The sequence below is a fragment of the Corvus kubaryi genome, unplaced genomic scaffold, assembly GCF_017639235.1.
Source record: "Corvus kubaryi isolate FWS band 111438036 unplaced genomic scaffold, C.kubaryi_AGA036_p1.0 split1-37374, whole genome shotgun sequence".
In the NCBI taxonomy this organism is placed as follows: domain Eukaryota; kingdom Metazoa; phylum Chordata; class Aves; order Passeriformes; family Corvidae; genus Corvus; species Corvus kubaryi.
The window spans coordinates 2,364,533-2,469,169 of record NW_024582079.1 but is presented as its reverse complement, the minus strand read 5'-3'; the positions used below and the strand labels follow the sequence as shown (position 1 = coordinate 2,469,169).

At 49.1% G+C, this 104,637-nt stretch overlaps 4 protein-coding genes and 3 long non-coding RNA genes across 8 annotated transcripts in view; 4 read left to right on the top strand and 3 right to left on the bottom strand.

Moving 5' to 3' along the window:
* Positions 1-3,415: 3,415 nt before the first annotated feature.
* On the bottom strand, positions 3,416-12,406 carry LOC121657865. Its single transcript, XR_006013736.1, has 3 exons — positions 11,489-12,406; positions 4,219-4,498; positions 3,416-3,610 (listed from the first exon to the last, which is right to left on the bottom strand). It is a non-coding gene; the product is annotated as an uncharacterized LOC121657865 (long non-coding RNA).
* A 2,557-nt stretch (positions 12,407-14,963) lies between these two features.
* On the bottom strand, positions 14,964-25,507 carry LOC121657798 (microfibril-associated glycoprotein 3-like). Its single transcript, XM_042013901.1, has 3 exons — positions 25,427-25,507; positions 20,338-20,796; positions 14,964-18,974 (listed from the first exon to the last, which is right to left on the bottom strand). Exons 2-3 carry the CDS (start codon positions 20,615-20,617, stop codon positions 18,229-18,231), a joined length of 1,026 nt encoding a protein of 341 aa, XP_041869835.1. The 5' UTR covers positions 20,618-20,796; positions 25,427-25,507; the 3' UTR covers positions 14,964-18,228.
* LOC121657797 (protein FAM114A2-like) lies at positions 25,507-35,937 on the top strand. Its single transcript, XM_042013900.1, has 14 exons — positions 25,507-25,612; positions 26,727-26,932; positions 27,146-27,242; positions 27,680-27,775; positions 28,070-28,182; positions 29,131-29,265; positions 29,437-29,595; positions 29,951-30,074; positions 31,040-31,119; positions 31,714-31,842; positions 32,062-32,201; positions 32,938-33,010; positions 33,578-33,631; positions 34,358-35,937. The coding sequence occupies exons 2-14, from the start codon at positions 26,729-26,731 to the stop codon at positions 34,454-34,456; spliced, it is 1,503 nt and encodes a 500-aa protein (XP_041869834.1). The 5' UTR covers positions 25,507-25,612; positions 26,727-26,728; the 3' UTR covers positions 34,457-35,937.
* A 5,141-nt stretch (positions 35,938-41,078) lies between these two features.
* LOC121657800 lies at positions 41,079-41,313 on the top strand. The gene is made up of 2 exons (XR_006013720.1): positions 41,079-41,164; positions 41,250-41,313. It is a non-coding gene; the product is annotated as an uncharacterized LOC121657800 (long non-coding RNA).
* A 25-nt stretch (positions 41,314-41,338) lies between these two features.
* LOC121657799 lies at positions 41,339-42,225 on the top strand. The gene is made up of 3 exons (XR_006013719.1): positions 41,339-41,380; positions 41,835-41,891; positions 42,056-42,225. It is a non-coding gene; the product is annotated as an uncharacterized LOC121657799 (long non-coding RNA).
* Positions 42,226-46,693: 4,468 nt separating this feature from the next.
* LOC121657813 (LON peptidase N-terminal domain and RING finger protein 1-like) lies at positions 46,694-64,293 on the top strand. Its single transcript, XM_042013934.1, has 13 exons — positions 46,694-46,725; positions 50,273-51,138; positions 54,867-54,985; positions 55,406-55,528; positions 55,743-55,871; positions 56,526-56,661; positions 57,434-57,527; positions 58,667-58,781; positions 59,416-59,537; positions 59,928-60,086; positions 60,551-60,713; positions 60,794-60,940; positions 62,058-64,293. The coding sequence occupies exons 1-13, from the start codon at positions 46,694-46,696 to the stop codon at positions 62,253-62,255; spliced, it is 2,403 nt and encodes an 800-aa protein (XP_041869868.1). The 3' UTR covers positions 62,256-64,293.
* A 27,954-nt stretch (positions 64,294-92,247) lies between these two features.
* LOC121657791 (glutamate receptor 1) overlaps positions 92,248-104,637 on the bottom strand; it is a 119,964-nt gene continuing 107,574 nt past the window's right edge. For both annotated transcript variants that reach the window (XM_042013887.1, XM_042013886.1), the window contains exons 15-16: positions 97,861-97,995; positions 92,248-95,546 (exon numbers count right to left, since the gene is read on the bottom strand). In XM_042013887.1, the coding sequence (XP_041869821.1) occupies positions 95,358-95,546; positions 97,861-97,995 (324 nt within the window). In that variant the 3' untranslated portion in view covers positions 92,248-95,357. The remainder of the gene's footprint in view (positions 95,547-97,860; positions 97,996-104,637) is intronic.

Sequence of the window (104,637 nt, the reverse complement as noted above, 5' to 3'; positions counted from 1 at the left end):
CCTCTCCTCTCCTCTCCTCTCCTCTCCTCTCCTCTCCTCTCCTCTCCTCTCCTCTCCTCTCCTCTCTCTATGAGAGGAGGGTGGCTCCTGAGGGCAGTTCCTTTACTGCAGCCAGACGTTGATGGGTCCATAACTCAGGGCCAGTGGAGCACGGCACAGTCCCAGCATGTTACAAGGTGATCAATAATGAGTAGGAATTAATGCACTGGAAATGATAGCTTCAGAGTCAGTTTGGAGCGTTGCTGTGGGCTGTCACTGTTGCTTGGCCTCGTGGGGACAGCAGAGCAGGTCGTGTCACGGGCAGCTCCCAGGGCATTCCCTGCATCTGTCTGGGCTCCGAGATGTGCACATCATCTTGGCTGAGCTGGCTGAAGTTAAACAGCTCACATAGACCTTCCCAGGAGCCTGGGGATGTCTGTCCAGGATGATAAAGGTGAAATAAATCCTAACCTCAAGGCACCTCATGCCCAGGCTTCCAGACAGAAAAGCAAAGCTCCTTATGGACTGGAGATAAAACTGAGACCCTCTTGAAGCTCTTTAAAGAGTGGTTGGCTGCAGCTCAGCGTGGGCAGAGCAGCCTTGATCTGGCAGCAGGACCTTTCCTAACTTTTCCCTGGATGATGCACAGTCTCAACTGTGGTGGCTGCACTCCACCAGGTCAGCTGGAGGAGTCCTGGCTCTGTGTTGAGCAGGGGGAAAAGCAGCAGCATTTCCTCTCCTGCAGTCACAGGCACTAAATATTGTCCTTATAATAAAAAAGCTTTTCATCCCTGTAAACCATGTCCTGCTAATTCTTCCTGCAGACACAACCCAGAACCCGTCCTCTCCCACCTCACTCATTTTCCACTTTCTCTGACCCTTATTGCCTAATAAATGGTGTCTGACTCAGTTCTGGCATCCACTGCTGTGGTGGTGGTCCTGCCCAAGACAGGCACAATCCCTGGCTTGCCTGGGCTCCTGTCCCCAGGTCCTGCAGGAGCAGCACTGCTGAGGGGATGGGGCCAAGTGGAGGGGCTGGAGCAGCAGCAGCAAGCTCCCATATCCCTCCATTGAGGAGGTAGAAGAGCCCTTTGATGGCCAGGTCCTTGCTCCAGAGGAGGAGATGCTTTGGAGTGAGCCATGATCAGGAAATGCCCTCTCTCAGTGCAGAATTTCTTCATCTCTTTGGCTGAGCATGCAAAATGGAACCACATTTTGGCCCTTCACCCACAAGCAGTGATTGATGGCACTGAGGGGACAGGGGCCATGGGAACTGTGTGACAATCCAGAAGACCTCAGCTCCAGATCAGGCCAGGGGCTCTCTGGGGTGATTAGTGGCCTCAGAGCTCCAGGAAGGGTGGAGGGTGGCACTGTGTGGGCTGTGGTACTGGCACACACCAGATGTGGTCCCTGCCTTTGGGCTCCCCCTTGGGAGGCACTGGGGGAGGCAGCACTCACAGCAGACACATCTGCGCCTCTCCATGCCCGGGGTTTGCCAGGGTTGCTGTCATCTAAACAACAGATCTGGTCTCTTTCCCATCAAAGAGAGATCTCTCCAGCAATACTTGCAGCAAGCACAGCCAGAGGGTCATGTATTTTCGGCAGCTGCTGAGATGAGGAGTCTGCAGGAAGCTTCCTGCATCATCTGCCGTGGTGAACCCACCGGCTCCAAATGTCTTCTGTGAGCTGGAGACAGCAAGTGGCTCCTCTGGCAGGCTGAGCCCATCCTCACACCCTGAACTGTGATGTTATAAACATGAAATCTCATCAGGGCTGCCAAGGAAAAAGCTCCAAATCACAAATACCTGCCATTACAGCAAGATGGCCAAGCAAACAGCTTCTTGCTCCGGCACTGCCTTTTAAGTGTTCTCAGCTGGGGTCTGACGCAGCTCCTTTGGGTTTGTTGTTCAAGAGAGAAAACAAATCCATTTTCATTTTAAACAGCGAAATCTTGGTCACTGCCCACTGACTCAAACCCCTTTGGCATGCTGAGTATTTCAGCCAGGGAGTAAGAGAAGTGCTTGTTTTCTGTGGGGAGGGTGGGTGGGTGCCTGGTTCCATCCCTTCCCAGCAGCTCTCCAGGCACAGTGGCGAGCTTCCCTGAACGCTTTAGTGCATAATAGGACTGGTTCAATAATCCCATTACAGCCTGTCTTCAGGATGCCAGGACTAATTGGCAGGCGCTGGGACCTTCATCCCCAGCTGGAATTTTATTGCTCATCACAATTAACCACGATGCTATAGTCCCTTGGCCACACATGTGCCATTAGCTCAGTCTGGAGCTGTGTCCTCGCCGGGCACTTTGGGGGCCCCACTGCACCCTGTCCCCAGCCTCCAGCAGGGGAAGTTCACGGTTATTGCTGCAGCTGATTTGCCTTTACTTGATGCAGTTTGCAGCTTAATGGGATTTATTTTGCGCATGTCCGGTTGGAGCTGCTGCTGGAAGCCACTGTGCCAGCAGCACTGGGGATGCCAAGGACAGCCCCAGCCTGGTGCTTGGCTGGGGCAATGGGATGGGGAAGAATGGCCTGAGCTGGCACTGCCAGTCTGAGGGGCCACAGGAGGGGCTGCATTAGGCTTTGCTGAGCTGGTTGCATTTCTCTGTCAGAGCTCTTGGCCTCACCAAACTGCCCTTCTCAGCAGAGTACTTGACATGTGCTTCACTTTGAAGGCAGGCAAAGGCTCAGCTCACCCCAGTGCAACGGGCACATTTGTTAATGTCTGGGTTTGGGGTTTTTTCCTGATCTAAAGCAGTTAAACAGCAATTGTGGCTCATCCTGATGGCTTGTTTTCATCTGGGATGTGCCACTTCTAGGGAATGCCACATCTTTTAGGGAGAGAGCAGAGAGCTGAGGACAAACTCTGACAATGCAGCTGTGATGGTTTTATTTCCTCTTAAGCAATTCAGACTTCGGAGACTCTGTTCCCACTTCGGCACTCTGTAGTGATGAGGAGTAAACTCCTGGCCCCTGTGTTTGCATTTCCCACCCTCAGACGTGACTCAGACCCCAGTGTCACAGACCGAGGCTGTGAAGGCACACGAACCTCTGCCCACAGCATGTCCTTCAGCTGGAGACTAATTACAAGATGATACGGGCAATGCCAAAACTTTACAAGGCTTCAGAAAGTGATTAGACAAATTCGAGGAAGAAAAAAAAAACCCATCAAGAGCTATTAAGCATTGAGACAAGCTCTGGGACCCAGATGGGAGGATGCCAGGGAAATGTCCCTGCAGACTTTCTGTTCTCTCCATTACATCCACTCTTCCAGAACCAGCACTGGGATATTGGGCTGAAGAGGCCCTTGATCTGGCCCAGACATACTGATTCGGGGCTTCACCTCCTCTCCTCTCCTCTCCTCTCCTCTCCTCTCCTCTCCTCTCCTCTCTCCTCTCTCCTCTCTCCTCTCTCCTCTCTCCTCTCTCCTCTCTCTCTCCTCTCTCCTCTCTCCTCTCTCCTCTCCCCTCTCCCCTCTCTCCTCTTTCACCAGGGATTATTGCAGGGTCTCTGTGCTGCGCTCTTTTTGCCATCAGCTTCTGGAGGTTTTTTAAGCAAGAGCTGGTATCTCTTGGTGCTGGAGCAGAATGTCAGGCACATCTGGAGTGCTGCAAAGAAGCCTTTGGGATGAGGATCTGTCATGGAGAAAGCAAAGTGTGGCTCTTCAGAAAAAACTTGTTGAAATGAGGAGAAAAAGGAGGCTGGAAGAGATTTCTCTTGGTTTTCACAGCTGAGGCTGGCACGCAGGAGTGACAAAGCCTGAAAGCCCACAGGATGCAGCCAGGGAGGGCTGTGCCATCAAGCTGCACCAGCAGCTGGCTGGGGCTGGGCTTCAGCTGCTGCTGGAAAAACCACACCATAGGAATGATGGCTTTTATGTTACATGTGAGCTACAGAATCAGGTATCCAGTGAGCAGCAACCTCAAGTACATTTTAGTACTCTCTTCACTGCTTTTATGTTGGATAAATCCCTGGTTCAGTCTGTTTCTCCCAGCTAGAGCTGTTAGTGTAAATAAAACCCTACCCTTAAGCCACTCTTTCTGGCTCCAGGCCATGTTGTCTTGGTTTCAAGCCCACCACCCTGCCCTGCCAGCACCTGGCAGCACAGTGGGATCTGTGCCCAAAGCCACACCCGGAGCCTGCCATGCCCCCAGGAGAGGCAGCGTGCCTGATCCCTTTGGTACCAGCTCCTGTAGGTCCCCCCAGTCTGTGCCTGCCCAGGGCTACCCAGCAGTGCACTCACCAATGTTGCCTTTTCCAAATAACTGAGCCACTCTTGTGTCCATCATCTCTTGGAGGATGAGATCTTGCTCACACAGGTCTGCTTCACTGCCTGCTCCTTGCCCAGCTGGGAGATGCTGGCTCTGCCTGTGTCCCAGCAGGGGACCTGGGGACGGGGAGAGGTGAGTGCTCAGCTTCTGCCTTCCCATCTGGTTTTGAGCTGTGATTCCAGCACGGAGCTGTGTGTTGGGGCAGTATTTCGTGCTTGCTGGTGTCGGCTGATAAACCTTTGATTTTCACTTCTGGGAATAATAGCACAGTAATGAATTATATTCACAAGAATAACTGTAATAGTCATAAAACCACAAATAGAAGAAAATTGTAAATCAGTCACCCCCTTGTAATGTGCTTACTTCATCTGAATCACCCTCCCTGGGCAGATTATCAATTTTATTTGGCTTTTCCATCCTAAACTTTTATTAAGTGGGGTGCCTCATGCGTAAAGATACCGAGCACAGGCCATATGTTCCAGGGATTTATCTGTTTACTTTGCCTTCCTTCCCTCCCTCTCCCCTCCCTCTCATGGCTCTCAGGACCTGCAGGCAGCTGACCTCGGTCCATAAAAGACACATGTCCCCAGTGCCACTTTACCTTTATTATGCAAAAAAAAAAAAAAGGCTGTCAGTGATGCACAGGCCTTCCTCTGTGCCGTGCAGCATTAACCAGCCCCTGCAGCACGGTAAGACTTCCATGTAATTAAAACAGAAAGCCATTAGCATAGCTCCAGGGTAATCAAGGGGATGCATCCTCAACCCCAGTGTGTCCTGGGCTGTGACATGAAGATGCTGCTGCTCCCAGTCCATGGGGCAATGCTTATCCTGAGCCCTGTGGGTAAATGGGACAGCTCCTGGGCTTGGAGAGGGGAGAGAGGCAGCAGGGAAGCATCAGAGGCAGGACGGTGACAGTTTTACCACTGTGCTGGTGACAATTTGCCCCTGTGCTGCTGGGACTGAGCAGATGGAGAGCGTGGTTCTGAAGGCAGAGCCATGGCACCAAGTGTCTGCTGTGGCACTCCCTGTGCTTTCTCCTGGCCAAGGAGGGAAGCACCAGCAGAGAAGAACGTCTGGGCCCAAGTATCCTCTCTTGCTCGGTGCTGCGTGGTAATTTTTAGCAAAGTCTTCATCTTCTCCCTTTTTATTGCAGAATCATATAAAAAATCCCTTTCTTTCTCTCAAAGCCACCTGTTCATGCCTTTTTCCTTGTCTTCTATCAGAAATCCTCTGGTTTCAGTTGTGTTCAAGGGGTGCAAGGCTGGCACACAACCAACTCGAAATCAATGCCGATGGGAAAGAGGTGAGAGCAGCCCCGTGAGCTGGGGAAAGGTGCAAATTCCAGTCAGCAAAACGCAGCTGTTGGGTTCAGTGACCCTTTTGGAGGCAAGCCTCACGCTGGAGTGGAGTTTGCTTCAGCTGGACGTGAACCTGCCAGGGCCTGCGTGGTATTTCATGGCTTTTGGAAACACCGGCTGCAATTTTCCATCATAACACAGCAGGCGAAAAGGGAAAAACCACAGACCGTGTGATTTACGAGATGCTTCTCTTGGATATTTCCATCTGTGATCCGAAATTACCGAGTAATGTAGGAACCCCGAATCGTTGCTCCAACTGCTCCCACTGTGGGTGCTTTTGCCATGATTTTTCATGCAGCTCCAGCTTCTCCTCCCCCATCCCCAGCAGCCTCCAGTGCTGGCTCTTGCCCCTGCCCAGCAGCAGGTTGGTTTTGTGGTTCACGATGGTCAGAGCACCTTGGGTTGTTACTGATGGCTAATGGAGCTGAAACCATCTGCACCCATCAGGGACTCTTCGTCAGTCTTTTTACTGCTTAGCAGAACCTGGAACATCTGTTGAGTGAAGGATGTGCTGGAGATCAACATTTTCTGCTCTGGCAAACAGCTCCTTGCAAACTCAGGCTCATTTTCTTGAGCAACAGGGTCTTGGCAAACACTGGCGCTGTGAGTGTGTGTTAGTGCAGGCACCATCCTGGGCTCGTCCTCCTGGCACTGCACATGTGGGCATTGCCTGGCTTTTCATTAGTGTGGGTTCAGGGATGACCAGAGAGGGGTCAGGGGGCTTTGTCCAGCTCCCCCATTCCTCCTCTCATCGCTTCTGCTGAGGGGCTGGGCAGAGGCAAGGCTTGTAATGTGATTTTCCCATTCTCCCTGGAGGGGCTTGCATTTTCAGCCTGGAGATATCTCAGATCACCAGCCCTTCTCCTGCTGCTGCTGGATTCATTTGGGCTTTTCCAGAGCTCCTGTTTGGCCTCCTCTGAGGAAAACCAGAGTCTGCCAGGACTGTGCCATAGGGAAGGCTCCAGCCCTACTGTGCAGCTCAAATTATTCCTGGCTTTGGCAGAGCTGGAAAACAGGCTGAGAGCACCTGAGCTGCAGAGGTGACTGGGCAGGGGGTGGGTGGAGGGCAGGCAGAGGGCACAGGGGTCACTGTGACTCGTGCAGGTGCTTCACTCAGCACCCAGTACACAGCATTACCTGCACCTCTGTGATCCAAGAGGAGCAGTCACTGGAGCATGGAGAAGGGAAACCCTGGAGACAGAACAGCATCTGCTGGAGGTTCAGCCCAAGAGGTGCTGCCCAGAGAGGGTCTTGCTTGCATTTTCCAGGTGATGGATTGACATGTGCTCCCCAGTTCTCCGTTTCCAGAGATCCCAGAGACTGGGGGGAGCCCAAGGTGAAGAGCATGAGAGCAGAAAATCCCTCGTAGGATCCCTGCAGGGTGTGTGAACTGCCCTTGGTCCTCCAAAAAGCACTGTGGGAGTGAGTTGTTGCTCATGCTGCTTCACAGCTCCGCAAGGGGTGGGGACAAAAGCCTTGTAGGAATTGGATTTTAAAGGCAAGTTCAAAGTTCAAAAGTAGCTGTAATTTGAACAGAAATCTGCTCTTTGCAGCCAATTAGCAAGGCTGTGAAAGCAGCAGGAGTATCTCATGTTTTGACAGCATTAAAAAGGCAACAAAATGAAACAGTGTGGATTGAACATGGCACCCACGAGAGCTGCTCAGAGCCGATCTGGTGGTGGCTGCAGCAGCACAGCAGGTCCCAGGCACCAGCAAGGTCCCAGCCTGCCCACCAGAACCAGCATCTCTGCCCTGCCCTGCCTGCTGGGCTGCTGTTGGCAGGAGAAAATGGCACATCTTTTGTTAACTCCATCCAGAGCAGCTTTGCATGCAAGGGTCTGTGTTTACTCCACATGCTCCCCTCTTTATTCTCCTTGGGTTGAAAGTTTTCTTGGGTGGAAAGACCTGGTTTGGGCTGTCTCTGTGCAGGGCAGGCAAAAAGGGAATGCTCCATCTGGCTGGCTGTGCTCGTCTGAACAGATGAGTTTGCAGCTGTTTCACTGTCCCAGCAGAGTGAATCAATGGGTCTTTAATTAATTTATTAATAAAATAATAATTATTAGTTTAATTAATTCAGCAGACTTGGGGAATGACACAGGTCTGGCACAGTATCCAGGGTGTCACCTAGGGAGTGCAGAGGAGGAGGAGGACTCTTCCTGAGATGGGCTTCCCTGTGTGTAGGGTGAGGGATGCTCCATTGTCCTGAGAATGCAGGAGACAGGTCCTCAGGTGATTTCTTTTCATAGGGCCTATGAAACACTGAGGCTCCCAAAGAGACAGGTTTTGGTTCTCTCTTGACTAGCAGATAGTGAAAGACTCCATGTTTGCTGTCCCTCTGGGACCTGCTTGTATCAAGAGCCTCTTGGTGCATTTCCCAATGGTTTTCTTGTGAAAAGGGGCTGATGTGATTACCACAGTGCAGGTGTGCCCCTAACTGAGGGGCTCCAAGTGCCCCTTGTCCCAGCTGAGGCAAGAGAAGGCTCTCCAGACGCTTGTTACACGTGGCACGAACAGGAGCAAGCAGGATCCAAGCCCCCTTTATTTTGGCACCTGAGAAGGATGGAGGCCCCATCCCTGGGGAGCTTCCTGCCCCACTGATGAGCTGTGTCCCCTTCTCGGGATGCTTCCCCGGCGACAGCAAGCGACCAAGGCAGAGGCTTTGGGAAGGGCATTTCGAGGCACCTCCGGTCCCGGGCGGAGCCGGGGTGGACCTGCAGCCTCTGCACCAGCCCTCGCTCCGGCCGCTGGGATCGCATCCCGCTGCCGGCTCCGCAATCCGATTGATGAGGAGCAGCGGCGCGGGCGGATCGGGAAGGGGGCGGGAGGATGCTCAGTGACCCGCTCCCTGCTCAGGGTTTCTCTTTTGGAGGTGAACACTGGAAAGCAGCTCCCTCCCTCTCCCCTCCAAGCCAAAAAAAAGCTGTGACAGCTTGATTTAGGGCTGGATAATGAGACAATTGTGAGGAGGATGGGTACGGCGGGAGCCTGCGCTTGCCAAATCATTTGGCTTAAGTGATCAAATATTTTTATGCATCGTTTATTCCTTTAAGGTGACCGTAAGCCGCTTCTCCTGCAGCTCTGAAATGAAAAGAGCAACGCTGGAATTCACCCAGGCTGAACCCGGTGCGACAGAGAGGGGTGGGTGGCCGCCAAGGACCTCCTGGCCACCGAGGACTTGCCTGGCAGCCTGCGCCAAGCGGAGGGTGGGCGAGGGGATCCGGCCTCTCCAGGGCCTCCCAGGGCACGCAGCAGGCAGGGGCACCACTGCAGGTAGCATCCGTCTGGCAGGGCTTGTGCCACCCGGGCTGTGGTTGCCCGTCCCCGGGGACGGCTGCGTGCCGTGGCAGGCTGCTCCTGCCATCCGCCGTGCGAAGGGAAGCACCCAGCGAGCCAAGACCGGCGCAGGAGTAATTGCCAGGGAATGTTTTCCGCATGCCATTAAGTCGCTGTGATCACTAAATACTTCAGTCAGAGCTGGATCTGTTAATCTACAGAGAAAAAAGGACAAACCAAATCCATTCCTTGTTGGCTTTTACCTCCTGCTGCAGGATGCCAGCGGTGGGAATTGCTCTCGGTGCGGGTAGGATGGGGGCACACAGCTCAAATTCCAACCTTCTCCTTCGGATATCGCTGCTCCCAGGTGCCGACTTCAGCCCCCTGAGTCTCCCAGTCCCTGCAACCCCTCCTCCTTTGGGTTCAGGCTGGCTCCCACCGGGGTTTCTTTGCCCACCCAGGTTTAACACACTGTATTTGGAGAAAAGCGGCTGCTGAGTGTGCTGTGGGACCCCGGGTGGGTTGTGGCGAGGGGCTGCAGCTGCCCGGGGGAGGAAGGGCCGTGTGTCGGGGCAGGCAGCAGCAGCTCCATCGCTCCTGCCCGCAGCGCCCGGCTGCTCCTCCATGCCCAGAGCAAACCAAGAGCTGCCTCTAGCGGGGCTTTGCGGGGCTCCAGGCGAGGAGCTCCTGCCCGGCCCTGCCCTGGGGACTGCTGCCTGGCCGTGGTGTGTCCCCATCACCCAACAACTGCACGGAGAGAGACCCCCCCGGCCTTCCCATCCCTTCCCCCACAGGCATCTCCCTTTGTTATCCACTTTTCCCTGGTCCCCGGCATGGTGCTGCCCCTCCTGCCGCTGCCACTGCCACCCCAGATCCTGGCTCTGAGCTCACCTTTGTGTTCTTGTCTTTGGATTCTGCTTGGCACGTAAAAACCTTGACCCAGGCTCCCTTTCAGCTAAACAAAAGAAAGCCTTCGCTGCCGGGATGAGAGTGGCAACAAAGGTACACCTGGCACTTTGCTAAGGACAGTTTGATGGGAAGAAAAACACAGGTGCTCACAGGCAGAAAGAGATATGTGGGGATGGATGGAAAATGATAAAAATGTGGACCATGTGTGCTCCTTTCCAGGGTGGCTTCAGTGGCACAGCGGGAAGTGTCAGGGACTGAAGAGAGCTGGTCTGTCCCATTGTCCCCATGCCTGAGGGGTCATGCTCAGCCCTCAGCACTGTCCCACTCACACCCTGACTGTGTTCTGTACTGCTTCTAAGGACACCTTTCCAAGTCAGGACATGCTGGAACATGCTCTGGCTGAGAGCTAAGAGATGGGGCAGCTCATGAGTACAACATATCCCAAGGTGCTATTTTGGACTCTCACAGCCACCAGATTCTGTTTTCTCTTATTCAAAAACCTCTCTGTGACAAACCTTTGCTAACTGTTCTCTTATTTCACTTAGAGAATGAGCAGACAGAAAACCTCACGGTCCTTCTGGAGCTCCTGGCCAGGTGAGATCCACCAGCATCTATGGGAAGCAGAGGTCTCCTCTCCCACATGCTGCTGATCCTCTGCACTTCCCCCTTTGTTCAGAGCAAGTCAAGTGACATAAGACTTCCTTGATCACACACCCAGGGGTGCTGCTCTATACTCCTGCGCTTCGAGAATGAGCAACTAGTCTGTGAGGCTTCAGAAGAAGGCTGAAATTCCTGGAAACATCTGAACTGAAATGCAGGGAAGAAAAAAATGAGATAGAGGTGAATTGACAGCTGGGGCTGACACTCCCAGCCCAAACTCACAGGAGGGAGAGAGGCTGGCCTGTGCTCCCTGCTGCCCATCGAGGAAGGTCACTGTGGTTGAGGCATGTCAAGAGAGTTGCCATTCTGTATGACCAGTAATGGTATTTGCAGCTCTGCATTTAACAATGGTGATAAAGGTAACCAAACTGTTGGGAACAAAGACAGATGGGGAGCCCCCTGGAGCCAGTGAGGGATTCCATGCTTTCAGTCAGCAGCAGCAATTTATATTTCACTTGCTCTATGGACTCAGAGCAAGGAGCAGGGCAGAAGTGCTTTGCAAAAACACAGTAGGAAGGAACACACAGACACCAAATTTGTCTCTGCTTGAGCTTCTGGACCTGTTTATGCCATCTTTTGACATCACCAGGAAATATTGCAGGGGTTATAAACTTTTCCCAGAAAATATTTTGATGAGCAGAAGTCCCTGATGGGATAACAACCGGTAACTTCCTGCAGACAGGTGCATCCTGACAGAGTGACCCCCTCTTCCCTTCCTTGTCTTCCCTCTCAAGGCTTTGCTGAGGTCCTGCCAGCAGGCACTGCTCTTTAGATCTATCTGAGCTATGAGGTTCAAGGTTCTTTCAGAAATACAGCCTGCAGCACCAGGACTGGGAATGAAGGAAGGGGAGAGAGGTGTGAGGACACTCCAGCTGCAGAGCCATTGACCTTGGCCTGCCAGCCAGGTCCACAGCTCAGGTCTTTGGAGGCTGTGGATCCAGAGCTGCAGAGTGGAGACCTCTCTTGCTATTCTCCGAGTTCTCCCTTTGTCATGGCCCTGGCACCCTCCTGTCTTCAGATGTTGTCTCTTTTCTCCTCTTACCTTTGTGTGGTGTCACGCCAGCAGTGGGGACAGCTGGCAGCCTTTCTTCCTTTGACACGGAGTCATCCAGCATGGGGCTGTGTCTGTGCTGATATTGTATCCATGCAACCTGTGTTCCAAGGATCGTGCTTGCTTCATTTCTGTGGGTTAAAAAAAAGCCAAAACCCAGTAAGAAAACAGCCTTGCTCAGAAGAGTCCTAGCAGTTAATTAGTTTCAACATTGCAAGGCCCACTGCCCAGCAGCTAAAAATCATCGTCTTTGAATGGTGAATTAAGTCAGCCAAGCAATAAATCTGTGCAACAAAACAGTCCCTTTAGCTCAGAGAAGCTCTCTTTCCCCAAAACACTGAGAAATGTTTTTTTTCTGAGAGCCCACAAGGTCATCGAATTAATAAAGCATTTCAAGTAATCTGTGGAAGTGAAGTGACACCCTGCTGCAAGAGATTTGCTGTTAAAGCCAACTTTCTGTAACAGAGTGTGATGCATATAGGATTTCCAAAGCAAACCTGTCCTCTAATTTAGGACAGTTGTCCAAACTCCTTCATGTCTGTTCTGGTCCACTGTCCTCCTCCCTAGTCATTATTTAGGAGAGTTAAGCTTGAGAAAACTCACAAGAGAAAAAAAAAAAAAAAGAAAGAAAGAAAAATGAAAACTTGGGATTCTCCCATTGACCAGGCAAGATACTCTGAATATTTTCATGCGCCAAATTGAAGACACCAAGGAGAGAAAGCAAGTGAAATACTGAAAATCTCTTGAGATAATGGTGGGACAGGCTCATGTGCTTTACAGTGGCTGCTTTCTGTCCCTTATCACATATAAGTACAAAGCTATCACAAGACTGCTGCACCCAGAATTTTGGAGCTACTCCTTTGATATGAACAGCACTGGTGTCAGGGACATCTCCATGACCCAGCACAGACAGCAAGAAGGTCCAAAGCCCAAGAAGCAACACTCACAGACATCCAGGCATTAAATAAACAAAAGGAGTTTGACTTTCAGTTAAATTCTGCAGGCTTAGGCTGAACGCAGAATGATGTATGCAGGCGAGGCAGGCACATAAATCCAAGTATGGCCCCTGTGTTGTGTTGCCCTCCAGTTCCTTTCCTGCACGTTTGGGGTGGCCCTGATTTGGACTGCAGGTGTAGCAGCAGTGGGCATGGAAAGGATGAGATGGGTGATGCATTAAGAGATGCTTTGGGGCAGATATTAGGGAAATCTTTCCAGTAGTCTGGGTAGTTCAGCAGGAGAACAGATTGCCTGGGAGATGCGACATCTCTGCCAGCAGCTGTTTTTAAGCCAGGATGGACATCTGTGGCTGAGAGCACGTCCTAGGTGGCCTCTCATGCTCCCTTTAAACCCAGGGCTGTTCTCAATGTCCTGATCTATAGAGGAAGAGGAAGTAGCACGGGACAGAATTTTCACTTTCAACTCTTGCAGATGGACCATAACAGGTCTTACAGGAGAGCAGGGAGCAGGGAAGGCATGAGGAGCTCCAGCCAGTTATCTCCAACCCCTGTAGCGGAAGTTTGTGTGATGGCAGCCTCTGCCTTGCACTTAGAGCTGAGTATGTTCCCTTGCTTTCCACTGAAATGGCTTTTTGCAAGTTTGTAGAATCATTTAATGTGAAATATATATTTAATAATTTGGTTGCGCAAAGAGGTACCGAATGGGACAAACATAAAGAAGAGCTGGCAATAGCCTCTGCAATACTGTGCCCACTGGGTCCCTTCTTCATGAAATCCTAGTCCAGGTTCCATTTGCCTTGGATTCACTCAGTACAAGCCTCTTGAGAGAGTGTCCAGTCGCAGAGCTCTGCCCTCCCAGCGCTGTCACAACTCACAATGACCACGGTGCCAGGGGCAGCTGAAACCCGAGGGATGCTCATCCCGCTGCCGCCCCTGACAGCGCTGACATCCAAACCCAGCAGCACACACAACGTGGCTGCAGCCTCTGCCCACTCATTGCCATGCACCAGAAGCCCCAGATCCCATATGGAGTGTGGCTGCAGATGGATGGACATATGTGGATGCATTCACATCCCCGCCGATGGAAACGTCCCCGTGCAGCCGTAACGCTCGAGTGTGTGGTTTGCGTTTGGGGCAAGAGAGGATTTTTCTCCCACTAAATAAATAAAATACGTTCAGAGCAACTTGGGATAGAGCCATTCTAATCCTTTTATTCTTTCCAAAAGGAAAATGATTCCATATTCAGGGCACTGTGCAAACAATTAATTAGCCTAACGAAAATGAAAGGCTTAATTGCTCAGTATTATTGCGCTCATTGGCAGCCAGGCGTGACCAAAGAATAGGTACTGTTTTACCAGGGATAAAGAACAACTTTCCAGCTTTTAGGGCTTTTTTGGTATTTCAGCATCTAGCAGAACGATTTTTTTTTGAATGATGGTGCAATTCTCACTTCCACATGCAAAAAAGCTGGCAGTATTTGGAGACATCTGAATGAGCTGCTATCCAATAAAAAAAGAGGAGACTCAGCTGGTGTGAAATGACCTGGCTGAAGGGAAGTCGATAAAGCTGTAACTTGCCTGAGTTGAATGACACCGTGGTGTCTCCATTGTGTCTCCAGCTGGAGACTTCATTCACAGAAGTGCTGTAACATTAAGAAAAAAACGTATTTTTTAAGGCATGCACCTAGAATTAAAGTACAATCATCCTTAAAGCAGCTCCCTTTTCAATGATCTGTTGTTACCAGATGGAAAAGTGCTCTAAATGGATGCAGATGAATTTGTTCACTGTGGATAGGATCATGAGGGGTCAGGTTACAGGAGCTTTAAAAAACTGAACCGCTATCATTAATGCATCTCTCATAACAAGGAGATAGAAAGCAGATGCTGACTGAGTATTGACCTAGCCTGAGGAGTATGGGTCCAGTAATTCTTCCTTTAGGCAGCTGATTCTCATGGGAAAATCCCCAAACATTCAGCTGTAATGCCATTATCTGCCTTGTGCAGATGCTGGCAACCAGAGACTCTTTAAAAGCACGGTGGGTGAATTCTGCTCTCATTCACACTTGCACACCCCCTGGAAGGCACTTCAGAGGGTTTCTCAGCAAGGTGGATTTTTGGTGTTTGGGGTGTGGGATTACAAAAAGAGAGGTGCTTACAATATGGAATAGTACAATCATGTGAAAAAGGTGAGAACAAATAAAACAGATTTGTGGCTGAAGGTCACACACAAAATGTGAAACAAAGAAGTAAACAAGGACCTTCCTGAAACCATTTCAGGTCTGTAACTGTTTGTATATGCAGCTGGGAACAATTACTAGGTGCTCTTGAGGAGTTTAAGACAAAAAAAAATATGACAGTGAAGTCAAGCAGGAATGGTCCTTCAGATGACTGAATATTCCAGTAACCTCTGTCAGGTTGATTAACAACATTCTGCTGAGCTCAATACAGCTGCTACATAACCTTGGAGAGACGGGCACTCCTCACTTGTAAAACAGAAAACTCCACCAGAACAAGGTTTTTCTTTTGAATTTATTCTGCAAATCTACTAATTCATTTTATGAAAGTATGAAATCCTACGTGGTTACATTAAACAGTTACATTACAATCCAGGTAATGCAAATCATCACTACAAAGTTAGTTTTAGGTACTCTTGGATAACAAGTAGATTTTAGGTCTTTTAAAGTAAGTCACAAAGAAGAGATAGAATAGCCTTGTGATTGTCAAAGACTTTAGTTTAAAGCAAGGAAACCACTGCAGAATCTCCTCATCCTAAAAAAAGTTAAGAGAGAAACACTTTCAATGTTAATGTTCAATTAGATTCATCAAAGAAATTTAAGTGCACACATCTACTCTCAGTATAACTAGGACAGTTCACAAGTTGTTTGGAAACTGGTGTAAATTTTCTATTCTCTGGAAATCACTTTTACCATTTAACATCACCATCGTCCTTGCTTTCAGATGCATAAAAATCCTGTGAAATGCACCAGAGCTCCAAATCCTCTCTAAATGAATTCAGTGGGAGTAGGATCAGTTCCTACATTCAGAGGGTACTCCTGATACACCAAAATCCTTACAAAAGCACCTCCTTCCCAGGAAGGAAATTAATTTAAGGAACAAAATACTGTAGTAATTCAGGAAAACTCTCAGCTTTGCCATCCAGCAATTGACACTGCAACTGCACTTCTGAGGACCTTTATGCATGGTCATTCTTTCCTCTCAGAAAGCAATAGGAAGACATCAGGTAACTGCGCTGAAGAACTCAGAGCTACATAAATAAAGCAGAAAAAATCAAAGAAGAGATCAAATCTTTCTAGAAACTGCTCTCCTGACACCCATCTGACACACCTCCAGTGTCATCCTGCTGCCTGTCAGCTGCCACTTCTGATGTGACACCTGTCAATCATAACTGCTTCTTAGGAAGCAATTAAATAGGGTTTAGATTTTGTAGTGGCACCTCTCACTGCGTGTGTTTTTAGGGGTTACACATCCAATGTGCTACTGCTGCATATCATGCAACAGTTTCACAGAAGCAAGGAGAGCTGTTTATAGGGAAATAAGGCAGGTGCAGGTACATTCTGATGGCCTGTGGCACAAAGGAGATTGAAACAGATCATTCTCTCTTGTAGCCTTCACCTCTTTCAACCAGTGCATCCTAAAGGGTGCAAACTCCCAAATCTCCCCTCACACATGTGCAACAATGAATCCATTGTAGCTCAGAAGTGAAGACAGCAGCTTCTCTATTCCAACAGAAATAGGAATTTATCCACAGAGTATCTTTTAACACTGATAACCTCAAAAAAACTTAAAAGAAACCAGACAGGTCACACAAAACTATACAAACTTTTCACCTGGACATAAAGTGCTATCAAACTATGGAAGCAAAAAAAGAAGTCACTGTTGAGGCAGCTACTTGAAGTGTGTACAGAAGGCTTTATTCCCCTGAAGCAGATAAAGTTTGCTACAGTCTTGGAAATGGCACCAAGCTGGTGGGAATGTTACTATAATAAAGGCCAGCAATTTTCTTCCTGACAAACCCGACAGGCCAAAGGCAACCAGGGTGATTTAACTGGTGGCTGACTGCAGGAATTTCCCCAGAAGGTAGTTTAAAATGGTAATAGATGCTGTCATTTTCCTCTCTCTGACATAGTAACTGTAATTCGTTCAGCCCCTTCATTCTGAGCATGCATACCACAGACAGCCCCACCCTGCTATTACCACTGTGCCTGCTTGTTTTCCACCTCTACTCATGTAAATGTAATGTCAAATCCTCTTAAGAATCCTGAGCAGCCCTCCAGAATCACTTGTTCAACTGACATTTCTGTAATAATAAGGGAAGAAAAAAGAGTTGTGTGAAATTAAATGGTGCTCCTGTTGCCAAGTTGTTAAAATTATATGGCAATATGCTTCCAGTAGTTGTAAGAAATTAATTTGTGGAGTGCTTACAAGCTTTACATCTACTAAATCTCAACAGGATATAAAATACTATTTAAGTGATACAACTTACAAATGTTAAGGAGAAAAAAAAATCAGCACCAAAGAGTGGAAGAAGAAAGTAGATTCTTGTCTGCACTCTAATTCCTGGAGGCTGGATCTCTACAGCTGAGGAAGCCAGGTGGGAGATCCTTGGTGAAGTACTTTTGTGTGTATGTATGTCAGCACCTGCAGCTCTCCCTTCTGCCACCTCTGCAGCACATGAGGCTGGGCTCTAGTAGTGAGCCACTCCACTCCTGCAAACAGTGGCTGGCAAATAGCTCAGCCAGCCCCCCACTCTGCCACTGCCTTGCGACAGGACCAGCCAGAGCAGAGCGACTCAGTGTCACTACTTTTCACCTGCTTTATTATAATGCTGTTCAGAAAGATGTGCCTGGCACCTATCTGTAGATGATAAATTCATTTATTAGTTATGCCACTATGTGATTACTGTCATCCTTTTCTCACAACAACGTCAAATACATATAAAACTTTGGATTTTCTACAGTGAGTGAAATCAGCAAAGTCAAAAGCCAGGCAGTGCCAGCAGTGCTGTCCCTGCTCCATTCTGTGGGACAGAACCAGGGTAAGGCGCTTTGGCAATCAGCACCAAGTTTAAACAACAAGCTTTTAGAATACACACAAGTTTCCTGCAGATGCACAGGAAACTGAGACCTCCTGGTTGTTCTCTAAGCTGCTTTGAAACGACAACAACTCATTTAATCCAGCAGCAGATCCTGGCACTATTCTTTTCCTAAGTACAGTACATTTTGATAACAACACACAAGCACGCAACACAAAACAGATTTGTTCAAGCTCACCATGGTTCTGATGGGCTACACGCACCACGAGGCAACTCAAAAAGAGCACAGAACTCAATTCATCAGGACAACACTGACTCAAAGGAATTTCAGCTCAACTTCGTGAGGAAAGAAGGAGCTCACAAAGGAAAAGTTCTTATTGCAAGTTGTACTGCTCGGCTTGGTCACTTCTCACACAGATCTGAAGTATCAAAAGCTACCAAGGAGCCAAGGACAAAGAACTCCTGTTGTGTAACTATTTTAAATATAGCAAGCCTGCTTTAGAAAGAAAAGCCCCTGCACAATATTCCAAACGGCCTTTTCTGGCAGACTCGAATCGTTAAATCAACACTGACAGAAAATACACACTTCAGATCTAGTTCTGGCACCTTGCAATTTGGAAAACTCTTGTGCACATGGGACCGAGGCAGCTTGTTTGCAGACCCTTTTCTCACACTATCCTTGGATCACCCGAGCTTCCTTCACCCCCCTGGGGATCACTGGGCTCAGCAGGTGCCTTCCTCGGCAGGCACAGAGTGGCAGCTGCCGTGAGACACGGTGTCGATGCTCTGCCCCTGGGCCTGGGGGTGGATGGACACCTGCACGGCGATCTCCTGGCCCGGCTCGCTCATGGAGCCATCGTCCGAGTCGCCGGCCGGGGAATCGCTGCGCTTCATCTCCGGGTTCCTGGGGAACAGCGCGGCCTGGGCCCCGCAGCCGGGGGGCTGCTTGTCCTCCTTTCCCACCTCATCGGGGTCATCCACTCGCACGGCCTCGAAGATCTCCTCCATGAACGCCCTGCAGTTAAGGATCAGAGGCGGGAGGGGAATGCTCCTGGCGAGCTCTTCGATGTACCGAGCAAACTCCATGGTCTTAAACTGAGTGACTTTGGCCAGCTCGAGCGTTTTGGCAGATGTGATGATAGGGATACGCTTGGCTATCTCAAAAGCCTTCTGCAGCTTCTCAGCCCCTTCCGTGCGGAAGAACTCATTGATGGCCTTCTCCGTTTTGCGGAGGTGGCTGCTCATCATGCACAGGCGGGTGATGTTCAAAATGAGGGTGATGGCAAAGGCAACGAGGCACACAATCATGTAGTAGATACTCATGTCCCCTGAGGTGAAGATAACCCTCAGGGTGACTGTGTAGTACAAGGTCTCGTTATGATTAACACCTGCACACGTGTACCGGCCCCGGTCAGCAAAGCTGACCTTTGTGATGTTGAGGGAATAATCAGCAATTCTCCACCGGTCACCTGCAGAGGGGAAAGAAATAAACAGAGCTCATGAAACAAAAATCCCAGGGTAAACATCAACAGGAGTCAAAGTTTGGCAGTAAGCAGTCCACTTCTAGCATCATAACAGTACACCAAGGACTGAAATGACACAGAAAGCCATAACCCACTTACCAATCCTACTGCTTAAAGGTAAATTATTCTGCATGCTTGCTACACTGGTTTTACTTCCTTCTCTCATCTGCACTTTCCAGTGTGTTTCTGGCCTGCTGGTTCTTCCTGACAGGGATCCTAATTCTTAACTAGGACTTCTCACCCGATGTTAAAAGACTGTCCTCTATAAAGTCTAATTTTCCATACGTTCAGAGTCAAAAGTCAAGTGACCCATGAAAAAGATCAGTCTGTAAATGGCTCTGTTGGCAAAAGAACGCAGAATTTTCTCAAGACAGTTTTCTGCTGAGCATGCAGTGCTGACAAGCAAAACCCAAGTAAAAAGAAATCAATACAAGAAGCTTTATACAGCATTTGCTGTGCATTTTTAACATAGGGGGGAAACTGTTTCCATAACTCATTTCTTCTAATTACTCTACTTTGAACTGTTTTCATAACTTATTCTTCTAATTACTCTACTTTGAACTAATCTCCAGATGGCATTATAACTACAAAAAGGTTACTGAATACTTAAGGCAGAAAAATGGCCTCCAACAAGATCCTATCAATTAGTTTGATGACCTTCATTAATACTAACAGAGAGAAAAACACACACATCTCCAAAACACTTTTTTAAAATTGAAAACTGCAGGGACAGAAATGTAAGAGCCAATGGCTGGGAAAATATATTCCCCTTCAGTTCAAAAGGGTTAAATAGCAGGAATTCCATCGTTGGCCATTACATATTGTGTTACTTTCCACAGTCTTACTGGTGCATAAACCAAAAAATACATGTACTAAGTATGGTTTAAAATATCCTGTAACAAAATTAAAGCACCAACTGCCAGCTGATAAAGTCACAAGCTGTGGAGAATTGTGTTTAATTCATGCATTTGGAAAAATATAATTTAAACCAGAGCAATACTAAATAAAACCATCAGTTAGTATTAGGTAAGATGAAGACTCATTTCTTCTGTATGGAATACTGGGATGACTCTTGAACAAGGTGATTCTGTGGGGCACCAAAGCAGGATGGATGGGCTGGAACAGAAGTACTCAGGTGTAATTCCCAGGCAACATGTCAGAGGGCAAAGGGCTTTGTTTTGCTCTCTCCTTATCTCCTAATTGTAAAAATGGGAGGATAGGAAGAGAAAATTATAATAAAGTCCCAGGGGTTTTCCAATACTGTAAAAAAGGGGAATAATGATGGATAGAAAACAGCAGGAAAACTCACCTTCATCTTTCTGTTCAAGCAGGTGTCCTCTGGAGTTATACCAAAGGATATGTTCATACTGGCTGATGTTCAGTTTACATTCAATTAAAATACTAGTCCCTTCTTTGGCTATGATATCATGGTGTGCTGGAGAACTTATTAAAGCTTGAGACACTGCATGAAGTGATGCATTGAAAGACCCAAAAGCAACTGTCCTGTTAAAAGCTACATTTTCCACTGTGAATCCAACTGAAAGATCAGCACTAACAGTCAAAATTAACAGGCAATAGCTGAGCTTCATGGAAAGCTAGTGAAAATTCTTTCATTTAATTTGGAGAAATGAGGTCGTATGATATCAAGCTGTCTGTTTTGCTCTGAGATAGGAGAGGGGGCTCTTGGTTTGTTCTGTGCTGGAAAATGTCTGGGATCCAAACGCACTTTCAAGACCATGAATATTTGAAGTGGAAACTGGAAGTACAACTGAAAAAAAAAGATAAAGCAGTAAGTTTATTAACGACAGCAAGGTTACCACGTATTCAAATTTAATTTCCAGTAAACAGATTTCGATTAGCGTAATACAAACTGTCAGCTGAGAGGTTCCAAAGCAGAGCTTTGCTCAGAACACAGTAATAAAATGAGGGTAAGAAGGCATTAGCACAGCCTCCAGTCCACTAGATGTTCATCTTCCCAACCAGATAAATAATCTCCGGAATAATAATCATTAAGGGGAAAAAGGTTTTGCAAAAAGAACAAATTGTTCAGACTACTCGAAATGCACAATTATCTTTAAAAGTGGATTCTGCATTTGTTACCAAAGAAAAGGTGCTTTCTTAATAGAGGAAGAAAAGAGAGAAAGAAGATGTCATTTCTGCCTCCCTCTCCACCAATATCAAAGTGCTTTTAAGCCCTGGTTTTCTAAAGCCAGTCTTTCATTTACCACCCAGAGAAAAACCAAAGCGCACACACACATCTGATTATTAGCACTTACATCTACTTACTTGATTTTAGGGGCACAACTGGTATTAGGGGTCTAAATACTACGTAACATGATTTAATTACTTGGAAAAGTCTCCTGGTTGTTATCTACAGCCACAAGAGGAAGTCCCTTTCTGAATATCAGGACACTGATGTCTACATATACTTCCTTTTTTGCAATCTCTCTTGTTGCTGCTGCATTTTCTAAGCCTGCTTCCTGTTATTCTTGTTTGTTTTACAATGAGGTCCTGTTGAAAATCTTTTCGTTTATGCTGCTTCATCTCAGCAGTCATATATTCTTCATTGTCTTCTCTAGCCAAACTTCATAGCAATGTGAAAAATTGTTTTGTCTAGATACTCTTCAAATTGATGTGCACAAAAGATATTTTAAGACATTCGGATACAGCCTTTAATTTTCTGTCTTCTGCACACACAGATTTTCCTTTTTTACAAGCCAGAATAAAACCAACTTGTAACAAAATGAGATGACACTGATAAGAGACAATCTGTTATCAATTTTCCTGGAAGCCTGATTCAAGAAAATTTCTAATCCAATATGTGTTCCCTGAAGTTATGATTCCATCCAGACTGCTCCAGAGCCTTAAAAAACCATTTACAAAGTACAGAAGCCACAAGCTCAAATGTTATCCTAAAGAATACCTCACTTCATACCATTGACTGTGTGACTTCAAATTTATCATCTTTTCTTCTACAAATAACAGATGTTAGTGGAATGGAATTTCATAAACATCACCACACAAAGGGACCCATTTACTTGATAAATAATGCAGACACTTTTCATCCTTCTAGAATTAGTAGTTAACACTATCTAAAGCACTTCTGAAAAATAATGTAATATGCATAAAGCCAGGTGATTTCTAGTAATTGTCTTTCATCAGAGACAAACCAAGCATATCCAAAAAGGGGAATTCTGCTGCTAAGATGCTATCCAGACTGGGAATTTTTTTCAGTGAAAGTTAATTTGCCGAAGGTCAAACCAGATTCCAGACTTGACATCTGATGAGAAATGTGTTATTTGACCCATTTCCATTTCTGTTGTGGCTATTGCCAAAACCAGTTTAACAAAGAAGGCAAAGAAGACAGCTGTGTCCAACTCTCCTTCAAGCTTGACTAACCAACTCACCCACTGAATCCTGCAAGAGAAACTGGAAAACAGGCTCCCTACTTGTTTCTCTGTAAACAGCAATCCCTTCATCTGCCTTCTTCTTCTTTTTTTTTTTTTTTTAATCATTGGCCCCACTCTGTTTTCTATCATGCCTCTTGTCCTTTCATTTAAGATGAGACTACTGCAGAGAACTCAATTATACCATTGTGCTGGAGAAGCTACTTTCCCACAGCTAAACAGTTAAAACCACTACCAAGGCCTCTTTCATTCCTGTTTTTCACCAGCTACACTTCAGGGAAAGTGTTACTGAGTCCTGCTGCCTCTGGAGAAGAGCATCCCATCCACAGCAACAGCACAGGTCTGAAAAGAACCCAATACTAAGGCTGCTGTTGATAACAACTATTCTTTTGTTTGAGGGAGTGGTTTTAACCTTCCATTTTTAGACCTCTGGTGTTTTCAGTGTTTCAGAGCCCACAAAAGACTGCTGACACTGACCTTGTGCAGGCTCCTCACAGGCAAGCTGTGGACTGGTAGTAGTTTGTGGACCACTGACATTTGGGTTGCTTTAAAGGTCTGTCACACCCTGCAGTGGCAAGTGAGGTGCTGTGGTCCCAGACCTTCAGCTGACATCACCCCATGACCCAGCTGACTTTAGCTAAAAATGCATTTAAAAGCTTTTGCATGCATCAGACTTCACAGCACCTGATACAGTTAAAACAGACAATACTTCTGCAGCAAACACAAACCCTCAACTTCACCCTCGAATCCCAGGCACATAATAACTTACAGTCTTCTAAAACAATAACCTCCCAACTGAAACGTTAGATTTATTAGAGAATAATCCCAGTGCCTCTTGTACTCTGCCTGTGCTATTGTCATTTGAAATTATTAAATTTGAATTGTTAAGGTTTCCAAGCGTCTGTGACGTTTCTCCTAAATGACATTATGAATCTCACTCATTTATTTAACACAAGAAATACTCAGCAACATTTTCCCTCATAAGAATAATTATCTTCAGTAATTGCATATGCTCTTCACTATACTTGCACTGAGCCTGCATAATGCATAAACCATTGGTGATGGGTCATTTAATTTTACTATTAAATTCTTCAAGGTCTGATTTATTAGAAATTGTTTGTCTTTTGGAAAAGCCATTATTGCTAAGCAGACAATGATCTCTCGCTGCCGAGTGCTGGGAACAATAAAATGATTTGCAAAATCCATATTCTTCATCCATTGCACTTATGCAAAACAGCTGCTGCAGCTGATAAAGGACCCAAAAAGGATAAAGCGTGATCAGTGCCAACATCACAATTCTTCAACAAAGTGTTAAGCTCAAGCAAGATGAAATGTGTCAGAATAGGAACTGGCTATTTTACAACTGAACCTGAAGCTGAGCTCAACACATTTAACCTTTATTAAACCATAAGTTGTAACAACAAATAGCAGTGGAAAGATAAAAATCTGTGATGCATGCGCTTGTATGAGTCATCCTTGGCTCCTACCCTGAAGAAGTGTATTTGTGTCTAACTTAGAGCACTCTAAGTAGTCCCACTGAGGTCAGTGGAAGCACTGATAGTACTTAAAATTACATACATTTATATGGCACTGCAAAATTGGGGCCCAAGAGGTTGCAAGTTCTATGGTTTTACATTCACTACTTATAACATCACATCATACCTGGAGTAACATGAGGCAATAAACCAAGACACACCAGACAGAGCACAGGCTGCTGATGTCTTGCAGAAATACAGTTTGCAAGCCCCCTCTGACCCTCTGTCAAACCAGGGGGATGCATTTGGCAGAGCCCTACAGGCAGAAACTCTTGTGGGATTTATGAACATAGCATGGTCTTGACAAGAGCCATTCTGGGTGCACGCAGCATGGGAGAGGCCACAGGGAGGGCTCACTTCTGCTGGCACCAGCCAAAGCTCTGCAGGGGAATGGCAGCACCCACGGTGCAAAAACCAACCTAAGGAGCAAATCCACAGGACACCAGGGCCAGCCTCGCTGGGTGAGGCTCCCTGGTGGGATTTGATGTTCTCCTGTGCACAGTCCCGTGGCTGCCTGATGGGATTTGGTGTTTTCCTGCACGCACCCCTTGGCTGCCTGACAGGACACGGTGTTTTGCTGTGCTTATCCCTTGGCTGCCTGACACCTGTCACGAGGTAACCTGCCACGACACAGCATCGGCTGCGCACCAGAACAGGTTTTTTTGCCCTGTCAGCTAAAAACCACCAGGCACAAAGTTCCACTTAGCATTACCCTGTTCCCACAGCCCCAGTGTGCTCCAAGTTCACTCGTGGAAAAGCCCCGGTCCCGCTGGGCTGGTGGTGGCAGTGGGACAGACGACGCGACTACACTGCAGCCGAGGGCACCGGGCCACGGGGCTGATGCCACGCGGGCTGGTGTCACTGGGGCATGACGTCAAGCCAGAAACATAAACTCACAGAATATTCTGAGCTGGAAGAAAACCAAAAGGATCATCCAGCCCAACTCCTGGCCCTACTCAGGACACCCCGACAATCCCACCCCGTGCTGGAGAGCGCTGTCCAAACGCTCCTGGAGCTCTGGCAGCCTCGGGGCCGTGCCCATTCCCTGGGGAGCCTGGGCAGTGCCCAGCACCCTCTGCGGGAAGAACCTTTCCCTGAAATCCAACCTAAACCTCTCCTGACACAGCTCCGGCCGTCCCCTGGGTCCTGTCACTGTCAGAGCAGAGCTCGGAGCTGCCCTTCTGCTGCCCCTCGGGAGGAGCTGCAGACCCCGATGAGCTCTGCCCTCAGTCTCCGGTTCTCCAGGCTGACCAGACCAAGTGACCTCAGCTCCTCGTGTGGCTTCCCCTCGAGCTCCTCCACCACCTTCGCTGTCCTCCAAACCCATCCCTTGTTGCCCCAGCTCCATTTCCACGCCGGAGCAGCGAGGCGGGACACGGGCCCGCGGCCTCCCCCTCCGCCGCTGCCTCCCGACCCCGACCTCGCCAGGTGAACCTGGCGGTACCGCCGCTCTCACCGGGACGAGGGTACCCGGCCAGGCCCGGCCCGGTCCGTCCCGCAGCTCCGCCGCCGCGCCGGCCCCGCCGCCCGGACGCGCTTCCCCGGGCTGAGGCCGCTTCCGGGGCAGCGCCGGGGCCGCTCTGCGCCGGCCTCGCTGGTCACGGTCCGCCCGGAGCCGCGGGGGCCGCGCCGACCGCCGACGGTGAGGGGCGGCACAGGCTCAGGGGGCTCTGCGGGGCACAGGGAGCCCCGCGGGGAGAGGCGCTTTGGGGTTCCTTGTGGGGCAGGCAGCACCGTGTGTGGGGGGGTGGTGTGGACACCGGGCGAGCTCCTTGTGCAGCAGGAGCCCCACGGGAAGGTTTAGGGAACCTGGGGGTAGCATACGGGGCAGCCCGATGTGGGGGTTATGGGACTTCGGGGGTCTCCCGGAGAAGCGGAGGCACAGGGAGGCCTCCAGGGCTGCGGGGCGGGGAGGGTGCAGGGGTGACCTGGGGGCCGTGGTCGCTGCGGGATCCCGGTAGTCCTGGGCAGATGGGGTGGGGGTCCCCAGCCGCACCCCGAGCTGTCCCTTTCCTTCGCTTGAAGCCATCGCTGCCCCGTGGCGGGGGCAGCTGCCCCGATTGCATCAGTGACCGCCTGGCCGGGGACACGGCGTCGCCCCAGTGTGATCCCGGGAGCTCTGGGGTGCTCGGTTTGGCACCTGCAAGTCACTTCAGCCGCAGCTGCTGCCAGAGGAGCCCGCACGGGTGACACGTGGGCCCCGGGAGCAGCGTGACAGCCCCGCTCATGGGCTCCCCATGCCCGATCCGCGGTGCTGGGGCGGCTGCTGTGGCAGCTGGGGCACATCGCAGCTTCGGGGGGGTGTTCGTGCCCTGCAGTGCTCATCCCCGAGTACAGAAGTGACCCAGTCGCTGCCTCCCTGCCTGCTCAGCTCTCTGTGTCCCCATTTGTATCCTACACTCCTCAAAGCAGCCATCCCAAGCCACTTGTGTTCACTTTTATTTTGGTAGAACATGTAATGATTTGATTATCTGAGGCCCTATCGTACCGTCATTTGTTTTCCAGAGTTAGCAAACTGTTTTTTTTCCCTGCGGAGAGGGTGTGTCAGTTAGATAAAGCCACGTGGCCCTGTGGGACTTTAGTCTCCCAAGTATGACATTTCTAGTTAGACATAATTTAGTCTACACACATGTGCGTATGCGTGGCCACATTGTTGTGTTTAATTATTTAAAGCACCAATGTGATGCTCTTGAACTAATGTCAAAGTGCAAGGGAGTGATTATTTAATTTGCTTTGCTTTCTATGGATGTTTGTAGTCATGTCTGAGGAAGACAGTGGTGAAAATCTGAAAGAAGAAACCTCTTACAAAGATGAAAATGAACAGAAGACAGAGGAACTTGGCTGCTCTGAGAGCAGGGAAAGGAGAGAACAAGAGACTGTGCCTGTGACTCGGAAAAGACCTGAACCCAAGCCCCCAAGCCAGCCTGCTGCCACAGAAAAGCCTGCAGCTGAAACCATCAAGGTATGTTCCTGTGCTTGCTCAAAATGATGTGACTTCACATTTCATGGCTTTGAGCACAGGAGAACTCTGAGCATAAGCCCCACTCCTTTCTGAAAATTCACATTGCTGTTCTCTGAAATGAAAAAGCCGCACAAAAGCCACATGTCACAGTCTGCTTCTGTTCCTTTCCTCACCATAATGCCTGCATCAGTCTTCTGTTTTTCTTCATTAAAGGTCTCAGATCCTCCTGCAGTTCAGACAGGGTGGGGCTACTGGGGAAGCTGGGGGAAATCTCTTCTGTCAACTGCGTCTGCTACCGTAGCTACTGTAGGTAAGGCTCTTTCTGGTATTTGATAAATATTTTAATCATGTTTTGTGTCTCAAGCTGGTGCTTTAGAACTTGTTTCTAGAGAAGGGGATTTCAGTTATAGCAGCCATTATTGGAAAAATGTCGAGAGAATTGTTCAAGTAATGGGAAAAGCTTGTACCAAAAGGGACAGTGAGATAGGAGATAATGCACAGACAGAACTTTCAAGTTTTTAGGGCGTTTGTGTAATTTTCACCTGGTATTTTAAACTGGTATTCAGCCAATATTTACAACTTCATTTAAAAGCTGAGATGAAACCTTGGTTCATTACATTGGTAGGCAAGCTGGATAGAAGGAGGTTTCAGTGCTGGTTAAACTGTTTTGAGCAGAAGGAGTCCAGAATAATAAAAAAGAATATGCAGCTCTAATCTTGTTTCTGTTCTGATTTCTGTCTTCTCTAGGTCAAGGAATTTCAAATGTCATAGAAAAAGCAGAAACAACCCTTGGGATCCCCAGTCCTAGTGGAATCTCATCAGAGTCTAAAGACGCTACAAGAGGTCAGTTTTGTACTGCATAAGAACAACCCTGAAATGTTTTTCATAAGATAATCAGCCCCAAAATGACATCACCTTACTCTGCACCTTGCACCTTGAGATAGATAATAAAAACATTAAAATAATTCTCTCTTGCTTCGTTCTGTTAGCTCTGAAAAGTAGAAAGGAAAATAATCTGAATTGTAGGCTTGCTCCTGGCAGATATTTGGTGTCTGTTGGTTTTCTCCACTCTGTGGCTGACAGGGTCTAGTTTTGTTTTTGGAAGTCAGGAAGTTAATTCTGTGCCTTCTAATGCAGGAAGTGAGAATCCTGCAGGCAGCAATGCCAATGCAGCGGATGATGGCAGCTCCTTCCCTATTGCTGGGGCTCTTGAAGTTTTATCAACCATCTCTACTGCTGTCCAAAGCACAGTGAGTGAGTTGGGAGTGTGGGAGAAAATGGGTTTAAGGGAGCTTTGGGGTTTTGGCCTTTCATCTGAAACATTGTAAGAGGAAACTTAATTTTGACGTTTGTGGGATATGTGGTGAGAAACTCCTCCAACTCAGACAAACCTTATCCTGGGCCTTGCTTCTAACTGGCACCTAATGTGAAAAATGTCTTGAATTGTGATAGTTCTGTATATACATAGCAAAACAATCCTAACGGTGGATTGTGCAGAGTATGCATTTCTGTGCATGTCACCTCTGTACTCTGTCATCTCTGCGCCTTGCCTTTGGAGCGTTCAGGTAAATGCAGGGTCAGACTCATTCCTGGAGTGTTTCCACTGATTTCCACAGAACTGTCTGGAGATGAAATCCATTCTCCTCTTCAAACACCTCTGTGAAACTAGCCCAATTTGCTTGGAAATCAGCTTGCTCCTGTGACCATGAGAAATGCACTTCAAAGGAAGCCATTACCCTTGGAAACTGCTTTTGTGATCTGCTGTCTTGTCAGTTTGCCTGGGAATCTGAAAGAGCTGCAGATGGAAAGCTGCCTTCTGTTTCTGCTTTTAAGGCTTGAACAAAAGTTAGCAATCAAAATCCACAGGTGTGGTGTTTTCTCATTGGAAGGATGAGAACTAAATACTGCAATGTGCTGAGAACCAGCTTCTTCACCAACTAAAAATGTATTTCCCATCAGATTGCTGCAGCTGTCTAGGTGCTGTAATAAGCTGTTGGGTGGTAATGTGTTGTGGCTCTTTCCATGTCCTGCTGCTCTTTTTGTGATGACTAGGGTTGAATTTCAGGGTGGAAAGGACCAATTTGGCTTTTCTGTGAGTGCCCAGCGTAAGATTGCTGATAAAACCCTCCCAATTCAATTTCTTCTGTTGTGTAATCTCTGAGTTTTATGTGCTGTCTTTATCCAAATCTGATTCCTAGGGTAAAAGTGTTATTAGTGGAGGTCTGGATGCCTTGGAATTCATCGGGAAAAAGACAATGGATGTAATAGCTGAGGGAGACCCTGGATTCAAAAAAACAAAGGGCCTGATAAACAGAACCTCCACGTTATCTCAGGTACAGCAGTTCCCTATCAGCACCTCATTGGTTTCTCTCATGTCTTCTCCCTTCCTTTGTGGAAGGGGTCCTCTCATTAAGCAACCATTTTTGCTATTGAGCCAAAAGCCTTCTCCTCCTGTGTTCTCTATCTCCTGACACTGTCACGAGGCCTCTGCTTTTCTTTTTCAGGTCTTACGAGAGGCAAAGGAGAAAGAAGAGCAGCAGACAGCTACCGAGGTTACCATGGCTACTGAGAAGAAAGCCCATTATGGGTTACTGTTTGATGAGTTTCAGGGTCTTTCACATCTGGAGGCCTTGGAGATGCTTTCCAGAGAGAGTGAATCAAAGGTAATGGCCTTGAGCATTTTGCTTTCTATTCTGAGTTCAGCTGAACAGGGGAAAAAGGATTAGAAATATATGTATAGACATGTAAAAGCAAGTGCTCAGAACTTGCTGTAAAATGATTACTGGACTTCACTTTGATCCTTGCATTAGGATCTGGTGTTTACCTTGGGAGCAGTTTGTCCTGTCCTCAGCTCCTAAAGCCATTCCCTTTACCCCAGCCAACCTCAGTTCCTGCAGGTCTCACAACTTTTCTCAAGTTACTCTCCTCACACCCACTCATTTGCTGCCTTGGCCTGCCTTTTCCATCCTATTGGATGGATTTATTGATTCTCTCTTTGGCTGTGCTGCCCCTAACCAGGTGAAAGCAGTTCTGAATGCCCTCTCTGGAGAGAAGTTGGACACACTGCAGGAGGAAATGGAACAACTCAAAGAAGCATTTTCTTTACCTGAATTCTTTGAAGAAGAAGAGGAAGAAAAGAAGGGTAAGAGAGCCCCAGGTTCTGAGAAGAGAAGCTGGTCCTCAGTGCAGAACCAGCCAGCCCTGATCAGTAGCAATGGCCATGATGCCAAATTTAAGTTATTCTTTAGATGGATGTTTAATCCTAAAGCCATCTGTGTCCAGGGGCATGACAGGTAGCAACACCCTTCATCTCTGTAAAGCTGCTGTGCAGTAATTCCATAGCAGGAATGATTTCTTGCCAGAGCAGGATTAGAGTTGTTTGACTCATGGGCAGTTCATAAAACTGACCCTGAGCCAAGATGCAAATTCAGAGAGAGAGTGGGTTTCCTCGACCAGGAAGGAAAAACTGTGAACAGAGTTGTCCAGCATGCAGGAAAGCAAAAAGGCTTTTTATTTGTTTATTAAATGAGATTTAGCCACACAGAGCAAAAGATTCAGAGGTACCTTTGCACACAAGAGCCCTGATTCTTGAGAATTACATGGATTTAAATGTAAATTTCTTGCCTTGCTTTTACCTAAATGCTCATCAGGGAGGGCTTACACACCTGCACTTGCTATCATTCAACATTTAATGTATCTTTTATATTTGCACATAATGGATCTCACATCTGCTGTGCCATATATAATAGGAGAACCATAGGTTCTAAGTGATATTTCACACTCTCCAAGGTGATGTGCAAGTTAGTGTGTTATAAAAGGCTGCCTGTTAAAAAAAAAAAAAAAAAAAAGGAGTTACCTTAGCTACAAAACCAGAATTGAGAAAGCAAGAACTAACCTTCAGGCACTGATGTCTCCACCTTTGCAGAACTTACCTTAGAAATTGTATTTGAAAAGACTGGGTTTGATATGTCTTTGCCTGAGGTGATGATTCAAAGAGAAATAAAGGAAACAGTTGACAGACTTGTGCAGAACTAGGTGTGCACTGAAGTGCTGCTTATGCCTGAATCTGTCCTTTGTGTGGATTCTTTAACCTTTCCTGTCCTTTAGGAGATGAGGAGTTCACAAAAGAAGTAACAGAGCTGTTTTCAGAATTGCACATCTCCTCCAAGCCAGAAAAAGTGATCACGGTGAGTTATTTTCCATATTCTAAAAGCTGGAGAGTTTCCTCACTGGAAGAGCTTCTCTTCACCTGCTTTGCTTGTGAAAATATCAACTGCATGAAAACAAGCTATATTTTAGGTCTTTTGGCAATGGTAGGCAAAGGAGATGGGCCTTTTCTTTTAACCTTATGGGGCAGAATCATGTGAACCTTCAGCCACCACAGTGAAAAAACCTATGGTCATGAACTGAAGGCCTCCTCTTGGTACAAAGCACCTGATTTTACTGTGTTCAGGAGCTGGTATGAAGAAGAATCACCTTTCTTGCCATCATTTCACTACCGTTCAGATCCACCAAGTGGCAGCAGCATTCTGCAGACATGTTTCTAATTGTTGGTAAACTCCAGCCCCTGGTGCTAGAGAAACAGCTGTCCTCAACTACATCAGTGCAGCCAAACTTTTGCAAAATCCTGAAGGCACTGGGATTATTTGTCCTGGTTCTTCTCAGAAGCTTGAAAGGAGTTGTAGCTGGTTCTTTCCTCTGGAGAGGGCCCATACTCCATTGTCTTGTGTGCAGGGGGGCTTCATTCCAGTCATTAAATATTATGGCACATCTTGCTACAGGTGAGGACATCTGCTCATGAGTGGATAGCACAATTCAACAGCAGTCTTTCTAAAGAAGAAAAAGAAAGTGAAGAAAACCAAGAAGTAGAATCCAGAGATGGTGACCAGGATACTAAGAAATCAGTAGAGGTAACTGAGTAATCAAGGAAAAGAATACTTGCCTGCAGAATGTTTATCTGGCTGCTGAGTTGCAGTTGTGACTCGCAGGGTGTATGGGTTTCTGCACACAGGGTGTGTGGGTTCTGAGGTCAAGAAAGTGTGTGATAGTATGGTGTGTAATTGACTTGTTTTAAATAATAAAAGCTGCTAGTTTCTGTGTGGTATGGGGAATTTTTGTCACTCTTGCAGGATATTCATGCATTTGCCATAAGAAGCCTGGCAGAACTGACAGCCTGCTCCATTGAAATGTTTCACAAAACTGCAGCTTTGTTTCTCTATGGTCAGAAACAGGAGGTGACAGCCACAGACAGAGCCAAGTCCCTTTCACAGTGAGTGCATCTCTCAGTAAATGGATAGCATATAATGACTGATTAAACTGTCTAATAATTCTTTGGAAATCCATGCAATGCAGGGTTCTTGAATAATGCATAGGTGTTTAAATTTGGGAATTGGGCAAATTTGTGGATTTGTGATGGGTGGCATCATTGTCTTTTAGAACTCAGCTATCTCTTTCCAGCTTAAAGACATTTCTTGATAAGAAAAAGGAAACCCTTCTTGAAAGCTTTGTGTAACCTAGAAGAATATTTGCCCTAAGTTTGTGCTAGTCAGTAGGCAGAGATTTAAAACATGACAAAGCAGTTGTATAGAAGTGATTCCTGATCACCTCTCTGTTAATCATTTAGTATGCTTGGTACGTGAGACAGCAAAATTACTACACAGGAGACACTTGGCATGTGTCTGAAATGTGCAGTACTTTCTAATTCAGAAAATGATACTTGCCAGTAAAAAAAGGCAAGTTAGTACTGTTCCTTCTGGAATGGATGTGTCTGTCCTCTGAGTGCTCTTTAAGATCTTCTGCTTTAATTATTTATTTCCCCATCTTTCCACTCTCTATTTTATTGGGGAAACTTCTGAATCTTCATGCACCATTTATATGTTCTATATCGATTTTGGTTTAATTTAATAAGCATGGAAACAAGGCATTTATGTTTTAGAGGAATGCAGAAAGAAACTTCATCTTGAGGACTGTGTTTACTTCCTTGTTTTCCCTGTCTTCCTCCACAGACTGACGATCATGCTGTGTAAAGAACTGTCAGCTTTCTCTAAAGAGTTCACAACGTGCTTAACAACTGCAGGGGTAAGAGTTACACCACAGTTCTTAGGAATGAGATGTGGCTATTTGATAACAGCCTTGGGATCTTTGCCATGAAGTGCTTTTTTGTTTTTGCGTGTTTCAATATGCAGGTTTTTTTCCCGTGTGAACTGATCTTCTAGGCCAGGGTTCCTCAAACTGTGGCAGCTGAGTTTTTGAGAGGCTCCTGCTGCATTCAGCCTGGCACTGAGTGGGGGGTGGGAATTGATGCTCACAGTGTTAAGGAGACAGAGGCAAAAAAGGTTTGTGAGCCTGTTGTGGGTTTTCCAAAGCACTCGGGTGTTACTGAAGATTGTATCATCATCTCTGGATTCTCCACTTGTCCCCAGCTCATTTGAAGATGTGATGTGTATTCATACCCAACCTGTGCTGGCCACATGCAGGTTACTTTGTTCTTATTTGCACGCTACAAGGCTGCTGAGCTTGTGGCTTAGCTTTCCTCTAGTTACAGGAGCAGTGGTGGTTTTAAACTTACTGGGGATTTAGCTTTATCTTGCTTGAAGAAATGTGATCAAATTTTCGATCAGGATAATGTATGTCTGATCTCTGCAGGTCAAAGAGAAAGCAGATGTGCTTAATCCCTTAATCACTGGAGTGTTTTTGGAGGTCAGTTATGCTAACATTAAAACTTTAAGCTAATACTTTAAAAATAGATATGCTGGTTCTTCCCACTTCAGGATCCTTATGCATGCCAAGTTCTCTAACCCATGGTCTAAAATTGTGCTTATCTGTCTAATAATGTGAAAGTTTTGATAAATGTTTGTAGATTTGCACAAGAGATGAGTTACTTAGTGAGGAGTGAGTGTCAGCTCACAGTTACGATGGGTCAGGAGACACATACTAAATTCAGCAGTCTGCATTTTTAGAATTGAAATGTCCAAAGTCAAACCTTAGACAAGTTCAGAAATTAGCATGCAAGAGTCCCAACACTTCCTTAATGTTAAGTGGGTTCTCAATGCTTGCAGAGCTCTGAGGTGTGGTAAAAAGGGGTGTTTCATGTTGGTGTGTTCTTCCTTCCTGCCACAGCATGCTATGCTTCACTTAGAAATAAACACTTTTCTTCTCTTACTGAGAACAGTATCCTACATTTGGATTGGAACTGATCTTGTTTGGCAGTCTTTAAGCCAGTTGCTTTTTTTGCCTAGTGGCATAAAGCCCCTCAAAAACTTGATATAAAATTGATTTCTAGAATGAATCCTTTAAAATCCAGCAAGCACTAGGCTTCTGTTTTTTCTGTGCAATAATCAATGCTGTTTGAAATGAGTATGTGGTGAGTAAAGCTGATTGGTAGCGTATTTATTCACATGTGTATTTTGGTTTTTGTTTTTACAGGCTTCGAACAGTGCTTCCTATATCCAAGATGCCTTCCAGCTCTTGCTGCCTGTACTGCAGATCTCTCTTATTGAGGCTAGAACGGAACTATCACAGTAATAAAAATCCTTCTAATTAAGAACTTTTTGACCTTCCCAGTTCATAGTTTCCATGCTGGAGAATGATGTAATGGCTCTTATTGAAGGGAAAAAGATGAACTCTGTTCACTGCTGCTGCAAGAATGGTGATTAAGTGCAGACTGGCAATGACAGCTCTTACAGCACACTGAGAGATGTGATTAGCATAGTCCAGGCTGGTGGACAATGTGACAGACTAAAAGTGCAGATTGCTTCTCTGTTTCATGGACTGTCTGTATCTTTTCACCGAAATCTCTCTGCTGTATGTGTTAACAAGCTCTTTGTGTTCACAGTCCAGAGAGCTTCTCCAGTGCTGAAGAGAAGAGTAGCAGCTGGCTAGTTAGTTAGCTAAAATCATGGTGTGATTTTTAAGTCAGACATAATTGGGTTCCTGATAGCTCTGCATTTGTGTCAAAGTGAATATTGGATAGGAGGTGCAAGAAAAGGCAAATTTTTATGATTATGAACCTCGCAGTTCCTAGACGGGGCAGAATAGAGCAGAGAGGATTCCTGATCAAGCTGTTGCTGCTGAAGAGAAGCTCAGCTTCCTGAAGATGTCTGTATTGTGTCAGGCATGTGGGACAGGGACTCTCACCAGGGGGCTGTTTCTCATTCTCTCATGCTGTGCTTGCTTCAGCATGAGCTGGGAAAATGCTGATCTGGCCCTGAGAATGCAGGTACTTGGCTTTATAGCAGTAAATGAGAACTGACTAAAAGGGATTGATTCGTGTTTGGGCAATTTAATGAGAGAATTCAGCAGGACGATTCCCCTTTTTCAGTGCAGCTTGACATGTCAGCTACAGGCTGTTCACAGACTCACATACTGCTTGTCTTCTCTTTCTGTGGAAAAACACTGTAATGCAACACTCCTTCTTGGAAGGTATATATTAAAGTAGGGAGAGAGGAAGCAATTTGGCCCTGTTAGTAGAGTCCTAATTTGCCTCAGAAGCTGCTCCACGTATGGTATCTGTTTCTTTGTGCTGTGCAAGTTCCCTGCTTTGTTCCTTTATCTTTTGAGCTTGCCCATGGGGAGGCAGCAGCCTCTGTTGGAATCACAAGAGCAGAAATGCACAGCTAGAATGGAATTTTGAGAAGTCCATAATAGCTAACCAGAGGTGACTGAGTGTCACACCTGCCTCTGCACTTGCTCATTGGTAACAATGGTGCTCAAATCCCCTTTTGAAAATCCTCTGGGTTTTAGCAGGTCTTGCACATCTCTGCTATGCTGAGGGTTTAGAACATTCCTCTGCTCTAGTTGTGCAGTAGAGAAGTATTTTTTGTATTAGAATACCTTTTGGCTAATGCTCTGATTTTGTATATATGGAAAAAGCCCTGTCTTAGTCATGGTTAGACTGGTTAGATCTCTAAAGGGAGAGCTTTTCCTTGAATCCTAAAACTGGACTTGAAAGGAGTGTGTCTGGGGTAAAAAAAATCTGCACTACAATAAAATCTATTTTTTTCTTCTTTGGTTGGTAGCATTATTAAATAAAGGATTTGTTTTGACAACTGTTTCACTTAAAAGCTATCAGGTAGCAGTGGGCATGAATGAAATAAAAGAACAGTAGTTTTTTTTCTCAGCCCTGACTGCATCTTTTGGAGCAGAGCTGGGTGCAGCTCTGGGGCCAGGACAGCTGGAATTTTTCTCATGGCAGGAAAGAGTGCTCTGAACACAGGCTGGGGAGTGAGAGCTCCCACAGATGAGCTCCCAGTTCCTGTGTCAGTGCAAAAAGGCAGCTTTGCTCCTGCCAAAAAGCCAAAATGTACAGAAATATCAGAAGAGAAGAAATAAAGGTAATGGGGTTTTACGAAGCAGCAGCTGCTTTTGTGCAGATAAATTCCACCAACCTGCAATGCTTTAGTGTAGAGTAGTTTAATAATTAAAGGAAATGAGGTGATTTTTTGTATTTAACATGCAGACAGTAATTCTTTCGGTCATGTGCCCACCTGGATTTTGTTATAGCAGCCAATAATCAAACGTGCACCAGCTTCATTTGTGTGCCAGTGCAGGGACTGCAGTAGATAGACAACAAAAACAGTTCCACAGTTGCCGAAATCTTTCTACCCAAAGGATTCATCAGAATTCAGCATACAACTGTCTGGAGGTCTTCCTGCTTGGCCTTGCCTTCCGTGTGAACCTAATGAGAGCTGACAGTAATTTGAGCCCTTCTGGTAGCGTTTGGGGAGGTGAGAGGTGGCTGAGAATAGATAAGAGGCAGCTAAGATGCTGGCAGTGACTTGGAGGGGGGAAAAAAGCCTTCCACGATTGTTTCCTCTCCTTGGGAGTGCTTCTGTTAGTTGCAGCTGTAGAAGCTGCTTCCTGGCAGCTGCTGTGGAAGGGTTTAAAACATAAAAAAGGCTTGGTCTTCCTATGGGCTTGGGGATGTGCTCCCAGGCCTTGTCCAACCACCTTGCCAGGGACTCATTTTCCATTATTAAAACATGCATGTTCAGTAGCAGCAGAACCTCTGGCAGGATGAGCAGTTGTCTTCATTTGGAAGAAGCAGCAGCTTTGCTGCCACTGGTGGCCCTGCCTAAAGGGACACCTGTCCCAGGTCACCCACAGCACAAATTAAAGGGCCTGACTCAGAGGCAGGAAGGGGGGAGCTTGTGGCAGGAGGAGGAGTGCTCTGGCATTTCCTTCTCAGGTGTGTATGTTGAATCCAAAATAAAGAGTGGTCTGTGATGATGTGACTCAAGCAGAGATGGGTGTTCTGTAGTCAAAGGCTCCTTGACACAGAAACAAAGGACATAAGAGGCCTGTACTGTGCTAATCCATGTTTGCTGGGAGTCTCCTATGGCAGCAGCTCGAGGTTACCACGCACTGGTGTTTTGGGTGCTGGCTGCAGGTGCTTTCCCTCCTTCAAGGGCAGCTTTGTGCCTGCTGCAGGGTGAGAGCAGAGCCTGTGCAGTCTGTGGGCTGGGACCTGGAGGTGTCCCTGGCTGCCACTCTGCTGTCCTGCTGGGGGTAGCAGCCACCCGTGTGCTGGAAGATGTTGGTGGCTGCAGCCTGGCCTGATGGTCAGGATGGTGCCAGTTCCCTGGCTGATGCTTTGTGTCCTCGTGTCCAGAGAGCAATGGCAGGGCTGTCTCCTGGGCTGCTCTCACTGGAGGGTGCTGGAGGCATCAAAAGACTGAGAGCCCAGCTGGGGATGGCAGGGAGTGAGCAATCAGGTCACCAGTTAAAAATAAGCTGAAGTTTGGTATTTGTTGGGGAGGATCCTTCTAAGGTGGCAGGAGCTGCTCAGAGGAGTGGGTTGGATGCCAGTGCTGGTCCCAACACTGAACAGATCCTCCATGGATTTCAGGGTGCTCCGTGTGCACATCTCCACCAAATTGCCTGGCTGCACTGGCTGGTGTCTGTGTCATCCTGGCACAGATGGGATTGCTGCCATCTTTTATCCCAAGACTAAGTGCTGGCATCAGGAGTTCCCCGAGTGATTTGTGTGTGAGCTGAAGCATGCTGTAAGAGCACCAGAGCTACGGATTGTAAACTGGGCAGCAACAGGGACTCTGCCACCAGCTTGGCTGAGCTGCTCCAGGGTTTATCCACCCTGGACATTAAACCCATTCCTCATTTCTGACCTAAACCTGGCAACGGGACTCTTGCTTCTGGGTTTGGGGCTGGTGCAGGCTGTGGTGGAGGAGGTCTGGGGCAGACAGCCAGGTTTTTGGGACAAGCGACTTCTGCAGAGCTGCTTGCTCCCTGCATGAGTTACCCAGGGTTAGGTTCACTCTGTGGGAGGGGGCTCCATGCACACTGCAATTACTGTAAATGAAAGTAAAATGATTGTGGGAGCAACTTTGTTGTAGAGTTGAAGGCGTTAAATGGGGCAAATCTTATGGGAGAGCTAATTCCTTTTATTAGGTGGGGAAAACAAATTAGCTGAGTACACAGGCCCTTTCTGACACTATTGTTACTGTTATTATCCATACTGGTGCTGTTAGAAATGAGGGCATTGCATTAGAGGGAAGGCACATTATGCAAGTGTTTAGACGTGCTGGTAACTGCTCTCTGCTGACAGGTATTTACATAATGAAAGGTTGGAGTGAAAGCCAGCAGTTAAGGACAAGCATCGGAGGGAGCTGGGAGTACTGGGCTCTGTCTCGTCCAGCCTTGCCTGGACCTCCTGGAGCTGCCTGGCACTTCCCACCCACAGTAAGCATCCCCCAAAGCCCCTTTTCTGTACTTCCAGCAGAAGTCCTGACCATAGCACATTCGCAGACTGAGTCCCCAGTGCTCTCTCCCTGGTTCCAGGGCTGGTCCCTATGGATGTCTGCAGCCTCGAGAGCTGCCCTGACTTGCTTGCTAAAGGTCTTTCTGTTCCTGCCCGTGCTGGAGGCAATGCCTCTTGTGGGTACCAATGGGACTGGTCACGTTTCCGGTGTCACATGCTGTCCGTGACGGATGGCAGAGCCAGTTTTTCTGCTCCAAAAGTGGGACTGGGGAGGAGACCGCAACACTCAAATACCCGGAGCCCTGGTTGCTGCCAGCCAGGCATCGAGGAGATCACTTCTTTTTCAGCTCCAGGTAAGGCCCTTCCCTTTCTCCCTTGTGCCATCCAGGGAATTTACAGACTCACCTGTGTATTTTACAGGCTGGAGAAGTAGAGCAGGAGGGAAGGGTGAATGAGGGTGCAGCAGGAGCATCCCTGGGACTGCTCGTGCTCCTTGTGGTCCTGGGGACAGCAATGGGGCCTGAGCCTTTCGGGAAGGACACAGTCCCCTGGCTGAGATGGGAGTGGGCTCACTGTGAGCCTGTTGTGCCTGGTGGGGTGAGGCCATCCAGGCTTCATCTGGAAGGGTATGAACACATCGGTTTGCTCTGTTAGCCAGAGGTCTGATCCAGCTGCACCTCATGCTCGGCTTGGCTATGGACAATTGCAACTGGTCCGTGGGGACCATCAGCTGGTCTCTGGGTTTTGCTGGTTTGTCTGCCTGGGATTTAGGAAACCAGCTCATCTGGGGCAGGCAAACCTGCCTGCCCAAAACACGAGGTGGCCGAGGCTCCAGAGGACCAGGCAAAACTGGATTTTCTGGTCTGGGATTGGAAAAAGCTGAGTGTTGGCAGCCATCAGGAGCCAGCACCCAGGGCAGGGGCTGCACATGGTGCTGGGTGGCACCGCCCAGACAGGAGCTTTTCAGAGCCCACCTCAACTCTTGAAAATCAGCTGGGTTGGTCCCCAGGAAGAGGGGTAGTGGTGCAGGGGGGAATTAAAGGGTTTTAAGCCCCCACAGAGGCATTTTTTGGCATGTATTGGGGCAGCACTACCCCTTCCCAGCCCTGGCTGCTGGACTTTGGTCTGGTTGTCCATCTCCTAGTGCAAAGCTTGATGTCCACATCTGTGTACCTTGTGCCTTCCCCATCCGCTCCCCTCTGGCAGTGAGGACTCAAGGCAGGGGCATCCTCCTGGATTCAGGGCTGGGCACACCATGGGAGCTGTGGGGCAGCTTTGGTGAGCAGGACCTGGGGTCAGAGCATCACCTCCTATCCCTTCCCAGGGGCTGCCTTTTTTTTGTTAATGTTTGATTATTTTTAATGATTTTAGATTAAAATGTGATTATTTTCAATTAGTAGTTACACTTCTTAATTACGGAGATGAATTAGATTGCTGTTCATTATTAATTAGATTTTAACTTTGCACTGATTACATCTTTTATCAGTCACTTCCCACACTTCTTTCCTTCCCATCCAAACTCCCTCTCCCCTGATGCCACCCCAAACCCCACTGCTTCCTGCTCCCCTGCAGCATCCTGGGGGTTTAAAACCCTGCTAGAAAATACAAATCAATGTTATTGGCTCAGAGGCTGTGACTGGCTCCTTCAAAAGGGCCAATAATACCGACCAGATGATGTAATTTTGTGGCTAAAAACCATTAAAAGGAAGCATTAATATTCTGCATCCCTCCATCACTGGCTGGAAGAGAAACTATTTCCTAATTACCTGCTGCAGCAGGGAAGGATCCTGCTCTTCCCAGCGAGCAGAAGGGACCTGATCCCTCACCCCTGCTGCCCTGTTTGTGTATCAGAGGGAGGGTTTGACCTGCCCAGGCTATTTCATAGGCTTTGTTTGGGCCTCCTATTTTTAAACCAAGCTGTTTTCTTTCCCTTCTTTTCATCTGTCACCTTTCAGGCACCTAATCAATGTGTGGGAGTTTTCTTACCCTTGCTCATGGCTTTTCCTTTGCTTGCTGCTGTCTCCATCTCCCTCGCTGCCATCACCCTTTCCCTCAGGGAAGGTTTCCTTTCTGCTGGGGATTCCTAGGAGCCCCCACACCTGCTCTTTATTGTTTCTTCCTCATTTAATTTGAAATATTTCTGTAATTTGCACCTGATCATGGTGGGAGGTTTAGACATCTCTCTGAAATTTCTCTGCTTCCATTACTCTCCACTTGCTGCTTCCTGGGCAGAGGGCAGTGGGGGCTGCCTGGGTGGGCACAAGGCCTGGTCCTTTTGGTTTTTGTGCAGTCCACAGATTGTTTGATCTCCCTCCCTGCTGTTTTGGGGGGTTGGAAGTGCACAGAGCCTCTGTGAAAACTGAATGTTCAATGTTGCAGGAAGATGTTTTCACTCCTGAAAAACTCACCTTCCTCCACTATCCTGTTGCTCCTTCAGGTCCTCTCTGTGCTGTAGGTGTGACCATCTTGTGCCCCAGAGCTCTTTGGCTTTGGAGAAATGTCGACAATCCTGAAATGTGAGTGTTTGGTATGGGCCCAGGGGCACCTGCTGGGTTTGTGTGTGCTGGATGCTGCACGCTGGCAATGAACCTTCCTCTGTAGGGTTTGGACGGGAAGATAAGGAGAGAGACGAGAAGGACAAGAAAGAGGAGAAGGAAGAAAAGGAGAAGGAAAAGACTGAGGGAGAAAAAGAGAAGGAGAAGCAGAAGAGGAGGAAGAAGGAAGAAGAAAAGGTAGGGGAATTATGGAGTTTTCTGCAGGGCCATTTGCATCCTGGCTGTAAAGGGAAGCCACGTCTGACCCATGGCAACCCCATGCCCCTGGTAGAAGGAGCTATGCCATCCACAGCCTAGAAATCACACTGTGTCCATGGCCTTTCCACTTAGAGACAGCTGTCTCTTTGCTCCCAACACTCCTAGTTAGCTCTTCCTCCTTTTTCGCTCCAAATGGGATGCTGGTGTGGACAGTGATGCTGCCTGCACTGCACACACGGTGAAACCCTTGCTCTTGGCTCCTGGAGGGCTCTGTGGGGCCATGGGCACACGAGGTTCCACAGCAGCACCAGTGGTGCCAAGCATGGCTCTAGAAACCCACAGGACAAGGAGTCACTCTGACTTGAAGCTCTAGCCCAAACAGCAAAGAGTGCCAGGGTTCCCAGTGATGCTTATCCCTCTCTCTTCACCCCAGCAGGGAGATGGGGAAGAGGAAAGGAGCAGCAGCGGCTCTGACAGTGACTTGGAGGAGGTAACCTCACCCCCAGCTCTGTGCTGGGGCCTGGCTTCCCCTTGCACCCCAGCCCTGTGGGGTTTGCACCTATAAAACCCAGTGTGGATGCTATCAAATACCTGGGATGGGACACTCAGCACTCCCCTCACATGCTGTCCCCTTTCTTTTTGTTCCTGCCCCAGGACCAAGGCATTGCCAAGGATGATGAGAAGGAAGACAAGGATTAGTCTTTCCGTGCTGGAGAGGCAGCACATGCCCTGGGCACACCGAGGAGGTGGAGATGTAAACAGCAGCTTGTGCTGGAGGGCAACTGGGCCACTCTTAGCCAAATAAAGATGTTGTGGTCTCCAAAGAGAAATGTTATTTGTTCATCCAGTCACACTGCCTACCCACTGCCATCCATCCTTCTGCAGAAGGAAACAGTCAAGGAAAGGCAAGAGTTGGGGAGCTGGGGCCTGGGTGAGCAGGTTTTGTCCAAGACCTTGATAGACTCTGGAGACAAATCCAGGGGTTCTGTCTGCCTGGCTCTGCATAGTCCCCCCAGATTTGGCAGCACCAACATCCTCCCTTGTGCCCTCCACGCCGCCTGTTGTGGGACGGAGCAGCCCGAGTCTGCTGGGAACAGATGCCTGGTGCTGCGCTGAGCTGTTAAAATTGATTTCAAATTCACCAGAAACAGACGGAAAGCAGTTATAGCGGGGAAAAACCCCGACAAACCTCTCTCTTTTTGCAGCACTGACCCCAGCGCGGGGACCGCGCCTGTGCATCCCCAGCCCCGCCGCAGCCGCCGAGGGCTGGCATCGGGCGCGGCGCCAGGAAAAAAACTAAGGGGGAAAAATTAGGAAAAATGAGCTGGCACCGCCATCTACCGGGGATGGGACGTCTGGCAGCGGGGCCACGGGTTTCATAACCGCTCGGCTGTTTTGTAAGGTTCCCGCAGCGCTCCGGGGGCAGCGAGCGCACCGGGGGCAGGGAGAGCACCGGGGGCAGGGAGAGAACCGGGAGAAGGGAGCGCACCGGGGGCAAGGGAGCGTTGTGGGGGCCGAGGCTGCTGGCAGGGTCCAGCCAGCAGCAAAAGGGGCCTCAGAGGGAGACAAAGGACCAGAACCCTGACCCACTGCTGCTGCCGGCAGTATTAGGCCAAGCCCAGAAGTCTCACCATCAATAAAAACTTCAATGCAAACTTGAGCCCAAGCTCTCCCTGCTGCGTTGCTGCCTTGCTTTGTTTTCCTTAAGAAGTCTATTTTTATGAGTATTTTCTTGAGTAATGCAGATTTCAGGCAAACTCGAGATTAAAAGTCAACACCACGGAGGATTTTACTTGAAACCACAGAATGTGGCTTTGGATGTTCTTTCCGTGGAACAAATGCAGCCAGCTCTTGTATAAACACAACAAACAGCAGGAAAGATGCTGAGGAATGTTGTCTTAATTATCCAGCACAAAGATTAAAGGGAAAACATGAAGATGGGAAAAACAAACAACCCCCAAAGCTAAACTGGGTTTCAATGAGCCGGTTTGGCTTCAGCAGGGAAGGATTGATTTTAACTGCCTTATTGCTTCATGAACCCTTGGGTGCATTAATGTAAAATAATCCTGTGTGGGGTTATTTCACATATTTTACTTTTTCCCCTGTGCAAGTACACAGGACTCTTGCACAAGACACAAGCTTCTTCCAAATAGTAGACAGAGTTGCAGAATTTTATAGTCCCCTCAGGCCATGCTACTACAGGATGGGAACATCTTGGAATAAATTCTGTGTTTGGACATGAAAAGGGGAGGCCTTGCCTTTGCTTTTTAAGATAAGGTTGGAAACTTTTCAAGCATGCTGTGCCAGACTCTTGAGGTCAAGCCTGCCTGTAGATGCTCAGTTGGAGCCAAGAGGTGTTGCATCTCACTGGAGTGAGATTCTGCTTTCCAGCTGACAGGTACTTCATCTAATAGCCCTTAAATTGTCCTCTGTGCCTTGTGCCCCACCTCCCAAAGTGGGTGGAGCTTGCAAATGTCTGTCTGCAGCTGGACCCCACAGCCATGTCCTCACACTACCCCAAATCTCAGCATCGTCATGTGCTCAGGGCGTTGGGCACTCCCTGCAGTGCTGGGTGATGGCAAGCGACGAGCCAGGCAAAGTCTTCCCGTTTGCTGCTTGTGTTTTACAGTCCCTGCTTCAGGCCACTGCACTAAGCTCTGTGCAAATATACCATGTGCAGCCAGATCCCTGTGGCACAAGAGCAAAGAGCCAAACACACCCAGGGACTGACTGGCTGTGTGAACATCCAGGCGTCTCCTCCAGCAGCCGAGGTTCTCTGTCCTGCCTTTGGCACCTTGCCCTGCACATAGCTCTCTCTGTGCCCTTGTTCTGCCTTCACTGGAACTGGCCAAGCTTCCCCAAAAAGTTGTGGAGGTGAAAACCATTTCAAGTTCTCTAGTGCTCCTAATTCCTCATTGCATCTCAGCCCTGGCTTGAAGCCCGGCGACGTGAATGGGCGTAGAGCACGAACATTCGTGCCAGCCATGGGGATTAGGGCTCTAAAAACACTTAGTGGAGGAGGCAAAAAGGCAGGTGGAGCATCTGGCTTTTGGGGATGCTGAGGACCTTCAGGCACAGCAGCTCAGTAGCTCTCCTGAGGAGCACGTCCCCCAGCATGACCTCGATGTGCTGAGATGGGTGTTTGCCCACAGACGTGACAGGCGGCAGCTTCCCAGGCGCTGCCGGGCCTGAGCTCTGACTTCACCGGGGTGTTTTAACCACCTCCTTTGCTTGAAGCATCTGCACGGTTCAACCAGGGGCTCCTTAGAGCTGCTGTGTCTTCAGCTGGCTCGGAGAGGAGCATGGACAGAGCTGTGCCAAATGCCCATCACACCAGGCTCTGGAAGGGTGGAGTAGGAAAAGAAGACCAGCAAGAGGAACTGGCAGCCATGGAGTTACTTTAGCAAGTCGTGTTTACACAAATTTATGTAATAATTTTGGCTGGTCCTTGGGGAGCAGGAGGGGTTGTGCTGCCCCTGCTCACAGCATTTGGGGGTACCTGCAGGGATCCTGCATGGCATGTGGCTGGCTGGGGCCTCACAGCAGCAGAGATGCCAGGAGAGTTTAGATGTGGAGAAAGAACTGTTTCCTATACCATTTCATGCAGAGATGGCCCCAAATGAAGGCATTTTTCTATAAATGCCAACCATTTCAGAACAGAAAGGTTGGACCTTTATTTTGTGATGAGGCTTTTCATCTTGCATCTAGGGGCTTTTTTATATAAAGTGTCCTATTAGGGAAACCAGGCTTTCTAAGGTAGACATCAAAAAGAAATCTTTCCTCTGTTCCCAAGTGACCTTCTTCATGGAAAATTTCAAGCTGCTTTTTCATTCCACTAAAAAGTGGAAACAGTTAGAAATCCTGACTTTCCCAGAAAAGCTGATTCCTGCAGCCCTGCTTACGATCTGCTAATCTCTGCAGAGTGCTGGGCAGAGGTTTCCTGTGAAACCACTCTTCTATTTTTGAGCTGAATAAGAAGAAAAGCAAAACCCAAATGGAACTGGAGTCATGCAAGTGAAGGGTGTTTTGGAAGGTGAAATCCCTGCTCCTGCTCCCTGCACAGCACTCACACTTGCTCCTCTGTCTGTGCTGCATCCTTCTACAACTTGTGCCTTCATTCTGAATATCTGTAAATTAAGACTCTTTGCTATGTTAATTAGCAGCTAAAAGTTATAGCAGAGCTTTATTCACTGAATTGCTTGGGATTCCTTTTCATAAAAATGGTGCTAAGGATACCCATCTTTCCCAGCACCTTTCTCTCCCTTGCAAACCTCTCTAGGATTCTGCATTTGCTCTTTCAGAGGAGCAGAGCAGGCTCCTTACTCCCCAAACCTCGCTGCAATACCTTCCTAAACCCCACAGTGAAATGGTGCCAGGCTTCTTGTGAAGGAAAACCTGCAGTTTGCTCTGGCAGATCCACCAGGACAGGTTTCTGGGTGACAAATGTTCTGAGTACTTACAACCTGACCTCTTTAAAAGCCGTGACATCTGTGCGTTATGAAAGGAGGGGCTGGCGGCGGGGCGATGACTGGCTTACCCAAACATGATTCACCTGCTGTTCAAAGTGCAGCAGAGGTGGAGGCAAGCCAGCCTGTGGAACAAAAAGGCACAGACAGAAATATTTGTCTGCTCCTCGAGCAGAAAGCTCTGCCCAGGCCACCACTGCTGTGAGCAGGCCAGGAGCCCACAGGCAGCTATTTATAACTGTGGTAGAGACACAGGGCTGCTCATCCTGCCTGAAATCCAGCCCAGGGCATGTTTAGGGCTTCATTCTGTCTGGCTGAGGGGAAGGGGAACTGCAGGAGCCCTCTGCATTTCTCCCTGAGACTTCAAGGTGCTTCATTCTCCACACGGTCAGACATGGCTCTTAGATGGAATTTGAGCCCCTGGCTTTGCAAGAGCTCTTCTGTCCTCAGCAAGGACACTGAGTTATCACCAGTGGGGGTGGAGATGCTGGAGCTGAAGGAATAAAGACCAGGGCAGAGGATGAGGGAGTCAGACCCTGGATCTGGCCTGACAGCACCGAGGCATCCCTGCAGAGAGGCTCTGCCATCTGCAGAGCCCACCTGCTGCCGCTTGCAGCCTCCTCTGGCAAAGCGAAAAGGCAGCGCTGGGTGCCCGCCAGCCCTGCTGGCATCTCTGTCAGGTGGGTGGGAGCTACACAGGAAGAGTGGAAAAAGGAAGAAATGAGGGAGGCAGCACGTACTCGCTTCTTGCTGGGGCAAGGAGCCAAGGCCACAGGAGCTGGTGAGTGAACGGTGCAGGGCAGCTGGAGAGTCCCCAGCCGCAGTGATGGGCCACCACGGCGCCATTCCCGGCCACAGGTGAGGCACATGGACACACAGCGGTTTGTGAAGTTGGCAACTTCTGTCTGACCCTGTAGAAAAGACTGATTACAAATCTGCTCTCCCCCTCCAGAAGATTAAGTGGGTGATGTGACCTCCATGTCTGGCCCACTGGGATGCAGCTCCCTCTGGACACCAATCTCCTTGGAAGTGGTGGACCTTGCTGCAATGTAAAGCTGTCATCAGAGAGCTGGCTTGTTATGACTTTTCCTCCTTTAATCACTTTGTTATGTTATCCATGGGTTTAGGTGGTGCTGAACAAGCCGTGCTGACTTTGGGCTCCTCCTTGGGATCTCCTGTAGATGGAGGATCTTCAGCTTCAATTGAAGTACCAATGAAACAATTGCAAAGCATCAAGGCAAGCTTATAGCACCCTGCACCACAGCCCATGGTCTTGCCACCCATCCTAGGGCTTCCCCTGGGATAATGGGGACAGTCCTGATCTTTGTGTTCTTTTCTCAGTGGGATGTGGTTTGTACATGACTGCCCATGCTGTGAAAAAAGACATCCCCATCCATTTCATGTGGGCCTTGCTTCCAGGACTGAGCGATAATGTTCTGCCAACCTCTTTGCCAAGATGTTTGGCTCAAGAGACTAAAATGAGCCAAATACGGATCTGGGCTCTCTCAGTGTGACTCTCCAGTTTCCAGAAGTTCAGGCATAAGCCTAGTTACATGAACAACGAGATAATGACTTTGCAGCTCTCTGTCCCACCAATCCATGTGAAAGTCAACTCATTTCTCTAGGAATGAGGCTGCCTCAGGCAAAGCCTGTATGAGTCAGAAGGAAAAAATATTAAATTTTTCTTAATTCCCCGATCCTGTTTACATCTGATCCTCCGTACTGAGAGTCAGGACCTCTCTGAGCTCTCAAGCAGCAGAGTTTCAGGACTTGGGAACAATACCATGTAATTTATATGATTGCTTCCTGCCCAATGCCTGGTCAGCACAGTGCAGAACTTGAATCCCAAACCTCATGGAGCAGTGTGGTAATCTGCCTGCCTCTGCCAAGAGAAAACCAGGCCTGGAGCAGCTCCCCTAACTGCACACAGAGACCTGAGAGCAAAGGTGCTGGTTACAAAAGATGAGCTGAGGACAAAGAGTCTCCCACACCACCTGCTTCCACTTCCTTTTGCTCCACTTCCCAGGACTGGCTTTGAATCACGTGTGGCAGTTGGGGAAACATGGTGGTTGAATAACATCCTGGATCTAGAAATACTATGATGTAAAGAAAGCAAAAATTCCAGGAAGCTGATGTGTTTGTTGACCGGCTTGGGCAGGGGGGGAAGGAGGGATGATGCAAATAACTCGCTTGCATGTTATATGCACGTACTGAGGTGTAAAAATAATTCCTCAGGCCAACTCTCAAGGCTTGCAGACAGCCAGGATCCAGGTGCAGCACTGCTGGGGCACAAGTGTGTCTGCACAGGTGCTGAGGCTGGAGTTGGCTTTGGTTCTTCGCCTGATCACCCAGCAGGCTGCCTGGCCCCTGGACATGGCACTGTGAGCCCCGAGTGGCCCTTGCTGATAGCAACACTCCCCCTCCTCGGCTGGGATGCTGACACTTTGCCTGCCTCCTTCTGTGGATTTAGAAATGGGAGAACTTGTTTCACCTCTGTGCAACAGGACTTTCAGGTCTGATGGTGCTGGAGGAAGCTGGTGGGTAGAGCAGGGATAGCAGTGTGGAAAAGGGGTCATGACATTCAGGGTGCGTATTCCTGTTTACAAGTGCTTGGTGCCTTTGAAGACACCCTAAGGAGCATGCAGGCCTCCTCTCTGAACAAAAAAAGGCAACACTGGGAAGGTGCTGTCACCTCAGAGCTACTCCTTAAACCCTAACGTGTCAAAAACAAGTGTCAATGTTTGCAAGAAATATTTATGCACTAAAAATGAGCAAACACAGCTGGGGAGAAATCCCTGATCCCCATGCTGGGCTGTCAACAGTCTGGACCACATTAATGAGGCTGTGCTGGAGTCGAAGCACAAGCGGACATGTGGCTGGGAGCCAGAGGAGGAGCTGCAGCAACACCTGGAGCTCCTCACCCAGCACTGACCCTGGGCTATTTCCCACCTCTAAACTGAAAAAAAAAAAAAAGCGCTATTGTGCTTTGCAAGTAGTTCCTACACACAGTGCGATCTGTCCTGTGTTATGAAACACGTGAAGTTCTCATCTGGCCAGCAGAATGGTTAGCATTAAGCATTTAAAGCTTTTTTTTTTTCTTTTACAGTTATGTACTGAGTCAGCACAAACACGGCAGTGACAAGAGAAAGCATTTGGAGTTCTGAACCAGCTCAGCTCTGGATGGATTGAAGAAAACAAAATGTTCTTGCACACTGGTGCGAATGAAGCCTGGTTTGCGATGGCCTCACGTTTCATGGTTGATTGATTTTAAACTGTATTATGCAAAGGCAGCAGCACGTCTGCTCTGCTTGTGAGGCGCTGTAGAGCCCACACATGGTTGTGGAGTGAATCAGGAGGTGAGGGAAAGAATGAGGCAGGTCCCAGGCAAACAGCCCGGTGTCTCCCAGAGGAACTGGCTGGGGTGGTGAAACATGCTGCACTCCCCACCTGACAGCAGCTGTCCCTGGCAAAGGGTTGCTGCTCCCAGGCTGAGCCACACAAACAGGTTATTGTGCACTTTGCTGCATTGTTGGCTGTGGTGGCTAAAATCACCCTCATTTCATGGCACAGGAGCCAGGAACGTGCCCTTCTTGAGGGGTAATCTGGACGCAAAACTGGTGAGGCCTCCTTGATGGCAATCTTTTTTTTTCAGTGAATAGCCAGGTTTTGCTGGAAAAATGAGCCATGATGAGAACTAAACCATGAAAGGAGAGCATCTGGTTTGATTGAGCGTAATCCACCTGAGAAATGCCCATGGGAGAACTGCTGAGGGAAGTGATGTGCAAGGTCCTTGGGAGTCGGGGAGAGAGAACCAAAGACTGACCCTGCAGATGGGGACGTGGAACATGTCCACTGCTGGGCAGAGTCCCAGACAGACTCCAGTGCTCCCAGGGTGACCGCTGTCCCTAATGCCATGCTCAGCTTTCCAGGGCAGTGTTACCAAATGTCATCCGAGCTTTCTCCAGTCTGGAGGGATCACTTAAAAAGATAACGGAGAAAGCAATGAAGCCTATCAAGCCCACATAAAATGCTTAGTTGTTGAGCTTTTAAAACTACTCATGAGCTGTTTCATGTAATTGCGATACATTAGGAAACAAAACCTGCTCTACAGCCCAAACCTCTGCCAGCCACTCCCTCAGCGGGGCACAGGTTTCACCTGCACTGACATCCTGCTGCTGATCTCCCTCCCTGCGCAGCTCTTCCACTGTGTGCGTGGGTTTGGATTGTTTTTGGGGACACACAAATGAGCCCTTGGGGAATGTGCATCATCCTTATATAAAGTCTGATCTACTAAGCTCCAGAGTTGCCAGCTTTCAGCTGTTTTTCTCGGCACCTGCTACGCAAGAGCTGCTGACCTTTTTGTTGTATGACTCTGTGGTGAGGGAATGCATCTCCCTTGCAACAGGTTCAGCGTGCCCCAGACCGCCTGGGACCCCGTGCCCAGCTGGCGCAGAGCTCTCCTCCGCCCGGCGCACGGCTTCAGCCCGCGCGTCCGACTCGTACCCCGCACCCTGGCTGCTCGGAGCCCGCCAGCATCCCTGCCTCCCGGCTCCGAAGCACCCCCCCCTCCCCCGTGGCCCGGCTCGGGGCGGTCGGCACCCACCTGCACACCAACCCCCAGCCGGGGCCGCCCCCCGCCCTCCGCGGCGCCCCCGGTACCGCGGGCTCCGTTACGAAACGCGGCCGGGGCGGGGCGGCGCGGGCGGCGGCGGCCAATGGCGGCCCGGGGAGCCCCGCCACCGGCGCCGGCCCGGGGTCCCTCCGGCGGGACGGGGCGGGCCAGGAGCCGCAGCTTCCGCCGGGCCGGCCGGGGCGGGAGCGCTGCGGAGCGCAGTCTGAGCGGCGGCCGGGGCGTGCGGGCACCGCCGGCTTTAGGGACAGCTCCCCCGACCGCTGCCATGAGCGGCCCCTCCAGCCCGAGCTCCCCGCCGCCCGGGGAGAGCCCTTCCAGGCGGCCCCTCGGGCTGGACCTGCTGCGCTGCCCCTGCTGCCGCCTGCTCCTCTGGGAGCCGGTGACCGCGTCCTGCGGCCACTCCTTCTGCAAGCCGTGCCTCGGCGCGGCCGGGCTGTCCCGCTGCCCGCTGTGCCAGGAGCGGCTGGAGCTGCTGGGCGTGGGGGCGGCCAGGTGCAGCGTGGTGCTGTGCGGGATCCTGGAGCGATGCGTGCAGCGGCAGCGGCGGCTGGCCGGGCTGGCGGAGCGCGTCCGCGACCGCCTCGCCCGCGGGGACGCGCGGGAGGCGCTGAGGATGGCGCAGAGAGGGGTCGAGCTGGGTAAGGACCACCGGGCTCAGGGGCTGGGAGTGCGGATGGTGGGGTGCGGGGTGCGAGGGGCCAGCCCAGCAGCAGAGACGGGGAGGCACGGGCTGGGCTGTTGCAGCAGGTGGATACCAATGTGGGTACCAATGTAGGTCACCGTGTCCCAGCAGCTCAGTGCACTCCAAGCCTGCACGGTCCAGAGCTGGAAGACGTGGGAAGCTGGAAGTGTTGTAAGGGAGGGCTGGTGTGGATGGGGATGGGAAGGGGGAACGCAGCTGCTGGGCATTTCTTCCATATCCGTGGATGTCCCGGGGTGCTGGGAGCGGTGGGCTGTCAGGCAAACCGCGCTGCTCATCCCCGGCCAGGCCCGCTGCCTGTGTCCCATCGGCCACGTGCCTCTGGAGAGGGAAGTGCAGCAGATACTCACATCTTGCAGCCCGGCAATATTTCAGGGTCAGAGGAAGAGCTCTGCCCAGGGGGGTGGCCATTATGTTAAGTGGTTGGGACTTGTCCAGTCCGGGATGGACACGTCCTCTCCCCCCAAAGCCTGGCGAGGACACAACCTTGGCGGAGCTGCTGTGCCAGCCCCATCGTGCCGGTCAGCCCCCAGCCCGGCCCCTTCTGCAGCCGGCTCTGGCGAGACATTTGGCTGCAGGGCCAGGATCGGGCCCGAGGGGTGGGGTTTGATCTGCTTCAATGTGTGGCTGTAAGTGGATTTCTTGGAAAGTTAATACTTAAATAAAAGGGGTTATACAATATGTCTGGAGCAGGGGGTTGGGGCGACGGAGGCAGAATTTCCTTTCTCCACGTCGTTTCTATGACAGCACTGAGCTCCCCTCCCGCAGCGCAGGCTCTTATTCATCGCCTGCTGCGAGACAAGTGCCAGAGGTTCAGGGTAAGCCTGGAAACGAAGGGCTGAGCGGACCGGTCGATCCTGGTGTTGGCAGCAGAAAACAGGTTCTTTTATGCAACCTCCAGAGGCATCCATCTCTCGCTGCACACCCTCCTTCAGAGCAAAGGCACATGTACACTTCTCTAGTACTTATTTTCCAGGCTTTTGCCTGATCGGGGTGTACAATCACACATTTCTTTAAAAATCCCTTGTGAGTATAAAGAGGAAGCATTGCAAACTCTGTCCTCACTCTTCCCTGCACGTCTGTTCCCCGAAAGACAGGAAAGTCTGGCTGAGGGCGACAAGGAAATTGCAGTCACAGCCTCAGCTCCAGTGAACCCGTGCTTGCTGCCAGGGGCTGCCAGGCTCAGCCACGTGGGTGGTGCTTTCAGGATGCGTTTTCCAGCTCCTGCAGCCTGCAGCCAGCTTTCGGCTGCACAACTTTTTACGGGCTGCCTTTCACTTTGAAACAGAACCACTGATAAATGTTAGACCCTCGGGAATATTTTATTTGTGGTGTGATAGGGCCGGTTTGCAGTGCCCTGCTCAGCCCAGCCTGTAGCCCAGCTCGCTTTGCTTGGGTGGAAGTAAACTGTCAACTTTTTATCTTCATGTTTTCTGAGTGAACAACAGAGAAATGCAGTGTAACATGTAGCACAGGAGGCCCTCTGACATGCCTGGAGCATGGAGGCTGGCGAGTCTGTGAGGCTGCCAGCTGGCTGATGGCCCTGGTGTGTAATGATATCATAGATCAAAAATAGCTGTAGCAGCAGAGAAATGCAGGATTCCTTGCCCTGTTTTACACATCTGGAATGGGGTTTTTTTTGCCAAATCAGTCGTTCTATTGCTGGGCTGTGCAAATGTTTGAATGGGTTTGCCCACATGGAAAATAAACATCTGGACTTTGTACCTATTTGTTCATCCTTACCCGTCCTCAGGGGCTGGGATATTTCACCTCTGGATGGGTGCTTGTGGGATGGGGTACTGAGCAGCAAGTTCCTATGTTTCCTGACTCGAGCCCTAGGGTCTTGGCTAATATTATAAAGGAAAACAAGCTGCCAGGGACCAGGTGTTGCTCTGCTGCACAGCTCAGCATGGCCAGTGGAGAAGTGGTTCAGGAGTGGCTGTGCCTGGCTCTGCTGCTCTCTGGGTTAGGGTGACACCAGGTAGGGAGCAAAGTCTCCCTATGCTCCATGCTGGGCACGGGGACAAGGAAGCAATAGCCATGGCAGAGTTTCCTCCTCTGTGATAAGCAGTGGTGTGTGCCTGGGCAGGGTGACAGCAGGGGCAGGCAGGGAAAGGGGCAGATGCTTCCTGCACCCGGCTGTCATGGAGCTGCCAGTCCCGACCTGCAGCTTGCTGGCAGAGCTGCGTCAGCACCGTGTTTGAACTGGGCCAGGAGGAAATGCTGCTGGGCTTGGAAGTGCAGGAGACATCACTAACAGTGATGTTTCCTGATGATTGTTGATCAGCTGCCAGCCAGGCCCATGGACTCAGCTTGCCCCTGAGAGAGCTCCTGGCCCTTCAGCAAGGCGATGTTGCCCACACCACATTTGCCACAAGCAAATGCAGCAGCAGTGCCTGCAAATGGTGCCTTATTTATGATACAGGGCTGGCCTCAGTGCCAGCATCCTGCAGGGCCACCAGAAGTTACCTGTGCTGGACCTACCATCATCCCCCCGGGAACTGGGAGCCAGTGGGGGGACCAGCCTGACACTGGAGGCCTCCCCAAATGGACCAGAGAGCAACAAGTCTCCAACCCCAACCCTCAGCAGCTTTGAGCCGATGCTCAGAGCTGGAGGGATGCAGGACTGGAGGCACAGACCTGTTACCTGAGCTGGAAAAGCAGCACTGCACTGGATGTAGGTCACCTCCATGAGCTGTGATGTAACGGGGTGGGTCTGGGCATCTCTGCTTTTCAAACCCACAAACATTGCCACACCTGGTTACTCCATGAGTGTGGGCTCTTGGGGTGCTGCTTCCTCGCTTTCCCTGAAATCCCCCAACCCAATTCTGCCACTGGCAGTGCTGATAGGAAGGAAGGTCTTTATGTGGTTTTCTGAGGCAGGAAAGAAGAAGATATCGCTGCCAGTTATTTAGAAAAGGGCAGGAGCATGTAATGCTTGGTGTCATGACTAGCAGTGGCTGTGGGACCTGTGCTCCCAGCCCCCTGACATCCCATCAGTGACATCTCACTGACAAGGAACTGGATGCTCAGTTCTCTGCCTCTGTTTTGGGAAATCTCAGCCTTTCTCATACTTGGAAACCCCAAGTCAAGGGGTCAACCCCAAGCCGAAGGTCCTGTGGTGCAGACAGATTCTTACACTCCCCTGGCTTCTCATCTGCCCCAGGAGAGCAGTGACAGCCAGGTAGGTCTTGGAATTAAGGTATCCAGCACTGCAGTCTTGTTTGGTAACATGTTATTGTGACTCTGCTAGGTGAGTCACATCGCAGAGCCTCCTGTGGCCACAGCCCTGTAGGGACTACGTGTATGGTAGAGCTTTCATGCTGCATCCCAAAAAGATGGATGAAAGCCCAGATCCCAGCATGGCTGAGCCCTGAGGCAATGGTGGGGCCTCTTGGCTGAGAGTGTTTGGGGAAGATGGAGGAAAAAACAAAGGGAAGAGCCTCAAAGAGTTTCAAACTGGGTATTTAGGGGAAATAATTTCCTTGCAGAAACTTACAGGACCTGTGACTCCTGAGGAAGAGCACTGCAGGACCAGGCTGTGCTCAGCGTGAGGCAATGGCACAGGGACTGACTGTCCCACTGTGGTGGCTTCTCCCCAGCCTCACCCAGCCCCACTGCCTCACCATGGGCTCATCACACGAGTGACCACATTTCTCTTTCCAGCCCTGGACTGCAGCTCCCTGCGGCTGTGCCGGGCAGAGGCGTTCGTGGCACTGGGGCAGTATCCTCAGGCACTGGAGGACCTGGATGCTGTGTGCAGGGCTGAGCCTGGAGACCACCAGGTGAGTGAAGGCCACATCCACTGGAGCCAAGTATTATTGTACAGGAGCAGTTCCCCCCTCCTGAATTCTCCAAGCCAGTGGATTTATCCTGCTCAGAAATGCACTTGACAGACCCATTTTAGGTTGCTAACCCAGCTGGCAGGTGCTGTGTTGCTCTCACAGGAGAGGTCTGGCACCGTGTCCTTCCTTCCCTCCTTCTCCAGCTCTCGCTAGGCTTGGCTTTTACAACTGCTGCACTTTGGAGAGTCCTGGGTTTTTTTAGCCAAGTCTGAGCAGGGGATCAGTGACATATCCGGGTGCTTTGGTTTGGGATGGGAGCAGGCAGGAGGGACATTCCCCCAGGGCTTGTATAGGAGCTGAAGGGGCACACGCTCAGCTGGTCACCGTCTTATAGTCACCACAGGTTTTTCTGCTCTGCAGGCCTTCTTCAGGAAAGGGAAGGTGCTTCTGGAGATGGGACAGAGAGCTGAAGCCCTGCTGGCCTGGGAGCACTGCTTGACACTCAGTCCCCATTTCCAGCCGGCTCGGAGAGAGATGGAGAAGGTGTGTGGGCTCTGCCATGGTGGGTTCCTGGGCTCTCACATCACACAGGGAGATGTCCTTGTCCTCTGAAGGACTCAACAGAGTGCTCAGTCAGCACAGACACCTCCTGCAGTGAGCAGAAGGGTGCTTTGGGGAAAAAGAGGGAGCCTGGCAGCCCTCCCACCTCCCTGCTTTTTCCTCCTAGCATCCCCCAACCCTTGCTTTGTCCATGCAGATCCTCGGGGAAGCCAATGCTCCTCAGCCACACACGGCTGCTGCACACCTGGGTGATGCTCACCTGAGCTCAGCTGGTTCCCAGGTCGGTGGAGGGAGCACAGCACTCCCATCTTCCACACAAACTCAGGTAAGAGCCTGCAATATCTGAGTCTGCAAGGAGACTTAATGCCCCTCTGGGACATCCCACTTGTCCAGTGACAGGAAAGGAGGTGTGATATGGGGAGATTGTGCAGGACATGTAGCCATGTTTACCTGGTGGTGTGCTGGGATGAGAATCTGCAGGTTGTGGAGGGTGGGAGAGCAGGTACTATCGGGGCTGATGCCATGGGGACTCGGGAAATAGAGGAGACTTCCTCTCTCTGTTCATCTCACTACATTCAGGAAGAAAAAAAAGAAAAAAAATGAGTTTCAATTTTTTTCATCTAAAAAACACACTTGAGAATAGTTCAGACCATTAGCAGCTGTTAAGGGCAGCTTGTATTTTTCTCTTTGCTGTCTGTAAACAAACTTAGGAGGTTTGGAGAGAAGAGGGAATTCAGAAAATAGGCTCAGATACATCCAAATAGTAGTTGGTAGGTCTGACCAGAGTGAACCCATGTTTTAACCATGTGATGGGCAGCAATGTTCAGGCCATGCTCCTGCTGTCCTGCAGATGCAAGATGTTAATGTACAGCAGCACACCGGAAAACCTCCTGGTGCTATCAGGCTTGGTGGGACAGATGGGGCTGTGCATTCAGAGGGAGAGGAGGGTTTGGGCTCAATTTCATCTTGCTGTGCCTAGGATCAGGAGAGAGAGCTGGCAGATGGCCGAGGGGGTGCTGGGTCTGAGCACTGCCAGGGTACAGCCACCCCTTCCCAGCCGGGGCGACAGCAAGAACCGGAGACTTCGGCAGAGAGTCAGGGCCAGTGGTTGTTGGGTGAGTGTCATCAAAGGTACCACAGTGTTGTCTCATGTAAAATACATCTTTTAAATCCATTTTGGCACTGAAAACTTGGTGTTTGCACTGTATCCAGCTCAACAAACAAATGTCCCATGGGCACATGATGGGGCAGCTCTGGCCAGGACATTCTCTCCTTGTCATGCACGTGAGGAGGATCCACCTGATCTTCCTGTGTTGAGCTGGTGAGCTTTTGGCTCCAGCTTGGTGACAAGTTCTTGCTAAAGCCAGTCATCACTTGTTCCCTCTGTGGAGTCAGGACAGCCTTTCTTTGTTTCCCATGGGTTTAGATGGGTTTTGGTTTAGAATAAATTTCCATGTGGGGGACAGGACATGCCATGAGCTGGGGAAGCAGCACCTCCATCAGCATTAACTTGCCATCAGTGTCCAGCCAGGTGGCTGCCACATACCTGGGTTTGCATAAAGCAGTGATGGCTCATGGCAGGTCTCCAGAGACTTCCATCCTGGAGCTTCTTGGGCCATCTCACTGCCCAATGCCTCAGTTTCCCTGCCTGAAAAAGGAGATACCACCTTTCTCCACCACATACCATGAGATCCACTGACACTCCAGCTATGGATGAACATGGGTGGGTTAACAGGGGTTTATGTTGCATTTCCTAGTGGTTTTGTTTTTCTTTGACACTTTCAAAGCATTTTGTAGGGCAGTTAGGCCTCAGAACAAGGTCAGAAAGCAAAGATTAATTTTCTATATTGAAATGGGGAGTTGTCTTCTCTTCTCTTTTGCCACTAGATAACAAGGAGGAAACAGCAGCAGCGAAGTGTACCCAGCCATGCCTTGGGGAGTCACTGAGCATCTCTGACTTGGAGTGCTCCCTCTGCATACGGTGAGTTCTCCAGCAGGAGAGCCTTAAGGATGAGGAATTAGCACCTGCTGGGTTTTCTTTACTGGTGTGCATCTTTCTTCACATCTTTGTACAAGCTCAGTCCTGAGTACTGCTGATATGTAGGTTTCAGTAGAGATGAGAGGCGAATGCAGGGGCATGGGACACCCTGCCAGGTGGCAGAAGCTCAGATCACCCTGTCTCAGGGCGCAGCATCACTGCAGCTGTATCCCTTGGGACATAGATGTGGAGGTGGGGATGTTCAGTGGGGTCAAAGACCAAAAGCAGTGGTTGCCCTTTGTACCTGCAGGCTGGGACAGGAAGGTGTTGCCCAGGGAAATTCCATCCATGATGGGGATATTGCAGACCTAGAGAGGAACATTTCTTAGCTCTTTGCCTGGTGCAGGTGGAAAAGGGAACAGGGTAGAGCCTGTGTTTGTCTGCTGGCTCAGGGCTGGGGAGGAGCTGGTGTTGTAGTGCCACAGGGCATGCTGAAAGCAGGCTGTTATTCCTGGTGTGTCCCAGGACGTGGGGGAGTTGTGCAAGCGGCTGCTGGCAGAGAGCTGGGTGGGTGTTGCACTGCCAGACGCGCAAGTCGGTCAAGGTCTCCTGCACGGCAGCTTTTTCCAGGTCTGTGCATGGCATGGGGGAGAGAAATTTAGGCTGCATCTGATCTGAATTATGTGAATTTGGGTGTCTTCTGAAAGCAGAAAACAGTGTTCAGGAGGAGTCAGGGCTTTCCCAAGACCTTAATTTAATTTCTGATCCTGGAGCTACTTGTGGGCAACTCGAGTGCTTGTTGCTGGCTCTGTTCCTGGAGCAGGGGAGGAGGCACTTTCCTGTCACTGCCTGTTGTATTACACACTGCTGTGGGTATCAGGGGAACCACAGCCCTGGCAGGACTAAGGGGTGCCATGTGTGTACTGATGGGGTCCACTGGGATTCCATCGAGACCCAGCAGACATGGGGAGCAGAGCTCAGGCCAGGAACAATTCTCATCTTACATCATTGTGCAAGCCCAGCAGTCTGAGCCCAGCCTTTCTAATTAAAAGACTAATTAAAGTCTGTGTCTGCTGGACTTATCTGTGCTCCTTTCCCTTTGTTGTTCTCTGCAATCCATTGACTGTGATCATCCTTTGCAGGATGTTCTTTGAGCCAGTGACGACGCCCTGTGGTCACACCTTCTGCAAGGAGTGCCTCGAACGCTGCCTGGACCACCGGCCCAACTGCCCCCTCTGCAAACAGAGCCTGAGAGAGGTGAGGGCATGAGTCCCAAGGGATGGAGCCCGAGGGAGAGCTGGGAACCAGCTCCAGCTGCTGGCTGTGTGCCCGGGGCTGAGGTGGGAAGGTGCAGTGCTCTTAAATTAGCAGCTCCCTGGCATGGTGGTGTCAGCTCCACTCACATGGGAATGACCAGACAGTTGATAATTAAGACCAAGAGATTCATTTCCACAAGATGCCACAGTGATTTAGTGAGATTGTAAACAGGAGAAAAGAGAGAGAGAGAGAGAAGCAAATCCTAATTACTTTAAAAAATGTAAATGGATGGGAAACCTGCTAGCCTGGAGATTTGCTTTAATCTTTAATGAAAAGAGATTCGGATGAGACCATCAGGGAAATTAGGTTGTCATACAAGGACTGCATCACTGTCAGAGACAGGACGCTGCGTTGGATGGGCCCTGGCTCTGAGCTGTGTCTGGAGGTCTCGGTGGAGCTGACATCCCATCCTGCTCGATGGCTCAACATCCCCCAATGGGTTTTATCCCTGACTCTCTCTGGTCTAAAATTACCTTCAGTTCCAATAAAAGTGAGCGTGATTCAGAGTCCGGCAGGGCCCCAGGGCTTCCTCCCTGTTCTTCTCCAACCTATTTTTGGGTCTAATTCCTTTTAGTACCTGAAGGCTGGGAGGTACAGCCCCACGGTGCTGCTGCAGGACATCATGCTGGCCACCTTCCCCACACAGCTGGCTGAGCGCCGGGAGCTGCACCAGGCAGAGATGGCAGAGCTCTCCAAGTAAGCAGGGACTGCTCCTGTGTGTGTGTGTGTGCACATGGGGACTTGGAATGCATTCTGAGGGGGCTGTCCACACCCCATACCATTGCTCTGGCTTGGTTCTGCTCAAGTGATGTCTGTCCCACCTCCAAGATGACATTGCAGCAGTGCTGGTGGGCGTGGACATGGCCAGTGGGGCACCTGGGGGTGAGGGACCATCTTTGCAAGGAGCTGTTTTGTGGGCAGAATGTGTCTTTGGTCTCTTGGTGAGCCAAGTGGAAGCTTTAGTGTTGCTCTGCTCACTTCTTGTGGGAAAGGACACACCTGGTTTGGGGGAGCAGCTGATGCAGAGCTGTTGGGATGAGATTTGCTTGGGGAGGCATCACAGTGGTTTCTCCTTCTGTCCCTCAGCCTGACCAAGAACATCCCCATCTTCGTGTGCACGATGTCCTTCCCTGGCATCCCCTGCCCTCTGCACGTCTTCGAGCCTCGGTACCGCCTGATGATCCGGCGGTGCCAGGAGAGTGGCTCCAGGAGGTTCGGCATGTGCATATATGAGAATGGGAAAAGGTGAGCTCCTGGGCAAGCCTCCCCTTGCCCCAGCTGATTTGGCCCTCTCTGCCTCAGCCCCAAATGTCTAAAATACTGAGTAGAAAGATTCCCTATCGGTGGCATCTCGCAGATAAAATCAGCAGGGAGGTGGTGCGTTCCCCACACTGAAGAGTGAAATGGGATCAAGTAATGAGGCCAGCACTGGAGCTGCACATAGCCAGTGGCGGCTGTTAAACACAACATTCTTGGAACAGCTTCTGACTCAGGATGTCTCTGAGCTCCGTGGTTCTCTGGCTGTGACCTCCAGCTCCTCTTAGTGAGCACTGGGAGGAGGCTTGATTGAATATCTGAATTTGCCCCTGCCCAGACAGCTTGTTCCTGGGCCTTTTCCTGCTTTGGAGATGGTACTTTCAGGAGAAGCAGCCCTCTCACCACCCATTACCCCAGCTCAGCCCCTGTTTTCTGTCCCTATGTCCCTGCAGCTTTGCTGACTACGGCTGCATGCTGGAGATCCGTCAGGTGGAGCTGCTGGCGGACGGGAGGTCCTTGGTGGACACCATCGGCCGGCAGCGGTTCCGGGTGCTGAGCCGCGGGCACAGGGATGGCTACCACACTGCTGACATCGAGTACCTGGAGGACAGGAAGGTGAGGGCTGGGCTAAATCCTGGGCTGCAGTGGGACAGAGCCTCCCCATGGACACCTGTGTCCCTCTTGTGTCCGTTCAGGTGTCTGGGGAGGAGCTGCAGGAGCTGCAGTGCCTGCACGAGAGCACCTATCGCCTGGCCCAGCGGTTCTGTGAGCACGGAGACCTCCCCTCCAGGCACATCCTGATGCAGCATGGACCACTGCCCGAGAAGGAAGAGGACATCCAGGTAATGCCCTGAGGGAAGGGATGCACTAAGCAGAGTACCAAGAGAGCCTCTGAAGTGGTGCTGTTCTGCACTAACCACCCTGCTTCCCTACTCGGCTTCCCCCCAGCATTAACAAAACAAACCCAGTTTTTCACCCCTGTTGCAGCATCTCTCATTCATAGAGTTGGTAGGGCTTGTCTTGTAAAACTGCTTGATGTTTCTTTATGGTTTTAAACTGTTCTTGGAAATGGAGCACTGAGTTCTAAAATCTTTCCCAGAGTCTTTTCCTAAATGAGAACTGAGAAACTGAACTGTGTGGGTTTGAAAACACTTTGGGAAAAAGCAACGAAACAAATTGGCAAAGAAGCGAACCCTGCAGCTTGTTGAGTCTGCAGTCTCCTTTCTCACTGTGATCCTTTGAGACAGCCACAGCTGGCCAGAGGTGAGGAGCTAAGAGGACAGGATCCAATTTGCTTGTTATACTGCTCTGACAAATTCAGATTCTGTAGGAAAAAAAATCCCAAAATTTAATTTTCGCTCCTTTAGGAAAGTGTTTCCTCTCTGGATCATTACAAATATACTCTTGCTGGCTTGTCCCAGGCTAAGGCTGTCCTGGCCAGCAGTCATGTTAATGACGTGCTCTGGAATTACAAAACTACTCACCCTTCCTTCAGCTGAATTGAGCTTTTCTCTCATAGTTTGTCTCAGGTTATAAAAAAGCCACTTTACAAAAGCAGTGCCCAACAGCTGTGCCTGCATGGCCTGTACCTCACCTCTTCAAATGATGGCCGGTGTCCCAAAAACATTGACCATGCAGGATTTGGGCCATGTTTACAAAAAGCACCAGCTTAAACAAGGAAATGCACAAGATATTTCATTGTCTCTTTAGTATAGACTTTTTACCAGCTACATCTGCATCTGGAGGCTCCCTGGGGAATGCTTGTCTGGAAATTAAATTAGTTTGTCCAGCAGTTTCGAGCTGGGACAGACAAAAGGCTGTTCAGAGGAGTACCTTGCCCAAAGCTGGCGTTGCTGTCCTGACAAGAGCAACTGTTTCCCATCAGATGCTGCCTGAAGGCCACCCTTGCATTCACCTCGCAGCTCCTGATGTGGGGATCTCTCCCTCTCTCCTCTCCAGGCTTCAGTAGACGGCCCGACGTGGTGCTGGTGGCTCCTCTCCATCCTGCCCCTTGACCCGTCCTACCAGCTGAACCTCCTGTCCTGCACATCGCTGCGCGCCCGCCTGTCGCAGCTGCAGCACATCCTCACGGCCCTGCTGCAGCAGCCCCCGCCCCGCCACCTCCTGCCCGAGCGCAGCCCCCGGGGCCGCGTCTGACCCTGCCCTCCCTCGGGACACACCCTTGGGTTTCTCTGTGTTGCTCCACGGTTTGAGTGTGGTTTGAGCCCCCCCCTCCCCGCCAAAATAGTGACCTCAGCCGTGAGCTGGGCACCCTCTGCCCGGCTGCAGCAACAGCGACACTGTGCCAGCCGGGCCACCTCTGTGAGCTGCTTGGTGCCACTGCTGCCGTGCTGTGCCACCAGAGGGGATACTGGGGTGCAGAGCTGGGTTGTGTCTCCAAAGCCCAAATCACTTGCTGAGTGGCTTCTGCACGGAGGAGGATTCTCCTTAGGACAGAGGACTGAGTGCAGGGATTGCCTCACTTTTGGTTCTTTCACTTTGAAGGACAGCTTAGGGGTTTTATAGATGGTCCTGCCCCCTGCAGCAGATTTAGAGGCTGGGGAGAGGTGGCACTGGGGAAGCAGAGAAGTGCCAGTGGCTTCCCCCATCCTGGGGAGCTGGCTGTGCCACTGCTTACAGCTTTGACTTAGTTTGTATTTGAACAGGAAGAAAGGTTAAATTAAACAGTCTGAAACTCATGGTCCTGCTCCTAACCACCTCCACGGCCACATGGTGAGGAGATGGTTCTCTTTGAATGCTCTCAGGTCAAGACATCCCCTTCCCACTGCTCTGCTCGGTGCTGTGCTGTGTTTGCTTGCCAGGGCACTGCCAGGCACTCTCCTGACTGCCGGCTCCAATGCTGTGAAGTACCGTGGGAGGGGGCAATATGTCAGCTTTGGTGCTTTTCCCCCTACCCAAAGGCTGCTGTTCCCAACCCTGGCTGGGTTCAGGTTACAGGGTCGGACCTGGGGGCTGGGAGGAGCTGATAGCACAAGGGAGTTAACTCAGAAAGTTTTGTTGTGAGACTTTCTGCTCCTTGACTAATGCAATTTTTCCCTGCTCTGTGTTTCTTGTGAACTTTCTGCCTCCTCAGGAGAAAATCAGGATCTGAGCCAAGGCTGGACCCTTGCACTTGGGACCGAGAATAGTTCAGTGTCCCCCAAAAGAGCACAGTGAAGTCAAAGGGATACACATCTCTGGACGGGCAGGGAGGGGGTAGGATCAGTGACTGAGGCCATGAGCCACATGTCAGGGAGTGAGTGCTTGGCTGCTGCTTGTCTCTAGACACAGGGCAAAGACTCTCTTTGGACAGACCAGGCCTCCATGGAAGTCCTGAAGATTTGGGATTTTTGTTTTCATCCATAATTTCAGTGGCTTTGGATTCAATTCTAGGAGTGACAGCCACTCAGTCGTTGGATTAATGTTGCTTCTGGAATTTTATCCCTGCATTTCTCAAAGTTCCCACACCCCCTCAGAGAGCTGTGGGGGAGCAGATCAGTGCAGTGATCCTTACTGCCTGTGTTGCTGGGCTGAGTCTGGGGTGGGGGACTGGGCGTAGCTCCAGAGAGGTCCCTGCTCAGGGTCACCACCTTTCCCTGTCCTTCTGCCTCCCGGAATGAGAAGTCCCTGTCCCTCCTCTTCATCAAAGTGCCTCCCTGGAGCGACAGTCAGGAACTGAGGGCTTGCTCCCCAGGAATCTCTGTGAGCACAGGGCAGCTGAGGACAGCTCGGAGCTGGATTTGCTCCTCTACCTTTGAGCTGTGCTGCTGGCCCAGGAGCACCACGATTCCCAAGGAGCCATATCCCTGGGATGTCAGATTGGCATGGGCTGGGGTAGGTGATGAAGGGATGCTCTGTGGTCCCAGGGCAGGTGGCAGGATGACACTGAAGTTTGGGAAGTGCCTTTCTTTCCCCAGGATCAATGTGGGCTCACCCAGTGACATCACCACCCCAAGCCACTCACCTGCCCCGAGTTGCCATTTCCCCAGGGCTGAGAGGTCTCTGTGGATCTCTCCAGCAAGGGGCTGGCATGGGGGCACGCAGGGAGAAGTGTGGCTCTGCACTGTGTCACACTGGGGAGGAGCCAGGGACCAGAGCTGCGTCTGCCTGGCTGCTTTGGGAAGGGATCTGTGCAACTTGCTCCAGTTTGCTTGGAGCACCTTCGTGGTTTTTATTACTATCTTTGCTCTTGGAATTAAAGACCTTTGTTGTTGTTGTTGTTGTTTTGTTGCTGGTGTTTAACTTTCAGCTGCTTGTTAATAAAAGTGCTTGGGCATCCCCAGGGAGATCTGGGGACACGTGGAGAGGTGACACCCTTCAGACAGCAAGGTAGGGACAGTGACCACGGTCCAGCAAGGGCAGGTGGCAACAAGGGGAAAAAATAAAGTGGTTTTGCTAGCAGAAAACGTGTGAAATAAGGCAGGAAGAATAAGCTCCTGCCTGTCTTTTCAGCTAAAGGCTTTGGGGAAGGATCAAGCAGAGATGCTGAGCAGTGTGGGATGACCCTGGAGGCAATGTCCCCAAATGCTGTGGTGAGCATCTGTCTCTGTCCTGCCTTTGCAACCATGGGCAGAGGGCTGTGAGCTGGGAGTAGGTTAGATTTTGGCAGCTGGTATCAGGGATGAGAGATGATCCAGGGAGATGTGCACAGGCTCTAAAATGAAAGGGTGGTCCTGCATGGAAGGTGATGTCCTGCTGGGACAGCTCTCACCTGTCTCTTGCTCCCAAGTCTCCTCTTTCCTGGGCTTCCCAGAGGTGCCATCCAGAACCAAGGGCAAGAAGGGAAGTGCCCAGCTGTGCTGTGCATCTTTCCTGGGAACATGGAATAGCTGTCACAGAAAAGCAGAGGGCTCAAGAGGTCTGAGATGGTGGATAACCCTAAACAGAGCCCATGTCTCAGAGCAGTGCCCCTGCTATCCCATTAATAACTGCTTCCGTGAGGAATATACCTTGAATTCCTCCCCAGCAATGCTCTACAGAAGCAGCTGTGCCCTGATGAAGCCCAGCTGTGAGCTGTGGCCGGTGCCGGCCTTTCTGGTGGCTCTGGCAGCCCAGGCCTTGTGCCCGACCTGTGGCAGGTGTGTGCCCGGGAGTCTGGAGCTGACAGCAGATCCCTTTGCCGTGTTGCCCTGCTCCCACTAGATGTCAGGAAGAGGCTGAGTGCGGGCGAGGAGGAAGGCACAGCACAGGGGATGTGCAGCATCGGTTGTTGCCAGAGCCTTGGCTTTTCTCACCATCAGCCCCAAAATCAGCCCTACTCCCAGCCCTGGCCCCAAACGGGCTGCCCCGAGCACTCCCTCAGCACAGAAGGAGAGCTGGGGACCTGGGCAGGTCACTGTGAGTCCACCTCCAGCTCCCCCAGCACGCAAGGTCTGTGCTGCAGACTCCTCTCCCCACTCCAGCCAGTTTGCTCTCCTGGGACTGGAGCAGGGCACTGGGGCAGCTGGGGGTGTCCTGCTCCCCATCCTCTTCCAGATGTCCTGCTGGGCACGGCCTCAGCTTGGAGGTGGGAGGTGAAGCAACCCGATGTCCCAGCACACAGCTGGGGCAGAACAGCATCCCACAGCCCCTCCTGAAGGCAGCCCAGGCATCTCTCAGCCCTGCTGGCATGACCAGTTGTTTCACCGAGCAGCTGGGATCTGGTTGGGACTGGCTGGCAAAGACCTGGCAACTTCCATGCTGCCCCCCCCTCCCAGCCTTGCCACAAACGTCTGCGTGGGAGAGGGGGCTGTGTGTGACAGCCTCAGCCCCACACCAGCAGCCAGAGCCAGGGCTGGATGGGTCTGTCTCTGTGTGGGCTCCTCAGGGGCAGTCAGGGCCCAGGAGGAACCAGGCACCTGGGCCTGCAGCACAGGAGGTCCTGACTCCTGTGCCACTGTGATTTACTTGCTACCTGAGGATTTGAATTCCTCCCCTGTGCATCCCAACAACACCTAGTAATGATTTCTGGCCTTTCTGTAACACCACTCAGGATTTTACAGGCAGGAACTGGGGTGGGAAGAGGAAATGTGCTGCCCACGGTCACCCAACAAGGTCCCTGGTAGTCACTCTCCAAAGAGGCCTTCTTCCCACCCCATCCAGCCTTCCTCTGTGGATGCTGGGATGTATCCTGCACCTGTTTTGACATCTGTGAGGAGATGTAAACCAGTGCTAACACTGGCCCCACTTCCATCACCCCAAAATGTGACCTCCTCCCCAACAGCACCATTTCCTCCCTTCCTGTTCAACCCCTTCAAATCGAGACACGGGTGACAACTTCCCTCACCTAACAGTGTGGGCAAGCAATTAGATAGAGGTAAGTAATTAATACAGCAGGTGTCAGACTGTGCCTTATCTTTCTTTAACAAATGGTGCATTTCCAAACTAATTAGACCAGCCGGTACTTGAGAGAGCGGAAAATCAACACAAGATTGTTTGAGCTAAGATTTTCTTCTCTAGCAATGCTACGTTCATGCTGGAAGAGGAGAACAGAACATGTTAAAGTTAATGAAGGTGGGAAGAAAAAGGAAAAAAACAGCACCTAATTTTTTCCACCCTTTAGCAATACCAGTTGGTGCAATGAAAGACGGGTCGTATTGTTCCTGTTTTCTCAGAAGAAAAGAAGAAAAAAGCAAAGGAAAGCAATGGAGACAGATGTGCCGTCTCTTTCAAGAAACTCACCCACGGGATGTATTCAAAGCTGGAAAATGACAGGTGATGAAAAAAATGTGATGCAAAGTCACTGCTGGAGCAGTTGGAAGTGGGACCTGCCTATTCACCTGGAGAAATGGTAGAATCGTAGAAACACGGAATATCCTGAGTTGGAAGGGATCCACGAGGAAGATCGAGTCCAGCTCCTGGCTCTGCACGGGATAACCCCAACAATCACACGGTGCTGGTGTTTGTGCTGTCCTTCCTTCCGGCCAGGCTGCATGAGGGGGTGACATCCAGCCCTGTCCTGTACAGGGCAGAGCGTGATGATCACGGGCACTGCTGAAGGTGAGCCAGGGCAGAGATCAAGTGGCAGCCGGACAAATGCCTTTGCCTCCGTGCAGTGGCATTTTGGAGGTGCCGCACTGGCATTCCCTGGCTGTGCTGCACATAGGAACTGTGCAAAGCCAAGCCCTGATCCAAGCAGGAGCAGGAGATCCAGGATGATGCATCAGGTGGAGCTGCCTTAGCATGACCGGGGGTAATTTACACCATTAATAAACAGATTTAGAGTGACAGCCTTTTTCCAAAGGCTTTTCCAAACCCGTTTAGCCCACTCACACCAGCAATGCTACCAGCCTCCAACTGGGAAGCCCTGGGTTTGGGACAGTAACAGGGGACTGCCTCCCAGCACTCCCACACCACCTGATTCAGGATCACATTTCAGCCCCCGGGAAAGAGCTGGAGGAGGGATTAACCCCTGAGTCTCTGCCCACAGCCACATCCATTCCAAGTGCCCATCGGTGATTTGGTCTCTCCCTCCTGATTCCCGATTTCACAAAACCCTTTGAGCCTAGGCAAAATATTTAAAGGACTGATTAAATATCGAGGAAATGGGAAACTTGTTAAAAGCGTGGAACTTACATAAATACAGCATTATTAAAATAAATGTGACTTTTAGCAAGGACAGCTCTCTCAGCTGGGCTGTGTTTACCTTAATTGTTTCCCTCCATTAATTACAGTCTGAGAGGAAGACTTGTGCAAATTGAAATAAATTAATCGAATTTGTTTAGAGTTTTGTGTGTCTGGCTTATGGGGATTGCAATTAAGTGGTATGTTTGGTGTATTAAATTGCATTGCCTAGATCTATTCTTCCCTTTTCAATGTGAAAAGGCAGAAGTGAGTGACAATTAGAAGGTGAACAGGCAGGGTGAGTGATGGTTATTTCAGCTCCTGTGCCTCAAGAATTTAACTCATTGCAAGTATTGAGGCTCATTCCTTAATAAATGAATCCCTGCTCTGTGAAATGAAAGATAAAGGGGAGAGGGTGGAGCAGAGGCCAGGGCACATCCCAGCTCTGCCCTGGCAGTGGGAGCAGTGATGTGGGTGGGAGTTCACTCTGATTCTCCACGAAAATCAGGCTCTGTGACTCAGCAGCCTTGTGTGTGTTCTCGCTCGCTCCCACCAGCAGCTGCCCAGGACCACCCATGTTTGACACAGGGGAAGAGGCTTCCAGGTATATTGAGGTCCTGGCAGGGTCTGTGAATATGGGAAATGAAATGGATGAAAGAAATGCATCTTCCAATGGGGAGGGGAAGGGTATGCTCAACTCTCATTAGACATCAGAGAATCTACATCACAGTCTTTTTCAAGATGGTTATTAAAGAGGAAACCTTGCTTCACTGATCTCCTCCTGACTCAATCTTCTCTGGTCTTGTCCCAAACCAGCCACAGGAGCAGGCTGTGTGGGAGTTTGCCCCAAGACCCTCTAGCCCCATGGAGAAGTGCAGCCAAACTTTGTGAGGGATTCCAGCACAGACTAAGGAGAATGGTGCAGTTTCCTCTCTAGAGTAAAAGGAATTTTGGGAAGAGGAAGAAGAAAAAAGAAAATCCAAGTTTCAGTTGGTGGAGCTGTGCTGCACACCCAAAGTGACTCCTGGGGGACGATTCTTACAGCACTGACTCAGGCAATGGGGCCAGGCAGGAGGTGAGGAGGGTGTCCCAGAGCTGTGGGGGCACACAGAGACCCAGGGAACTGCTCTTCAGAGACATGACCAGGGTGTAAGGTGCTTCACTCCCCTCCCTGCCTTGTGGCTCATTTATGAAACCACATGGGATTCAAAACTCACTTCCTGTCACTTCCCTTCTATCCCTCTCCCTCCGCTGCTGTCCTGAGCCATGCTCAGTCCAGAAGACTTGTTGCTGTTTGTGTTCCTAGTAAAACCCATCCATCATGCCCCAACAGGAGCAGATTCCCGTGGGAAGTTCCCGTTGGCATCGCTGTGTGGAACAGCCCTACACTGTTCTCACCTGCTCCCGCTGCACTGGGCCCTGCTGGGAGGGCAGGAGGACACAGCCTCCTCCCTGGCCATAAATAGGGGGTGAGCAGGCGTGCCAGGGCCCAGCAGTGTCTGGCAGATATGTTTCCTGCAAGCAAACCTCTTCACCTGGCCATTGCCTGAGCCTAGATGACGTATAGAGTGGCTGGGCTGCAATAGGATTTCTACCCAGAATATTGGCTGGATGATAAAGGAGTCTGTCTGTGGTGATAATTGCACCATAAATAGCTCTGGGTTCAGCAGTGAAGAGTGAGGCATTAGAAAGCCTCACCCTCTGGATTCCTCCCACTTCCTTCCATCTTCCTGACTGCTAACAAGCGGGGAGAGCAGCTCGTCGGTTTTTACCAGCCACGAGAGGTTTATGCTGGTCAGACACAGCTGGGCACATTCCTGCCCATAAATCTTAATAGCGAGAAAGGAGAGAGGGGGGAAAAACCAGCCCAGTTGGGTGATTACTGAAAAGCAGCAGGTGGGACTGTGCTGTGGCACAGCTGTCCCTCTTCATTGTCTCCGCTGCAAAGACGTCGCTGTCTCGCTCCCTCCTCCAGACTTCCCCTGGCTCTTCTGAGCACTCCTGGGCATTTGGGGGTAACCATCCTCCTCACTTCACTGATGGAAACTGAAAACCTGCCAGCCAGCCCCAAACACTGAAAAATGAGAAGCTAAAACTGGGGGAGTGCTGTGAAAGTCAAGGCTGGAAAGACAATAAATTTGACCAGACTGGAAGCTCTCTCTGGCTCCTGGTTTTTTAAGCCCGCAGAAAGCACATGGATGCCTTGTCTTTTGTTCCCCAAAAGATGGGAAATGGATCTGACTTCACTGGTACATTTACCTCCTCTTGAATTCTGGAAGATATTGTAAAAATAGAGGGTTTAACCCCTCACATCAGGGCTTCTCACTCACATTAAATGCAGGTTCATCTGAGTTCTGTCCTCTGCAGAGATTTACTCACTGCTCACAGCCAGCCACCAGGTACTTTGGGGAGTGTGGTGTAAATAGCAAAAGTGGTCAGGACTGAATGGAGGCACCTCCTCATCAAATTTTATTCATGGGTCAGTGAATTGCCACTGAGGTTCTTCTTTTTCTTGTACACAGTGCCCAGATTTGCTGCAGATAGCTAAAAGATGGACTGTGTGGCACAAATCCTTTTTACAAGCCTGGAGAGCTTGCAAGATCCTGGGCAAAAGTTAAAAAAAGTTAAAAAGTTAAAATTTGAGGAGTCAGGCATGACATATCCCAAATGCTGTGAAAATCCAATTCTTGGTTCCTGGATCCCATCCCAGACCGAGGGGTTACAACATCCCCTTGTGACTCAGACACACTGACATCACTATTGTTTTTCTAGGAAGGTGATCAAATCTATTTTTTTAGAATTTTTGAAGGGTCCAGGAGTGAAGGAAGAAAATTATTCTCTTTCCTGGACACTTCTAAAGCTCCCACAAATAACTGCAGTAGAAGGAAGCCAAGTTTTATTCTGAGATGGGAAAAGAGATGCTTAAAAGGCAAATTTTACAGGCATTGAGTAGAACTGGGGGAAATTCATGCCCAGTGTCCACATTTCAGCAGAACCATTCAGCAGGGATGGAGGGCAGTGCTGGGGCTCACACTGGCAAGAACAGGAGCAGCTCTCTCCCTTCTGCACATGGTGCAATGAAGGCTGCTAAGAAGGCAGAAGCTTTTCAGCTCCATAAGCTCCCCCAAACCTTCCTCTCCTGCACACCCAACAAATCCAAAGACCAAATATAGAGCATGATTTTTCTTCTTTTTTTTTTTTTCTCCTTTTTTTAAATTATTATTACCTTACTGGAGTATTTGAAGCAAAACTACCCTGTCTGAGCTTCGGATTTGCAAGTTTAGAGCTTTCACAGTTACAGGTGCACCCAAAAAGATAAGAGAGCCTGGAGGTGTGCTGCTGTACCTAGAAATAGATAAATAAAGCCATGATTAATCTGAAGGTAGTTCTTAATGCTCATTATTTCTTCATTATCTACTGCTATTATTATAGTGACCTCACCTAAGCTGACATAGGACAGCATAAACCCCTTAAAGCAAACTGAGGAGAGTTGTAACAAGCACTTGAAAATGCCAGAGATCCCGAAAGCTTGGGACCAGGGAGGGAATGACTGGGCAGAAAAGAGTGGTGTGTTCCTCCCTCTGCTGATGCCAGAAGCTGTGGCACGGCCAGCATGGCATGGGATGTGCAGAACACTGCTCCCCGCTGGCGGATGTTGCTGGGACTCCTGGCAGGCGATGTGAAACCTGGCTTCATAAAGCAGATCCCAGCGTTTACTTGGCCAGACACAGAGGAAGAGAACCAGCCCAGGTTTTAAAAATATAATGAGCCTGAAGAGACAGCCTGGGAGCAGAGGGATCAGAGCTGTGGATGACTCAGTGGAATGGGGCGAGTCGGGGCTTTGTGGAAAAAGCCTTGGGAGAAAGAAGCCAGAGCCGAGATGAGATTAATCAAGTAGCAAGAGCTGCCCAGACATGGCTATTCTTGGCTGTTTTATTAGAAGGGAGATTACTGCCTATGGTTCCTCAAAACAAGTTTCAAGGCAATTAAACAGGCTTTTCAACGGGTCCCTTCCTTACTCAGCAGCTCTGCTTCATTCAGCTTGTCTGGCACAAGGATGGATTTATGTGAGATTGGATGTTCTGGGTCTGGAGAAGCAGGAAATCCTCTTGGGGGGGATTTCCATCCATGCTAGCTGCACTGGCCCCCACTCAGTGCAAACTGCCCCACCCTGAGCTCTGTGCCCTGTTTCTGCTGCCTTTTCCCTGGCAGCTGCTCTGCCTGTGCTGACTGAGCAGGCAGCTCTTCCTCCTCCTGCCTGCTCAAAGCTGGCCTTGGAAGTCCTGTTGACAAGAGGGGGTGAGGTGGGAGCACTGTGCCACCAGCACCCCAAATCACTGGTGAGGACGCAGGGCTGGTGCACCCACAAGCCTACTCTGGGGTGGGCACAGCAAATACAGCCAATTTTTGGCACAAAAAATTTAAAAACAGGCCCACATAATATTTCTGTCGCTGCAACAAATGAGTTCCATGGTTTGGAGCTGAAATAAGCTGTCAGTGTTTGACTGTCTCTGGGAGTTAAAGCTTTATGCAAATGGTAGTGAGATTTTAGTCCAGGACAGGAAAAAAGACATCCACTCTGAAAGTTATTAATTTTCTTGTCCTTATTTTTGAAAGTCATTCCCTGCATTTTATTTTGTCAGCTTTCTCTCTCTCTTGAAAGCTCAATACCACCCACAGCACTGGGTACTGCTGAGCTCTGGCTCTAAGTCAAATCCACTTGCCTTCAGGGAGATGGAAACTAATCAATGAGGAATATTAAACAATATGAAAGCCTCAATGATTTTTACATTTCCCACAAAGGTCAGAGTCCCCCTGGCAGCTCCACGCTAACACTGAGCTAAAGGTGGCAGAGGGAGATGACATATCTCAGAGAAAAGCCCTCATTCCTCTGTTTCCTGCAGAAGATGTTTTCCTATGTTAAGGAAAAGATCCAGCCTCAGGCTGGCTGGGCTGCTGGGCTTGTGCTGAACTGAGTTTCGATTTTTCAAGTGCTCTTGGGGGGCCCAGGCTGTCTCAGGTCTGGGCTTGCAGGTGTGGGTTTGCAGGGGAACAGGGTCCAGCTGCTTTTTCCAGTGCCTTTTCCCAGTCTGAGGGGCTCCAGTGTTTTGCTGGGAGCAGGATGATGCATCCAGGCTGCCCCAGGGATGCTCAGCAGAGCTTGTCAGTGGGATTTTCAATTGTCTGAGTATAACTCATCTGCCCATAACTCATACTGCCTGAGGCTGGGGGTTTCACTGGGTGCCTGACAGGAGATTTTAGCCCAGATTCAGCCCTGGGTGCAGCTCTTGATTTGGCACCTTACCTCCCTTTCCAAAGGTGCTGGGATGCAAGGAGGGCTCTCATGACCCTCTCTTTAAGGGAGGGTTCAGGATGCAGCCCAGCCCATGGCAGCAGGTACCTATTGACTGCAGAAAAGTCACAGAAATATAAATCCTGAAATATACCCACACCTCTGTTGTTTTTCTCTGTACAGGTCCTTCTATTCCTCTAGCAGCAATAAGAATTTTAAAAATTCCGAGGCGAAGATTAATTTTCTGATTTTGCACTTATTTTTCTTTCTGAAAAATCTTACCAAGTCACCTCTAACTGGGTCCAGGGCTTCTGTCTCTGTTTAAGGATGATGACACTTAACTTTCATTTCTACATCCCGTAATATGAAGGGGTTGATAATGTTGAAGCACCAATCTGAGAGACTTCCCAAAGGGATACCAGTAATCAACTGGTCCTTTTTTCCATTCTAATAGCAACCTGGTTAAAATCTAAGTCTTTTATCCTGAGCATTTGTGGCAGGGCTGAAAAGCTGCTGACACAATGGTTCAATATAGCAAGAACTGCTCAAGACCCTTTTGTATTTAAGGTTTGTGAAAAACCACTGCAATTAGCAAAACAAGAGGAGGAGAACAGCAGGAGGGACCTCGAATGATGCCAAACTGCAGCAAGGAAGTGCCCACTGGATGGAAAGCCAAGGAGCCAGGAGATTCTGGAGATTGCTGTGAGCCATTGCATTTTCCATTCCAATTATTTCTCTCAAGTGCATCGTTAACTGACAGAAGTTGGTCCCCTTCAAGTTTCTTGACAAGCAATATATTGGTAGAAAGGATGAAAACCAGCAGGTGTTAATTCCATCTCAATGCCCCTCCTTTCCCATCCCAGATCCTCCCATCTTCTTCATTTGCTCCTCTTAATAAGATTTTGTATATTGCTACTGCACCTGGTTGCACACCACGGTTATGAACTTAATGTGCAAAGTTAAATGTAAACAGGATTAAAAAAAAATCTTAGCGATTATAAAGCACTTGCAAGCATTCTCCCACCCTCACTTTGTTAGCAGACTCCTCACTTCGCCTGTCTTGCACATCCAGCATTGCAGTAATTTTCGGGGCTGGTTTAACTCCTTCCAGACATTTCAGCCAAAAAAGAGCATTAATTTCTGTGATAGAAGTGGCATGAGAAAATGGAAAGTGTTTGCCTTTATTCAACAGGAATGGAAGAAGGAATGAAAGCAAACTCCATTAAACTAAATTCAAAATGTCAGGTGAAGTTTTGTCTCCTTAGAACCAAGGACAAATATTTCTTAAACATTCTGTGACTTCAGAGAAAGACAAAAACACAGCTGTAATTGCCTTTACCTGAGCAGAATGTGACTGTCAATCCTTACTCCTCGGTGATGTGCTTCTGTGCTGTTATAATCTTGGATTTTTTATTCTGAGACCTTTAGTAGAGATGTTTAATTATCCATCTCATTTGGAGCTGCATCAGGTTTGGTGCAGGAAAACATCGGTGCCGTCATTCCCATGGGATCAGAATTTAAAGTATATGTTAGGTCAGCATTTAGGAATAAAGACCGAGTTTCTGTGGCTCAGATCCTCCTTAGTGCAGCTAAACAACACTTACTGAACTATTGTGCCTTGGTGGAAGCATCTGTCATCAGAGCCTCACAGTCTGGGAAGGCAACTTGAGTTGTTTGACCCCCCCTGACCTCCTGTGGGAATGATTGACTCTGAACACAGCTCGCTCCTCTTTAGCTGCCTAGCAAGGAGTATCTCACTGTCAGGAGAAGAGAGAGACTTAGAAACAGCACATTCAGGTGGAATTGGGGGGCATTTAGGAAAATCCAAGTCTAGGGGCTGCAGGCTGTAGCAGGAGGGTGATCCACTGCTTGTGCTCCCACTGGCCAAAGTGCCCTGCAGAGCCTGCCCAGCGCTCCTGCTGAACACCAGGTGCTGGTATTTTGGGGTTTGCAGTTGTAGCTGTATTTCAAAGCCTTCTGAGAGAAGCAGAAATTGCTCAAGAATACAGCTAACTGACAGGAAGTCAAAGTTTTGGCTGGCAGGAGGAACAGTTTGGCCTGAAGGTACCTGGTGGCTGCTGTCGGTGCAGTGTCCCCATGGGGTGCTCCAGGGCCAGCTTCCACCTGGCCATTGGCTCCCTCACCTTAGCACATGGCCACTGGCCACCACAGCAGAGTCAGAGGCTGGCTTGCAGGGCCACAAGGACTTGCTTTATCCCAGACAGCCACTACTGAGACACACGTTCTTCTTTCTAATTTTCCTGAACTCTCAGCAGGTTGGCACCTTCTAATTTGCTGTTTGTTGCTGCTCTCCTAGAAGTCCAGCTGACTGCTCTGTTGGTGCCAGCAGATCAATCTCACTGAAATAGACTTATTTTTCTTCTCATCTTGAAGAGGTTAGTTTTCCAAACATCTGTGCTTACCTGCTGAGCTGAGTGAGATTGCTCTCGCTCGTCCATGCTGCTCTCGCAAGCTGCCAGGCACATCCTCAGCCCAGTGCAGAGCTGGAAGAGAGACCTGAGGCTGGCCAACAGCTGGATTTTTATGTGTGTGGTGGGAGAGTGGCAAGGGAGGAGCACACAGGAAAGAAGTCCATAGAACTATTTTCAATGTCATTAATTTTACAGTTTATTAAATTGAGTTTGTCTTGATGAGATATGGTGGGAGACCACGCAGGCTGGGCTCACACAGAGCAGCCATGGAAGGAAGGACACACTGCAGCCCAGCCTGCAGAGGTGGGGCTACCACACCTCTCACCTCAGGAGAACTTTTAGGGCCTCTAAATTTAAGGATCCGCATCATCCACCTCCCTGGGAGCATTTGCACATTGAGGTCTGTGCACATGTTGTGAAAGGAACTCATCTGCCCTATTCCAGCTCCATCCCTGTCCCTCTCACTGAGTGCAAACACACATTGTCCTCTGTTCCACTGCTCAAGCTTTGTACTGGACAGCTGGAGCACCTGCATCACCCCCCTCTGCCCCTGGGAGCAATCCAGCTGTTTGCATTCCTGATGTTTGCTGGCACCTCTGTAGGGCACAGGATGAATTTTGCATGTCAGGTGTCATCTGGCCTTCAGGGGACCATCCTTCACGGTGAAGCAAGTGACCCCCTGCAGCCTGATCCTGTCAGAGAGGGGCTCAGCTGCTGCTTGGGGTGGTGGGAGGTGGGCAGCGAGCAGTCCCTGCACAGCCCCTTCCTTTCCTCGGCGTCCACACTGACTCTGGCACATTGCTAATGCAGTAAAGCTTTGCTTCTTCTGTCTTTAGAAGGGTTAGGGCAGAAATATCCTAGAAACCCAAGAAATCATGGTCATAAAGGAAGAGCATGTAATTTAGTACTTTTTTAAAAAACCCAAGTCATTATTTCCTCAACACCAGAATTTGCTGAAAGCACTCCAAGTTCTGTTTTGCGAGTGCCACGGAACAAAATAATTGTGCAATTAGTAATGCATCTCACACTCCATGAAATGAAAGATTTTTTACTTTCAACAAGTACAAAATGTAGCATTTTGCTTTTCCATGGTGGGAAAGTACTGGCCATTCCTTCCCCCTCCTCCCTATTTTAAGGGCCGTATGTAATTAATAATGATAATAAATACGCTTCACAAAGCAGGAGTGTGAATGGCACAGGCACAACGTGGATAGCTTGGGATTGCCAGGGCAGCTGGCAGCTTCCAGATATTAATTATAGCTCCCTGTGGAGGAGCTGTGCCCTCTCCAGCCCTGTCCAACACCGCTTCCAGGCACTGTGAAAGCGGGGCTGTTCGCCCACAGTCGAGCAGCAGCTGGGTGGCCAAGCTGGGGTGGAAGCCCAGGTGCTGCCAGTGCAGGGCTTGTGTGTGCAGCCAGCAGCCCTTGGTTACACGAGAGGGCTGCTGTTAATTCAGTGGCCAGAGAGGTGTTTCTGGAGCTCCAGCATCCCCACAAGAGACCAGCTCATGCATGAGAACAAATGTCCCCTCGGTGTTGGCCTGGCCCATGGGAAAGGCTCTGCCATAACTTGCCTGGTTTGTATTTGGAGGCAAGCAAAGCTGTTGCCTGGGCGATGGCATCCTCCCCCCTGCTAGGTACTTCTGGATAAACTGCTTTCCCTGCTCTTCAGCTCACGGCACTCTGAGCCTGCTGCTGTGACGGGAAGCTCTACCAGACCCCTTTTAGAAATTATCCTGCCCAGCAGTGTGCCTCTCTCTCCTGGCTGTTCAGCTGCAGTGTGCTGGGAAAAGGAGAGGAACAGCGGGGGCATTGCAGTGTGGAGTACGCAGAGATGTGGGATGCAGGAGCAGCAGCTGGCAGAGCACACTGCACACTGCTGGTGACACCCAGACCCCAGCAAAGCGATGAGGCTTTAGTGTGGATTGGAGCCGTGAGGGAACCAGGGGCACCGTGAGCTGCAGTGGGCAGGACAGTGTGGCATGGCAGGAGCTGGGCACAGCTGGGGATGAGCTGCACCCACAAGGAGAAATTCAAGCCCACTGCAGAGCCCATGTCAAGGGGTGTGCTCCCACCCATGATGCAGGAGGAGATCCAAGCATGGGGCCTTTTGGACCCAGCCCTCAGTCACCCTGGTGCTGCGTCAGATGTGAATCACTGACCTTCAGCTGCAAACCAGCACCATGCCAGCAAGTTGATTTAATTACACATATTTAAATTGCTTTGTACACCACACCATACTCAGCCCAGCTGTGAGAAGGGCAGTGGGGAATTTAATTCTGGAGCTGCATCTCTGTCTTGTGGCTACCCAGGGCATCTCTGGAGCTGTCCCTGGTCCCTCTCCCTTGCACACTCTGCTGAGTCCGGCAGCCCGGCCGTTTCCATGGCACACCGGCAGTGTTTCAGAGGAAGGGCAGGGAGGGCAGCCCTGCAGGGATGTGAGCGGGGGCTTTTTGGTGCATGCTAACGAGATGGAGCCTGGCAGAAAATGGAGCCAGCAGGGGTGGGCAAGCAGGAGCCGGGAGCAGCTTATCGCTCCTCGGCAGAAAGGGATGCTCGAGGAGACGGTGGCTGCTACATAAATAAATAAAGCAAACATCAAACACCTCGACTTCCCGCAGTTCCTGGCCTTCGTGCCTTCCCAGGGGTCCCAGCTGCGTTTTCCCTCCAGCAGCTGATGCGGGATACTGCAGACAAGTGGCAGCAGGCAGGGGTGCTGAGATTGCTTTTTGCCTAAAAACTAAATTGCCTTGGAAGTTAAACACTGCTGTAATCACAAAAGAACCAGAGTCCTGGGGGCTGGAGCAAGGCCTGTCGGTGTGATAAAAAGCCCATGGACTATATTTCCCTGAAAAGGAAAGGCCTGTGCCAAGAAAAATCTGGAGGACAGGAGACTTGAGGTGCTTGGACCACTCGTCTGGCTCTGAAGCCAAAGGCATTCACGGTGCAGGACGTGGTGTGACCGGTGCTGAGCGTCCCCTCACGCCTGCTGATGTGGACTGACAATTCCTGGAATAGCAAAGCCTTCTGTAAAATGGCATAGGAGGGGCGTGGGCCACCCAGCAGGCAGAGAGCCTCCTGGCTTAGTCCTCCTTGTGTGAGCAGCTGCTGCTGGACAGCATTTGTTGGGGAGTGCTGGGAATGGGGGTCACAAGTGGGGCACTTGGAGCTGGGTTAGGTGAGAGGGGAGAGTGCATTGTGCTGCCCTGCCCGGGCTCTTCCCCTGGGCTTTGCCCCGGTGCAGAGCTGGTGTTCGTGAAAGTTTTGGGTGAGTCTGGGGTGGAGCAGATGTGTTCTCCTCTACTTTTACAAGGTCTCAAAGACCCTGCTAAAGAAATGTGGCCTCACACCTCCTTCACAAACACACATGCATAGCACTTTGCTTCTGCAAGCACATGGGGCAGGGTCAGTGTCGCCAAAAGTGGTCTGTGCTCTGACCTCAGTGTCAGCAAAGGCCAACTGAATAAAAGAGATGTATTTTCCCTAAAGACCGAGAGGCACAAATAGTGCTTGAATCTTAGGGATAAACCAGAATCCTGAACATGAGTGGATGCTAGATGTCAAGGAGAGAACTAAAGGTCGGGAAGGAAACACCATGGGGAGATGGGATGAGCTGCCAGCTGGCTGTGTGTCCATTGCACCAGGAACTGGCCAAGAGACACTTCCCTTTGACCAAAAGCACACCAGGTCTGCCAACAGGAAAATGTGTAGCAGGAGAGACAGGGATGGAAGAAATGGTCACAGGAACTATATAGTTACAGGAGGAGGTGAAGTGTGGGTACTCCAAGAAGAATGGATCAACAGCCCTCAATATAAAAGTATAAATGTATATAAAAATATAAATGTAGCATCTCTGTGCTCATGGAAGCAAAGAAAGGCAGTAACCCCTCTTCACATGGCTACCAAGCTTTATCCATGGGTGCTGACCAGCTTTTCTCCCCTCTGGAGGGAAAGAGGCAATGCTATCCCAGTTACCTATCCAAGACCTACCGCAAGCCCTCATTTTTTCAGTTGCTCTGTATCACTTTGGGTTCCCCAGCCTGCCCAGAGAAAGTGCCTCACATCCTTCCAGCTGCTACACTGTCCATTTTCAGCTTGTGGCTCACCTTCACCTGCCTCTTGTGCTGGGCAAAAGCCAAGCTGCACCACAGTCTCCTGTCTTGGTCTCCTAACAAACTTTTGTTGGCTCCACAGATTGTGCTTCAGGTGTGATATGAAGCTTCAGTGCAATCCAATCAAACCAATAGTCCCTGGTTGACCATTCCTATTCAGAAAAATCTCTTCCAGTGAAGTTATCACTTCAGCAGACTCAGAGGAGAAGCTTTATGAGGCACCTGAGGATTTTCATGCTAATGAGTTCCAGTCCATCATCAATTCCTCACTGCTTGAGTTCCACCTGCCTGTGCACAAAGTCAGTGATTTCTATCGTAAACCCTCCTTCATTCACCATCTCTTGCCACCCTGAAAGGTCCAGATAAAAAAGAAGTGGAAATAAAGCAAAAAGAGAGCTTTTAGCTCCAGATTAAGAGATGTCAGAGTCTAGGTCATAGAAACCACCACAATATTCACTTTGTGCCTTCCTTCCAAGACATTTCTGCTACTTTATGTGCTTTTGAGATGACTCATAAGGGAATGGGAATGAAAATCATAATTACCATTTGTACAAATATCAGGTGATAGAGAGCTCAGAAAACCTGTTCAAGGTTTCAGAAGGAGCTAGAAGGACCAAGAAATCTTGAGAGGTTCCTGTCTGATTACAGGGAAGTTGACCACCTGGTTAGTACATCTCCTTCTCACTGGTGAAGCTTCAACAGTGATAAAACCCACCTGTTTCTCCCCATCCATAAAACAAAAAGCTCCAAATCCTTTCTCCAGAAAAACAGTATTAGAAGTGATTATCCCCAGACCAGTTGTTATCAACAGGTAGCAAGGAGGGTGAATTTATCCTGAGGATGTTTTCCCAGAAGGCCTAGAGAAGAGCAGCCAACCTGATCCATGGTCCTGCTTGCTGTTCTCCAGAACATTTTGCTTTGTGACATCAGCATCCACCACAAAAATCCAGGCAGAGCTGTACTTGGGGGGTCGTTGTGAATTGATGCATTCCTGGTGCTGCCTGGTTGGACCAACTTCCATCCTGCCTTCTTTGCTCCAGAATGAGCTGGGCTTATCAGTCTCAGCTAATGATGCTGGTTCTCTCCTCAGTTTCTGGCAGGAGTGTCAGCTTTTGTCTTTCCCTCCCTTTCAGTTTTGATGCTCCTGTTTCTTCCCTTTCCCTGCCTCCTCCCCTACCCCCATGTGCCACCATCCTTTGATGAGCCGCTCTTATTAAAGACTGAAGGGGATTTGCCACGTGTCACTTTCAAAGGTCCAGGGGCAGGAACCTTTAATTGCCAGATTTTTCACACAGGGTGTTAAAATTTATTAAAGTCAGTTTCTCTGATTTCCTTTTAATGAGATGACGACTGTGTGTACGAGATAACAGGTTCAAATGGTGGGAAACTCGAGAGGGTTTTAGTAATCAGACGAGGAAAAAGAAAAAATAAAACCCAAACCTGTGCTAGATCTCATGTCTTAAGGACTTACTTTGCAACTTAATTTAAAGGTAAGAAACTGGGATCATTCTTCAAACAGTACAGCCAGGCTGGCAGTCTTCTTTTGAAAGGGCTTTCCTTGGGAAAGGGAGCAGGAGGTGGGCTTTGGGTATTGTTTGATTTTCAAGACACTTTTGACACTTCAGTCACTGTTTCTCCAGGAATGTGGCTGCCCCTGTGGAAACAAAGATGGGGTGATGAACTGCTTGGGGTGCATTAAATGCAATTCCTTGTGCTCAGTGTTACCTAGATGGGAGATACTTACGCTGTGCTCCAGCAGCCCCAGGCAGCACCGAGGTGTCAGAGGCAGCAGGGAGGCTAAACTCTGTGTTCATGAGCCCAGACCCTGTGTTCATGAGCCCAGACCCTGTGTTCAGGAGCCCAGACCCTGTGTTCAAGAGCCCTTGCAGCATGAGCCAGTGCCCCAGGAGTACACATAACCCCACTGACAGTCACAACCAGCTGGAAGTGGGACCACATGAATCTGGGTAAAAAGAAAATCCCTTCCAAACTGGGACACTCTAAAAACATTGAAGCCTTCGAGAAAAAAAAGCAAAAAAAGCTGAAAAGCAGAACTTTTTGCCTTGGCCACCCTGGCTGCTCTCCTCCCTCACTTCATTTCCCTGCTCCTCCTTTCACTTTCTGCTACCTTCATGTGGGATTCCGCTGCCCTACTTTTGTCCAGCCTTCTCCTAGAGATAAGATAAACGCTATTTTCACTTAACAAGACTTGATTGCTGAAAGCAATAGGAGGCAGTTCGTTTGGAGCCAGCAAATTAATTGAAATCTAAATGTACATAGTCAGTGTGTTGCAGGAAGAACAATTATCCTGTCGTTTGGCCCCTGCCACGCAGGCAGCTGGGCTGGGCTGAGCTGTGTGAGCAGGAGGAGCTCACATTGCCCTCATCTCTCCTGAAGTTCCTCCCTCAGCTGCTTTTAGCCCACTTTCATCTTGCAAGAGAAAGCTCTCCATGGCTGTAACTGTAAATTAGAGCAAGAGGATGTGTCCTGGGACTTTGGCACTGGTGGGACCCAAAGTTGTTTTCTAAACATCAGTCAGACATGATGAGATCTTCCTCCTTACTCCTCTCCTCCTTAGGGAGGGCTTGTGCTGCATGTGAAAATGGAGTCTGTGTAATATCCACCAGCTGAATGGATTCCCTGCCCTTGGCAGCATTTACCAGCATAATTGGTTATGGACACACGGTGGGAGCTGAGACCTGGGGAATTCATTGTTCCTTAAGTTATGTTTATACATGACAACAGCAGAGGGAAGGAGGGCAAAGCAGTCAGCCAATGAAAGAAATATTCCATCATAAGAAAGATCTTCCGTGACTTTTAAAGCCCGTATGTGCTTTTGGTCCTGTTGAGGCAGCCATTGAGGTTTCTGTACCACCAGGTCCCTCAGGAGCTGGGCTTGCTCCCTCCCACCACTTGAGGGGACACCTCTCATCAGTCTTAGAGTGCCTAGGGACTAGAGTATAGGGAAAAACCTTGGAATGTTTTCTCTCTTAAAATGGGTGAAAATTGGAAAAACTCAGGAACTGAACAAGCCCTGATCTGAGCCATGGAGGAGCACCCAGGTCTCCAAATACTTCCAGGGTAACTTGCACTTTGGGCACCCTCTCTCCTTCAAAGGACTGCTCAGAGCTCCATGATTGTCATGAGAGGTGCACCGGGGATGTGCAGCACCCTGGATCTGAGCAGCAAGGAGACACCTCCTCACCCTACAGCGTCATCCCTGGCCTCACTGACATCCCTCAGCTCTTCGGGAACACCTCACTAAAAACCTACTGCTCCACAATTTACATACCAGGGCACTGTAGAAAACAACCCACTCCAACACACAACCCACCCAGAAGTGGTCAAAAGCAGTAATTACGTGCCAGTCTCTACTGGAGAGGTAACAAACTCATACCATGTTTTCCTTGCTGCCCCTCGCTGCCTCCAAGCCAACTGGCACAAAGACGCTGCTTTCTTATTCCTGGACAAATTATGCTTTTAAGCTTTCCCTCCCTGCCAAGCGTGGGAGGAGCCCCACGTGTCAGCCCGATAGGATTTCCGAGGATTTCTGTTCTCATCCCAGCGCCTCTCGGAGCCAGCAAACCTGGTGCTCGTATGAATTTTCTCTCACCTTCGGGAGCTACTGACAACGGGGACTGGGGTGATGTCCCAGTTCCATAGCTAGCAGCTCTGGAGAGAGCCAGGCACGTTTGCAGGGAGCAGCTGAAGCTCATTAAATCCAAAAAGTAACACCTCCGGAGCGCCCCGGCGCTTCCTGCTGCTCCCGGCGCCTCGTGCTGCGGCTGTGCGGGGACGTGCTCCAGCACAGCTCCTTGGAGGTACTCATTATGCACCAGCGTCTGTTTTATCACCCTCCTCTCTCTTACTTTCTCCTGTCTACCAGCTCAAAGTCTCCTTGGCCCCTTCTCCATCTTTCTTCCCTCCTTGCCTCAATTTCAGGGCGTATTTCCCAGGCAGGTTGAAAAACTTCTTGGAGATGCAACTTTGGCCCAGCTATTCCATGGAGGGAAAAACCCTCTTGTGCTTGGCTCAGTAACTTTTCAAATAAGATTGTGAACTCCTGGGATAGCTCAGAGAAGGAATTTCATAGATAAAGGCTCTTTAGGTCACAGTGGCCACTACACTGCTGGTAGGCACGAACATAAGTGAGGCTGGGAAGTATTGCCTGCAATATTGCATTCCCAGTTATTCCAGTTCCAGGTCAACTTTCCCCATGATGGCTGGCCAGGATTGTGCATAACATTTTTGGTATCACCAGAGGTTTTTCCCTCGTGGAATTCTTGCTGTGACCCGTGAACATGCTTGGGGTTTTTTAAAACTTTTCTTTTTTAATGACTGGAGTATTGTCCCGTTAAGGACAAACATCTTCAGTGTGATCTGCAAGCATACCCACACCTTCATCTGCTCTTTCCAGCAGTAGGGAGTTCTGCAGCCAGTCCCTCAATCATGATGTCAAACCACAGCCTTTCATCCTGTCTATTTCCCACATTTAAAGTCTTTCAATTCTTCATGTGATTTAATGGTGGTTGCAAGATAAATCTTTCACAGAAGCTCTATGTGTGTGTTCCTTCCACTCGGTTGTGTTTTGCAGTACAACTCATTATCTTCTCTTTAGATGTCTCACTTTGACAACTTTTCTTTTATAGTCTTCATTTTAGCTAATGAGCTGCCCCACAAAATCAAATGTTTTTGTGAAGCTCATTTACATTAAACCTACCACACCTCCCTCCCTTAGAAACACAAGCAGCTTCAGAAGGAAAACAGACCAACAAAACACATCACAGCAGTCTGTCAGGATCTCTCTTTTGGGTTTTTCTCTGGTTTGCAGACTGCTTGCAGGAGTTTGGTTGTTTCTTCCTGGCCTGGAGTTAAGCTGTATCTTCTCTTGCTGGCACAGAGCCCTACCTGATGCACTACAGTTACCAAAAAGTATTTCCTGGCCTGCAAAGTAATTTGTTTTGCTCATTTCAGGACACGCATTTTGGGGTTTTGTCTCTGCTCAGTGATAGAAAGTCTCCCTTTGCAGTGTCCTAATTCCTGTTAACGTTAATATCATCCCCCTCCCTTTTGCACTGGTCTCTTATGAAGCCCCAGACACACAATTCAGCAGTTTTTAGGCTCTCTTTTGACCCCTTTTAATCTCCCTCCCATTATTCCTGCACAGCAGCCTCCTGTCTCTGTCAGCAGCTGAAGAACTCCGTGCTGTTGAAGGGATTAAGCGCCAGTCCCACAGGCTGGGATAAGGAAGCTTTCCTTCCTACACGCCTGCTTGGAGCACAGCTCAGAAGCCAGAAGGAGGAAGGCACTGAGAGTTTCCCCTCCTACCCGTGGTATTAAAAGCAAGCGAGTGCCTTTTTTCCCATCTTCCCCAGAGTTCCAGGAGAGGATGAAGGCAGTGATGGGATGCAGGCAGTGACAGATTCCGAAATCCCAGCCGTGCCTCCTGCCCCAGCTCTCCCAGCAAAGCCCTCCCTACTCTCCCAGCACGCCTTTCTAGCTCCTGGCAATCTCCCAGTTCCTCCCAGTCCAGCCCAGCTCTGCAGCTCATAGTTGGGGTGTTAATCCTCTTTCCACCAAGCCCCAGACACAGACCCTTACACCCCACCGTGCCCACGTGTGGCCCTCTGTGTGGCATCAGGCAACTCTGGGAACAACAGGGATGAGGTGCCTGTCTTGGAAAGCCATCCCTGTGCCCTGTGGAGAGAGGCAGTGCTGATGTCCTGAAGTCCCAGCTAATTGCAGGACCTAGCAGGTTGGACTCAGAGCATTTGCTGCAAAGCCACGCACCTGGGCTTTGCATTTCTTAAGCTTGAAAATGTCTTTCTGAATTGTCTTTTTGGCCCTTTCAAGAAACACAGAGGGGGTGTGGGGTGACCTGGTGATTGTAGAGGAGAGGAGCCCCCTGGGAGCCAGGATGCTGGGAAGTGACCTGTCCTTCCACCTGGACTTCTCAGGGAGCACCACTGATACCATGAGGATCTTTCTGTTAGTTTGTGTTTTTTTTCAGAAAGGAACAGGGGATGCAACCCTTTCTGTGCCAATTGGTTTATAAGAGGATCCCAGAGTCACTGGAGCAGTGTTCAAGCTCTCTTACTGCTTTCTGGTTAATCAGCAAATGTACTAAAAATGTGGCATATGGTCTGTGAGGGGTGGGGAGATTTCTCTTACACCAGAGTGAAAACACTTCTTCAAATGAAACCTAAAAGCTGATCACACTGTGGTCATGTGGCTGTGTCACGATCCAGTCAAAATATATTAGAGCAGAGATGGAGATATGTGACATCTTGCTGAATTCTGCCAGATGTCTGGTGGGATCTCAGAGGGGGTTGTTAGAGCCTAAAATTTGCTTACAAGTCTCTGAAAGTGTGTGGCTTGTGACTGCCACAGTTGCAGCTATAACCCATCTCCCATCAGGGATGTCAGAACTTGGGCTGGGGCAAAGTGGCCACAGAGGGGTTAACTTAGATTTCCCTTTGATTGCTCAGTGAATGCAGTAGTTTAATTGCTTTCCTTTGGAAAGAACAATTAACAGCACCAGGGGTTATCCTTTCATCTTGCCATGTGGATTATCACACCAAAGGGCATTGATGAGGACACAAAGGTCCTCGAGTTTCTTTCTGCAAAGAGCTGATCTTTGTGCTCATATTTGGTTTTTTTTGGAGGGGTTTCTCCTTTACTTTTAAATGGCACTCAGGTGCACACAGTGCAAACAGGAATGCACACAATGCTCTCTTTGAACATATCAATTGCTGCCCATTTAGGGAGATCAATGTTTCCTCTAAAAGACCTTGTGAGTTTAGATTGCTTCCAATATTTCCCCAAATATCCTCCACTCAAAAAGTCCATCAGGAGCTAGGAGTATACACAACTCACTACAATTCAACTGCTTCCTTAGAGGGAGAAAGTTTTCCCAACTCTTCGCCGTGTCTCTTCCTATTCGGCTGAGCCAGGACTTCAGCACACAGATGGGAAAGAAAACCCCAGCAGCCTTTAGCCAGTATTTCCCCATGTTTATTAGACTGGAATTAGAGATGCTGATGAGCACTGTCAACTAAAAGCCCTAAAAAAGACAGCATGGAAACCACCTCTGTGGCAAGGAAAGAGCCATGGGGTTCCTCAAACCCCCTTTGAGAAGGAGACCCTTTTCAGTGGGCAGGACAGCACTGGTGTGCCACAGCCTTGCAAAAGGGGGGCAAAAGGGGATGCCTGGACTGCTGACCCCATCCCATCCACTGCTGGACCCCATGGCACAGACCAACCTCCCCGTGTCACCCTTGTCTGCATACGCAGGCTGGAGATGGGATGAAAGTGGCAAGGATGAAAATGAAATATGGATACAGTGGGCTGGAAGGGACTTTCTCTCTCCCAAAATAAATAAACAAATCAAAAAGCCCTATCCAAACCTAAGTCAGCAGTTGATTTATTCAGAACTCTTTATGGAAATCTCAGTTGTTGTCTAACCAGTAATTGTGGTCCATTTGGAGCTGGCCCTTGGCTGTGAAAGGTGCTTTCAGAAAGCTTTAAATCCCGTCCCTCTGCCCTGCCTCTGGGGTTGTGCTCTGTGCTGTGGCTTCCCAACCACAGCTGCTATCCAGCTCCACAGAGGAGAGGCAGTGAGAGGCCATTATATTTTAATAGCAATAATATTCAGCACTTAGGCAGGTGTTAGAGGGCTCACTTGAGCCGTAAAGTGTCCCCTGCCTGTGATGAGTGCCAGCAAACACAGAGCTCTGGGGTTCCCTCCTGAACCACAACTGCTCCTGCGCTCACTCCCATGTCACATGGTGGCCTTGACCTTTTCCCCTTTCTAGCCTGCTCTGTCTCCAGGCTGGAGGGGACACGAGCTGAGATCCCCCACCAGTGGGACTGGGACCTCAGCTTTCACAGAACCTCCCCACATCCAGAGCAGAGCTGAGTCAGTCTGTGGACAATGAGTGTGAGCAACCTGCGGCAGGTGAAGACTCGTGGTAAATTCACCCCTCTGCAGTGAGCAGGGCGGCAGTGGGTACCCCGTGATTTCACAGCAGCTCAGCGAGGTGCATCTCTGGGACTGCCCCCAGGAGCTGGGCAATGCCCTGCCCAGACAGTGGGCACTGCCATGGGGTCTGGGCTGGAGATGCTGCTGAAATCACTCCACGGGACAAGCACATGGCTGCAGGATCCACCATACTCCAGCTGAGAATCACCAGACCACAGCAGCCTGATTACCTGCGGGCTCAGGCAGTGGCAGATTTGGTGTCCCTGCTGTGGTGAGGCTGCTTGGGGGTGTGTGGGGTTGCTGGTGCTGGTTATCCCTGCTGTGGGGTGAAGATGGGGGTGACTACCCATGGCTCCCACTGGTGATGGTGGTTTCCTGTGAATGCTGTGGCTTGGCAGAGCAATGCAGTGGGTGGTTTGCAGGGCTGTGCTGCTGGGAAAAGGGATGTGTCACCTTCCCTGCTGTCACAGGTGCAGGCCCGTGCCAGCACCCTCCTGGTGTTACTGGAGAGAGCTGGTTCATCCCAAGAAGGAGATGAAATATTTTTGCTTTCCTTATTTTGGTTTATTTTTGTCTTTTTTTGTTCTGTTTGGATGGCTGTCCTAAGCCACTCTGCAGCCAATATCCCTGGAGTCTGTGTAAAGGCATCATCTTTTTCCATCCCTGAGCTTGGCTGCACTGGTGAAACTGGGTTTTGAGGCCACACACCCACCTGGGATTGGGTGCATTCCTGCATCTACAGACCCTCTGATGTGGCCAGGTCCTTGCAAAGGAGATCTGGGTCCATACCCCCTTAAATCACCGCAGCACATTTCCAGGGCTTGGCTGCCCAGGCAGAGGATCTCCTTGCTTTGTTTTTTGTGTGCTTTTGTTAAACTGGAGCTGAGGGAGGGCTCAGCTGCGTGCACAGGGGTGACGGGCAGGGAGGAGGGCAGAGGGGTGGGAGGGCAGTAGCCCCCAGAAAACGGTGCTGTTCCTCCAAAGCCTATGGATCACTTTGCAGTGACACTTATAGATGAGGAGCATTTTCTTTAACAAATATGGATCTAATGGATTAGGTCTGATCTAATTATGCATTCTGCATTAAGCCGATGCTCCCACTGTCTGCGGCTGCTAGCATAATTAAACTTAATGTACTTTTAATGATATCTTCTTAACTCATGCATTCATATATGATTAGAATCAAACAGGACGAGCTGTCACGAGTCCAGGAGAGCTCTTGTGGCAGCTCCTGATGGGACTCATGTTGAAATATTAATAATGCAGATTTCAAGGTTAACAACATTGGTTTTGAAGTGAGGAAAGCTCATCACGCAGTTTGAGCTAATTTGAAGCAACAAAACGGCTCCCCTTTCAAGTTCAGCCTCTTCCCGTCTTACACATGCTCCTGGGAGCAGAGGAATTTAAGTTTTACTTGGTAAAGATGAGGTTAAGTAAGTGAACTTCTCTGTGGGCAGCAGCTTCCACAAAAGCTGGGACAGCAGCTGTGTGGGCACCTTTTGGGGGTTTGCTGGGTGCTCTGTCCTGGCCTTGCTCCTCTTCCCTTTTCCTGCTGCTTTTCTGGACATTTGGAGTGGTTTTTTCTAGGGTCAGGCAGTAAGAAGGCAAACTCTGCTTTTGTCTCTGCTTCTATTTGATCCAGTGAGACCCTCCCAGCCTCTGCTGGCCTTGTCCACAGCCTCCTTGGCACAGGGAATGTGCTCCCTTTGCCTGTGCACCACCTCTTGAGACGGGGCCTGAGGAAATTTTGGCATTGCTGCCCTGGCCCCAGTGTCCTATGTGAAACAGGCAACAATACTGCAATGAAATGTTGGGGTTTCCCCTCTTTTTTCTGTGTGTATGTAAACTCCTTTTTTAATGGTCCAGTGGCCTGGCAGACATTGCCTTTTGAGTTCCTGAGAGCAAGCTGTGAAATCGTCTGAAATCCTTCCAATGGGAAAGCATTGATTTATTACACTGTAACACTGATGTGAACAACACCATGTGCCTTTCATCTGAAAAGTCAGGACTTATAGAACACGACATGCCATTAATTTTGATGCCAGCTCAAACGGGGAAGGAATTACTGCCGAAGGGATCCAGAGAGTGTGTTAAACCAGCCCTGCAGAGTAATGAACACACTTTGTGGCTGTTACTTTATACCCTATTGATCCTTAGGAATAGGAAGGTACCTTGACAGCTAATTTGGGCTCTCAAAGGCATCTCAATATCTGTGTATGCATGCTAGTGCACGAGAAAGGGGTGTGATTACCCTTCTGGGGGTGAGGATTGCAGTTGCACTGCTCTAGAGACAGCTCTCCTTTGCACAGGTTCAGCAGGTGAGTTCACTCGATGGAGGTGATTCCCAGCACCCTGCCCCTCTCCATCCCCAAGCCAGATTTTCTCCTGGCAGCCAGACAGAAATGCCTCCCTCGGAGAAGTGCACACTGGGAAAAGGGAGATTAGTCCAAGAGCTCTGGGAACAGCCAGGTAACCCAGCACTTTGCAGGGCTGTGGCTCCACAGAACAGCCCATTTGCAGAAGGGCTCCTTGCTGCCCAAGGACAGTGTGAGGGGTTATGGGATCACTTCTGCCCACGGTGGAGCTGGATTCACACCTCTGCCCCATCCCAAAGTTAATTTGCTTTCTAAAGGTATATGTTGATAGAGACTTACCCACTTCTAAGAGAACACCGTGTACAAACCCAGAGCCTATTCCAGGTCCTGGAGAGGAGAAACTGGCAGTGCTGAGGGTGGTATTGATGTACAGATGGAGGAGAGATGGACAGAAGGAAAATGGAAAGTGATACTGAGTGTAGAATCCCAGGGTGGGAATAGTCAGGATTCTGATGGAGTGATCTATGCCTAGGAGAACCAAATCCAGGTTCTTGCACACTAAATTCATCCCTCTTGTACAGTCAAACCATCAGGACCAAGTATCTGCAAAAACCAGAGCAGCTCTTTGTAAGAAGGAAGGTTGGAGTGGTGTCATCTTTGTTATGAAGCTGGAGCAACGTGGAGTCGGGGCTTCCATGTGGATTTTGCCCCAAAAGCCCTGCCCTCCTGCAGGCTGCTGGACAGGTGTGCATGGCACCATGATATCCTGATGTTTCTGTTATTTAATTAATTAACTGGGTATCAGAGATGAGAGCACGGGGGCTTCAGTCAGCAGTGCAGTACCAAGACACAAAACCAGCACTGGTGGATGACACTCTGATTTATACTCATGGGTAACACGGAGGTAACTGGGGTATCTGTGTTCAGGAGGGGCCAGCAGCCACAAAAGCCATCAGGGAACAGACCACACAGGTCTCCAAAAGGTATTTGGGATTAAGCTGGTACCTTTGCTGGTAGGAACCCATGTGTTCCCATCCTCAAGGTGATGCCTAAGCTCTGACATGTGCCTCTGTGGTGGACACATTAGAAACGTGCACAGAAATGTTCTCCTGGGACCCAGAGCCACGTGTGAGCCCTGGGTGACTGACCATGTTGTGTGAAACTGAGCAGGAGCCTGTGTTCACAGTGAAAACTTCCCCATGTCTCCCAAAACTTTTGACAGACACATGGCACTGAGTTGCTGGAGCTGAACAGGCCAATGGCACCCACTGGTTCACAGAACATTTTGAGGCACCCTCTGTCCCTTCCCTGAACTTAGATGATTTAAGTTCTCCTTGCTCTTGGTGGCAGGTAGAACAAACAAGCCCAGCCAAATCTTTTTGGATCATCCCAGCTCTGAGTCCTGACCCCATAGCAAAGGAATGGACTGGGCAATGCATCTGTTGCTCTCCTGCTGCACTTCAGGGTTCAGTCAGGTTTTTTTTGCTTCACCAACTGCTGAAGGACTCTTGCTGGAGACTATTACAAGGAATATTTGCTTTTGCCACTAGGAGGAAATTTTGTCCTGTTTATGCTAAGATATAAAGGAATGTTTCTTGTGCATTTTTGCAATCTCCCTGAGAACCAAGAGTGAATCACTGAGCAAGAAGGGCGTTTTGTGACAGAATCCAAGCCCATATCACAGTACTGGATACCTAGGGAATTGTGGAAGACCAAACTGGGCTGATCCAGCATAGCCTGCCCTTGGGAAACCTCTCCTTCAGGCCCCAGTGCTTGGGAATCTCTTGTTCTTCGAAGCTTCAGGGTTCACTGCCCCTTTCAAAACGTATTAATTCTGTCCCTTGCTGATTCTATATTTAAAACTTACCAGTGGGTAAAACACCGCTTGTGGATGCTGGAGATCTTGGTTCTCTAACCTTGGCCCTGTGGGATGCCTGGTCAAAAGGCACTTCTGTGCCTTTGCACTTGCTTTGCCTTTGCACTTGCTTTCCCAAATGATAACTGGGAATGAGGATATGGGAAGGGACGTCCTTTCAGCTCTGTGACACCAAGTGCTCCACAAGAGCATGACATTAATGGGTGCAGTTTACCTCAGTAGTTGTCAGTATTTGGATAAGTGGCCTACACCCTTTAATTCCTCCTCTCCTTCCCCCTTCAGCAGGCTTTTAGATGAGGAAGTTAACAGGTCAATTGTGTGAAAACTGAGTGAGAAGCATCCTAAATGTCCAAGCCTCTGAAACAGCATGGGAGCTCCTAGGAAAGCTGATCCTGGTAGGGATTTTTGGACCAGTGCTGGTTCTGAGTTTTCTCTGAGCTGGCCACGTCTTCTCTCTCTGTAAAAACAAGCTAAAATCGTCTAATAGCCTGCCTCAAAAAATAACCCCACAAGACTCCAAACAAAGCAAAATCATTAATTTTGAACCCAATGAATATTTAGTTTCCTGACTCTTGGGTAAATATTAGATAGATTCCCAATTTCAACCTGAAGCAGTTTATTCAGCTGCTGTTCACAAGTCAGACACAGCAATAATCAAAGAAATCTCTTTTGATTCAGGTTGGGTAATATTGCCTGAGGGGTAACATAATTTTCATTTCCACACATCCAGCACTGGCACAAAACGGCATGGACAGGTATGAGAAATGGATCATGGATCCTTGGTTCTAAAATTCCAGCTGATAGTTTCCTTTTTTTTTGTGTAAATAATAATTACCAATAAAAATGTTGCTTGAAAAAAAGAGAATGTGAAAAGAAAAACACCATTGCATTTGATAAAGCAAAATCCTTTGCAGTACTGCCAAAAGAAAAAAAAAAATAAAAGAAAGAAAAACCAAAAGAGAGTTAAAACAAATACAGCTGTTAAATAAAAGATCCAGGTACCAAAGAGCAAAATTTAATGAAAGCCAAAACTGTTAAATATGGAATCCTTTAGAGAAAAAATGTCAATGTCTTTAAGAGTTTTACCATTACTCTATTTTTAAGAAAAGTGTAGTAAAAATACGTATTACAAGTTTACATTTTCCACGCTTTTGTCCTATTCATCTTTTTTTTTCTTTTTTTTTTTTTTTGTAACCCCTCCGCTGATCAAAAGTCTTTGACAGCTGCATCTCCTATCTTCATGTCACAGGTGGCCAGTCCTAGCACTGCTCTTCTGCTCACGAGACTGTCCAGCTGCTGTGACCTGCTGCCACGGGGTCCTGTTCCTGGAGAAGGATGGGGCACTGGTGGGTATCAGCAGCCTGTTCCCACCACACTGGCCTGGGACATGACAAGAGCTGGGTCAGGAGACTCATCTGAGGGCTCTGGGCATGGAAACAGGAGCTTGTGATGGTAAGAATTCCTCCACTGTGCTAGCGTTACACAGAACTGAAGTTAAAGTAAGAAAAGCAGGTTAAAAATAATGATGAACAACAGAAACACCACCCTGAAGTGGTGTTTGGAGTGGTTGATAACAGAGTTCATGTTCAGTGATGAGAGGTGAAGATCACAATGGTTCCCAGTTGTGGAGAGGAAAACATTGGCACAAGACATGCTGTGCCAAGGCTTAGGACCTTGACTCTGACTTGCTGGTCTCCAAATTGTTGCATGACGAGTGGGTAAGTGGAGCAGATGCTTCAGACCAGGCTGGTGTTAAAGGTGGTAGATGTATTGCTCTGCACAGTCATACACTAATGGAAACTGGTATTCACACAGCTTCCAGTCTTACTTCCAGATTCTCCTCATAGACCTGTGCCAGTCATTTGCCTGCATCATTTTCTCTTCACCTGCCTCCCTTCTTTCACGGCTCCTCTCTTGCTATGTTGCAAAAAACAGAAAAGAGAAAAGAAAATGAGAAAAAGCAGCTCAGAAAGCTCCAGTAGCAGCTCAGTCCCTGGACAGATGTTTGTCGGATTCTGTGAGAACCTTTGAACTTTATTTGCCATCAGTGAGATGGAACCAGGCTAAGTGGGCTCACTGTAGCCTCTGCTCCACAGATCTTCTCCCTCACCAGATGTTCCCCTGGGAATCCTTCACTTGAGGATGTCACACTCCTGAGGTGCCTCAGGCCCACCAGGGTGGGAAGCATTTGTCTGTCCATGACAGAGATTCACAGAATGAACCTTTTGTGCAGTTCTGGGAAACCATTCCTGCCCGCTTGATCTCCAGGCCTGTGCTTGGACCCCCAGCTGGCTGTCTGGCACTGTGGGTTTCTTGCTGACCAAGTCTGGGGTCAGCAACCTGCTTTCCTGGCTTGTGGATGCTTCCCACTCTCTAAGGACACAAGTGGGAATCTGCTACGGCTGGCTTTGTACCCAGACAGGCCACAGCTTGATGGGGAGACTGAGTGTGACCAGCACTGATGCTGCTGAATGTCATGGTGGCTTGAATTAAGCTCTTGTAGGATCTCTTCCTTGGTTTGCTTCAGCAGTTCCTTCCACGAATCCATTCTGGCCAACTATCTACAAAATGTCCCTCTTAGTTAGAAAAGAATGGCCATAAAGGGATTTCAGAGCAGAAGGGCAGGGGTGTTCCCATTGCAGCCCCATGACTTGTGGCACGTTGCGCTGGTTAATTGGCAGCTGTCTACAGCTGGATGTCTGGAGACGGTCTATTCCTGGCTTGAGGTGGTTCCCTTATGTGACCACCAGAAAGGGAGCACACACAGAAGCTAAGCAATGAAGAAATGGTTCACAATTGCTTATTAGCCCCCGATAACCTGGGCAGGAGAGTCACACGTGAGGGGAATACCACATTTACTTTCCCTCTTCAGCAGCCGACCGTGACCTTAGACCAACCCTCTGCTCCAGTCTGCCACTCTCCACTCCAGGCACGTGATTCTCCTCTTGAATGCCCACTCATCCTCTCTGGAAGAATTGCTGCTTTGTCCTCACGCTACCTGGGGTTTCCAAACTCACCCATGACTTTGCCCCCTGTAAAACAACCTCATGTTTTTGTTCAGCTTTCCTCCTGCATCGAGTCCTTCCTGCTGCAGGGAGAGCCGGGGGCAGCTCCATCTGCCTCGCTGCGATAACTCCACAGCCCGAGTTCACCACAGAACAACAAAGGCAGGATCACGATGGACATAAGAGGTCAATGCTGACACCCTGCACAGAGGTCAACTTGCCACGTATCAGTTTTTCTTTTTTTGCTGTTAGTAGCTCAGACACTGTGGTTTGCATCCCAAACTAAACCAGATTGAAGGACTGAGCAGGGAAGGGGGAAAGGGCTGATGTTACCCTGACACCACAGGAATTAGTAAGAAAAAATATATATATTGCACACACTAAGACTTATTAACAACCAAGTTAAAACAAAATGGCATAGTCCTCATTAGTGTTCCAGTGGTTCTTTGATCAGGGATGGTTCACGAGTCTGTAAAATCCCATTACACTCTCCTTATTGCAGTACAGACCTGTTTCTGTTCTCCTGCCAGTGGATCTGTTTGCAAATAAAAAGGGAAATTGATTTGATTTCCTTGAGAAGATCCATCCAATTGTCCCTTCTGTCATCATCGTTTGTCTTGTTGGTGTTGGGTATGTTTTTTGGCTCTGGAGGGGTGGAGTTGGGCTGCCCCTGCTCTCACCCAGGCAATGGGTCAAAAGGCCGATTATAATCCCGTAGCTCCCAGGGACATGCCAGTGCTGTGGCTCATGCATGGGATCGTCTGCATGGATTTGGGGAAATCGTGGCTGACCACACGTCCATTTTCTCCACTGCCTCCTGCTGCAGCCGGCCTGGGAAGGGTTGATGTCCGTATGGCTTCGTTGATTGATTGCTGTGGGATTAAACAAAAACCCTTTTTAGGAAAGACGGGGGGGTCTCCCCCTGTCCTTTGCAATGTTGGAGAAATTACAATATTAACCAGTATTGTCTTTCTGTCACTGTTCTCCCCTTCCTTGTCTTCATTCAGGCTCTCACTTTCTGCATGTCCCCACTGCATCTGCTCTGTTCATTCACACCTCTTCTACATGCAAAATTAAATGTTTCAGCAGTATTTTGGGGTATAAAGCATCAGTGCCATATGCCAAAAATCTATTCGAACTCTACAACATAAGAACAGTCATCCTGGATCTGAGCAGAGGTATTTTACACACTTCCCCCATAGAGATGCTATTGCTACTCCAGGGCTGTTATGCACGGTGGACTCTGACTCACTGCAAACATATGTTTAACTTTCCTCATGTGAGAACTTGAGCATGTGCCTATGTTTTTGTCTACAGTGATGACTGAGGTAACCAGGAAGTGCAAGCCTAATTCAGGAAACAAAATTTCATCTTCCTGTTCCAGATACATCCGAAATGTTTGCTTTCAGAAGTCTAAGGAAACTACCTACTTAGAACAATTCAACTAAAAGATAAAGCTAATTTGGTTTCTTTGCATTCAAGCTATCTCCAAGGGCACCATCATTCTTTCTGGACTGGGGTAGTCAGGTGAAGAATTATCCATAACAGATAAATCTGGAACAGCTACTCAAAGCCACTCAACTTGGCGCCTTGCCAGGCCTGGAACAGCCTCCTGGGCTGCTGGGATGTGCAGCTCGCCCAGGGAATCTGTAAGAACTGGCTCAGCAGAGACTGGGATCAGAGGAACACCTGAGCTACATCCCAGAGAGAGCCTGGACTCTGCTGACTGGCTTTGCATGGCAGCCACTGATGGGACAGTCAGGGACAAACTTAGAGCTGATGTTAACATTGGGAGCATTGATTTGTTCCCATGAGATTGGTTTTAACCTGGCAAGAACACCACAAGCTGCTACTAATGTGAGTTAGAGGGTCATTTCAAGGAACACAAGGGAACCAGCACCAGGGCAGAGTCTCCTTAAGACTAGAACTATGGAACTATTGCATTCTCACACTTTTTTTTGCAGTGCATTTGTGCCATACCTGGCTTTTCAGTGGGCAGAAATTATAATCTAATCTTTGTAGTTCCATGGACACTATTTGCTCCTATTATTTTACCCCCATGCTCAAGGTACCTCTCATTGCCTGTGGAATTTCCTGAACCTCAATGGGAAAAGAGCTGTAGCACATTTTCAGTGCACTAGAAGTGTTATTATTGCTGACAAAACATCGAGCATGCTGTAAAATGATGACATAAAACCCAAAGAAGCAGTTGCTTATTTTCCTTTTGATTCTGGGTGAGTTTCAGTGAAATAAAAACCTATCTGGATTTTTTGAAACTCACTGCATGCTTCATAGGCTCATCACAAATTCCATGCTCATGGGAGGGGTCAAGATGAGGAAGACAAGGGATGTGTTACATGTCCCACTGCCTCCTTGTACACCATGATACCTGCATAAGGGATTGACAAGCTATACTTGCTCCACAGATGCTGCACAAATGTTTATCCCCAAGGCTCTCAAATCTAATCCACTCTTGACACAACACTCTGAAACTCAGGCACACCAGAATTTAGGGCTGAAACAGATCTCCTGGGCTGTAGGAAATACGCTTCTGCAAGACCATGACAGGGTGGAGTTATAAAAACCTTTACAGGAGATATTGGAGGCCAATTTCTCTCAAAGAGGACCCATAATTCTGGAATTTGGAGGCCCACATCACCCATTCCAGGGCAACAATACTTTGAGCATATATTGGTATTGTCAGCCTGGAAATGGTGCCAGCAGGGTGCCAGCAAAGGGAACAACAGGATATGAATCATTACTGTGCTCCCCCAGTTTTATCTTCTGTTAAGAGCCTGGGTTTGGGGATTTTTCCATATTGCAGCAACGGCTGTATCACACCAGCCCCAGCACACTTCATCCATGCTGCACACACATTGCCATAGTCTGCCTTCATTAATTTTAAGGAATTTCAATGTGTCTCTGTTGCTGCTTGTGCTATGGCTTTGCTCTATATCTGGATTTTGAATTAGCATTCTGCCACATGTCTGATCTTGCATCAGCTCCCCATGACAGCCCACTTGACCCTCTTTCAGCTTCCTCAGATGCTCCTGCTCCTTTCTAGCAGGTTGAATGACACAGTCACTTCATTATCCCTATGTCCTGGCTTTCCACCCATGGTCTGGGCTGCATCCGTCTCTGAAGGCAGCTTTGGAGCCGGGGGAGGATCAGAGAGAAGGTGTGAAAGGCCGTGGAATGGGTTGCCACCTTCATCCGCTTTGATTCACTTCTGGACTTGTAACAAAACTCGATTAAGGCAACCAGCATGGCAAGTCCGAGCCCACCGATGAGGATATAGAAAACCCCCGCCACATTGCTGAGACTCAGCGCGCTCGTCTTGTCCTGGAAGAAAAAGGAGAAGGGAGGGAAAGGAGGGCACATGGGAAGGAGAAGAACAAAATTAATATGGAACTGCTCTGGGAATGATATCCACAACATAGCAGTACTGGCATTACATCATCTTCCTCTTTAAATGAACAAGTGACATTCCTAAGAGCATTCTTAAATTTTTAATTCAGCGTCTAGTAAATCTAACATTTCCCTCACACAAACAAATAAACATTTTCTCAGCAATGTGACTCTTGGTAAAGGTTTGGGATCTCTGTTTTTCAATCAGCTAACTTAAATGCTTGTTTTACCCAAAATGCCTAGTTTGAATTATTGATTAAAGGAGGAAAAAAATTGGAAGTTTTCCTCCTCTGTGACATTTGCTTGTCCCTGATGTCTCGCCTGAAATAACCTGTTCTCTTGGAAATGCTCGTTCCTTCATTCCTAGATTGTTTCCCCCGCAAATTCTGTTGCTGAGCAACACATCGAAGTGGATGGGATTTTTTTCTTTTTTTTTTTCTTTTCCTTTTCGATTCTGGGGTTGAGGTGACACCTGAGCTGTCCTCAGAAACTCATTTGATTTCTATGTAATAAGGCAGTTATTTCATATGCACTCAAGACCTGCTGATGCATGTCTAAGCTAATTATTTGGTTGGCAATAAATAGGGCTATTAATGAGCTGCAACTTTCAGTCAGCAGCTACATTCTGATTTTACAATTGCCTAATGAATCGTCATGGCTCTCTAGGGAAGAGACAAGGCTCAGAAAGACTCATTTTACTGCAGGAGAAACCAAGTTCCCACACCTAACCCTGATGTCACCCCATGCAGCTTTCAAAACCTTCTCCTCCACGATGACCAGGTTGAGCTGGGGTGTGAGAATAATCTGGGCAGCAACAGGATCCCAAACTGGGCTCAGCTCCATGTGCAAGGCTCCTGTTTCTAGGACAGGCTTTCTCCAGAGTGAACCAGAGTCCCCTGCTCCGTGCTTGCTGCTGCTCTGCAATATCGACTCAGTACCTATTTACCAGTAGAGATTCCCCAGGGCCAGCCCAACAGCTCAGTGCAAATCTGTTGGGGCGACCAGAGTCTGAGCAGCATTGACAGCCCTGCTCTGTGGACATGGGAGGAAAATCACATGTGGCTTGTTTGAGATGTAGCCACACAGTTAAAGGATAACATCGATGCCTGTAGAAGCATCTGCAGCTGGTAATGAAGCCTCTGCACAGTTCTTGCTGTTCTTCTCTGCTACTCCATGGACACGTGGACTGGTGGGTGGCACAGCCTGTTCCTTGCCCCTGTAGGACAGTTGATTCACTTGCTCGGCTTGGCAGGTTTTACAAGAAGCAACCCACAGTTTTTGGGAAGGGTGGGGATTCAGGACACAGAAAAGGATATTGGAGTGACGTCGAAAGGCTCCAAACTGGAATACCAACATGAGCACGGAAGGTTTCAGTACAGGGCGGTCTGCCTGACACTGGTACAGGCTTTCAGGCAAGTACATTTTGCAAAGGATCCTGTCTTTTTCTGTATTAGGGTTTGATGGCAAAAAAAGTCAACCCTCAGGCACGAAAACATCTGAATTTTCAAAATTAAAAAAACCTCCTGTAACAGAAGAGAATGTAATCTTTTCTTTTTTTTTTTTTTGATTAGCAGAAAAGTGGGTTCCAGTCAAGAATGCTAAAAAGATATTTTTTCTTCTATTTCTCCTTCACCTGACCCACTGCCAGTGTAAGCTGCCAAGCTTCTTCCCAGCTGGAGCTCCTGCCATGGGCTCCAGTGCCATAGGGAGCAACTTTCCGTCCTGAACCCTCTGCTGAAAGAGGCAGAGGTTGTTATGGGGCCATCTCTGCTGAGTTTCCATTGCTGGAAAAAACTCCACAAGTGACCTCATTTTCTGTGCTTTGCAGATTGATCACTTTGGCAAGGGACTCGCCGCTGTCACCTTGTGCTGGTGGGAAGGTTGGGGTTCTCCCTTGTATCACCTTCATGCACTGGTCAGGCTGTAGTCTTGATGCTTCCTGTGTGCTCTCTGTAATGAGGGATTTCTGCAAATATCCTCTTAATTTCTGCAGTTTCAATATTTGAAAGATTATTTATCTGGTCTTTTCTAATCTGCCTTCATGCAGTTTTCCCCCCAGGCTTGACTGTGTATTTGTTCAGCCATCTCTTCTCTGCAGATTGTTGGGTGCACTTTTAAGCACCAATTGGGAAATGCTGGGAGATTTTTAGTGGAGATACAGAAAAGCAGAGCAATTACTCTGAGGAAATTGTGTTGCAACATATCAGGTACTTTGCCTTTTTAAATTCAGTCTGAAGGAGCTGCCCCAGCTTCAGGGAGGAATAAAGACACTAAAAGAGGGCTGCCCTCCTCAGCATCCTGATCTTTTAGCCTGGCTCCTTAAAGCAATGTGGCTGATTAGCACACGCTCTCTGCTCAGAGGGAAGAATGGGACAGGGATGCAGATAGAGCAGCCTGTTTATCTGTGTATTACTAATAATTGTCAGCCTGTACTTTCACCTTGATTTAACAGAAGGGTGGAAATCTCCACAATATCAGGAACCCCAAAGCTTTGTGCAAAAGGATGACACTGCAGACAAGAGAAAACCTATTGATGCTCTCCCTCAACCAAATGGATCAGTGCAATCCATACACAGGTCTTTGACTTGCATCTATAGATCCTTAGGATATCTGTCTTCCTTGGCGCTATTGGGCATGGGAATACACAAATTTCAGGGTTTATTTGCCATGATATTTATTTCCACCCTCAGTTTGAGGTTCATGGTCCAATGAGGCACCTCCTCAGCTGGCTGCAGTGGCAGAGCAGTCTGGCAACCAGGAAAGGCTGCTGGTACTTAATTCCCACTTTCCTCCTCATGCCAGCAGCAAAACAACCAGTAAGAGAGAGGAGACGACCCAAAGCAGTTTCCTGCATCACCACTACAATTCATTTCGGGGCTGTTATGTTTTTCTTCCATTTACTTTGCAGTAGCATTATTATTGTTAATGTTATTACTCTTACTGCTGCTATTCCTGTTACTGTGACAGTTTGGGTGAACTGAAAGTTGTCTTATCCAGAAGGCAAAGGAGAGCATTGTGAGGCACAGTGGTGGGCAAAGCTGCAGGGAGGGAGAAAGCAGCCTTTCACTTCTGCTTCCCTAGTAAGGTTTCTCCCAAGGAACCAAAGGCAGATTCCTGGGGCACTGAGGAATGCTGAACTGCAGGAGCACGGCTGATGGCACAGCCTGCTACCATGAGCAGGCTGAGAAGTGAAACTGCTCCTGTGGTGATGCTTGACTTCTTGCTCATCCTCCCTTTAATATTGTTTTTCTTCCTTCCCTCTCCCCACAGGATGTGCAGAGATGTTCTCTGGGCAGGAGTGACATCTCTTTTCTCCCATCAGCTGCAGGACCAGGCCCTGAGTGCCCCACTGAGGCTCTGCCTGCTGTTTCCATGTGTGATCCTGCCCTAGTAATGCTCATAATAACAAAAAGTCCCAAATTATTCTATCTGCTTGAAAGGACATTCCCCTCCTCTCTGCTCAGACTCTGTGACACCAGACGCTCTCCTGCAGAGCTGCCCATCACCGAACCAGCTTGTTAGTGGGAGTGTAAATGTCACTGCTCATCTCCCTCAGCAGCAGAGCCCTGACGTGGGGGGAAGATTGGCAGGTGAAAAGAGAAAGAAAAACCCATCTTCCCAAGAGAAAAACCCATCTTCCCAGCCTTGTTGCTGCAGCAACCCGGCACCTTCCCGTCTGTTACTCTCAAACATGGCACCGTGTCCATCATCCCCTTTGTCATTATTTAATCCTTGTTGGCTGACAGGCATTAGGGCCAAATTTTCCCAGTTTCCCAGCAGGGCTGGTCCCTTCTGTCACCCTGCATGAGCAGAGCCCATTGGCAGCACAGGGCGATGGCACCTTAAGTAGTTGCAGTCTCCAGAAGATGAACTGTCCTTAGAGCAGGTGGCAGCTCCAGGGGTTGAGCTTTTACCCCAAAAGCTGGGCAGAATTTAGTGGGGTACAGCCTGAAGCTCAGCAGTGAAGGACATAGCACTGCCCATTGTCTCAGAGTGCTGCCAGGGGATGTGCAGGAGCACATGGATGGCTGGGGAGGAGGCTGCTCAGCATAAGACACTTTTGATTTGAGAACCTGCCAATTCCCTGCAAAACCAGGGCAAGGCACTTCAGGATTTGTTCCTTTTCTTTTTTATTTTTTTAACAAAAACAAAATTCCTGCACTGGAGGATTGGGAAATGTGTGTCTTTGATAAAAGTCTTTTAATTGCATGAAGTGACCTGGGTGTCCCTGAAAGCAGCTTGCACCTTGCCATCCTGGTCTAGGAAAAAACTTCCTTTCTCCCAGTGTCTTGCAAAAGCCCCAGGAATCCCATCTGTCTGCCACAACATTTAGAATCAACCTTGTCATTACATTTCAACAATGCAAGGCATCCCTGGCAAACCCATTTCATAGCCTGCAAAAAGGGCACTCCATCCTGTGCTTGTTTGCAAAATAAGGTCCTTCTAGGAAGTGCCTCTTACAGTGTCTGTCTCTCTTCTGCTGTGGCAAGTAGAGGGGACTCAGACAAGCTGGGAGACAGGACCAGGAATTGGTGGATGGTTTCTAGCTACATGCAATGCTGGAGGTGAGTGTGCATGGAAAAGCCCTGAGCCTGTGGGAAGGGGTGGCTGGTGCATGTTCACAGTGGGGACAAGAGCAGCAGGGACATTGCTGCCCAGTGCAGGACACTGCCTGGGATGTCCCACTGTCTGGCAACGCAGCTGGGGCCATGGATTGAATGTCCAGCACCTTGTGGGATGACATGACATATCAAAATATTCAGCAAAGCAGGAGTGTTTGCCTCTGGAGTTTGAGTGCAGATCCACTGATGTATCTATTGTTTCTTGATAGGAATTTTTCTGGATAAAAAACTTGGTGGGCAATAGATAGGCAAACAGACTAAAAACAGGATGCATAGACATCAGTGCAGGCATGGAACATCATCTGGGACCAATGAAAATAAGCCTGGGAAACACCAGAGGTTTTGCCAGGCTCTGGCTAAAAACCTTGGGCACAAACCTTGCATCCAGCTAGGCCCTCACCCCTCTTCATTAGCACTCATCATTCTGAAAACGCTCTAACTGCAAACTAAGCTAAGCTCAACAGTAGACAGAAGTGGGAAGCTTTTGTCATGCCCGTGTGAGGAAAGATGGAATAGCCTCCAACCTCTCCAGCTTAGCTCTGGAACTTGGCTGTTGAGAAAAGGTGAGTGTTTCAGCCTGTACTGGAGGGATCTGTGCCCACCATGGGCAGGATGGGGAAAGCTGGGCTGGTTCTCAGCCCTGCCTGCCCTGCCTCATCCCTGATCCATGGGCACCATGGAAAAAGGAAGGGGATGCTCATGCAGCAGCTGGGCAGCTCAGCTTGTTTGCAGTAGGAACGAAAGAGCCCAAGAGACAAAAATGGATAGGACTTGGGTGGGCAATAGATGGGCATGTTTGCCTGGCTGCAGTTGTGAGAACAAGTGAGCAATACAATTTCTTGGTCTTTCTGTAGGTGGGAGAGGGGTCAGGTGATGTTTGTGTTGATTTCTCTGACGTTTCATGTCACAGTTCTGTTGCAGACACAGTGCAGACGCTGAGCAAGGAATAGAGACGAAATCCTTTTGTGTGACAGCCAGGACTCTTCACTGTGATCTTCCACTCCCAGAAAAAGCTTACACGGGTTAGGGTTTGTGCCTACTGATTTCACACACGGAGTTTCAAGCAGCTCTCATGACTTTAGGATCCAATCTCATTTATTCACATGTGATTCACATGTGTGTGATCGCGTTTTCCAAGCACATGTAAATAACATGTGATCAATATTGAGGTCATATGATCTACATAAACCCACGTGTCCCAAACCTTCTCTTTCTGTCCCTATTGGTCACCCTATTGCGCAGAATGAAGTCCTACACTTACTTCTTCTTTTTATTTTTTCCCAACAGAATAGTGATAAAGTACATTATTGTAGGGATTTTGTTTTAAACTAAACTGATTTCACATCCATTTCCTTACGGGCATTTTATTGGCTATGGAATTTCTCTGGCACTGATGCATGCAGGCTTGTGGTGAAGGAATTATGGAAGCTGTGTCATGGCTTCAGTTTCCCAGCAGAAGTGATTACTTTTCATTCATATGGTGACTACTGCTCAGTTGGTTACTTTGCAAAATACACGCACTCTACAAGTCACTCAGATTTTTGCCTGAGTGGGACCCATGCCATATTGTATAGCATGTCTTATAGAAGGGTTATTCTTGGATATGTGGAATGCTGCAGAGAAGAGCAGAATTTGATTTCAAATAGCGTCTGTCAGCCCCAGAATGCTTTACAATGCAATAAAGCATTTGGTGAGAGTCAGACAATTAGGCCAGGTGGAATAAAATATGACAACCTACCAAAAAACTGCTGGTAGAAATTTCCCCCTTCTCATGAAATTTGAATATCTTTAATCCCTTACAGCCCAAACCACTCCATCTGGCTCTGGAGGTGGGTTGAACATAGAAAGGAAAAGAATATATTACATTCTCTTTTCCAGTTTGCAGTTGGGGAACCCCAGTGGCATTTGAGAGCAAAACCAATTCTGGGCAATTGTGAAGGTCTTGCTGCAGCTC

Excerpts from the sequence above, each read along its gene's own strand:
- LOC121657798 (XM_042013901.1), bottom strand. The coding sequence starts at position 20,617 with ATGAAGCTCAGCTATTGCCTGTTAATTTTGACTGTTAGTGCTGATCTT. Across the intron at positions 18,975-20,337 it reads GCTTGAACAGAAAGATGAAG|GTGACCGGTGGAGAATTGCT; the intron begins GTGAGTTTTCCT and ends TCCCCTCTGCAG.
- LOC121657797 (XM_042013900.1), top strand. The coding sequence starts at position 26,729 with ATGTCTGAGGAAGACAGTGGTGAAAATCTGAAAGAAGAAACCTCTTAC. Across the intron at positions 30,075-31,039 it reads AGAAGAGGAAGAAAAGAAGG|GAGATGAGGAGTTCACAAAA; the intron begins GTAAGAGAGCCC and ends CCTGTCCTTTAG. Across the intron at positions 33,632-34,357 it reads TCACTGGAGTGTTTTTGGAG|GCTTCGAACAGTGCTTCCTA; the intron begins GTCAGTTATGCT and ends TTGTTTTTACAG.
- LOC121657813 (XM_042013934.1), top strand. The coding sequence starts at position 46,694 with ATGGGCCACCACGGCGCCATTCCCGGCCACAG. Across the intron at positions 46,726-50,272 it reads GGCGCCATTCCCGGCCACAG|GTTCAGCGTGCCCCAGACCG; the intron begins GTGAGGCACATG and ends CCCTTGCAACAG. Across the intron at positions 60,087-60,550 it reads ATATATGAGAATGGGAAAAG|CTTTGCTGACTACGGCTGCA; the intron begins GTGAGCTCCTGG and ends ATGTCCCTGCAG.